Source organism: Diadema setosum, chromosome 11 (genome assembly GCF_964275005.1).
Source record: "Diadema setosum chromosome 11, eeDiaSeto1, whole genome shotgun sequence".
NCBI classification, from domain to species: Eukaryota; Metazoa; Echinodermata; class Echinoidea; order Diadematoida; family Diadematidae; genus Diadema; species Diadema setosum.
In genome coordinates this window covers 38,655,548-38,798,665 of record NC_092695.1, presented here as the reverse complement: position 1 = coordinate 38,798,665, position 143,118 = coordinate 38,655,548, and the positions used below count along the sequence as shown (strand labels likewise).

Sequence of the window (143,118 nt, the reverse complement as noted above, 5' to 3'; positions counted from 1 at the left end):
TGAGGTGCGATATGATTGTGTGATGATATTGTATATATTAAAAAAAATTCTTTTGATTTGCTAATTCCTTTTAGACAAGAATTCAAACAGAATTAAAAAGTCAAATCCTCCGCTTTGCTTTCAGGCATGCAACATGGAGGTGCAATTTCAAAGAAGAAATTTAACAGATTTGGGGAATCAAGTGGATGGTTGACTGCAAAACTATGATTTCTGGGCAATTTCAGTGTCAAACCAATTTTGGTTTGTTTGGTTTGGTTTAATTTCTGCCTTTTTCCCAAATCACATGTAACAAAAGAATGCATACATTTAGAAAATAACATTACACGACACATAAGCTAGCATACTGTCTTACAAATTAATTCAAAGTATAACATGACAGTATTCGATGCATGAGAAGTATAACATAATATCACCCCCCAAAAAAAAAGTTCAGAAGGAAATCGTGAAAATAACAGTTGTAAATTATCTAGATGATGATTGATTATTCATTAAGAATAATATGTCATGTCGTTATTATACAATAAACGAATTTTAGGGGAAAAATAAAAGAGGGGAATTTGAATGAATTGATTTTAAAATTGTGCATTTTTAGACATTATAATAACAGAAAAGCAGGAGATCGCGATCATAAAAGCAGTGATAAGCAGGAGCATAACATGGATCGAGGCCTCGGGGTAAAATTCGAAACTTAACATTTAAAAACAATAAGACAGTTCAAAGGTGCTATGACATTATCGCCTCTGTTTACTTGTATATAACTTGTACATGAATTGTAGTTTCGAATTATTGCACTGCTTTGAGAAAAGAAAAAGATCTAACATGACACAATATGTGGCAGCTTTCTTTTAACCTTCTATACCTTTATGTTGCGCTTCATAGGCCTATTCTTTTCAAATCTGATTAAACATTGTTAAAGTCAGTTTGAACCGTCACAAATATTATATTCGCTATTCCGTATAGGTTCGTAATTTCGGGAATGAAATGAAGTTTTAGTTATTCCGAAGTACTAATCCGAACATAAAATTAGGTTCGTTATTTCGAAGGTTCGTTAATCCAAAGGTTAATTCGTGTATCTGGAAGTATACCCCCCCCCCCCCCCCAAAAAAAAAAAAAAAAAGAAAAGAAAAGAAGGTTTGTTATTGTTAATGTTATTGTATGCACCTTTATTCTATTTTCGGTTTAACGAACCTTATTTCATTTTCGGATTAATGAATCAAAATTACGAAAATTACCAATAATAGGGTCAATAAATGTACTCTTGCCATGTAGCCCAAAATGGACACACCATGCAGATGGCGTCATAGTGACAAAATTATTTACCAAATTAAATTAAGCAACGTTTTTTTATACGAAACGTGTGTAATTCAGTATAAGTTGTGATGAGAATTATTGATTTTGAATACAGCAGTGCACCACGCCTACAGTACTAGCAAAAACTATAAGAGTGCTCTGTCATCTTTGGTACAAAATTTGCATTCCATTTGTGCGTAATATTTACCCCCCATTCCACAGAGATTCTCATCGGTCACTCGTCGGAAGCAATTAAGGTATGTTGCTTCCGGCCACTCACCGAAGTGTATCAGATCGCAGTCTGATATGAATTCCTCATATTTGTTATGTGCTTGTAAATGTCTGTAAATAAACTGTATCATAATGTAAATAACACGGTCTGCAAGAATCTTCAATTTATTGAAGGAGGCAGACCTAACCAGAAGAAGAAGAATCCCACTTGATTGGTTGACTATCAGGTGAGTGTCAAACGGTGGTGCATGATCCTCATCGGACGATCTTGCCTCATCGGATCAGCGCCCGACTCATACATGTCGGACATGTCTGACACTGACCTGATATAGTCGATCAACAAAAGTCGGATTCACCAGACTTTGATCCGATACACTTGATGGGTGACCGGAAGCGATAAACTTTGATCCGATACACTTCGGCGGGTGGCCGGAAGCGATAAACTTTGCTTCCGATGAGTGATCGCTGATCTCTGTGGAATGGGGGTAAAAGAAATCTCGTAGAGCTAAGAGGTATACCGACGGTTGAGGGCAGCATGCAGGCACTGACTGCATGCTCGCTAGGATAAGGGATCCGCGCTGCGATCAACACGCATTTCTTTGGAAAGTGTCGATGTGACCATGAACGCAGCATCGCTATGTCCCGTTACTTTCAGGAGACTAGTGAGTATTCAGTTCACTTTGCTTTAATTTATAGATTGCTTAAGCATGTACTTGTAAAGTCAGTGGAATGGTCAGTTTCCAGGCGGTGATGTTCGAGCGACCGTGTACATCAGTCATCACACGGGGCTCAATTATGTGTATCAGTCCCACACGTTGAAAATTGCGGTGGCATACAATACTGCCCTACTTTGGCAAAAGGAAGCAAGTGACATACCATCCGAATTTGAGTTATTCGTGTTTTCATAATTCACATAATGAGCTTTTCTTCCAGGCCAAATTTCATGCAGAAACACTCATACTAGTCTACTCAGTAACGTTACGAGAAATGTCACTTTTGCCACTTGCTTTCTTTTGCCAAAGGCAAAGCCAAGGCCCGTGCACAATGGTGCAAGGGCAGTATACATGCAGAAGGCATCCGGCCGCCGGCGCGCAGCATGGTATGTCTATTACAGTTACTAACTGTTAGTTAGTCTATAGAAATCTAAGCTAGCAAGTAGCAAAAAGGCTTTTTTTTTCCCCCATAGCCATTGCAGGGCAGGGCGTGCTGGTAGGAGTACTAGAAATTCAACTCACTATCTCTGGCTTTGACCGAATTGACAAATGAGTTGGTACTTGGATAATACATATGACATGTTCGACCCTCATTCTCGAGGATGACCAATGACAGCAGTTGGCTTGATGGGTCCGGAGATGGCTGATGAGGCCAATCTGGGCAAGAAAGCCTCTCCCACAGGTAGGGCAGAGGTGGGTAGGGGCTAAACTGTTGGTATTGGCTCCTCTAGCTTTTCGCATCTGGCGTTTGTGCTCTGCCTGCTTGACACGCTGCTCCTCTGCTCTGCAGGCCCCTACAGCAATAGCCTGGTGCCAGTTAGGGCGATCTGCAGCAAGTGTCTCCCAGGACTCGGTGTTGATGGAGAAGTCTTTTAGATAGAGCTTCAGGTTGTCTTTGAAGTGCTTCTTCTGTCCTCCCACCTTGCGCTTCCCATCAGCGAGTTCTCCATAGAAGAGCTTTTTCGGGATGCGGTCGTCAGACATGCGGGAGACGTGGCCTGCCCATCTCACCTGGGCCTTGCGGATCTTGGTGATGATGCTAGGGATGCCTGCCCGCTTCAGTACCTCTGTGTCTGGAACTTTGTCCTCCCAGCGGATGCGAAGGAGATTTCGGAGGCATCGCATATGGAAGTGATTGGATACTAGTCTATACAGTAGACTATAAATAGGCATGAAAGCCAAATCACAAAAAGCCAGCCTTTTTAGTTGATAGTAGGCGTAAACTTATTTGCCTCTCTGGCCTCTGCGGTGTCATAGTAACATGAAATTGAGAACTCTTTGGGAGGCGTTGTGAAGAAAGTGTATCGCACTGACAAAAAAACAAAACAAAAACCTTAAAAAAAGAAAATCTTCTGGGTTATATTTGTTCTGATTTTGACACCAAAACCTCTCTGAATTAGACTCAAAATTATGCCAGAGCTGCAGCATGGAGAGGGTCTATATTGTCATTGTATTACCCAACACCACCCACTCAAAATGGTAAAAAAAAAGAAAAAAAAAAAAGACTACAATGATGACCTGCTCTATTTAACATTTGGAATGTTGGCCAGATGGAGGGATATAGACCCCGTTTACAGTGCGGTGCTCGGCCGCGGCTTAGACCCCGTTTACAGTGCGGTGCTCGGCCGCGGCTCGGCCACAGCCGAGCCCGGCCTCAATTGCGCGGCCGAGCCTCGCAATTTTGTCCGTTTACACTGCTGGGCTCGGCCGCGCTTTTAATTCAAACCTTTCGATATTTTGTCGTAGTTGCGCTCTGCTTGTAAACAAACGTAATTTGGTATAGTCTGGTTTTCAGACCCTTTGCCAACTGGATTCTGTGGTGACGAAGTCGCCGTTCGGGCAAAGGCCTTTGCCGAAGGAAAAATCCTTTGCAGGACAAAACCACCTTAAACTATACTAGCTTTCGACGTTGAGGGGTTAGTATCCTGAATAGCGAAATAGTACGGGCAGAGGGTCTGGAAGCCAGACTAAAATTGGCCGCGCATTTGGCCCAGTTTGCGTTTACACCAAGAAGAGGCCGGGCTCGGCCGCGGCTCGGCCATGGCCGAGACCACCTCCAGAGCGTGGCCAAATGCGCAGCCAGTTTTGGCCTCGCATTTGGCCTTTTGCGCGTTTACACTGAAATGAAGGAGGGCTCGGCCGTGACCGAGCCTCGCACTGTAAACGGGGTCTTTGTTGAAGAGCTGCTTTCAAAATACAGTTCAAGTGAATGGTGCTTAGCCTAGGTCTTCTGACAGCTGATCCAGAGGAACATATGGCTGTTTGTTTTGTGTTTTTTTCTTTTGTTCAAATTTGAACTTGTTTCACAGTATATTGAAAAGAATACTAACATCTGAGGCTATGACATATACACTTTCATTGAATGAGTAAATATTCATTGTACATGCTTTATGTACACGTGCGTGTTTATCAGTCCTCTTTTTTGTCAGTAAATGAGCATATTGCTAAGAATCAAGATACATTGTGTGAGCGCATCTCATGCATATTTTTCTCCCTCAACACACATCAATCAGCTACAGGTCAGCTGTGCCTGTGTGAGGCAGTACGTGCCCGTGACCAGGTCTTTGAGCAGTCACCCTCACTCAACTGACCCCAAAGAGGATGAAGGGCAGGAGATGACAGACCCGCACCTCCTGCATGCTGTGTGGCGGATACGGTCACTGAAGGGCCGGCCCTACTGGGAGAAGCGCATCATGAAGCAGCTCCGTCTAGAGGATGTAAGTCCTGTCAAGAGTCGTACCAGTAGTCACCATCAAAGACTGTACCCAACCACATCCATCAAGTATTCATTGAAGTATGAATTCATGTTTGTGTAGTTATTTAGGACCTACCCTAACCCTCCCACCCCCCGAAATAATGCATTTTCATATCTGTCGAGACACATTAAGTCTAGACTAGAAAAATCTACAGTCAACTTTGCTTAACCCTCATAAGTCAAATAATCGCCTAAGTCGAAGGTCTTTTCTAGTCCTCTTCTCCAGATATGCTATTGATTTTAATCCCTCATGGGTCGATTTTTCTCTAGGTCAAAGCTATTTCTTCAGTCAAAATAGCTTTGACTTTGCCAAGGTTGACTGTATTTCACTGTGTTTTAAGGTTGGACTTTGCATACTCCTTCCATATTCCAATCCATTCATTAACTTGCACATATTTATAATGTGATCTGCTTTCAGACACGCAAACCTGTGATACACAAGAACACACCCCTCGTGAATGAGCTCCTGACCAAAGTGCGACACCTGGTGAGAATCAAACCTGTCAATCCTGTGTATGGTCTTCCTGATGGTGACTATGAGGAGACGCTTCTCAAATGGAACGGAGATTTCATCGTGAAGAGAAAAATTGAGCCCCTTGAAGCCAGGAAAGCAGAGTTGTCAGATGGCAAAGACCTTTGACAGGGTGGAGATGAACAAAGTCTTCCAAGAAAAGAATGCTGATGAATTGTGATCAGACTTTACTAGACTGATGCTTTTATTTGTGTTGGTGATGATCTTTAGAAGCATCTGATCAACTGTTGTGGATTCTGGAAACATAGCTGACAGCTTGTTGGTCTATTATGGTGTACCATATATCCATTTCAGCTACACTTCATTGGGGCTTAGTAAATCCCCTGATGCTACCTGTGTGAAAATGGTTGATACAGTATGTAGAGGAAAAACTCTTTGAACATATCTACAACAATTTAAGAACCAGTGTGCACTGATGTCATGGTTTTTAGGCCCTCATTTTGGCACGGTTTCCCTATATTGCCACTGAAGAAGTTCAACATAGTCATAAAATGTCAAGGGGAATTCTGGACCTGTTAAGAATTAGTCTGATAAGAATGTGTAGAATTTTATAAGTGAAAGTAAAAATTTGCTCAACATTATATGAAAAATTAAGCTATGAAATTATGAGGTTTGCTAGTTTTCACAAAACACTCAAAGAGTTGATATGAATATGTAAATGAGTGAGTTGATGATTTCATCCTGTCACAACTTGTCACCATCTGTACACTTAATCTTTACATTTCCTGGTTTTTGTTAAACACGCACTTATGCCCCAGTTTCAAATCCGAGTATATCTGACTGATCGTTATCCTCAAGTTTTTTAGCCAGGAACAATATTATCCTTACACTTTTATAGCAGACAAATTTAATTTTCGTCAATGTTTTGTACACAATGAATGGAATACTTAGGTGATGACATCATCAGCTCATATGAATAAAGTGTATTTGTAAAACTATTCGAGAACTGTTTTGTGAAAAAAAAAAATAGCAAAACTTCACAATTTCATAGCTTCCTAATTTCTTTCTGATTTTGATCAAATTTACACTGTTGTGCTTACAAGATTGCAATCCTGCTTTTGAGACCAACTTTCAACTATTCTGGGATTCCCCTTAAACAAGAGTGTGAAGAGTTTGACACCATGAGAAATGTGTGATTAGGGCAAATTGTGCAGTAATCCTTGCATTAAAGGACAAGTTCACCTTCATAAACAAGGATTGAGAGAATGCAGCAATGTTAGTAGAACACATCAGTGAAAGTTTGAGGAAAATCGGACAATCTGTTCAAAAGTTATGAATTTTTTAAGTATATGTGTAGTCACTGCTGGATAAAAAGACTACTACAGTGTATGATGTCACATGCATACAACGATATAAGGAAAATAAAAAGAGAATTTCACAAAAATTTACTTTCTGAATAAAGTGCACATTTCTTCGACTTGTTACTGACGTATGTTAGGGCAATATTATTCCCCCTGCCTTCTGAAAGAGAGAAGTCGAATGCTCTTTCGTTATGCGAGAAAAATGGAAATACGTTGAATTTTCTTTAATCTTTCTTTGTATCGTTGTACACATGTGATATCACAAGGTTTCGTAGTCTTCTCATCCAGTCGTGACTGAGCAGAAACTGTAAAAATTCATAACTTTTGAACGGATCGTCTGATTTTCCTCAAACTCTCGCTGATATGCTTTACTAATATTGCTGCATTCACTGACCCCACATGTCTATGGAGGTGAACTTGTCCTTAAATGTGGGAGCTGAGGACTGAAAAAGAGAGTTATTATGGCACTAGTTTACATTCAACATTGGTGAGGTCTCGTTCATCCTGTACAGTGGAACCCTGTTAAATAAAGAACTTGTATATTACAAAACCCTCTTGTGACAAGGTGGTTTTGCAGGTCCCAAGTCTGTATGTTTCTTTTAGTACCCTGATATATGTAGTGAGAAATCTGATAAAACAAGGTACAGTGTACAAAATGTTTATGCAATTATAGTACATGTACCTGGTACATTGTATCGTAGTCTTTAGGCCCTCGTTTTTAACATGGTTCCCATGTACAGGCAACTCGCGTTGTAAGGGAAGTCCTCGGGACTGGTATCTTTTCCCCCATTATATCAAAGTTTTGTGATAACAGAATTGAATTTTGCAGCATAGACTTTAATGAAAATGATTTTAGGACCCGAATATTCACTTTAATGTTAATGTTTTGTACATGATGTACTGTATTTCGTCACGAGAGAGTATTGAAATACAAAATTTTGTGTATGTGTCACACATTTGATTTGATGTTTCAAAACGCATTGTTCTTAAGATATGTGTTCTATTTTGTCCATCAGTTTGGCTGTGTGGGTTTGTCGAGTTTGGCTCGTTTCCTGCAGTGAAAATTTCACTGTTCCGTTTGCTTTGAGTTTACATTTATCAGAGTCACCATGAACGTGAAGTGGAGTTTCTCTTTAAGGCAGAAATGCATTTGTTAATGCCATAGAAAAAAGTAAAAAAGAAATGCATTTCTTTATAGGTACAGTGGACTCCCGTTATAACGAAGTCCTCGGGGAACGGCAGTGTTCTTTCGTTATATCGAAATTTTGTTATAACTGAACAAATTAACTATAAAAATACAGAGAGCCGATAATTTTGCAGCATGAATTTTTTTTCGGTATAACCATGCTCGTTAAAACGGGAGTGCACTGTATAGTAATGGTGATCGCTTTGAAATGTTTTAAGTCTATTTTGGTGTACATACTCGCAGTGGGCAGTGATTACATGTAGTTATTTTTTTCCTGAGGGCAGAGCACACTACACATACAATAAAGTGTACTTCCTAACCTTTTCTGTTGACTTTTATCTTTTTCTAATGGCTTGATTGTGAGTTTACAAAAAAAAAAAAAAAAAAGACTAGTGCAGCTGGCCGAATACATCAAGTGGAATTGAAGTACTGTACACTCTCACTGTACATGTATTTTTAGTTACAGAATACAATACTGAACTGAAAACAACACTGACTCATTTGCTAATGTCAAATAAGGGGGCTTTATTGATTACACATAACAATGGCAGTGTCACAAGAAATGAGCAAAATCAAAACAGAGGAAGACTAATTGAATTGAATTGAACTGAAATGATTTGAATTGACTTCCTACAATGGTTTGCAACTTAAAACTGTGATCAAATTCAGATGATAAAATAACAAACCTGGCCTACCAAAGCCAATCATACTGATGAAAATGAGCTCTGATATTTATGAAACATTCACATAAATTGGATGCATTTTAAGAACTGCAGTAGCCACACCAATACTTTTCTCTCACAGTGTAAAATACCAACATGGTCAATTGCCAGGAAATGACAAAAGTCCACGGTTACCACACCTCCATTCAAATTACTATGTTGTATTTGACTGAAGCCCCCTTGCAAGTTTTGCACACACGGTACAGCGTAATTGCACACACATCTTCAATAATAACCAAAGACACAAAGCCATTGGCAGAATCTCGTTTCCTTGTCTTTGTTACAAGCCTTGCTGAGGAAAATTTTTAAATTGCACAAATTGTTTCCAATCATTGAGAAACCAGGGTTTAAGTTGATCTACATGTAACAGCGAAAACAGATGAGATAATATTTCGAAGGGAGATACATGCACATGTGAAATTGGATGAATTGACATATAGGTCAAATCCTACAAGGTGAAAGCACTTCCCCAAGTCATTATAATTTCATGATAAAAAGTTTAAAGGGTTGGTAGAGTTTCAGGCTTCAGGTTTGCAACATTTATTGATGATCATTTTTTTTTTTTTTCGATAATAAATAAGAAACCTCTCATGAAATATGAAAGAACATATAATTCTAAGAGGAATTCAAAGTTCATTTGATGAAAATTGGTTTTGAAATGGCTGACATATCCAAAACAAAGCGATCCTGATAAAAGGTGGGAACCACTTTTTATTAGGATTGCTTTGTTTTACATTGTTCTTGGATATCTTAGCCATTCAAAACCGATTTTCATGACAAACTTTGAATTCCACTTAGAATTGTGCACTCTTTAACATTTCATGATGAGGTTTCTAAGCATCTCACAAAAAGTTAAAAGCTAAATCCTTATCTTAACCAATAATATACTGTACCTTTAATCACCAGTGCTAACAATATGCAAGACATGATGCTAAAAAGACTGTCCACATTGTTCTCTCTTGTCCACTGGAGAGATACCTGTATGTAGTGGCCATTTAATTTCACATGGCAGTGGGCAGTTCTTTTGCCTGGTCACTAGAGTTTGAATGCCACAAAAGTTGCTATTAGATACCATAACCTCAACCCCTGCTCATCGCAAGGACAAGCAACTGCTCCTGTTAAAACTATATGGTAGATGGTTATACTCACTGATCTGATTACAAGAATTAGAACTTCACTGACCTATACATGATACAGTGTATAATACTCAACCCATGACTGCTCTCCCCTTTCAGTCTGCAGCTTTACATAACTTCACCTTGAAAGGAAAATATAGTAACTTTCTTTAAATTTTGATGAATTACAGAGTGATTATTCTTTGGCATCACAGATTCTATAGACCACCTCAAGATGAATTGTTGGAGTAAGTGTTTCTGAGGATTACGAATGGAAAACAGCAATAAAGAAAATATAAGTCCAGTTTCATGTTCACAGACTAATGCATCTATAAATATACTGCAATATATTGCAAATTTATAAAGCTTTGTTAATGACTACCTTAGGTGCAGCTCAAATCAAGGTAAAGTTGATGATCTAGGGTTGTACATAAATATTTGGTACAGGGGAGTCCCGTTAATAGCGAGGTTGCATAATACAATTCGTATCAGCTCTTAAAGAGGGAAATCATCACATTCCAAATAATCTTTCCGCGCTGACCTGTGGGAATTCGAAGTTTCTGTGATTGTGAGATAAATTATGTGCTAAAAAAAATAAGAAGAATTTGTGCAAATACAAAATTGTTGTCCCAAACCAAACAGCAGGCAAAATCACATGTTGTCAAAACCAGCAAATTACTGTTGAATAATCACCCTCTATTCTTATCCATATGATTGTTGCGTGCTTGCAGTAAATGACTCCCCAAAGGATGCGTGTCACATAAATGTGTGTTCTGTGCTATGTGAGCTCTGATTGGCTTAGTGGATAAGAGTAATGTAGGTCTGCCAATTGCTTTAAAGGGAGATGTCACTGTCTGTAGAAGTATGACTGACTTGGAAACATCCATATTTGGCACTGTTGTTTGAGGGATAAGAATGTGTGTGCTTTCCATCCATACTCAGAATACTTTGCATTCATTGACTGAAACTACAGTGGTGTACTTGTCAGATCAGAAGCTAAGAAAAGTGATGCATTATTCATGAGCACAAGTTATCAGCCATCACTGGCACTGCTGTGTACTTCTGAGAATCATTGCGCTCACAGGTCCATATTCAAAGAGCAGATCATGTTTTTTTTTTGTTTTTGTTTTTTATTTGCATACCCTCATTACCAATAGTTTGCACCTACAGCACTGTTGTATAATGTGATTGAGATAATACAAAGACAGTCTGTAGATGATGTCTTGATTCAGTTACATACGTTACAAAAGGCAGGTCTTGTCCGAGACATGATCATTGTCAAATATAAAACATTCAATTTTTTCTTTTTGCACATTCCTATCCCATTTCCTGTTTTCCTATTCATCAATACATTGTATTGTACTACATGTATGTATCCAAGCCTAAAATACTAGATATGTCCATGCAGTGTATGTCTGTGGGTTTGTTCCAAGTGTACGGATACGAGGGTACAAATACAACAAGGTAAATTAGCAAGACCCAATGACCTCTTTATAACGGGACTCCCCTGTATATTTTTAATTTAAATTACATTTCTTCACATGAAAATATACTTGCTGTAAAAAGATTAAAATACACTTTTTCATAAATCTCTGAAATATTCCTCTAGCCTCGAAAATCAGCCTAGTAATACAAGGTGTATGAAGCTGTAAATGCGACCAATATCTAAAAATATTTTACACTGTATGTCATTCACAGCATTGTCATCCCTCCTTTTCTCAACCAATATATTTTGTCACAAAAGTTCTCTTCATCTTTGATTCACAAACGACTCCAGGCTGCCTTTGATGCCAACCCGAAATGGCGTATCTAATACTTTGACCCCTAGACTGGTCACGCTTGATACATCCATGGCGGCATTGGCAGGGCGGGGCGTTCCCGCGGCAGGGGCGCTGGTATTTGCAGTGATGTGGTCACTAGGGAGCTGGAAGACATCTGTGATGATGGTGGCCATCTGGTATCTGGTCAGCTGCTCTGAAGTGTTCCAGTGGAAGATACCCTTTACCTCATGACCCTGCAAAGACAGAATCAACAGCAATGAGAGATCACAGATAAACACAGAGAGTATAAGTAACAATCAATACCCTGCCATAGGAAGGCATGTGACTTGCAAATTCTTTCATTCATTTTTCATCCGATTATCATGAAACCTGATTTCTAGATTATACAAACGTACACCAACATGATCATTTGGGAGGTCTCTTACATTCTGTTGATAGAATGAAATCAAACACCAATGTCCCAGTTCTCAAGCACTAGGACATTGTTCAAACCAACTTCAGTCAAATACTTTGCATGATAATGCAACATGGATAACTTAAGATCTATAAATGCATTTCTCTTCAACCACTTCCTTATACACACTTTGTTGGGTAATATTCAGAATGATAATCCATAAATTAATGATGCAGTTACAGTTGGTTCTCAGGATAGCGTTATATACTTGTGTTTACATTTCAAAGCTCAGACTCTCCTAGTTAAAAAATTAAATTCACACAGCTCATTAAGGTATCAGTTTGAGATCTGTGGCATCAAACAATGAGGACATCTTTCTACAGGCTTTATACATAATATATATATATATATATATATATATATATATATATATATATATATACATATATATATATATATATATATATATATATATATATATATATATATATATATATATATATATATTATATCATATTACTTCTCACCATGAAAGTCCATCATCAAAGCTGTTATACAGTTAATTCCAGGGTCTGGTGTTTTGCAGTTACAGAGTATTAAAATTATTCTAAGCTCTCTGATTAGATCAATTTGTCTCACTTTATTTCAAAAAGCTTCCACTATCTATGAGGAAATATGCTTTAGAATTTAGCTGGAGTTCAGCTTGCCAGAACTAAGAAATTTAAACACAAGTTAAATACTTAACACATCAATTCACACTTTCCATTTAAAATCATCTCATTTGACATTTGATATTTCTGGCTACATCATTTGCAATCTGTAAAGTAACACAGTGATGAGTCACAAATCACTGGATTAATGTCATCAATCAAGGTGTCTGAAAATGTTTGTGAAACATATTGATGGAAAGTATTTGTGTATGAACATTTGTTACATGCTCACTTGTGAATATTTTTCAGCCATCTGAAGGAGAACTTGGGCAACATCATTCACGTGGGTCGGCCTGCGCTGCTGGTGGTCACACATTTCAACCGTTTTGCTGGTGTCCCTTATCTGAGACAGGATGAAGGTGGCAGAACTCTCATTCAATCGCTCCACTGGACCATAAAGGAGTGGTAATCGCAAGATGGCACCACCTTCAGAAGGGAAATTATCGAGATCTTTATCATCACCTTTTTCACAATGACAGTCATTTATGTACTAATATCAACATCATCAACAACCTCAACAACACCATCAATTCATATTTTAGCAGTGGTTTAGTACTGCATGCTAGGGCCACAAGAAATAAATATCAGGCCACATTTTTTTTAATTTTTTTTTTATTTTTAGAAATGATATCTTTTGGTGATCTGATGGGGTCACATTACCTTTATCAATGCTATTTACACAAGCATCACATACAATCATAACCACTAACTACCACAAGTGCTTGTTCTGGGGTAACACCATTATTTAGACAGAAAAATATATCCATGGTAACCACTGCTTAATACCACCATTTTACTAATAGAAGTGTCTTTGATAACACACCATCCTGCAAATGTGAATTGTGATAGAATATATTTTGAATGACCTCATGACTAGTTTTTTTTTTTTTCACATTCAAAATATTAATACAAAAACTTTGAGAAATGTTTGTATAATTCTTTCACACAAAGACATTTATCAATGAACAACAAATTTTCTCAAGAAACCATAGAGTGTACATTAGTCTGTATCACAGTAATTAGCTGAGTAATGAGCCAATACCTGGATAGTTTGTTAAAGTGGCAATTTCTCCATCTCGCTTGCTCTGCCCGTATTTGTTGAGAGGATTTGGTTCATCGGAGGTCCTGTATGGAGCCTTCTTGCCATCAAACACATAGTTTGTGCTGATGTACACCAGCATGATGCCTCTTGAAGCTGTACATGTAGAATCAAGGAAATTCTTGATGGCAATGACCAATACCATACACACTTTCAAGCAGCACTCAATAATATATGTTACTCTGTTATGGAACCAATTTGGCAGGGAAATATTTTTTTTTTTTCTGTAATGCAAATACAATCAGTAGCAACTGAACAAGTTTTATCTTAATGGCAATCCATAGATGCTACTCTTTAAATTAACCCATTGAAGACGAGCTGGTTTTACTACAACATATATTTCCCATAAACCCCAGCCCGAGTATTCTCAAAGAATTCAGTTTGTAGTGAAGAGTTTGAGCAATTCTGTGCTGAGCAACAGCTGGTAAACCAAAGACATAATTCTCAGCCCGTTTCCTCCAACAACACATGATATTAACCTGTTGAGGACGAGTGCTGAATATACTTGGGCAGGTGTCTATGGGAAATGCAAGTTGCAGCAAAATCAAACCACCCTCAATGGGTCAAAAAGCCAAGAAATCAGGACTTTTCATGAACTGAAATAAGTTTCAGCTGAAAAACAATCAACCAAAAACTGAAGTGTCAAGGCTTCCCTCACAACAGGCAGATTATGCCTTTCAGTTGCCTTACAATGATTCCTGACATCTGAACGGCATGATATTGCACTTTTCCACAATCTTTGAAAAATCAATGATTATAAACCCAGATGAGAATCATGGCTTGCTAGGCGATTACCACACTCTTGCGCAATCACTGCAGTTGCAGCCACATTCAGTTGCTTGACGTCCTCTGGATTTCTCTCCACAACATCGGTCCTCCTCTCAGCAGCAGCATGAATGACAACATTAGGCTGAAGGATGGACGATGGAAAGTGACAACAAACTGATTAACACCACTCCGCTTTAACCCATCAAGTCCCACAACACATTTCTGTGTCATTGCTAAATTGATAAATGATTCCTAAATTGGCAACCCATTTTAGAAGATTGAAGTTCTTGTTTCTCTTTCAACCTGGCAAATATTTGTAAGTGTCTTCCTGATTCTATGCACCTGCACTGACTTTTATCAACACCACCTAATTGTTTTCAAGAAAACATAATAATTCAGCGTTGCCAATTTGATGAAATAATGATAATTTCTGAGGCAAGATTTCCCAAGGATTGGATGAGTTAAAACAGTACAATGGATGGAGAATACAAAAAGAAGACATGCCAGGCTTTGTTTGCTGAAATGCTTATACTATGGATGCATAAATCTGTATGGATATTTGTCAATGACATAAAGTGAGAAAGATGAGAAGTCAAGCCCACTTGCCCATGATATGCAAAACTCATTGTTAGGTAGGGTAAGTAAGATGAATGGGACTAGCCAGTTTAAAAACAAAACAAAAACAAATGAGTGAAGTGCTTGCAAGAATACTCATAGATCTATGTAAGTGGGAAAAATTTCTGTAAAACTACCCAGATAATATGGTTACCATTAGCATATACAGAATTTGACATTAATTTTTTTATGAATTGAAAACAATGCTGTGAAGAAAAAGTTGGTTAATTCATATGCCCACATAAAGAAATTAAACTTTCATTTCAAAGACCAAATGGCACAAACCGCTGTCACTGAAGTAAGTCACACCCAACCTCATCACTCAAGTGTTCCGTACCTGAAATTCTCTAATCACACTCCTGACAGCCTCAGAATCACGTAGATCAACCTTCTTCAGCTTCTCACCGGCCCTTGAGAAGCCCAGGCCCAGGACATCCCACGAGGCTGACAGGAAGGTGGCCATCACGGCCCGGCCCAGGAGCCCTGAGGCCCCTGTGACTAAGACCTTCCTGGTCATACTCCTCTCCACTCCCTCAGTCCTTCTGGAACAACCTTCGATAAAAAAAGTAAATTATTAATTACGGTAATTTGTAAAAGTTTACTGTCATACTGAAGAGTTTGGCACACATGGACAGGTAGAACAACTCAGACAACATCATGGCAAGAGTTCCATATGTAATTACCCCCACTATAATCATTGATACGTAATATGATTAAATTTAGGTGGCTTGAGGATTAGTACGGTTACTAGAGTTTAGGATTAGGGTTGGGGTTCGGTTCAGGTAATAGGGTAACATTGATCTTGGTGCCCTAGCCTCTTACGGTAGGCCTAATGCGGACTTCAGAGCTATTTACCCACAGCCCTTTCGCTGTAACGACTAACAAGTGTCGTGCTTCGCACTGCCTCTGGCTCGGGCCACTTCAGAGCAGGAAGTTTTTTCGTCTTACCTCCCTGTTCAGAGTAAGACCCCGTTTACAGTGAGTGAAAAGGCCCGGCTCGGCCGCGGCCTTTCATGCCAAGATTCATGTCACTGTATGTAAATGCACAAAAGGCCAAATGCGGTACCAAAATCGGCCACGCATTTGGCCAAGCTCTTGAGGTAGCCTGACCTTTTCTCAGTACTGTAAACGCAAACTGGGCCAAATGCAAATAATTTAATGCAGAACCAAATTGCGACCGGCGCGCTCCCAATAACGGTCGTTTGTTTACAAGCAGAGCGCCACTATGACAAAATATTGAAAGGTTTGAATCAAAAGCCCAGGCTGAGCCCGGCACTGTAAACAGACAAAATTGCGGGGCCGAGTACCGCAATTGAGGCTGGGCTTGGCCTCGGCTCGGCCCGGCCCCGCACTGTATTAGTGTAAACGGGGTCTAGACTGAAAGATCGGTCTGTATCTGGTTGTCGGGGATGTGTTCCGCGGAGACTGGGTCTGGCTTTATGGATCCCCTCCTACATCTACGGAGGAGAGCGATAACGTCAAAAAAAAAAAAAAAAAAAAGACTCCTCCGGACAGACGGATCTTTCTGTCTAAAAGTATGCCTTGCCTTGGGCCCTTGCTTTGTCAATTAGGCAATTGTGCACTGAGATTGCGTATAACAAGCCAAGTTAGTTGCTGTTGACGTGGCCCGCAAGATTCAGCCTAGCCTGCCTGCATGTTTAAATATTCTACGAGGGATGATCGATGTTCCGCGCGCCGTGGACAAGTCTGGCTGGCTCAGCTCGCTCCACCATCGCGCCATAAATGGCCCATGGGCCATCCGGCCGGGCCCATACTGCACGGTACGTGAACATGGTGAAGCCACTGATACAAAAAGTCACTGAACACCCCAGCAGAAGTTGCAGGTTTTGTTCGTTTACATATAGGGCCTACTAACATTCTTGCCTGCACTCATGTCCTTGACCGAAAGATCGGTCTGTATCTGTCCGTCGGGGAATCGGAGCAGACTGCGTCTGGCTTCAGGGATCCCCTACGGAGGACAGCGTCAATGGCAAAATATAAAGGAGTCCTCCGGACAGACGGATCTTTCTGTCTACTCATGTCCCAGTTGCTACAACATAACATCTTACATACATGTAATATGATCGTCTTCAAGTATAGCAAGTAGTTACCAAAGTGCTGATTTCACCACCACCTCATCTTACCGACCGCGAAGGACTCTGCTCTGTTGGCGTCTGCTACTGCTATTCACACACAGCGTAAACTACGAGTGGGATCAACAGCACTACCACCACATACCGGGTCAGCAGTGATCGCGATCGTAGTAGAGTGGGCCGTGCCATACAGTATGCAGTCGCGCCAGTCCCACTGTGTGTACGGAAATGGCAGTTTCCTGCTCGAGTCCGTCACACCTCCCCAGTCAGACCGCAACGCTGCTGTTAATGAGCTCAAATCAAAAATTTATCGTACGCGCAGGTTTTTGCGCATGTCCTTCTCAGCACCCGAGATTTTGCGAGATAATTCAGAGACAAAGTGCATGGTCTACGAGATTCACTTATTGGCGACATGAAGATCTACTATCCGTGACCGATTGACATGGTTTGTGAATATTTGAAATAAATCACACCTTTTAATGCCTACATTATACAAAATGAGCTTATGATATCATTATTCATATCTCTGCATTATATCGATATTTTCCAAACGACCCTGAGACAAATTAGAACAAGGCTTTCTATTTATTGCCAACCCGACCCGTTCATAGGTTGAATCACCACATGAATGATAGTCAACGTTTTAGATATACCTGTTATAACAGCACACTAAGAACTGAATTGGTCCCTCGCTTAGAAAACAATAAAAATTGAAAGTCTCGTCGAGTAAAAATCATAGTGTGGTAATTTGAGATACATACGCTCCCAGGGTATCATTAGATAAATTATACAGTGGATTAATAAGGAATGATTATTCTAATACCAAAAAGAGAGCCCCAAAGAACTCATGTGTGCAAACACAGTGCTAGATCTTGTATTATTGATTTGTATGCTACTTATTAATGCACTCTACTCTTATCTAGTTGTGCCGGCAAAAAAAAGTTCAAGCCAAAGTTGAGCCGTCGATCAGACTGGAGTGTTGTTCTTGTTGTTTACGTGGAGATCTTACACCAGCTGCAGTTGCCTGAACCTGAGCGCGTATACACACATTGTGCGCGCGCACACATACACACACACCATAGGGTCCTACACAGTCATCTACACACTGTGTATTACTGTTATGTAGAGTACACGTTTACTGTCACTCCGCGAGGTGCGTTCAACTCGCCACTCAGAGGGAATTAACCAATCAGAAACGTGTATTCGCGGCAAACTGAAATCTCGTCAAAAATTAACTGTACAACGCAATGATTTATTCGCCAACCTGACCCGTTCATAGGATCAGTCCACATAAAGTCATTATGTTTTCATAGAATGATATTTCCTCTTTCATTTTATACCTCTTCCATTTTGGTCCACCTTAATTTCGTCGGTCTAGTGTACCCCTTAAGAAGAATGGAAAATATGCAAATTTTGTGTTTTATAATTTCCTTGTTCAGTATATTTTATATGTCATAACCTTTCAAGTGGTCAAATTTCATCAAAGTACAACTCTTCAGCCTTTTATCGATATATAAATCATGAAGATTGATAATGTCGTTTAGATTTACAGACACTCTAAAAATGTGGTCTCCCAGCTCATTACGTATTCATGTCCGCGAGGTCCATGCATACGCGTACGATAAATGCGAAGGCTTTTCAGGACGTTGCGGTCTGACTGTCCCTGGCTGGATGATTGGTCGTTAGTTCGGGTTTGTGGGTTGTTAAAGTGGGCATGGGAAACAAATGTTTGACAGGGACGCGATACATCTCGTCTATCAAGTGAGCGAGCAAGCAAGAAAGACAAATGTGATATCATTCAAATTCATGAAATTCTTCCATTGAGATGTTTTTCATTGCAACTGATTGACAAATTGCTCTACATCGACGTAAATGACGTCGATGTAGGGCAATTTGTCGATCAGACGTCGATGTAGAGCAATTTGTCAATCAGTTGCAATGAAATGTGGTATTGTACAAAATATACTTTACTCTTAGTTTCCATCATTGTTTGCATAGTTTTGGTCCGAGTCTGATTTTTCCCCCTCCTAAATATAGGCAATGCAACTTGACTATACAGTTTAAATGGTGATGCTGTTGTTGTTGTTGTTGTTGATGATGATGATGATGATGATGTTGTTGTTGATGATGATGATGATGATGATGTTGATGATGTTGATGTTGATAATGACATTTGTCAGAGATGCTGCGAGATTTTGCAGCGCATGGGCGCCACTTGGGGGAGCGAAGTAACCAAGAGGGGAATGGGTAAAAGAGCTTTAACATTTAATTTTTTATAGTGCAATCTGGTGCATGTTAAAAATGATGATTTTAACTTATTATATCTATCAAAAAGTATCCCAAAATATGACTTTTGGAATTTATAATTTTACAAATTTGATTATTTCAAAAGATCTCCCAAAAAGCTCTGCAAGATATTTCTAGATCAAGCAGCATAATCGAACATCCATCACACTCCCATACTGTGAAATCTGAATCTGAATTCTAAATCTGAAATCTGAATTTCCGTTACCTATGTTTTTATTAATAACAATTCAAGCTCTGGTTTGTACTGTTTCCATTCAAAACATAACTTAATTTTCTGTTGAAAGTTCCACTGATCAAGGACACAAAGAGATAAAAACCATGGCTCCCAAACTTACAATTCACAAGTAGCCTCCATTTATTGAGATTGGACACACAAAGGTAGAATACTGTAGCATTATTCCATGACAACACTTAAAATTACAGATTACAAAAGAGGTTGTGATAATCGCAAATTTTATAGGCACGCACTGGAAGATGCATTGCAATGGTTTCATACTTCTCTACTGGACCACAAGTAATCATAGGGCACTATTCTATATTATATTTCACTCCTATTAAAAAAAAAACAAACATATTGATACTTTCATGTTCCATCTCCTACTACAATTTTTGTAAGCCAAAAATGTTTCAAGGAAATCAGCGGAATTATCTAGGGCAATTTGAATGCAGCTCGAAGTCAACTAGGATGCTTATTTCTCATGTGATCAGTGTATTCTCTCAAAAGTTTAAGCCCTTCCTGAATAGAAAGATGAATGCACAACCTTGACCTTGACAAATGACCTTTAACCCCTTTGCAAAAATTGATATTTCTCAATACCTCAAATGAAGGTTAATTTTGTCCTACGATATATGTTTTTATGTATTTTTATCATGGGCAGGGCTCTCTGGAAGAGCAGGACCTGCTGGTCTTGATGAGACTACCCTGTGGAAATAAAACTGAAATAAATAAAATAAATAAATACCTTTATTCCCTTGTTCTTTTTCTAAAAGCAAATTGCATTTCTCTTAAAGTTTCCTGTAATGGCTATATGAAGGAAATAATCATCTTTACCCAAAGTCGATAAACTTTGACCATTTTATTCTACAATATTATTTATCTACATGTATTTTTATCCTTATACATTACAAAAGCATATTGAACATTCCTAGCAGAAGCTTTGTGACCTTTAACCTTTATTAACATAGAAACTGGGATGATATCCAAAACTTGCCGATGTAACCAATGACATACAATTTCTTGTAAATTAATGTCACTTCCATTTTCTGCTCCTTGTTTAAAGTGGTGTCGGCATCTGCCTTTAGATACACATTTTGCCCCTCCCTGCCCCCCCCCCCCCCAGCACAGAGATTGGCCTAATCAATCTTAGCTATAGTCCTTCAGACTTATTTTCTTGCAGCTGATGCTGTTGCTCAAAACTATACAACTATACAGGGGCTTTAAATACATTCAGTTTTTACACCAGTTGGTCAGGTATGAAATAATTCAAATGTGAAGTAACAGATAAGACAAAGTTTTATTGTTTTGTTTTGTTTTTTTTCGCCTACAACTCTAGCAGACACAATTGATACTGATACGCTGGGTATGTGCTGTAATGTTTTTTCAAATTCTTTTTTTTTTTTTTTTTTTTTTTTTTTTTTACAATTTCTTCCCTTGCTTAGTTCTGCTTGTTCACCACTGTCAGAATTGTTTATGAATACATGTAGCAACTCTTAGATTTGCTTTAGATATGATTCAAATTGATGAAATGCCAGATATTTCTATTTGCCCTCAAATTGTAGAACCACAAGTTATTGTGTACCATTTAGTAATTGTCATGTAAATATATGTGCCCTGAGTACAAGAAGGAACATCATGGTAACAAAATAATCCTAGTACTGAAATGAACTGATTTCCTATCATTATTGTTAAAAGAAATCTTTTAACTGTCTGGAAAAAAAAAAAAAAAAAAAAAAAAAAAAAAAAAAAAAAAAAAAAAAAAAAAAAAAAAAACCTCAACACAACATCAGCATCAGAGGATCCACAAAGATTCCACATCATGTTAGCTAGTTTTCTACAATTAGCCACGTTGTATCTTACTCCCCCCCAACAAAAAGAGAGAGAATAAATCTTAGGTACCATTCCCGTAATATGTTTGGCCGAATTTTATCAAATTCCATTAGAGGCTTGTTTGCAAAACACTGCAAAATATTTCATTCAAATTTTGACCTGTCATTAATCAATGAAATTATAATGGCTCATGCTGGTACACTGCTTGTATGGTACCAAGTTTGATTGGATTTTACAGAAGTTCTTCTCATATCATTGCTATGATTGCAAACTATTCAATTTTGTTCTTGACCCTATGACCTTTGATCTCATGACCCCTATCTGCAAGGTTTACCATCCATGGTCACACACAAAATAACCATGTTTTCTCTAGATACTTCCCATGCTTTTTTTCTTTTTCATGCTTGTGTGATAACGAGACACTGTTTTTGTACAGACAACCTGAAAATATTACATCTCTAGCATTGGATCATGGTAGAAGCTTAATCAAAATATTCATACAAAACTTTTCAACTGCCATTGTCCGCCATGCAATTTTTCTGTTACACGAACACATGCACTTTCATTGTGGCATTACGAAAACTCGTTCCATCGTGTGACTTTGCAATGAACTTCCATTATTGCTGAGACTACAAATATGCTTATATGAATTACTAATGAAAACAATTTGTACTAAGCTAACAAAAAAAAAAATATTTATATGAACGAAGTCAAGTAGCGAAAAAACAACAATTTCCCCATTAGTGGCATGATCAATTTGAAATCCTTTCTATCTTTGGTATCTAAGATATCAAATGGACATTCAACAAATGTTAATGAAAAAGAAATTACGACAAAAATTATGCATGACTACCCTGTCCAAATTCCTGAATTCGAGTATCAGAGAAAACATATCAAAGAAGAGTTTGTGTCATTACATGCACATTTTGAAACATGACTACTGTTATGATAAATCACTCAAATCTGGTTCCTCTAATTGTGACATGGTTCAAAATTATTACTGTAGCTTCTGTAAAGAGACAGTTTTATCACTTGTATGGGTGACCCTCACACCCTAGTTACTTACTTCAAGCCAAATTTGCTCTGCCCGCAGACTGCTAAAGAACACATGCCGTATGAACATTCCTAGTGGCCTGTAACTAGGTCAGACTTGTACACTGGTCAGACTCGACCACCAACAGTTTTGTATCATGAAGTAACACATTATTAAACCAAGTTCCTTCACATTCAACCTTGATTTTCTTTTCAGTACCATTGTGATTTCTGTAATTCAATATCTACAATATCACAATTGTATTCATAAGTAGCAAAACTTCACATGCTGCAAATCACTCTAGGCAGTCTGGGACCTCATGCATACAAAATTTTGATTGACCACTAAAATGACAGCATGTGAAACTGAGCAATATAAGCGAGTTACAATCACACATTTGGAGGCTTGAAATTCTTCTGTCATTTGCAGCAGCAACAACAGCATGGCTACGTTTCACGTAGCACATACCAGTGGATGTATACATGTGTTGAAATGTCATGCGCTGCTTCATGCAGGTACATTACAATTGTGATTATTTATGAACTGTAATCATGGTAGTATGCATTCCATATATTGTATGGTAATATTGCACATGAAAGTGATAAGAGAACAAAGAAAATAAACAAAAACAAACCTCTCGGTTTTTACATAATGCTCATATTCTACAGATTGGATGCTTACTGTTTGCACTCCTCTCTTCTTTCTTCTCCAACAATACAACTCCTGCTAGAAATCCACCCACTCTTTACTAATTAGTCCATGGATAATTGCAGTCTTTTCAAGTAATGACAATCAATTTCATTTTGAAAAATAAAAGGAAGCAAGCAACATCAGAACATTGCAATCTTTGCTTTATAAATCAAAATATACAAACGTGTTAAAGTACAAATTAATACAGAGCTCGGTGTGTAAAGTAGCTCATAAGCGTTAAGCTTAATAATGAAGCACAACCTAGGTGTATAGTAATACAGGACGGGACACAATTGAGATTAACTGAGAATTCAGGCTCTGCAACATAGATAGCATACTATCATATTCGCACCTCATCAGTGTACTTTTCAGTTATGAAAAAACAATTTTAATGGCGACTTTGGGCCTGACTGCAATAACTATGACCAAAAAAAAAAAACAACAAAAAAAAAACAAAAAACAAAAAACGAATAGCGCAACACATACTCTATTAGCCATATATTTTGCAAGGTTTTTATTTTCGCGAGTCGGGTGATATTCTCAAGTTTAACAACATGCAAGACTATTAACTACGATCTTGACATGAATGTGATGTGTGTGTATACATTTCTCCATTCATTACTGTACTCCACGATCGCAAATTTAACCACTCGAGAAATTGTTGGGAAGTCCCGATTTGTGAAAAATTAGACTCACTAAATATATGGCTTATACAGTAGGTAATCTTTGGACCAATGCCTACATGAACTTTGGTTTTCTTTGCATGGCTGGTTCAAACATGAATCATTTCAGCTTCCCTGTGGTAATGATCTGCCCACTTAACATCAAAACGGCTGTGGAGGAATGCACAAATGCAATACAGTACTTCTTGGCATATCCTCTTACAAAGGGTGCACTGCCCAGGGTTCATATGCTTACAATGGACTTACCAATCCCTCTGATGCAGCATGACATAGACAGAACATATGATATCAATTTTTAGATCTCAAACTTAAAATCTCCTCTAAAAGCCATCATTGAGCAGTCATTGCAACTCTAGGATGATTTGACACCAATTATATCTTCAAAAACTATCATCCCCTCTCAAAAAAATAAAAAATAAAGAATTTTGGCAAGTACTGTAAAACCAACAATTTAGTGTGCATGAAACTTGTGTGAATTTCGTGAGGATCTAAGATTTACAAAAGTAAAATGCACATTAAAGTTTTTGTCTATGAGACTCATAATTTTTTCATTGTCATCAATTCACAATATTTCATGCCACAAAAAAGGCAGTCAGCACTATTTTGTGAAGCTTCATGTCACAAATGTTGCGGGTTTTACAGTACATATAATAGGTGGAAGTGAATGGGAGAGTTGACAAGCTGTAGTGCATTACTTCATCTACGTAGCTGGCATAAAGTGTATGTATTATGACCATTGCCACTGCTTTGACAAACATCTAAAGATTCTAAAATCCCACAACTTTGCTGGGTAGTTCTTTTGTGCAGATTTTATGAAACTATACCCTTTCTGTTTGCTTGATTTCACTCTTTGAAGTAAAGCTATTTTAAACTAGGATGAAAATTCCATTATGATCACCATTATTTGAACTCTCCTTTACTTTCCCACTCCAAGCTCCAGATTTTCACAAAGGTCCCATCTGAAAATGGTAATGGCTACAAAATTCTATGTGTCACAAACGGCACATAATTACCCTAATGTTTGGCTTTCTGATTAAAAAAAAAGAAAAAGACAAAACACTTCCTTTCATTTCCACTGATTTTCTTTGGTACTTGAGGAGACAATTTGTTAAATCAAACAAAAATCTGAAATGCTGTATACCTACTGGACAAGTACTTATCACACGATACAGGTAAAGCTAATTGGTACCATATATTCCTCATACAGCCTTGTAAACATTGGTTTTATCCATATTCATGTACAAGTCAGCTGGCAATATAACTCCATACAAATATTATATGTGTACATGGAACACAGTCTTCTATCATTAAAATAGCCATTGCAAAACTCCAGGAAATATCAAAATGTCCCCCATAAAATGTGATGTAGTGTGATTTGCCTTGTTGACTTATAATTTTTTTGTTTTTGTTTTTGAAAGTGCAATTTGAATGTGATAGTTCATTCATATCTCACAGTATTTCATGCATGAAATTTTCATGATGAGGGAACACAGTTGTCTGTCTTAGTAAAGGTGTCTGGTGCTCCAAAATGGCACAACACTTTGATCCTGTCTATCCTCTGTGGGTAGTTCACTGTACTTTTATCCCTCTAGTCATCTTCATATTATCATCATTTGAATAATGAAAGTGTAGAGATGCAATCACAATTCATGTATAATAATCCATTTCATGTATTCTTTCATCTCATGATGTTGCTGAATGAAATCTATACCTGCATGATCCTGGGCTAATCAATAGAAAGCCATACTGCATTTTTGAAAAAAAAAAAAAAAAATCATTAGCACTTGGAATACTGCCTACTTCAAGCATCCATGAAGTTGATGCTTCACGACAGTCCCAATTGCTCTCTAAGAAAAGAACTCTGACACATGCAGATGCTGAACACTGGTACTGTTGTACTTCCTGCTGTCTAAGAGGACTGAACTTGTGTCAGCTTGCTGAAAGTTTATCTCTCCGAAGCAGCATTCCAATGCATTGCAAAAAAGGACACCTCCTCTGCAAAAGCACTTGGTGGGGATCGTCAATCATTGCAATCTTCATATCACTTTCCTTTCAACCTTGCTTCATGGTGCTGGTCTTGCTCAAAACTCCCATACATTCCCTGGTAGACTGCTGAATATCACATCTCTGATCCAGATTGATAATCACATCGGCTTGCACGCTTTGATGTCATCTACAGTTCAACTGTAACAAGAATTATCATGAAGTCATTATTGATAAGGGGTTGGGAGGGGAGAAGTCGCTGCTCTGTATAACTTACATGATGATAAACACAAGTCACACTTTCAACAAAAAAAAAAAGACTTTGTGTTATCATGGCATCAAAATATACACACAGACAAGATGATCGTTACAACGGAGCTCGCCATCAATCTGGTGTGTCTATTGATATAATCGGCATGACGAGTTTGTCATCCAGTATAGCTTGCTTGGAATGTATGAAGACATCTCTTTCCATCTCCTCCTCCTCTGGAGCTTCATCTGGCCGTTGGACTGTGATGGAGATGTTGCCGTACTCCTGGAGGAAGGGACACGTCCCCAGTAGGAAGGAGCAGAAATCTTTCCGGATACCAAACCACCCTGAAGTGAGGAAAATGAGACTGGTAACAGCATTCGTTCTTCATAAACTGATATCTGGTCATTCCAGTGAGTATCTACATTATGTTTTTAGTCATGAATTGACAAGACATAACTTCTTTTTATGATGATTGCTCACAAAGGATATCATTAAAATGGCTGCAACGATAGACTAACTGACTCATTCTAATCCAATTGTTATTTCTGTTGTTTCTGCTGTCTCTAGTTCAATCTTCCCCAAGAGAAAATGTTACCATCACCTGAAATTTTTTCGGTACTGTCACATTAATTCAATATCCTACAAACAGGTGAAACAAGAAAGTGGAGGAAGATAGCTGTGCAGGCCTTGGCTAGAGCAAAAAGTAGTCATGTGTGTGTATTTGTGGGAAGGGGGATGGGGTGGGGTGTTTCTCTTTCCAACAGTCATCATAACTCATTCAACAATATCAACCAAACAGATTAATGAATAGTGCCTAATGACATAGAAACAAGCAAATGAACATGTTTGTCCTATCTACCAGAAGAAATACCAAATCCCTGCAGTACACTTACACTGATTTCCGCCTCTCTGTCCAAAGGCAGTTGGTAAAAGAACCATGAGGGATATATACAGAGGACAGAACACAACGGAGAATGGGTAGTGATTCACTTCATCTAGCTTCTTTACCAGGAGAATCTATTACATGAAAGGGGTGAGAAAGCAGCATGACATTAAGATTACACAAGTACAGTGCACTCCCGTTATAACAATCACGGTTATAATGGAATTCTGGTTACAACGAAGTAAAAATTCAGACCACAAAATTATGTGCTCAGTGTTTTTTTTTTAATCATTTATTTGTTCGGTTATAATGAAATTTAGATATACCGAAAGCAAACTGTCAGTCCCAAGGACTCCATTATAACAGGAGTCCACTGTATAAGCACAGAAAATAACATCATGGAATGTATGTCAAGTGGACAGTTTATGCCTGATAATTGGGAAATCAGACCCAATGTAAGAGTACTGGTCGTATAAACTTACACCAGCCACTTTTCAAGTGGGAAAAGGTCTTTGCATTTGCTGCTCATAAACCCTTGACTATTATCCCATAACAGTACATACTAGACATTCCTCATCCACTGGCACATTTGAATCAAACAAAAGAAATGTAACAATGTCAGAAAGTTTTATTTATGATAGTTAACTACTCATTTATAACTAAGTATGCATAGAAATGCTATTTTTTGCAGTGCAATGTGCAGCACAGTATATCTACAAAGTAACTGCACAAAAATAAATGACTATGATGATCATAACATCTTAAACTTACTTCAAATGTAAGGAGTGGCGTTACTAGGAACACAGCTGTCAGAGCGGTCATGAGATTGGCTCGTCGCTGCTCTGCCATAAGTTCCGTGGCTCGTAGGACAAGGAGGGACCATATTACATAATACAGGACTATGAGACACATAAGGCAAGTCAGGATCCAGAGGGGTATAAATACTACCTGCGATGAAATGAAAATTTAAGGAGCATATAATTACAAAAATGACATCGTTTCATATCCAGTGTGTTCACATAGCAGAGAGAGAGAAAAAAAAACCCACAACAACATACATTGCAAAAGATCTACTACGAAAATCTTTTGGTACGATGTTCCCCCCCCCCCCCCCCAAAAAAAAAAAAAAAAAAAAATACTTATTATGTATTTCTTATCTGCAATGATTTTTTTTCAAAGTTTTGGAATGGAAATCACGGCAACAGCACTTGACATACACATGTAACTATATGGGTGCTACCATTAATGGCTGTCAAAAAGTTAAGCAAAGGGGGGGGGGGAGGACAAATGGAAAATACAAAATGGTTTAGAGCTGTATCTGGTGAACATATCATAAAGTTTCATTTATTGCAGTAGTGCAACACAGGAGCCACAGGATATGTTTGCTGAAAACCTATTTTGTGAGTACCATGCACTAAGAAAAATAATAATACATAGGATTTGAACGGACATTTATAAAAAAAAAAAATAAGATGCTAGAAAATAGTCATCTTTTGTGAAACACATGTAAGTTATTGCAATTTCAAATTTCAAAGATAAATTTTGGTCTAAAAGTCAACATAAATGTAAACATCAAAATTTTGTAGAGAAGCAAGTTTTATCAACCTGCAGAAATGGTAGATACCATATTCCATGTGGTCAGATCATCAAAGAAATTGGAAATTATATTTCTGCTAATTGTTTTAGCATATAAAGGACAGCTTTAAATCATTATTCTGGACTGATATTTTGATTGGCTGATGGTGCATTGATGTATAGCAAAACAGGACAAAAGGTACTTACCCCCCATCTCCAGCTTATGATTTCATCTAGTTTCAGAGCTATGAATATAAACTGCAAAATGTTTATTGAACACATGGCTTCCAGCTGTAAAGTAGAAAAAGAGACAGATAGAAGAAAATAAAGAGTTTAAGCAACCATGACTTTATTTGCAGATTCATGGTGCCAGCACAAGCTGTAAGTTACGAATATTCACAATGTTGATACAGTGCACTCCCGTTATAACGAACACGGTTATAACGAAATTCTGGTTATAACGAAGTAAAAATTTGGGCTGCAATGTCATCCACTCTATGTATTTATATTGTTTATTTGTTCGGTTATAACGAAATTCCGATATAGCGAAAGAAAACTGCCGGTCCTGAGGACTTCGTTATAACGGGAGTCTACTGTAACTGATGGTTCCTTTTAGGCCTATCCAATTTAGATGAAATCACACAAAAAGGAAGCCAAATAAAACAGATAAAAGGGAAATTACAGTTTTTTTCTCAGAACTGATATACTGACTTCACAATGCATCAAGCCTATAGTCACACTGTTTCTTGATAATAAATATTGTTATCTATTACTGTGATGTCCATATTTACACGTGCTTACAACTTGCAAAATGAGCGACAAATATTTACGCTATTACCAATAGATTTTATGTACAACTTCTGCTAAGACATCCCATAAACACAAACAAGAATGTGTTAACAGATGAATGAATCCTTAAATATCAAATCCATGGTCTGCATAAAAGTAGCCTGAACGAACTAAAACCTTTTTTTTTTTTTTGCACAAACCTTATCAAATAACTTGCTACAGTGTACAATTATTCTTTTCATAATTTACTTTCATTTTTGATAAACTATGCAATAGAACAAAAAGAAAAATAAAAGAAAGATGAAGAACTATATCTTATAAAAAAAACTAGATATATCGCTACGGCGACTGATATGCCTCCGCCTTAATGCATGGTTCTCCTAATAGTAGAGGTGGGCTATAGAGGGTGACATTTTCAGAACATGCTCATCACACCTTAGTTTGATGACTTTGTGCCTACTGACACCATTTTTGAAAAAAAGAACGAAAAAAATGCGAAATCCAGGGTGCCCCGGCCGAAATCGTTAAAAATCCAAGATGGCCGCCGTTTCGGCTTAAAAAAGACATTTTTGGCTATAACTCAGCTATTTTTTGGTCTATTGTGATGGTTTTGGTGTCTAACCCCATGTTTTGGGGGTCAAGGAAGTGGATTATAATGATAATTTTGGTGTAAAACCTAATCTTCCACATGATACTAACCTTTTTCCCATATTTAGGGTTAAATTTTCCTTGTCCTTTACCCTTACCCCACCCGCCATTTTTTGCACTTTTTTCTGTATTTTTTAAAAGTCATGTTATCTACCATACTCTTAATAACAAGTTCTAGCTATCAATCTGGTGTTTTCTACCAATGATACAACAAGAAATATAACTTATGTTATATGATGTGTCATGCAGATACCGGTATGTGGCTGGTGCATTCCGGATGCATGGTAACTGTGCAACCAAGTACTAATACTGTATCTGCTTTATAGTGCACATTGACATTTGGTCAATAGACCTTTAACAATAGTCAAAGTGTACAATTCTACTGTACAAATGTAAGTGTACAATTTTGTAAAATGACTTGAATAAGCCTTCTATATGCCAATTGTCCAGCACAAAGCCAAATGTACTTTACTGGATGATGTACATTGTATCTGCCGTCTTGCCTATAAACGCATTTTTACTATAACTCAGTCAGCTTTTTCATCTTTTAGCCTAGTTTTGGTGTTTCACCATCACCACTTGGTCCCTTATTTCTCATGCCTGCTTTTCCCTACCATGTACGGTATATTGCTGTACTTTTATAAAGTAAGAATCCTCACGTTTGATGGGTAATTTGATACCATTTGAGTGATTTTCCAACCAGTTCTATGACAAACAAATGTTAGTACGATGTATGTTCCTCACATAGCATCATAATGGTAAAGTCATCATCTCACTCTCTGTGACTGAAAGTACCTATAAAGCTGAGGTAATTAATATCTGTTGACTTTATCAGTTATTTCCAGTTCTCTTTTCCAATTCCAAAATGTGGCCCAAGCACAACAAGCAGTTATAGTGTAGAGTATGTGCATCTAGGCTGTCTGTTACAGGAACATAAAACATGGAGAGGCCCATTAACAATGTTGATGAACTCAAGGAATGTCTGGATACCCGAGATCTCATCAAACTCAACTTATAGCTTTTTTAGGTGGAGAGCTGTCATACCGCAGACTCATATCCCATCGAGATTATTGTACACCCACACGTGTACACTTTGTATAAGGTCTCGATACCAAGTCTCTGCTCAAGGTGAAAATGAAGGTGAACTTGACTCTTCTTGTGACTGGAGGAGAATCTGATAATCAATCTCCCTGCCCCTGATCTGCCTACTGAAGATGACATGGTGAATGCATTGAATCGAAAGTCAACCAATGGCATCATACAACCAACTGCCCATACCAACCTTGAAGATATTGTTGATAGTGAACTGGGCATCAATGATTCTACATCTTAATTGTGATATTGGATTACATACAAAGGTGCACAACGAAACTGGTACCTTGGTATGTGTTGAGACCAAGAGCATGAGGCATATGGAATCGAGCACATGGAAAAAATGAAAGGGACAGATCAGCATCATCACTTGTGATGCCCAAAGCAAGTTGATGTACAGACAGTACTGCTGATGCAGATTCTTCCATGTATAATACATTGACTCATGGGATGCATCATCCAGCCGAAACATTACCTTTGTGCTGGACAATATTGGCATATCACAGAAGGCTTATTCAAGTCATTTTAAAATTCAATTTGTGCACCTACATAAGTACAGTAGAACTGTAGTGTATGATTACATGTCTAATGACCAAATGCTAATTAGCACTACAAAGCAGATACAGTATAAGCACTGGCTTCACAGTTAATACCATGCATCCTGAATGCACCAGCCACATATACCGGTATCTGCATGACACATACATATAGCGTAAGTTATTTGTATTTCTTCTTGTATCGTCAGTAGAAAACACCAGATTGATAGCTAGTACTTGCTATTAAGAGTATGGTAGATAACATGACTTTAAAAAAATACAGAAAAAAGTGCAAAAAATGGCGGGTGGGGTAGGGGTAAAGGACAAGGAAAATTTAACCCTAAATATGGGAAAAAGGTCAGTATCACGTGGAAGAGTAAGTTTTACACCAAAATTATCATTATAATCCACTTCCTTGACCCCCAAAACATGGGGTTAGACACCAAAACCATCACAATAGACCAAAAAATAGCCAAGTTATAGCCAAAAATGTCTTTTTTAAGCCGTAACGGCGGCCATCTTGGATTTTTAACGATTTCGGCCGGGGCACCCTGGATTTCGCATTTTTTTCGTTCTTTTTTTCAAAAATGGTGTCAGTAGGCATAAAGTCATCAAACTAAGGTGTGATGAGCATGTTCTGAAAATGTGACCTAAAATTGACCCTCTATAGCCCACCTCTACTAATAGGTCTATAGTACAATGTCTTGACAATGTGTGATGACAGTTTCACACAATTGGCAAAATATTAAAATGACAGGTTTGCCACAAATGTGCTGAATGTTCACTTTCCTAGAACTAGGTTCAATTGGATGAATTATTCAAATGTCAGAGTGCAGGTATTTGGGGAACTGATGATTTTTACTTGACTTTTGACCCTTTTATAAGTTTATGCATTGAGTAATTTTCAAGGTATTGAGAAAAAGTATAATTTCAGTATCAAATGGGAAAATAGCATTATCTAAACCTGGTCTTTGACCTTTGACCTCACAGTTCCACAGAGAATCACTGTCAGGTAGAACATGCATAACTATGTAAGTTTCATGATGATACCTTGAGTCACTTTCGAGATATGGAGGAAAAAGTGCAATTTAGCACTTTCACTTGACCTTTTACCTTTTGACCTTTGACCTTTTGGCAAGAAACTTCCCCAAAAATATATATTGGGTAATACATGCCATACATCAAGTTAAAAAAAACAAACCTTCAGGCATATTGCATTTTAAGGAAAGTAGTGATATTCTGAGGAGTTGACCTTGACCTTTGACCCCCTGACCTTTGACCCATGACCCCCAACTTCCCTAGATAATCACTGCCCATCGGTACAAGCATATATACTAAGTTCCATGAAGATACCTTGAACCATTTGCGAGATATGGAGAAAAACATGAAATTTCAATTTTTTTCATGAAATAACCTGTGACCTTTGACCTTTGACCCTGTGACCCTACAATCCACACAAAGTATTATCCCCCAAGGATATACCCTCATACCAAGTTTGATGTAAAACCACCACACGGTTCTAGAGATATCGACAAAAACAAAACGGGACGGACGGACATACGGACGGACGGACGGACGGATGGACGACCCGAAAACATAATGCCTCCAGCCACTTCGTCGTGGAGGCATAAAAATAAACTATTCCATAAGAAAACTAGAAATGCAAATGAGTTACAAGACTCTTGTGGTTATTGGGAGTTGTACAGTACAGTGATTAAAACTATCAACTCACATTCAGATCATACGTTCAAACATTGTCCAATGCAAACACCCTTCAACAGGATGATTTTACTTACAACTTACCCCTGACCCAATTATGAAAATGTGTACCTAGCAATACTGGGGTAATATACTACAGTACCATAGGGTCCTCTGGAAGAACAGTTCTAACACTAATATATAAAGAGGTCACCCTGGGTAAATAAGACCTTACCATATCACTAACATCTCAAGTGACACATTGATACCCACCTCCAATCCCCTGTCATGCTTGAAGCCCCACACACAGGCTGCTATCGATACTGGCGAGGTCAGGAAGAGCGGCATGAAGACGATGAGCCACGGGTGTCGCCAGGGCTTTGAGGCATTGGAGCTCTCCAGCTGGTCGCAGACCAAGATCTCGAAGATGAGGAGGAGGGAGTTGAGGGCCAGGCAGATGATGATGGCTTTCATGTCGATGTACCCTTCTCCTTCCACCCTGATATATCACAGGACAAAGAAATCAGGTAGCTACATTTATCATCTGGTATTCTGACTGATCGGTCACTGACCAGTTTATAAAAAAAAAGAAGAAATAAATAAAGAAAAAAAAAATTCAAATTTGCAGATGATTTTCCCTATCAACCCGGCAAGAGCTGTTCAATTCACTGGTGGTAACTTCTCACATTTCAGCCCTTGGAATTTGGTTTGCAGACATCGGGTGGTTTCATCAGTATGTGAGGGGAGCTCAATAACGTTTCTGACAACACTTTGCATTGTCATTTATATTAAAAAAGGGCACATAGGAAAGGTTGACTACTCTGGTAAACTGGCCCACACCATGATATCTGTTTATCTTTTGCTTACAAGTCCTTTCTCTCTCCAGCATTGTGGCGAATGATAAAAACAGCTACAAACATGTATTGTAAGTCTTGTTTAACACTGCCATAAAAATGACTTACACACACACACACACACACACACACACAAAGTTTGCTTTGACAAAAACAGCTACAAACATGTATTGTAAGTCCTGTTTAATACTACCATAAAAATGACTTACACACACACACACACACACACACACACACACACACACACACACACACACACACAAAGTTTGCTGAAGGCCATGGTGAATGGGAGATGAACTTTAATACCTTGGTAGTGGGTAACCACTTTGTCATAAAAGAAAATGATTATCTTGTTCTTGTTTTGGTTTGTGAAATGTTTCCAGCAAAAAAACAAAACAAAACAAAACAAAACCCAACTCCATAGATATTAGTTCACTGTATTAAAAGAAGTACTAATAGGTACGCTTTATAATAATGGAAAATAATAAATTGAATACACATGAATATAGGAGGCACATACATTAAGTCTTCACTTATATTGTATTTGTAAACAAAGACCTATTCTGTGTTCAATTCCATCCTAAAATAAATATGAAGTGATGAGATCTAAGAGGCTTCATCTGAAGGTATGGTTTAGCAGAAATGACATGGATTGCTTCAAGTGCCTCACCCTTCTCAACCTCTCCACCAACCTGTATTCTGGGTGTCTCCACCAGACTACACCCGCCACAACGGCCCCAAAGATCACCATGCACTTCCAGAACCACAGCGGCAGGAACACCAACCAGAAGCTGCATCTTATCGTCTCATCCAGCCGCAGGGCGAAGACCAGCGAGAATATGAAGAGGCAGACATACACCAAAAATTTGCTGCAGGCATGAATAGCAAAGGCAAAGTTAAAAATAAGCATAAAATTGTGACTGGCAAAGCAAAAACCACATGGAAAGATATTCCTCTAATACAATTTGTTTTGGTTGTTTCAATGTGGAAAGTCCTCACTCTAAATATTGTGCTGTTCAGTACATGCATCAAACTATACCAAACAAAATAAAATGCAAAATATATCAAAAGTATGACAAATAAAACCAAAACATATGCAGGGTGCTGTGAAAAGTGGAAGTGGAAATTTTCGCAGTGATGAATGCACACAGCACAGCAGGTCCAGCTTGATCAGCTGCATCCATCCAATACATAAATAGAATCTAGGGCCTACACTAGAATTTGTAGAAAATAACTGCTATAAAGCCTACTGTAATTAATATCATGAAGCCTTATGTGTGAAGTGGCTACGTGAGGGTGGTGAGAACGATGTGTGGCCCGTACCCGGTCCGTAGGCCGTATCGTACAGCCCAGTTGAGAAACAACACTTTCGGATCAGCAATTAGTTTACGGTTTACATGCTTAGATCATATTCCAGCAGAAGCATACATCACCAATCGTTAGGCGATATGGCAAAGACTAATCGTTGAAATGTGGAGGTTCATACCTTGGATTGAAGTCCTGGAAAAGCCCCTTTAGATTCATTGTCGTCTCATTCTTATAAGCAATGCAGCAATTCACTTCTTCTTGGAATATGAATACGATGGGTACAAGTACCTTTCACCTTATTGTTGTGTGTATGTACCGGTACGTATGGGATTGTATACAATACTAGTATGTACGTCCTATCCTTGCGCATCTCAGCATTCTCATCAAAGAGGGAGCTATTGCTCTTTCAGCAGCACTGTCCAGCAGCCGACGTGATCTGCGTGCGACTTGCGACGCTTATCAACGACGATGACCGTCGCGTATGCGGATCTCCGTCGCAAGCCTGCAAGAAAAATAGTTACGATCGCGACATAGGTAACCTACTAGTATTACTAAAGTAGGTCCCTATGAATCCCTTGATCACACGATGCTAAGATGCGATGATGGGGATAAAGATGATGCATCTAGAATCAGAAATCTTCACTTTTTTTATATGAGATTTCGATCCCTTTTCAGACTTGTGCTTGCTGTTAGTAAAAAAAAAAATGATCACGATGATGATAGTGGAAGGCCCTATATTATTTGATGACGACGATGAGAATATCATTCAAAATATGAAATGAAAGTGGCAATAAGATTATGTAGACAGCAGCAAGGATAATGATATAAAATAGTGATGATAACAATAATGGTCAAAGTGTGAACAATGATAATGTTGTCATCGACACACACACACACACACACACACACACACACACACACACACACACAAAATGCCTTCTCTAACCCACTTGTACATAAAACCGTACTTTTCATGCATTTGTTCTTACAGCCTGTACATGTCATGTCGCATGATCACGAAAATTACTTTCCTATCTCATTGTGATGATAGCCTCCGAGAGTCGATACAATGTACAACCACTTTTTTTTTCAAGTTCTGTCGATTATCTAAATAAAAGTACCAGTGATAATGCTTCTATCTTTTATTTTGTCAAAGAATGTTATGGGGTAAATTAATCGTTGGCTGTAATTGTAAGTTTCGCGTGTAAGATTTTGCACAAAGTATTTTTGCACAAAGCCCATGCGGCGCGCATCAGTCAAAGTGCACATTGATCCCTTGATCTAATACTGTAGTAATCATTTTACTACATATAGCCTACTATTCAGGTGTGAGTTTCTTCAATTTGTCTCCCTTCACAAATTAGATTTGTTAAGATCGCAACTGCTGTTATGTAAATTAACAATTTGTAATTTACAGATAAGGATCTTAGCAAATTTAATTGTAGAGGGAGACAAATTGAAGAAACTACCTGATCGAACCTTCATCCCTCTGAGGCTCTGAATAATATCTTTCTTACATGTAGGCCTACTATCATTTGATATTAAATGTCAAAAATAAAAGTCCAACTGATGGATGCGAACCATAGAGATGATGTTATAGGCTACACTCAGCACAAAAACACTAAATTTTTTTCATTAATTCAGATTTATCAGATGTCTGTAACAAAAACGAATGAATGATATATCAAATCATAGAAAAATCCGATACTCCTTTAGCCTGTAACTAAATTTCATGCATGAATGACAACATCTGTTTTCTCTGTCAAGGCTGAAAAGAAAGGAACAAAAAACAAAACAAAAAACAATCTGTCATTGAAGTGTTAACGTACTTATTTCACATAACAATGGGAACCAAGTAACGGTATACGGTATAAAACAATTCGCCTCATCTTTGAATGAGTTAGAGACATAGCTGACTACATAACTTCATGATTGAGCCTTCACTCTCCCTCACTCCCTCACCCCTCTCCCCTCTGCTCTCCTTCCCTGCAAAAGAAAAAAGAGAAGATACTACACTGACCGATGTTACAGTGGCCCAACAAGATGTTGACTTTAAAGAGAGAAAGAAGAAAACCTATAGGCCTATATGAAAGAAAGAACGATGCTGGCTATAGGGCCTATACATATAGGCATAATATTCTAACCCTAATCTCTGTCTTCCATCTCCCTGCTCTATTATAACCTTATCTCTAACCAGTTTAGCCGGGGGTAACTTTGTCTTCCGGGGTAATTTGAATTTGAATTTGAATTTGAATTTGAATTTGAATTTGAATTTGAATTTGAATTTGAATTTGAATTTGAATTTGAATTTGAATTTGAATTTGAATTTGTTCATTTCATTTCCATTACATTGCATTGCATTGATGTTTACATATTGACACATAATATTACAGCAATATATCAGCATGAATTAAAGGGATGGTACAGTATTGGTGGAGATGAGAATTGGGCTTTTAATTTTTTTTGCGAGATACCAAGAAAACACTTATGAAATAGTACAGATCATACCATTTTAAGAGGAATTCAAAGTTTATTTGATGAAAATCAGGTCTGGCATGACTGGAACGTCCAAAAACAAAGTAAAACAAAGCGATCGTAAAAAAAGTGTAGGTCCCACACTTATTTTAGAATCGCTCTGTTTTAGATATCTCGGCCATTTCAAAACCAATTTTCATCAAATAAACGTTGAATTCCTCATGGAATTACATGGTCTTTCATATTTCATAAGAGATTTCTCATTATCTCACCAAAAAATGTTAGAAACCTGAAATTAGGTCTCAACCAAAACTATCGATCCCTTTAATAGAATAGGGTACTTATACAAACGTAAATGGTGTGACCCAACCAATACGGCGATTTATATTTTATTAGTATCAGTACCAGTGCATGTCCGAACATCCAGTGAACGAAAAGTTGATTGATTGACAGCAGATAAAGTAGGTGTCAGAGCGGTTACGTTACCGGTAGAGGAGGCTCTGTCTGTGTGTGCAATAAGCGCAATGAATTCTGCTATGCTCGAGCTCGCGATCAGTCCGCGCGCACTGACAAGCTTCACTGCCTGGGTCAGCAGGTGTGGAGCGTTTTCGTCATCCGCCGCCGGTCGACGGTTTGTGCGTGCGCTCTTACACTGAAGATCCTACCTACTGCATGCACATGCTATGAACAACTCCGGCCTCCTCTAGCTAGCTCTGGCGTTTGTCCTGTGTACGTGTATGTATACAAGTGACAGTGAAATCGACGTAAACAAAAGGCTCTTCTTTGGCAAGGATTCTACAGACTACAGCCAGCTAGAAGAAACTTGTACTTCCAGAACTCCGTAGGTAGGTGCTAGATATTTATCATGCTGTTTCTGCCAGCTGAGGTGGTAATGACATGTTTCCCCTTGGCTAATCGGTGAGACTGAAATCCTTGGCTGTCTTGCATTAGCTGCAGGGCCTACAGTCACAGTAGTCCTGCATGCATTTACAGCCCGACCAGCAGACCGCCGCGCCGTCCCCGTGAGAAGCACAACAGGGCCTTGCCCTTAGGCTTGACCGAAAGATGTATCTGGACGTCGGGGAATGTTCCGCGGAGACTGCGTCTGGCTTCACCGATCCCCTCCGTATACAAGGAGAGCGATAACGTGAAAAATAATTATAAAAGACTAATCCGGACAGACGGATCTTTCTGTCTAAACAGGGCCGTATCACGGTGTACTAAGCGTAGTACAGTAGTAGTAGCTAACTCAGTTCGGGAAACCCACTCACAAGGGGGGCCCCTCCTTATAAGTAACCCGTCCCCCTTATAAGTAACCCCGTCCCCCTTATAAGTAACCCCCGGGGCACCCCTTATATGGAGTCTCCACGCTTTTTTGCAATGCAACGCGAAAATGAAAGGACTGCGGCAATTCGCTTGATTATGTCCATAAAGCTTCACAAGTTTCCTAGTTACTCACGAAATTTGAGCAAAATCGGTTTGAGGCATCATATCTAAAATCATGGATTTAAATGCGATGTCAAACGACCCATGCGAATGCTGAAATGCGAGCGATTACTGGCGTGAGTGTCGCCAGGCGCGGCGGCGCGGCAATGTTTGAGTGCAGACGTGGCGACTGACCTCCGTACTCAGTCGCCACGTCTGCACTTAACCCCGGGACGCTCCGTGTACACAGTTACACACTAACACTGCGTGTTGGGGCTGGTTGCAGTTCAGTTCGGGAAACCCACTCACAAGGGGGGCCTCTCCTTGTAAGTAACCCGTCCCCCTTATAAGTAACCCCGTCCCCCTTATAAGTAACCCCCGGGGCACCCCTTATAAGGAGTCTCCACGCTTTTTTGCAATGCAACGCGAAAATGAAAGGACTGCGGCAATTCGCTTGATTATGTCCAGAAAGCTTCACAAGTTTCCTAGTTACTCACGAAATTTGAGCAAAATCGGTTTGAGACATCATATCTAAAATCATGGATTTAAATGCGATGTCAAACGACCCATGCGAATGCTGAAATGCGAGCGATTACTGGCGTGAGTGTCGCCAGGCGCGGCGGCGCGGCAATGCTTGAGTGCAGACGTGGCGACTGAGTACGGAGGTCAGTCGCCACGTCTGCACTCAAGCATTGCCGCGCCGCCGCGCCTGGCGACACTCACGCCAGTAATCGCTCGCATTTCAGCATTCGCATGGGTCGTTTGACATCGCATTTAAATCCATGATTTTAGATATGATGCCTCAAACCGATTTTGCTCAAATTTCGTGAGTAACTAGGAAACTTGTGAAGCTTTATGGACATAATCAAGCGAATTGCCGCAGTCCTTTCATTTTCGCGTTGCATTGCAAAAAAGCGTGGAGACTCCTTATAAGGGGTGCCCCGGGGGTTACTTATAAGGGGGACGGGGTTACTTATAAGGGGGACGGGTTACTTACAAGGAGGGGCCCCCCTTGTGAGTGGGTTTCCCGAACTGAACTGCGACCAGCCCCAACACGCAGTGTTAGTGTGTAACTGTGTACACGGAGCGTCCCGGGGTTAAGTAGTAGCCTACATAGGCCTAGGCCTAGTAGTAGTAGAGCATAGAGCCTAGTAGTAGGCCTAGGACTGTAATATTTAGTAACGTTAGTCGTTAGTCTAACGTTAGTATTAACTTTTTAGTGTTGAGTACTTACATAGGCCTACAGCTATTCCTACACCCAGTAACTTTTCCTTTTCCGGAACGATGGTGTAGGACAGAGCCTGTTCATCGATCAGGAGTCAGGTAGAGTTATCTCTTGATGCTCTCTTTCCAATCAAGCAATTGTCCAGCGCTGTTACCCATTCTAATACAATTAACAGCTCAACTTCTATTGCGTATTTGCGTTATTACCAAAAATGGTCTATGGCATGGCAACAGTAGAATACCCGGTGTTAGAACGATTGCTAACCTGGAAACATTAAACTGCACATTACTTGAATATGAGACCATTCTGAAGCAAATAATTTTCACACAACAATAGATATATAGTGTACCACAGCACAAGGATTGGAACAATGAACGTGATGAATCACCCCCACTGTGGCACTAGCATTCCCACTGATTCCCACTGATCACTTATAATTACTAGCCATCCCCTTTGTAAAGACAATCAAGGGCTAAGGGTAGGGTTAACTGCACCAGCGACCCCAATGCATAAATATGCAAGTTTTAACTGTACATGGTAGGTTGACCTAGCTAGGCCCTATATGTACATTGTGTCACCGGTTACAGCGCTCCGGGGTTTAAAGGTAGGATAGTCTCATGTGGTAAACCACTAGGACCTACTTTGTGACAAAATGGTGGGTGGGGGACATAATTTGGGGGATGTCGTGGGCTCGTGCTATCGTAATCAAAGGATTTATAAAATAATCTTATCATTTTGCCTACTAGTTTCAATATTCTATGAATGCAGAAATAATAGTAACCACGGGCCATTTACCAAAATATGTCGTCCCGTTGTGTGGAGAATATACAGTGTACACGTAGGTTTAACTTCTTCTGAGATAATGAAGGCTGTGATATGAATAACTATACACAGCCCAGTCGCCGCTGTATGGCTTTGCTTCGCGAACAAAGATTTAAGGAAGTCCACGTCTGCTGCAGGCTCGAAAGTGACTAATGAGTCCGATGCGGGACAGGCAGGCACGGTTGCAGCGGTTGCACGGGAAAGTCGGTTGGTTGATGTTGGGTGTTGGGTTTTTCCTCTGTTGTCTTTTTCTGTTGAGTCGGGCCCTGCGATCATCCTCGAAGGTGGCTGTTGCTCGTCGAACAGTAAGGCGCCAAGATGTGCGATCAGAGGCGATAGCAGCCCACCGTCGGTGATCGATGTTGCAGGTGCTCAAGGTTTTTTTCAAGCAGTCCTTGTATCTCTTCCTGGGTCCACCTCTGTCTCGGTGTCCAGAAGAGAGCTCACCGTACAGCATGACCTTCGGGAGGCGATGGTCGTCCATTCTCGAGACATGACCAGCCCAGCGCAGTTGAGTTTTCATCAGTGTGGCTTCGATGCTAGTAGCCTCTGCCAGCTCAAGAACTTTGATGTTGGTGATAAAGTCATTCCAGTGGATGTTTAGGATGAAGCGGAGACATCGCTGGTGGAAGCGCTCAAGAAGGCGTAGGTGATGCCGGTAGAGGGCCCATGACTCGAATCCGTACAGGAGAGTTGGTAAGACAACGGCTCTGTACACGCTGATCTTTGTCTGCTTTTTCAGGTGGTTGTTTTTCCAGACTCTGTCGTGCATTCTACCAAAGACGCTGCTTGCCTTAGCAAGTCTGTTGTCAATTTCTTTGTCGACTCTTGCGTTTGATGTGATGGTGCTGCCGAGATAAGTAAATTGATCAACTGTTTTGAGTTCTGTTTGCCCTATGGTGATGTGGGGGGACTGGTAATCCTGTCGAGGAGCCGGCTGATGAAGAACCTCGGTTTTCTTCAGGCTTACGTCAAGGCCAAATGCTTTAGCAGTAACTGCGAAGCAGGACGTTAAGCGCTGGAGAGCAGACTCTGAATGAGCAACAAGAGCGGCATCATCTGCGAAGAGTAGCTCACGGACGAGTAGCTCATGCGTCTTGGTGTGAGCTTGCAGACGTCTAGAATTAAATAGACTGCCATCTGTGCGGTACCGGGTGTAAACAGCATCTTCGTTATTGAACTCTTCCATGGCTTGTTTGAGCATCATACAGTGAAACCCCGTTATAACGAGGTCCGTGGGACCGGCGATATTACCTCGTTATAACCGGTACCTCGTTATAACCGTACGCATCAAAAACAAAGAAAAACAGAAGCACGACATCGGAATATACCCGTCCTTTGCGTTGTTATTACACAATTATGGACTATTGTTATTGAGATAATAAAGGGAAATTATTTGTGAATTAGACGAAAAAGTAGATGTTGAAATGAGATATTTCTTTATTGTAATTCTTGTTTGTTAATTTTTCCTAACACCAGCGCAAATAGAGTAAAATACAGGCGTTGTTTACCATGACTTGCGAGGTATTTTTACGCTGTTGGTGCCCAGCGGGAATGCGATGATTTCATGAATCATTTCGGCTGTAATCTTGTACAATATAATCTTATGATCGTTGCGCTCGAAGGGATTAAAAATGCGTTATTTTCTTCCGAAAATTTCTTCGCGTTTTGTACATCCGTTCTTGAAAAATATGCGACAGGATTGAATGTGGAAGGTTACGTTGTGATCCCTTTTTACGCAAATCTGTACCTCATAGACCATTCTGAAAGAAAGAAAAATCTTCATTGTGAAATGCAGTGTTAAAATTGTGATAATGAACAAACCCAGATCTATTCAAACTAATAAATACGTTTGTTTCTTTTTCTGATTTAGGTTAACATGCTTATTCAACTATTTTTTACGCTACTGTCACCTGGCGAGATCGCGATAATTTCAGAGTAACATACATGCGTTGTTTACCGTTAACTTGAGAGGTATTTTACGCTGTTGGAGCCCAGCGGGAATTCGATAATTTCATGAATCATTTCGGCTGTAATTTTATACAATGTATGATCGTTGCGTCCGACGGGATTAAAAATGCGTTCTTTAATTTCTTTCGAAAATCTCTTCGCGTTTTGTACATCCTTGAACTGTTAGATGCGTTTGTTTCTTTTTCCGAACACCGATTGAGTAGGTTAATATGCGTTATTCAACTATTTTTACGCTACTGTCACCCGGCGAGATCGCGATGATTTCATTAATTATTTCGGCTTTAATCATACACACTCATATTTAAATTATCATTTGTTAAATGATAATGAACAAATCCAGATCTATTCAAATTAATAAATGCGTTTGTTTCTTTTTCTGAACATCGATTAAGTAGGTTAACATGCGTTATTCAACTATTTTTACGCTACTGTCACCCGACGAGATCGCGATGATTTCATTAATTATTTCGGCTTTAATCATACACACTCATATTTAAATTATCATTTGTTAATGATAATGAACAAATCCAGATCTATTCAAATTAATAAATGCGTTCGTTTCTTTTTCTGAACACCGATTAAGGAGGTTAACATGCGTTATTCAACTTATTTTTACGCTACTGTCACCCGACGGGATCGCGATGATTTCATTGATTATTTCGGCTTTAATCATCCACACTCATATTTGCTAAGCAGCAAAAGAACTGGAAGTCGGAACTAAAAATGGAAAGGATATAATAATGAGTTGCACACGCATTCAAATTGTCTATTTTTGACAACAAGTGTCGCTACATGAAAAGTTTTTGAATGCGTTATACATTTTTTTTATTTCTCGTTGCGGTGTACACCGCAACGAGAATGGTCTGCCCTAATATCACGCACGCGTATCTCGCGGAAAAGAAAATCGAATGATTATGTTTAATGATTTAGTAGGAACATCGGAAGACATTCCTGTGTCTTATCGCGTGATTTAGAAGAAAACATGGAAGGAACGGTTCTCTGCAAAACGGAAAAAGACGTGGATAGCGTGATTTCGGTTTTCTGGGTTTCGTTTGTCGCGTTTTTGAAAGCGGCAATTTAGTCAAGAAATGGAACCTCGTTATATCCGATCAAATTGCTTATGTTTTTCTTTATCATGATGCACCGAAATTGTCCTCGTTATAACCGGAATCTCGTTATAACCGAACTCGTTATAACCGATTCGTACTGCCATAGGTTTACACGCAAAGGAAAACGGGACCGACGCGATCACCTCGTTATAAGCGGTTCCTCGTTATAACCGAACTCGTTATAACGGGGTTTCACTGTACTGAAGAAGATGGTAAACAGGGTCGGTGCAAGAACACAACCTTGCTTTACACCGTTGTCAATTGGGAAGGGTTCGGAGAAATCACTGTTATACCTAACCCGGCCTTGCTGGTTTTCATGCAGTTGGATGATCATATTGAGGAACTTCGGGGGACAACCAAGGCGCTCCAGAATTTGCCAGAGTCCTTTCCTACTCACTGTGTCAAACGCTTTGGTTAGGTCAACAAAGGTAATGTAAAGTCCCTTGTTTTGTTCCTTGCACTTTTCCTGAAGCTGTCTGAGGGCAAAGACCATGTCAACAGTTCCTCTGTTTGCGCGAAAACCACACTGAGATTCTGGGAGAACATTTTCTGCGACACTAGGCATTAGTCTATTGAGAAGAATTCGAGCAAGGATTTTTCCCGCAATGGAAAGCAGCGTGATTCCTCTGTAGTTGGTGCACTCTGATTTCTCTCCTCTGTTTTTGTACAGGGTGATGATAATTGCATCCCGAAGATCTTGAGGTAGTTGGCCTTGGTTCCAGCAAAGCGTGAAGAACTCGTGAAGCTTGATGTGTAGGGCTTTTCCACCAGCCTTCCATACCTCTGGGGGAATTCCATCCACACCTGCTGCTTTGCCGATTTTCATTTGTTCAATCGCATTAAGTGTCTCCTCGAGGGTAGGGAGTTCATCCAGCTCAGGTTTAAAGAGCTGTTGGGGAATCTGGAGCAGGGCAGATTCTTGTACTATGCGGTTGGAACTGAAGAGCGACTGAAAGTGCTCTGACCATCGGGTGAGGATGGAGGTCTTGTCGTTGAGGAGAACTTCGCCGTCTGCGCTACAGAGAGGACTTTGAACTTGGTGTGAGGGACCATATAGACACTCTTCAGTGCCTCATAAAAACCCTTCAGGTCGCCAGTGTCGGCACAAAGTTGAGTTTGTTTGGCAAGGTTTGTCCACCACTCATTCTTGATCTCTCGAAGTTTGCGCTGAAGGTGACTGCATGCAAGACGGAAGGCACTTTTTTTTCACTGGACAGGATGGATTCGTGAGATGAGCCTGGTGGGCAGATCGCCGCTGTACATGGGCATTTCCACAGTAAATGGGTAGTTTTAGGTTGGAAAAACATGAAAAATTAAAATTGTCTTCAGAGTATCCATATTTCAGAGTTTGGTTGCCTAATACCTATATTAAATATTTTTAAGTAGGAAAAGATAACTTTGTATTCAAATAGAGCTTGAGTGGGTATGTAAGTAAGACATGTGTAATAGGTATGGGGCGAACGCGTGTAACACATACAGTAGGACAGAAATATTGGAATGATGGATTCCTCATACAAAGAATACAAATATTGATTTGAAATCATCTGACACTATTTATTGTACTGATACATTATGATAAGAACAATTTAGGTTGTCCATATTTGTGAAAACATTCATTATTTGTGTCATTTTGAAGTGTGCATTCATGATTAATGCCAGAAAATTTGTGCATCATATCCGAAAGGCGAGATCGTGTTTGTACCAAGTTCCTCCATAATCGGGCGAACTGTTGTCATATTCATATCTGTGTAGGTGCATGTGTGTGTGTGAGGAAAAGCCAAAGCTTCATTGCAATAGAGTTTCTTGAAATTCCAAAGTACATGATATGACATGTATCACTGCATTAGTGGTGAACGCATGTAACACAAGAGTAGGACAGAAACTTGAACTTTACAGAGTTTTTTAATTTCCAAGGTTAACAATACACTCCCGTTCTCCAGTATATTGTGTAGTTCATTTTAAACCACAATGTGCAGTATATACAAAGGCTGAAATATCAAAATACTGTATGCAAAGGAGCATTTTGCTGTTGTCATTGGGTCAGCAGTTATCATTTTGTGTCCATTACACCTTGATATTCCTAGATACACGTATGCAAATCAAGTGGATTGTATTTGCCTGTCCAAATTTAAAACTTTTTTTTACTGATACAAAAATACATGTGTATTGATACAGTTTATAGGGACTAAACTAGAATTTCAGTCATCACATCCCAAACTCAATCAACACACAGGCTCCGGAAACAAGAATTAAAACTTGCATTGTTCATTTTTCTATTGCATTTAATGTCCATCAGCCACAGTTAGAAACATAAAGCAGTTAATGTACCAATAACTGATTTCAATGTGAAAAGAAACTGTTATTTGATAGTGTAACAGGTAAATCTGTTCATTTCAATTTACATTCATTCGAAAATGAATAGTTGTAACATTCATTAGGGAAATAATCCTTATAGGGAATCAATACACAAAGAATGACACTTTCAGAATTGTTCAGGTACTGTACGACAACTCTTAACTTTACAACCCATGAGGTGATTTGTAAATTAGAGAACAAAGCATCCTTTGCAAGTGATTGACAATTTGCCCTACATCAATGTAAATAAGCACTGAATTGATCAGTGTTTCTATAGTAGCCATGATATAAAAAATCATGGGCGTACATACTCGAGCAGGATTTGAACCTACGACCCCCCTGATCTCCGGACAGGCGTCATCTCCACTAGACCATCGAGCTTCTGCCTGACAGCAGAAAAAAAATGTTAATAAATCATGGACGTACATGCTCGAGCAGGATTTGAACCTACAACCCCCTGATCTCCAGACAGGCGTCATCTCCACTAGACCACCGAGCTTCTGCCTGACAGCAGTGAAAACATCTTGACGGAAAAATTCCATGAATTTGAAAGCACCCTTTTCTTTGCCTGCCAATTCAATACAATGTACATTTTTATATGGTGTATAGGGCCTAAACTTGAATTTCAGTTATCACATCTGAAACTACATCAACATACAGGCTCCATAAACAAGAATTAAAACTTGCATTGTTCACTCTTCTATCGCCTTAATGTCCGTCAGCCATAGTTAGAAACATATGCTTTATCAAGAATAATACTGATATCTCCTTATACTTTCGGCTTTATTGGGAACATTTTAAATGGTAGGATATTGTGATACAACAGACTGACACATATGCGTCGAATGTGATATCTTGAACATATTTTAAATCACTGCTCCCAAAGGTAAACTGGACCTTTAATGTAAATCAGCCACAGTAAGAAACATAAAGAAGTTAATGTGCCATCAACTGTTTTCAAAGAATAACACTTTCCAAAATGTTCAGGTACTATCAGAGAACTCTTAACTTTACAACCTATGAGTTGATTTGTAAATTAGACACACACACACACACACACACACACACAAACACCCTTTTATGTGCCTGCCCATTCGATACATACGTACAATGTATTCAAATGGTGTATAGGGCCCATTCTGGAATTTCAGTCATCATATTCCAAAACTCGATCAACATACAGGCTCTGAACACAATAAAAATTGACATTGTTCGTTCTTTTATCGCCTTAATGTTCATCAGCCACAGTAAGAAACAAAGCAGCTAATGTAACAACTTTTTTATTCAACTGTATCCCTGTTTATATCTTGCTTTAAAACAAAAGGGATGGTAAGTATTGGTTTAGGTGATGACTCAGCTTTTAACTTTTTGAAATAGCATACAGGTTCTCTTAAAGGCATTGAAAGTTTACTTAAGTGAAAATCGGTTTTGGAAAGGCTGAGATATCAAAAAAGAAAGTTAAACAAAGTGATCCTAATAAAAGTTGAAACCCAGATCTTCTATTTCAATAACATTGATTTACTTTGTGGCTTCATACCTCAGCCATTTGAAGACCATGTTTCATAAGCTAAACTTTGAATTCCTTGTAGAATTGTATGCTCATAAAAATTTCATAAGTGGTTTCTTAGTACATTGTATTAGATCTTGCAAAAAGTTAAAAGCTAAAGTCATACCATCTGATATACTTTACAACTTGAAGGAAAAAAAAAACAACAACTGCTGTCTTGTGGTGCTTTGCTCCTCCAAGAGAATGGGATCAGGCATTCTGCACAGGATGTTGTTTGTAGATTCTCCGGAGATGTCATCTTTGATCGACCACATGAAAACTCCATGCCTCTTTTTTCCCCATTAAGTCATCATCCGGGATGTCTTTTACCTGTCAAAAAAAAAAAAAAAAAAAAAAAAAAATTATATACATAATCAACAAATACACATATTGAGTTCATTTTATCAAAATTTTTGAAAGTTTGGAATATTCCTATATACTGAGCGCAGATAAAAAGATTGTTCAAAAGGCATGTACATGTCACCTGCAATTGAAATATAGTTGAACATTTTGCTGCATAGTTATTCCGTAAACCAAGCAATAAAATACACAAACTACAAATACAGTAGACTCTTAAAAAAAAAAAAAAAAAAAAATCTATCAACCCACCTAGCAACCTTTCCTGGCCAAAGTTTCAAAAAAAGGATAGGTGTAATTCTTGGTATCGCCAATACCTAGGTGCCGTGCGGAGAGCAGTGTTTTAGATGCATTATGAGATAGCTTACGGGACAAACTTGACCTGGTTTTGGCTGCACATGCACTCAGATCATGCTTTATCTTTATCCAGAGATATTTTTTGTTGAAGATTTCTTCGCTTTCCATCATGTGACCAGCACATTGAAGCCTTGCAGTAGTGAACCACGACTCTAGTGACCGCAAATCAGTAAAACTTAGAAACTTTCAACTCTTTTCAGCTGAATTTTAACTAAGAAAAAAAGGGATGGCAATGGAAAAGCAGACGATTAACTCCCTTGAATCATGTGGGAACTGCGACCTCTACTTAGCGTGAGACAACCAGAAGTGAACAAGGGCACAAAAGAATCCCACAGTGTATCTGTGACAGAGCTCTTCAGCATGCACAGAAGTTTTTTTTGCACACTGGCGATACAGAGAATTGATTGCAACGTCATGAAAATATTAACAAAATTCAAAAAGATATCTATGATAAAATCTTCATAATAAAAAAGAATATGCCATAGTGTAAAAAAATAAAATAAAAATGGAGGCCATGGCTTTGAGGGGTAACAATTAATGTTTTACACTGTAGAAAGCAATTCAATATCTCCAACAAACATCCTACACAAATTGCTCTGCAATCATTTATTCATGTATGCACTATAAATTTATGTGCTTTAAAAATGAACAAGAAATAGTCCTGTAAATAAAAGGAATCTTTTTTTTTTTTTGTCATGGTCTAATATATATATATATATATATATATATATATATGCAACCTTAACATATTTAAGAGTGCCAATGTAGCAGCCTTCTTGGCCAAAAGAAAAAAAAAAGATTACATAATAAAACGAAAATATGCATTCACACTTTATCACTACAAAGCAGACAGGCTAGGCATGATGAAGGGATGCTCTGGGCACTCAGAAAATCTCCACCACAAGCTGTAGAACAGGGCCATGCAGCTTCTGTAAATAAAATGATAATCGTATCAGAAGAAAACCCCAAATAAGCACAGATGTGGCTACATGACAATGGACCAAAATATCATGGAAGACAACAAAATGAAGACTAGTTATGTACCAGTTCTATGACATCTACAAATAAAATATTTACAATACATAATAGCATGGCATTAAAAATATGGAGGCCATGGCTTCTTTGAAAGGTATTACTGTTACTTGTAATGTCTGTTTTCCACTGTAGAAAGAGATTTCATTTCTCCTACACAATTTGCTTAGTGGTCATTAAATCATGAATGCAATACAAATTTACAATCTTCATTAAATAAATACAAAATAGCTCTGTACATAAACATAACATCGGCATCGCAGAATTTCTGCGAAGTGAAGTTGCGGAACTTCGGTCATGTCATATTTATAAGAGCAGAAAGATTTGGGGCTGATTTCATCACAGGGATCGTTTTTAGGACACAACACAGGCCAGCAAAGAGCAAACATGGTGGATGGTGCAACAGCTGGAATGAGGCTCTGCACAGACAACTGTCCAGGCCACACAAGACAGGGTGTTATGAACAGATTGTACATTGAGTCAGGGTCGCTTAGCTCCAATGAGCCCTCCCGCAAAATCATAAAAATATGTATACACACCTCACTGTAACACTGGAAAGCAGACAGGCTGGGCACCGGCATGATGATCGAAGGGACGCTCTGGTCACTCACGACACAGATTGAATCACCACTATTGCACTAAAAGGTGCAGAACAGGCCAGCACAGCTTCTCAGATAAGTTGCTAGTTGTCTAGTCTACATCAAAACATAGAAATAGAATCTAAATAAATAAATCACATCATGGAAATCATGAGAGAACTGCAATGAGTAGACTGAGCTCATGTGGCTGAAGGACAACATCAACAACGTTGGAAGTCGAGTTTGCACTTTGGTTGCTTACATTGTTGGGCAGAAATAAATCAAGTCAAATCCCGATGTAAACCTAGTAAGTTTCTTTTCTAACTTGTTTGATCATGGGTGTCTACATACACTAACGTTATCGTGTGGTTACACTTGGGACTCGTGTCACTAGCGTAGCGCTAGCCTGGCTTTCTAAATTCTATATTAAAAGTAAAACGTTAGATCTAGTTAGATTCTACAGTACACTCGTACAGTGCGTCAGCTCACGATGGACAGTGGGAGTTAAACTTGTATTCAGCCATTTAAAGTACCACTCTTGGCTTAGCTTTCGTTCATTGCTATTCTTTCACTGTCAGTTTGGTTTTATTTTGAGGAAAAAATATTACGAAAAGATGAAAAGAAAGATTATTTGAAGCTGGAAGCAACGAAGAATTTACTGACAAAAAATAACACATGTGGGACTAGGCTCAGTTATCGTCCGTGTAAACTCGAAAACGAGCAGTGAAAGCTAGCATACAGAGAATCTCAAAAGAATTTCTAATAATGCCAGCAGGGCCATTAATCCTAAAACTACGGAAGATTCTACTCTAGAATGCAAAATTTACCTTTTGTCAGCGAGAGTCGTAATCACCTCCGTCATATTCAGATCTGAGCAGTCGATGGGTTGCACATACGCAATGCAGACACAACACGGGAAATTTCATGCGAACGATACGCAACCTCGGACAGAACGGCGCGAAACAACGAGGTAAACAAGACATGGGAACAATCTGTCTGAGTTACGCGCGTTCAGAACACACGTAACGAAGACCGATTGGCGATTCTGTCCACCGTTCGTGCGTCCCACCAAGCGGAGCGTACCCACTGAACGCACGTAACATACTGGACAGAATTAGAAAAGGAAGCTGAAGCTAGATAACTAAATGTTCTGAAAAGACAGCTATGCTTGTGGCGCGAAACCGAAGGCAGATGTCTAACTTCAGGGTAGTGTCCGCGTTTCTGTGTTAAATCGAACGACACTGGAGTGTCTCAACTAGCAGTTACGTACGTTCGCGGCGTGGACAGAAAATTGAATTTGGTAACTTTGAATACGGATATTAAATATTTGGTTTAATTTTCTGTTGAATTAGTGAAACCTAACTTGAAACTGTCGTCAGCAAAGTGTATTTAACACAAAATAACTGCACTCTGACGCCTGGAAACCAAACGAAATTGAGGCCGAACGTACGTAACTTAAGTAGGACAGAACGCCGATCTTTTCGGTCCAGCTTGCTTTCCACTCTCTCAAAACTCTTGTAATCGTTCAGGGCGAACAAGAAAATGATTTCTCGGTGCGTTGGTGATAAATTTTGAATTATAATCCACCCAGGATGCGTGTCTTCTAAGAAAATTTATTTTATACAAGTTGCAATTTATGTCAATTTTTATTTCAAATTTGCACATTATCAATAATATTAAATAAAAACAAACAAACCAGCACATCACAAAAAAAATAACAACAGGACTCAACGAGGTTGAATATTTTATTTCACCTTACCACATGTATTCAAGAAATAAAGAAAAAAAGATGATTCAAACAAATATTTTCAAATGAAATTGCTCCATGTCTTGAGTGCATAAAACTACCCATTTACCGTGGAATTGCCCACATGTATTCGCGTAGCGTAACAGCGTCTGGTCGGGCTATGATATGAAATGCTGTATGAAATGCTGCAATATTGCACAGTGAACAGAAATGATGTGTGGCAATCCAGGCCAACCAGGAGTTTAGGGGCCTCGCACTGCTACAGTGTAGTTCTGACATCAAAATGACTCTAAATTGATATTTAGGTGACAGAATTTAAGTATACTCGCTTGCCATTCAGTTTATTTGATACGTCATTAAAGGTCAAAAGAGTTGTCTAAAATGTGAGTGAATGATATTGGAACAGAAGTGGGTATAGATTGTATTGCTGCTAATCTATTCTCTGTTGAATTATGCCCCTTTAAGCTTGTATTCACAGCTGCTGCACAAGCACTGCAATGCAGTCAATTAGCAATCTTGTAACCCACTGAGGACGAGTCCTGAGTATACTCAGGCAGGTGTCTATGGGAAATGCGTGTTGTAGCAATATCACTCCGTCCTCAATGGTTTAAGCATGTTAAGATTGTCAAAAGAAGCATTAAACTATCTGATCAATATAAAATACTGAACAGTTGAAATACATGTTTTGCTTCATTGATAGGTCTACACACTGCTCTTTTGCAGTTAATTCTGACAAGTCTTCTGGTCAGAAGCAGCGTACTCGTGACGTACTGCATCGTAAATGGATGTAGCCACACCACCATGATCTACATCGGGAGGTTCCTGAATGTGTATACCATCGGAGGGTTTGGGGTCCTTCTGGCACTTCTGGTCCAGCTCCAGCTTGTCAGCACCTCATCACCATGGTTATACTTGGGCGTGGCATTCGTGGGTTTCTTCCTCGGGTGCTCTCTGATCCTCTTCTCTGGGAAGATCACCAAACCAGCCACCGTGCAGCAGCCTCCACCGGCGTTCAATACCCTGGTAACCAAAATCATGGTGAGTCACATGTCTGTAGTGATCTCCATACATCTCAGGTCATCAGTGTATTTGTTGGTTGACAGGAGATGGCATATTGACTCCTGTAAAAGTGGAAATTTTTGTGTGACCTAATTTTTCACGCTTGGTAGGGTACGATGAGTTTTGAGTGGTTTTGATTCCGCGGAATCAAGACATCAACTACTGGAACATATGACAAACAAAAATATGTGCATGCTTTTATTTTCATGCTAGTTTTGGGTTGCGCGAAATGTGCGAAAATTTCAATACCGCGAAAATTTCCACTTTTACAGTATTATCACACAAAACATAACATACAACATTTAGATTACTGGAGAGCTTGTTCTGCAAATGCTGGCCAAGCGCATTTTGTTTTGTTTTCTGCTTACTTACCCTCTTCAGTCATGTAGATTATCAGTTTGACATTATTAAGGTAGAAGCTCTGCTGTGAAAATGTTGGACATACTTGAAGTCAGATACCATGTTGTATAAATTTGAAACAATGAATGCTTTATCATGTTAATATCTACGCTGTATATATTTGAAACAATGAATGCTTTACCCCTGAAAGATTACTTTCTAGCCCCTTTCCCTTTGCTATCTCGCTTTTCACCCTGTGATTATCAACCGAGGGCACATGTATAAATCAAAATGGCAGGAAGTAAAACAAATTTATGTAAGATTAAAAATGATGTGCATTGTGATTTCAGCTACAAACCAGATAAATGGTAATGAAGCATATTGTGTGTGAGTTTGTGAGCATGCTAGTACAAAGTATGTACGTGTATACATGTTTGTTGTGAAGAATGAGTTCTATTAAGTAATACATGTATGTACCTTTGATAACATCCTTGTTTGAAGTGTTTGATGCTATGAAATTGATGTAGGTCTAGCTATGACTCATCTATAGGCATTTAGAAAAAGATAGGCACAGAGATTAACATCTCTTGCTTATACCTCATGGATCTTTGAAAGACATTTTATGTGTACATTGTAGTCAGTAATGAAATTCTTAACCCATGTTCTTGACAGGAAGTGAAAGCGCGTCGAAGAAGACGAGGAAGGAGAGTTGTCATCTCACGTAACCTTGACAACGCACTTAAAGAAGGTGAGAACACTTCAGCCTGGCTAAATTCAATGTAAGGCCACTGTAAGGTCATGCATGGGCTTTTATACCCATCTGAGGCTGCCTTTATCAACTTTGCCATGTTTGAAAAGCGTTTAAATACCCACTCTTTAAACATGTTTGCAAAACTCCTTTCAGATCACGTTTCTTGAGTTGTTACATTTATCAACTCTGTCATGAATTGATTTGGAGACCTTGTCACTGCACAGCTCCATTATGCAGTTTGACCTAATGATCAGAGATGTGTAGTTGGCAGTACTTGGCATGGATAGGTCCGAGCTATCAATGTGTTCCAAGACAACTTTGCGTGTTTCTAACCCCTTAATCAGAACAGCTTTGCGTTTTTCAACTGCCCAAAATTCCTTGAAAGTTAAATGCACCCTGATTGACCTCAAGCCACTCAGGAATCACTGCTTAGCCTTGGAACATGATACGCTAATGGGCTTATTAGGTCTTCTCATGGATTGCCTTTAAAATCCTTGATGGCCCTGTTTCTCTTTCAAAAGAGCTGCACTGCTTGGCAAAAATGAGCTTTTCAAAACATCTGAGCTAATTTTTTTTTTTTGTTCAATACTGTGGTCTGTTGCAAATTCATTGTTGTGTTTCTCTTACACTGATGAATGTAAGTTGTTTGCCCTAATGTGCATGATGCACTGACATATGCTGTACCAGGTACTTGTATATCCTTTTCGATGTTGGAATGTGATGTACAAGTTGGTTATTAGCAATTTGCTTTTTAGCATTTGTGGTGTGTGTTTTTTTTGTTTGTTTTTTGTTGTTGTTTTTTTGTTGTTTTGTAAATACATGTTTGTCAGAGTTGTATGTAAATAGTTGAAATTAGGACCTAGTGCCTTGACATTAAATTCTTACCCATTCTTTGTGAGATATTAGATTTCACTCTAATGTAGTAATACATGCCTATACACTGTATTTTACAATGGTATGATCTGTGATTAGATTTGATTAGAATAGCAACTCTAATTTTAATGCCAAAGCCAATGTGTGGTACAAGAAACTTTTGAGACAAATTCAAACTCGTGTTTGGCATGATAATGTAGCAGACAACTGTCATACTAAACATGCAAATTTAATGTATAAAAATTACAGAGATATGCAATTTGGTTTTTCTTATAACTTGTCATTAACAGTAGCTTTAAGCATTGTGGCATGAATAACAGAAACTGGTGTTATCATAATTTTGTCCTATGTACCTCACTTGTTCTTTCACTGAAGAGTGTGTGTGTTCTGATGTTTATAAAACTCCACAAGTTTCCAGATTGCAGTATTCATTACCACAATAATATTAAATTACATGAGGGTTTCTCATACGATATGTAACTTCATACTCATGTGAATAAATCTTTGAAAGAGTGACATATCAAGCCCAATAACTTCACAAAGGTTGGAGTCTCCACATAAAAAGACAACAAAAAACAAACAAAGCTTGCTTGACCTAGGAATGACCTATGTAGCCGATTTGATGCAGCTACAAATGTACATGTATGAGCACACGGAGCTAGTGTAGGAAGAAGCTCCACATTAGGTATTACGGCAACAAAATTCATAAACTTGAAAACCTGATTTAAACCAATCTAGAGTGTAAGTTTATATTGAATAGTTGTGACAGGGAAAATGCAAACAAACACATGATTGTACTGTAAACTCTATTTGTTGAGTTTTCTAAGACTGCAAGTAACTGGCCGTTCAAGGACAGACCACGTTTGAGAAATCTAGTCTGTATGGCAGACTGACGATACAGTTAAAATCAACCAGCAGTGAGACTCAATGGAACCAAGCAAAATGTATTGTTTGGTGGGCACAGCATCCATTGTCATTCACTGAGCTTTTGTCAGGAAAGGGTTCGGCAGTCCCTTTGTTCGTCCCAAACTTTGAGCACACAATGGCCCTGTTAGGATCTTGGCCTCAGCACACATGGTAAAATGTAAACAGCTCGCTCTCTGGCAAATTATGCAGAGGGCATCACTGGTGTGCAAAAGTAGTTCAAGGTTCTCTGATGCTTAGTATGTACATCAAGACTTTGTGAAACAAGTTTGTAGCTTTCACAGTACAATATACCGGTATACATACATTGTAGTTCATATGCATTGTACTATTGTGGGTGTCCATACGTTAGATCCTGAAGAGCACTGTTTGAATTGAACTGAGCAAATTTGTGAGCTCTATGATGAAAATCTTTATGTTAGTTTTTTAGTAATGCATTATGTACCATTCCTTTAGCTTTGAAATGGAATTTATCACATTTGAAGAAATGTTTGTTTGTAAGAGGGGGACCCAGCTAAATAATCCTGATATTTTTTTTTTTTTTCAATGAGCAAAATAAGGTATGTTGTTGTAATCGTAAGCTAGCAAGTCATCCACAAATGTTTGTCTGTTTGTTCGTGTGTGTGTGTGTGTGTGTGTGTGAATATAGAGCTTTGTCTCTTACACAACTCTCATGACTTGCCATCAATTAGCAAGTGCATTTGATGCAAAGTTAGATTGCTTTTATCATTTTCAGGACTACACTGTACATGTTCTCCATATAGGGAAAAGATGTATACATGTACATGAAAATTATGTTCTGTGGGGCATTACATGAAGCATTTTGGTCGGATATTTTTCTGACAAACTGTTATAAGCTAGTGAAATCCTTGCATCTGATCAGGGGGGTGTTTCATCAACGCTTGTCAGCGCCGACAACTGTCGGCACTGACCAATTTCAGCAAAATCCTTGGTTTTGATTGGCTGAGATGCTCTGGTCACTGACTGTTACTATGGTGATTCAAGTTGTCGGCGCCGACAAACGTTGATGAAACACCCCCCTGCTGAGGGCAAATTTGTCCGACAAACTTATGCGACAATTTTGTCCGACAAATTTGTCCGACTAATTTGTCCGACAATTTTGTTGGACAAAATGCTTCATGAAATGCCCCCCATCTTCAGCAGAGTCCATATGAAGCTGAAGCAATTGATGAGAGTGTTTGATAAAAAAAAAAAAGAAATAGTGAAATCAGCACTGATTGCTAATGAAGGATGATTATATTTAATCATATCATACTTATTAGATCGAATAATTCATTTTGAGATTTCTGTGATGGGATGCCATTTTGAATAACTGCAACAACAAAAAAAAAATAAGATGCTGACCTTCTTAATAATATTTATAATGGCTCAGTATGCTGATTATTTCATTACTCCTATTGTTTCATTAAGTATCAATTAGAATAGTATTTAAGGTTCTTATATTGACAGTTTGGCATTTTTAAACCCTGTCATTCTGCTGTTTGCTTTTATTCTGTTTGTGCTTCTGTTACCTTAGCTTTATCACCAGCCGTTTGTACCACGATAGAAATTCAGCACTACCAGTTAAGGAATGACAAGATGATAAAGTTTTTGGCAAAATCCCTCAGGATATTTTCATGATGATTTCATGCTCCTTATCCCCCCTACATTGGTCTAACATCACCCCTTTCTATTTCTCTCCTAAGTGTTCGATCTGGTGGTGAGAGACTATGTCATGTACTGGTACAACACTCTAGGACAAGATGGAAAAATATTTGCAGAAGCCTTGGAGTAAGTCTACATTTCTGCCATTCACTCCTGAGTGATACCCACCATTAAAACCAAAACGACAACTTTCAACCTCTACTGTAAGGTCAGAAAAGAATTCCAAATTTGATCACATACACAACGATTGCCACAATGACAACAGGATTCATTTTGTATTGTATGCCGGTGGTAAACAGTATGATCCAGGAAATGTGCTCTGTCAGTTTGCTCTTGAAAAAATCAAGGTTACTTCAAATCTCTTTGAAAAAGTTTGTCAATATGAACAGTTCCTTCCAGTGCAGTTTAAGGAGGAGAAATCAATATTGAGATCCGCATTCCCCCTTCTTTAGTATACATTACAAACTCAAATAAGTTGTTTCAGAATGATACCACTATAACTCAGCAAGTCATGATCATTATTACACAAGTCTCAATTAAACAAGTCAGTTTGCTGTCACCATTTTCTCTGTTGAATCATTGTTGATACACATTTGATGAGCTCCGTTTTCTAACTGCTTTTATAAAAGTAAAAAAAAAAAAAGAACAAAACAAATGCAGATGTGAAATTCTCCATGATATGTGTATTTTGGGGGTAAATCGACTAAAGTAGTTACTTACACTTACTGTCACTGCAGTGGCAAGAATGTAAAGGATTTTATGATCTTCCTTTTCTTTATCCAGAACCGATTTTTGGGAGGTTATTCATAACCTATCACTGAGGTTGAAGCGGATAGACATGGTAAGAAACCCTTTTTATGCCTTTTTTAGGCATTATGTTTTCGGGTTGTCCGTCCGTCCGTCCGTCCGTACGTCCGTACGTCTGTACGTACGTCCGTCCGCTTTCGTTTACGCGATAACTTGAGTAATGTTTACTGGAATTTTACCAAACTTGGTCCGAGTATGAAGTATGATGGGGCAATGGTTTGATTAGATTTTGGGTGAAATCGGCTAAAGGTCAAAGGTCAAAGGTCAAGGTCAAATCATGAAATTGTATCCGTTTACGCGATAACTCAAGACTGGATGGAGAAAATTTCACCAAACTTTGTTGGAGGATGATGTATGATGGGAAAATTACTTAATTAGTTTTTCAGTGAAATCGGACAGAGGTCAAAGGTCAAAGATCAAGGTCAAATCCTAAAATTTATCTGTTTACGTGATAACTCAAAACTGGATGAAGCAGCTTTCACCAAACTCGGTCCAAGGATGATGTATGATGGGACAATTAGTAGAGTAGATTTTAGTGACATTGGCAAGAGGTCAAAGGTCAAAAGGTCAAGGTCAAATGCTAAAAATGTTGCTATTTCCCCCATATCTCAGAGAGAGTTTCATGTCTAAGGTCAAAAGTCAAAAGGTCACAGGTTAGGTGAAAATGTTGCAATATCACTTTTCTCGCAAATGGTTCAATGTATCTTCATGGAACTTGGTACATATGCATGTACTGACTGGCAGGGATTATCTAGGGAATTTAGGGGTCATGGGTCAATAGTCAGGGGTCAAAGGTCAAGATCAACTCCTAAAAATGTTACTATTTCCCTCATATATTAGTATATGCAATGATTGCATTATTAGTTTTAAAATTTAGTATATGTACATGTATTACTTAATGAAGATTCTCTTGGAAATTTCTAGCCAGAAGGTCAAAGGTTAAGGGTCAAAGGTCAGGTTTGAATGAAAAAAATATACATATATGTACTGTAATTACACTCTTTCTTCATACCTTGAAAATTATACTCAATGCATAAACTTGCAACTGATTGACAAATTGCCCTACATCGACGTAAATAAGCACTGAATTGATCAGTGTTTTAGTAGTAGCCATGATAAAAAAATCATGGGCGTACATACTCGAGCAGGATTCGAACCTACGACCTCCTGATCACCGAACAGGCGTCATCTCCACTAGACCACCGAGCTTTCGCCCGACAGCAAGTGTTGGTTCTAATCCTTATAGCATGCAGCGGGTACTGCTTTGTTATTCAAATTTATGAAATTCTTCCGTCGAGATGTTTTCATTGCAACTGATTGACAAATTGCCCTACATCGATGTAAATAAGCACTGAATTGATCAGTGTTTTAGTAGTAGCCATGATAAAAAAATCATGGGCGTACATACTCGAGCAGGATTCGAACCTACAACCTCCTGATCAGGAGGTCGTAGGTTCGAATCCTGCTCGAGTATGTACGCCCATGATTTTTTTATCATGGCTACTACTAAAACACTGATCAATTCAGTGCTTATTTACATCGATGTAGGGCAATTTGTCAATCAGTTGCAATGAAAACATCTCGACGGAAGAATTTCATAAATTTGAATAACAAAGCAGTACCCGCTGCATGCTATAAGGATTAGAACCAACACTTGCTGTCGGGCGAAAGCTCGGTGGTCTAGTGGAGATGACGCCTGTCTGGTGATCAGGAGGTCGTAGGTTCGAATCCTGCTCGAGTATGTACGCCCATGATTTTTTTATCATGGCTACTACTAAAACACTGATCAATTCAGTGCTTATTTACATCGATGTAGGGCAATTTGTCAATCAGTTGCAATGAAAACATCTCGACGGAAGAATTTCATAAATTTGAATGCATAAACTTATAATAAGGTCGGTCAGAAGTCAAGTAAAAATTTTCAATTCCCCAAATATGTGTACCTGCACTCCTTAATAGACAATTATAGCAAACCCAGTTCATGGAAAGTGAGCATTCAAGATATTTCTGACAAACCTGTCCGATATTTTGCCAGTTATGTGAAACTGTCATCACACATTGTGAAGACATTGTACTATACACCTCCATTGGGAGAATCATGCATTATGGCGGAGGCATCAGTCGCCATAGCGACATTTCTAGTTGAAACATGTGTTTCCTTCATGTCCTCTACTGCAACGGATTATTAAAATGGAGAGGATAAGCATTTTCATTACTAGATAAGATTATCAAGATTCAAGATTAAAATTTATTGTCATTTCCATCAAATAAACAGAGAAATTATATATTAATGTATATGCAGAAGACATTTGTAATAATTGCAAAAATGTGATTTAACAAAGTACATGTGAAAATGAGTAACAGATGAAGAAAACACAGTGGCATTTTTTTTTCTGTAAATATATACATATCCATATAATACAAGTTAATTAAAGACAGAGATGTCCATTACAATAATATTAGAACAATAGAACAGTGAAATGTAGAATTACATACTTTAACACAAGTATTATAAAATAATGAATATGCTTTTATTTGCTTGGAACTCTGCATTAAAGTGATCTTGATTTTTATGCAGTACGTTGGTTCAAGATTATGTTTGAAGCAAAGTTTATATGCTAGATAGATAAAAAAATATATATATCTTGATCATCACAAATAATACATCATAGTTTTCAAGTCAAGATCAATTTGTGAATCGCACATGATAGGTAGATTGCATTCTTCTCCCTCTAATGCTAGAACATAATAATGCTGAAAGATATCCGTAGAAAAGTCAAGAGAAATTTCATTTATTTGTATCATAATTTACAAGTAAATTAATATGAAATACTGGATCAGTAATATCTGTAGATGACATGGGATTTTGGAAGATAATAGCTATTACCAGCTATCGTACATAGAACTGTGTATTTTATGTCCAAAGTGTATTGACAGACAGGGTAGATTCAGTTTGGGCATTTTGCCTATAGCAGTAGTACTGTATGTGCAAAATGGTGATATGTGTATATTTGTGTGTGACCCCTGGATTTTGTATCTCTGAAAGTTTTACTGCAAGATTTATGTCTTTTGTCAAATCACTTTGATTACTGTTGCAACTTGCATTCGCAGGTTCGCTTCCTTTCAAGTGATGTCGTCTATAAAGTGTGTGATCATTTCCAGAAGTTGAGAGAAACCAGCGTAAGGTATCAGTATGCACTATTAATGTGAAATCATGCTTTCATAAAACTCACTGCATTAAATGCAAAAGCTGTTTGCATGTAGTGGGCATTATATCACCAAATCACATGCTTTTTGATTATTGAATATACAATCTGAATTGTTCCGAGTCCAATAAAAGTATTTGTAAGGTGTCATTGTGAAATCTTGAAAGCCTTAATTCCAGTTTATTGTACACATTGCTGCATCACATAAAGTCTGAACTGTACTGTACTCCCTTTGCTGTACATGTTGATCCACAATGACTACCCAAAATGGCAGTATGAAAACAAATACATCCAGAATCAACGTAGGGTCCAAATTCAATGATGTGTTACATGTTATCCTATACCTAGCACCACAAAGCGTTTATATAAATACATAGTTTACATACATTGTACTGTATAAGTTGTTATTTTCGCAAGGGTTTAATTTTCGTAAATTTCGCGAAATACTGTTGGACTACGAATTTAACAACACAGGAAAATGTTGCCCATGCCCTGGTGTAATAGTGCACATACGACAGCTTGTGTCAATTCACGGAAACAACATCTCGCGAAAATGTCTATGACCTCCTCATTTGCGAAAATAGATTTACGTGAAATAACAGTTTATACAGTATATGACTGCTTCTGAATCACCTGTAGCTTAGTGTAGAGCAGTGAGTCCATACAGTTTCTCTGTCTTTAGCTTTAGCTGATTTTTCTTTTCCTTTGCATGCTTTACTAGAAACAGATTTCAATTCATTTGTTATACCCCCGCCAAACGAAGTTTGAAGGGGGTATATAGGAATCGTCGGGCGGTCGGGCGGTCGGTCGGGCGGGCGGTCGGGCGGTCGGGCGGTCGGGCGGTCGGTCCATTGCAAATCTTGCGTCGCGAACAACTTCCTCAGTTTTCAACCGATTCCCATAAAACTTGGCACAGATGTGTGCCTTGGGTTGTAGATGTGCAAGACGTATTTTTTGACAGTACCCAAAAGTACGTTGCCATGGTAACGGCATATTATGGGCAAAAATGGGTACAAATCTTGCGTCACGAACTCCTCCCACAGTTTTTGATCAATTTTTATGAAATTAGGTACAGATGTTCATCTGAATATGTTAATGTGCAAGACACATATTTCCGCAGTGGCAAAAGTGTGTTGCCATGGTAACGGCATGTTATTGGTAAAATGTAGGGCAAAATGCTTCATGGCAAAACTGCTTCATCAGTGTTCTTCCAATTCTCATGGAATTCATATTGAATGTTTGTCTTAGGATATAGGTCAGCATGACACATTTCTTGACAGTGACAAAAAGTATGTTGCCATGGTAACAGCTCACATATTATGAGCCAAAATGATGGAAAATTTTGTATTGCAAACTACTTCCTCAGTTTTTGCCCAATTTCCATGAAACTTGGTACAGATGTGTGCCTTTGGTTGTAGATGTGCAAGACGCATTTTTTGACAGTACCCGAAAGTACGTTGCCATGGTAACGGCATATTAATGGCAGAAGATCAAGGAAAGATCTTGCGGATTTAACTACTTCCTCAGTTTTTTGACCAAAGCTTATGAAATGTGGCACACACCTTGATCTTGGTGGGAAGATGTGGAAGACATATTTTTCGGACGTGTCGGAAGCTGTGTTGCCATGGCAACGGCATATAAATGGCAGAAGATCAAGGAAAGATCTTGCGGATTGAACTACTTCCTCAGTTTTTGACAAAAGCTTATGAAATGTGGCACACACAATAGTCTTGGTGGGAAGATGTGCAAGACATATTTTTCGGACGTGTCGGAAGCTGCGTTGCCATGGTAACGGCATTTAAATGGCAGAAGATCAAGGAAAGATCATTCCTTGGGTAAGACTGTCGTCACGGGGTGGGGGTATTTATCACCTTCAGTGATATTTCTAGTTTATCGTGCACAATATGTATTATATACTTTTTAAGTCTTAGGATTTCTGCTACATGAAGTGAGCTGTATTGATTTTTCTCACTTGGACTCTTAAATAGTATCACTGTGTATAATCCTAAATGTAAGTCTTGTCTCTGTGGTGATTGTAATAAAACCTCAACTACTACAATTGATACTGAACTTTCTAATGATTAAAGTGGTCTGAAATCCCTCTCAATCCTCACTGGATTCTGCCTCTTCAATCTCGTAGAGAGGGGGAGGAACCAAAGATCTTCTACCTCCATCCCTCGCTGGCCAGTGAGGAGGCTGAGATGGGGTTCCTACGGGAGGCGATGGAGGTTCTCCTGGTATTACTCCTCCCAGAGAGGATTGCTGGATGTGAGACGGCCAGACAGCTACTCAGAGAGATTGCCACATGTCAAGGTAATCATCAAGTCATGATTTAAGTGTGTTTTATTTATTTTTACTTTTTTTTCTCTCTCTCTAAGTAAGCAAGATAACTCTATGCTGTCTTCTCCATCATTTATTTATCAGTGCATATATTATATGTAATTTGAATCATATTTTATATATGAGTTAAAATCTACTTGAAATGGGACAATCGCCATCAGTGGCAGTTTGTTTTCTTTTGCTTGTTTTGATCAAGAAGATTGGCGGATGTCAGGGAAATAACCCTAGTTTTAGTGGGAAATTTTGCAGGAAGTTTCGCAAGAAGTTAGAGATCTTTAAGATCGTGATCTTAAACTTCACGATGATTGCGGCTATTGATGATCCTCTACCCTTTGTCTCTCTCTGTGCAGTCATCAAACCAGCAGTAGACATGCTATGCAGCCCTCACTTCATCAACGCCACATTCCTCATGCACCTTGAGAAGACTGAGAAGTTAGTGGAGAGGAGCAAGCGTCGCTACGCCTTCGCCGCCACCTACGAGGAGTTCATCAAGCTCATCAACGCCACCAACGACGTGGACGAACTCCTGCAGATCAGGTGGGCTTTCAAAATGATGATGATGTTCCATCTAATCTTGGAAGATCAGTTTCAGAGGAAGCTATTGAATCTTGGCTTTTGTTGAGATGAGTTTATAAGAGAGATTGATTGGAGAGAAAGTTTCACTTTACTTTCCTGCTACTGTAATAGTGAATATTTTCATACGACTAATTTTTTTTTGCACTCATCCGCGTAAGAAGAGTTTCGCGTGTTTTTAATTCCACAGAATCAAGACATCAACTACTGGGACATAGCAAGCAAAAATATTCGCATGTTTTTATTTTTGTGTTAGTTTCTGGTGGCACAAAATGTGCGAAAATTTCAACACTGCGAAAATTTCCACTTTTACAGTAATCCATAACTTGTAAACATTGTATTCATACAAGTAATTCCTTCAAAAATTCAGTTAAAGTAATCATTCAAGAAGTCCAGAAAAATGTAGTCCTTCCAAATGTCCAGAAAAAAGTAATCTTTCCAAAAAGTCCAGAATAAGTACCATTAGTAATCTATCCAATGGTTTAAAAAAAAAAAAAAAAAAAAAAAAAAAAAATTGATAAAATATTATTAAAAACCAAAAGCTTGAGATAATATCTGTATAGTGCTCATACATCCCATGAACCCAAAATGTCAATAAAACCAATTGTACACCCATGAAGTAGCAAAGAAATCAAACTGGGAGCTGAATGTTTACAATGAAATCTACATGTATGTACCATTCTTGCATGTCTAGACAGCATTACATCTGATCTCTTTCATAAATCATTTCCATATTTCTAGTTGTCACCATGAGATTTAGTTTGTTGATCAAAGTCTTCAAAGTAATCAAATTCACTGGCACAGACAGAAATGATCAGGAAGTCATATACAGTCATAGGAATGAGAGGAGAATGAAAATCCAAGATGTTATGGGTGATTAGCCCTGCAGAAAGCCATACAGGCTACATTCAAAACTTCTGATAATCCCTGCTAGGCTTGGTGTTTACATGTGTGTGTGTGTGTGAGAGTGGGTGTAGGAGGGGGTGTCCTTGGGAGGGACTTATCTCATTCATAATGGGGGGGCCTGAATACATTAGTCCCATATAGAGAGGGGAAAACCCCTTTCACAAGCAATGATAGGGATGAGAAATGATGAAGAAATAATGACTTTATAAATAGATTATGGCTCAACACAGGCAGAGATGAATACAAGACCTAAATAAATTTCCCTGCTACACAAGCCACCAAAATGTTCATTTTATGTGATTACCCCTTATTGATTTGTCATTGCCATTTCATGGCATTTCTGTGAGATAACCTTCTCCTTGGTATCAATTCTCCTTACAGTATTTTGATTCTCTGTCTGTCTCTCTCGTGTAAAAAGAAAACTTACTAAAATGTATGAAGAAGCAGTGAATGTCCTTCTGCCAGTTCTCTCGAGTATAGTATGTTTACAGGCTTGCTTTTAGTTGGAAATGTTTGGGGGAAATGGAGTTAAAGAAGCACAAGTATGTCAGCAGTACGTCGTCTTCTTTTCACAATACAATCCAGCTGTTTGTAAAATTGATTAGGAAGAGGACTGCTACATACTGATTTAGGGATGGAAAAAGCATTAATGTGGAATTTGACCTTGAAGAGCAGTTGTTTAGAAGTAAGTTCAGTCTGCTGAGCAGAGATTTATGAAAAACAGACTTGTTTTTAAGAGATGAAATGACAGAAATCTCATGCATCAAACAGATGATGTATGCTATGTACTATTCATGTGTGTTTGAGTGTCTGTATTTCTCCATACCATCCTTAGCAACATACTTCCTTCTATCTAATTTCAAAAGTTTTAGTAGTTTGTCAAGAAGTGGAGGGGGAGATTAGTCTAAAAAATAACATGAAGATGTTGCAATCATCCCATTCACAAACATTTGTCTTTGTTGTAAAGCAGATTTGTTTAAAATCAATTTTCCGCCTAAAATGCTATGTCGTGCAAACATTGTATGGTTGTTGTTATTCGAGTTTGTGGCCTTTTCATGTTTCATTCATGGCTCATGCTCACTAGCCAGTCTGGAAAGTATTTCAATGGTTTTCCTTTCTTTGGTCCTCAATTCCTATCTACATGAAAGTTATGTCCACTATGAAAATTAAGTTAAGATATTGACCATTTTGTTATCATTTTTTTTCCAGATATCACATTCTAACAGAGATCATGCATGCAACTGTGATAGAGGACTTCAAGCAGTCTAGAGGAACACTGGAGGGTGAGAAGGGGAAGGCAAAAGGAAGCAAGAAAGGAGACTTGCTCAAGGGGCGCAACCTCAAGAGATACATCAATCAGGTACCTCAGCTGAAACTTGGACCACTGTGTGCACCATTAGATATACTCTTTTTCAATGCACCTGTCAGGATATCACTTGTGTATTTTGACTTCAAATAGAGTGTGAATGTCCACCTAGTTGAGGCTTTGTTTTGAAATGGAGAACCAGTCCATGACATGTGGTAACTTTAGCCCCCCAGGTTTAAAGTTTGACTACACTGTATACATTCCTTAGATTCTCTGGGGAAAAAAAAAAAAAAGAAATGAAAATTTTATTTGACTTTGCATTTGGTCCACTAAACACTAAACAAATATGACAAAAGAAAAAAACAATATAGCAGTGCGCAAGGGAATTGGAAATCAATATAAAAGGCACTTCGATATAGTTTCTTTCTTATTTACAGTATGGACATGGTTCTGTGACAAAAAAAAAAAAATGCACTGTCTGAGGGCCAAAAACAAAGTAAGCACATAGCCTTTAGCTAGCTCTAGCACGCGGTATGCATACAACATAGCTCCCTACCTGGCTGGCCTGATATAATCATGTGCAATGATGAGTTGTTGGATGTAATGTTTACGTGTTGGCTGTGCATACACAGTTTTTGCCCCTTGGTAAGTTGAACCATGGCTTGTTGATATCACTGGAACCTTGTCCATATGTAGCATTGTTTCAACAATTACACGGAAAGTTCTTGTCGTGGGTTGTATTGAATGTCTTATAGAGTGTAAATGTCTAGTGTTGTATGTTTAAAAATTTTGTTCAACACAAAGGTGGAAGTGAAGTGAGTTTTTGTGCATGATGATATGATACCAAGCTTTTATGTAGCTATGTAAAAACTCAGCTGATATTGTTTACATACCTTTCAACAGTTTCTCTCCCCCTGTTTGCAATTAAGTATTCTCAGCCATAGAAATATATGTGGAGTTTGCATGGAAGTATTACTTTTTGAATGACACGAGTGTAGAAGAAACATATGTTTTTTTTTGGTTTTTTTTAAACAATGATAGGTGCATAATGGCTTGATGACTGTTCTTCATGGAGCTGCATCAAATAAAATTGATGATTCTAATCATCATCATAGACTTTAAAATACTTCACATTCTTATCATACTTTCTACAGTGCAATGTGGCCAAGGCACAGTGTGAGAAGCGACTGAAGCTGTTGGGCGGGCCTGACTACCAGTCCTACTACCGGGTGGGGTCCGGGCAGGAGGAGTCCGGCCCTACCCAGCGCCTCATGTCCCTGGATGAGATCCTGGCAGAGAGTAAAAAGAAAGGATATTTTCTTCGTTTCCTCAAAGAGGAGGGCAAAGAAGACCTCTTGAAGTGAGTACATGAGGATGAGGCTCGGCCGCGGCTGAGCCGCGGCCGAGCCCACCTTCATTTCAGTGTAAACGCGCAAAAGGCCAAATGCGAGGCCAAAATTGGCCGCGCATTTGGCCACGCTCTGGAGGTGGTCTCGGCCGTGGCTGGGCCGTGGCTGGGCCGCGACTAGGCCGCAGCCGAGCCTGGCCTTTTCTCAGTGTAAACGCAAACTGGGCCAAATGCGCGGCCAATTTTAGTCTGGCTTCCAAACCCTCTGCCTGTACTATTTCGCTATTCAGGATATTAACCCCCTCAACGTCGAAAACTAGTATAATTTAAGGTGGTTTTGTCCTGCAAAGGATTTTTCCTTCGGCAAAGGCCTTTGCCCGAACGGCGACTCCGTCGCCACGGAATCCAGTTGGCAAAGGGTCTGAAAACCAGACAATACCAAATTGCGCTTGTTTACAAGCAGAGCGCCACTACGACAAAATATTGAAAGGTTTGAATCAAAAGCGCGGCCGAGCCCGGCAGTGTAAACGGACAAAATTGTGGGGCTCGGCCTCGCAATTGAGGTTGGGCACTGTAAACGGGGTCCTAGTCCAAGGAAGTTAAACACTCAACACATTTGTGACAAACATGTCATTTCAATTTTTTTTTTCTTTACCAAGTATGTGAAGCTATTGCCTCACATTGTCATGACACGTTCTAGACCTACATGTATTGGGAGAACCATGTGATATGGCAGAGGCATACCATTCATCACAGTGACATTTCTAGTGTTTCTTCATTTTTTCTTTCTCTATCTTCTAGCTTCTGGCAAGCAGTTGAAAGTTTGAAGACAAGTAAGAAGGTAAATTGTTTTTGTCCCTTGATGTTCATTATTACTGTTTTGTTGTCATTGTTTTCTTTAAATGTTTCTACAGCTACACATGTACCTCATATGAGCTTTCATCATTTACAGATAGATTCTGGCAATAAGTTATAAACAAATGACACTAAATTCTGTCTGTGGCTACATACCATACATATTGTGTCTAGAGCTGCACTGTGACTGCTCAAGTATTTCATATATCAAACATTTGGTACTACTTTAACTGTGGTTTTAAGAAAGTGGAATTCATGACTTAAATGATACATACAATTAAATGCCAGAGAAAGCTGCCAGCTATGTTCTTCACTTCACCTTTTTTTTTTTTGTTCTCTTTTTTTTTCTTATTGCTTGGTTGGATGAATACATTTTGAGTCTTCTAATGTTTCTGTATTTATGGAAAGTATTTGAAATGAAAGCAGCATGGTGTATTCAGTCTTTGATGTCTCCTTCTCTGCCTGTAGCCAAGGGACCAGCACATGAATGCCACCACCGTCTACCGTACCTTCGTAGCCACTAGCAGTGTGGTCAAAGTGGACAGACCACTCATACAGGGCATGGAGGCCTTCCTCATTGGCAATGCTGTGAGTTAACACCACATTTACACAAGGAGCTCTTGTAGCTCAGTGGATGAGCACTCTGACTATCAATCTCAAGGTCCCTGGTTCAAGTCCCCCAATAGCACTGCTCTGTGCCTCTAGACAAGGCACTTTATCCTCCTTGTATTCCCATTGATGATTATTGTTATCCACTGTCATGTAAGAGTTACTTAAGAGTTAATACCACATATGGGTAACTAACTGAAACCTAAGCCCACATTATATTGTGGGTACATCAAAGCCATTAGAAAGTAGATATGGCAAGTAATATGGCTCAAATTTTCCTGCTTTCAAATCCCTGATAATCATTTAGATATAATGGTATCACTACTATGTGCATGAAGTTAAAAAGAGAAATGTGCTTTCCTGTGCAAGTAATGAAAAATTCTACATGTTAGTATTCTTCCTCCAGAGTATTATCATCAAGGCTCTGCTAATCCTGTCTCTACCACTGGCTGTTATATTACACAAGATGTCTGTGGGTAGAGAATAATAGGCTTGAGATGGTTATATAGGAATTCCCCCACCCAAAGTACATGTGGATAGATTAATGAAACACTCTGTGATAGTTTGATTGAAATTGGACAATTTGTTCATAAAGTTTATGTTGAAAGTTTTGGTTATTTTCAGATTTTTACTCTATAGATATAACAATTTGTGGTATCAGAGTAGTGGCGGATATAAGGAAATATAGAAGGAATTTCACAAATCATCACTTTTCATGAAAAGTACGCTTTTCCTTGAACTATTGCTGAAATAATTATGTGAAGGCAAATAATTAGTCTCCCTACATGCTAGATGAGCTAGGTTGTGTTTATTTGATGTCCTTAAAAAAATAGTTTTTGGTGAAACTCTTTTCATATTGCCTTTATTTAAGGTCTAATACTATCATCAGGAATAGTTGTACAGTTCCCATCTTGAGGGCAGGCACATGGAATTTAACAAAACTGTCAGAATTTAGAATTTATTAATAATGAATTGTTTGATTTTCCACGAACTCTTCCTGAGCATTCCCTGATCTTTCTGCACTAAATCCACATGTTCGAATATCTGGGAAAACTCCCTCTTTAACCTGTGCCTTGTGCTGCTCATTACCCGTTGCTCTCCAGGGTCCCGATGCCTTCTACCAGGCCCAGCATAAGGTTTACCAGCTCCTAGACCAGGAGCACTACCCGTCATTCCTGGTCAGCAACTTCTATGCCAAGCTGTGCCAAGAGATGGCACCCCAGGCCAGCGGGGAGGGCCTACCGTCAGCCATCAAGGATGAGCTGCAGAACAGCTACAGTGAGGTACGGTCTATCCTGTAAAGATGCATCAAATGTCATACACTCAAAGCTTACCATCATTTGATTTATGGATTGCATTTATTGTCTGAAGTTTCACCATAATTGTATCATGGAATGAATATACCAAACTTTCTAGAAGTTGTGGTGTGTTCTCATTTTGTTTGAGATAAAATGTTTCCAATTATGTAAGTGGATTGTTGTTGTTTTTTTGTGAACACACATTAACATATGTTTGTCAGTATTTATGACTCTTCATAGCAGAATTTTAAAAAGTGTTTAGGTGAAATAGCATCTTTAAAAGCTGTTTGTATATTCAGCTGTGAAACGTAGTTGGTGATATATTACTCTTCATGCCATACATATAGTTTTATGGAAGCTTTTTTAAATGACATAGGAGAGTCTGCTCCTGTGTGTGAAACTGACCCTTTACCAAAATATCTGGTATAACACAAATACAATATATATTGTCTCAAAGGATTAAAAGCACTAACTTTGCTTCTTGAATGTTATATGACTTATTCAGTATTTGACTTTTGCCAAACTTGTTATATCTTTTATATTCTTGTAATAATATGTTTGATTTAAGCTTGAAGGTGAGTTGCAAATATGTGTTAACATACTGAGTTTCTCTGTTGTTTCATTCAAAAACAATGAACCAAACAATCCCAGGAGACATCCCAGCCCAGCCCAGATCTGGAGACAACAGAGAGTTTGATTGAACAGACAAACACAATTGAGAGCACACTGAAGAGGATTGATGAGAAACTTAGCAATAAGTCTCAGGCTCTCAGCAACTTGAAGAGTTCTCATGGATCAGATTCAAAGGTAGGTTGGTCATGAGGAATGGTGATGTTGACTCAAAGGACATCCGCTTCTTTGACAACTACCATTCATTCCTGTCAACTGTCAATATTTCTATTGACAATATAGACCGTTTCAATTTCGATGGCCTATTCACCTACCGCCGCTAGCGGCGCTATAACGGCCGCCATAACTGGGGGCCAACGGGGGCTGGCTCCCAGCGAGCTAGCTACCCAGCGAGTTGCACTTGCAGCTAGCAGCCCAGCGTACCCATCGCGCATAGTTAGCCGGGCGCGGCCGCATGCGCCGCCGGCGGCCGCTGGGTCGGCGACCGCCGCGCTAAAATTGTGATTGTTTTACTCACTGTGGAAAAGTCATTCAGCGGCATTTAATGCCTTTCTTTTGGACAAATTGAGTAATTCAGACATATCGATCTAAAATTAATGAAAGCTTCAAAGGATCAGAAAAAACAACACATATTGTGCAGTTGTTTGGGTGCACAAAATAAAATAACAGGCGAAAAAACGGAAATGGAAGCTGCACGTCAGTGTGTGAAATTCAGACACTAATATACTGACGCATGATGAATATAATATACACTTAAGTGAAACACAGCGGTATAAAAAATGCACAAATTTTTGAAACAAACTTTGGCCTATGCCTAATAGATTCTCTATTTGATTAGGCTAAATCACTGCATATTCATATTCGTGAAATAAAGTTGTTCATTTTAGAAGACAGGTTCAGATCAAAGATTTTGAGAATCATTGTTAAATGCTTGGTGCAATACTTACAAAAGTTAGAATACACTTCCTGGCTACTACATTCTATATGACAAACATTTTAAAGCCTATCACTACAGCCAAATGTATGTTTCAAGATGTGTAAAAAAAAAAATCTTATATTGTAAATTTTTACTTCTTCACTAAGCGTTCAGCATTAAATTGACCATATTCAATTTGGGCCTGGAACTCTGAATTTGAATTAATTTTTGATAAAGTGATACTTATAGATATTAAACTGCCATGAATGGTGGCAAACATCCGTTTCATAAGCATAATTCATATTAAGAAAGTTTGATTTGAAAATCACTTTTGTAGATTATAATTTTAGGCGTTTAATAGCGCGATGTTAAATGCAAGGTTACTTAGACCTTAAACAGTAGAATGTTTGGTTGTTGACATCAGGCGACGTAAATTAACTTCTTAAGTTTGTACGGCTTAGAAACGCCTAGATTTGCCTTCAGTTTGGTTTACTTAGTTAGACTTGCCGGAAGTTAGTGACAACCGAAAATGATATAGGATGTAGCTAACGTTAGAGGGTTCTAGGTAGAAGTCAAGTCTAGTCTGGACTGTTGCCTAGAATTCTAGACAAGATCTAAAAAAACGTTAGACAGACTTTACCCCACTGGTCCGAGAAAAGGCAAAAGCCTAAAAAGGTTTAAGTTAACTGATCTTATTAGTTGCTTTGATAGCGCCATATCTACTATCTAGCTCAAAACTGATTCATTATTTGTATTTAATTATATCAGTTAACTGCTCAACAGTCTAGGCTTGCTATCTAGACGTCTGTCTGCGCCTAGCCATAGTTCTCCCCAGGTGTTTTTTATCCTCTTACACAAATGTGAATAGATCTAATGATTAATGTTAAGGGGCTTACACGCGAGTACCCAGGTCATCGCAAAAGAAATAGAGTCTAACGTGTTACAATAACGATTCCACTCACGGATCGTACCGATATTTACCTTGAAGTTCAAGTTTTGGCTACAGCCGTATATGCCATCTACCCATTCGCTCATAGCCGGTATAAGTTGTTTAATTTTATTAATTAGCTAACGAAAAAAAAAAGTAGACGTTAGAGTTGTTACAAATCCAGATGCGTCGATCGCTGCCAGCGCCAGAGATAGCTGGCTGGCCGGCTGGCGCCGGCCGGGTGGTAAAAGCACTGGCTGCCGCTGGCACCCTTGCCACGCACGCACGGCGCTTGCCGACCCGGCCTGGTTGGCCCCCAGTAATGGCGTCGCCTTAAGAGGGCGCACTTCCATGAACAGTCACTTGAATCGGTCTATACTGTGAGACTATATTCCCAAAGACAATATTTCCCAAGTCAATATTCCCCAAGTCAATATCCCTGAAGATCTTGTACCCTGATACAATGTTTCCTAAAACACGAAACTCCAAGGCAATATTCCCTGAGACAATATTGCCCTACAGTGATAAGCACTGCTGAAGGATATTTTCCCCTCTAGGACAATAGCATGCACAAGATAGTTATCTGCAGGACAAGGTGGATGTTTTCACATCAGTTATTTTTCATGCTTGGCAGGATAAGAAAAATATTTGGTTTGGTTAATTCCACAGAGCAAGACATTAATTAGGGAAATATATGACAAGCAAAAATAATTACTTGCTTATATTTTGTATGCTTTTTTTTGTTGCTACTTTAATTATTGTGCTGGTTTCTGGTTACATGGAAATTCCTACTTTCACAGTAAGTATAATCTCTCACAGATGCCAGTGTAATATGCAAGAGGAAATTAATGAGAATTAGCTGCTATGTCAGTTGATAAACCAAAATATGTTTCTCCTCCCTGGCAGATGGAGCAGCTCCTAGAGAAAGAGATTGAGAACCTGAAACTTCAAAAGAAGCGGCTGGAGTTGTACATCCGGCAGACGGAACTCTGGACAGAGCACATAGACAAGTGGAGAGTGGACGTTGTTCTACCTGTGGTAAGCAGGGGTTTTTCTTTTGTGTGTGTGTGTGTGTGTGTGTGTGTGTGTGTGCGTGTGTGTGTGTGTGTGTTTCTTTTTCACATATATGCCATTTTTAGGGCATTATGTTATTTCAGGAGTAGCTGTGATCACTAGACTCTTGTCAGCTTCATCTAGTGTGTGTGTGAGCACTGTCTTTTGGACAAGTAATCTGTCATTGAAAAATATCTAATAATGCCGAGCTATATGTCTTGTGAGCTTGAACAGGAGGTACCTTTCTTCTACAAAGAATTCTTGTAGTTCACAGACTTCACTGGTCTTTTTTGTTCTCTTTTCTATTGCCTTTCCATTGTGAAAGCACTGCGTTTAGATGCTGTTCAGGAGGTTCCAATTATTGCTGCATCATGCTGTAGATGATGAAAGAACCTTGTTTTTGCAACAATGTTGTGATTTATGGTTGTTTCAGACTGCACCTACTTAACTATTGAACATTTCACCCCATTCTGTGAGGAAATGTATAAGTCATGAAATGATTTTATGATACCCTGAGATACCTTGTTATACAAGCCATGATTGTTTAAGTGATTGTGTACTTCCTCAGTGTCTTTGTTGAGACATTGTGTGTGACAAAGATTTCATATTATTACTGATATCACAGTTGACGTCATTTATACTAAGTAAATGGTCTGGTTACTGAGGGCTCTTTAATGACTATCCCCTGTCATTGTTCATTCTCCATTTACTGACATCAGGCTCAGGACACAACAGACATGAAGTCCGAACTGTACTTCCACATTGTCGTCCACCCTACTGATCCAAGCATCCCGCTGTCTGGCTGGGTGGTTTCAAGACGACTGGAGGAATTCCATACCTTACAAAACAGACTGAAAGAGGTATGCACCCCAGCACTAGATGTAGATACTCTTTACGGTGCACAGCCCTTTCAACATTGTCCATAATCTTTCTTATTGTGAATGGTACAATAACAAGCTGATTACATGCCAGTGACAATGACCAATAGATGTACTTCAGTCAGGTTGTCTATCCCTAAAACTGCTGGTGTTGTGCCGTAACACCAACATACTGAGTGCAAGAAAGGTCTACAAGTACTACACAGTGCATGTTTTGCCTCATAAGAATATGAATTGAGAAATTAAAAATTTGATTGTCATAATTTCATATAAATTGCTTGGTTGATGGATTTAAAGCCATATTGATATGGCATCACTGCTTATTTTTGTTTGTAGATAAGAGTACCAAACGCAGTCAGTTTTGCTACCTGCTTTTAATATGTGGAATGTTGTTATCTGCTAAACCATTGAGGCCCAATTGATTTTATTACAACACGCATTTCCCATAGACACCTGCCCGAGTATACTCATGACTCGTCCTCAACGGGGTAATGTAGAACTTTGTTATGATTTATCTTTACCAGTTTTTGAATCCCCCACTGTGCCCAATTAGGGAGCATGATTAGCATGGTTGCAAATCATGACTTTGCCTTGCCATGAATGATGCCTCTTCCTCGACTGACTCAGTCAATGTTACTCTTTATTTGACACACACAGTGCAGTCACTGGCTGAACAAGGTCAAGCTCCCTCAGATGAACAAGAAGCTCTTCAACAGAGAATCCATGAATGAATTCTTGAAGCGATCCCAGGAGGAACTCCAAAAGTATCTCACAGTAAGTTACACAGATGCTCCATTGAAGGAGAGCTACAATACAATGCAATAATTACATTCATATAGTGCTCTGACAAACCATAAGCTGTTTCACAGCGCTTTACAAATTATCTAGGGCACAGCTGCTACATACATTGTATTATACTCTACTACGCTGCACTATGAAACTCCTGCTGAAATTCTCTTTGAATTATATGTAATGCGCACACTCTATTTTATGCATGTCAAGCAATATTTCACTTTTCAAATACCAGATAGTCATTTTAAGAGAATCTTTCAGACACTCTTTCACTCTGAATCTGCCAGATGAAATGATGACATTTAGTCCCTTAGAAATGTTAATTAAAGGGACTGTACAGTACTGGTTGAGGTGGGGATTCATGTTTTGAACATTCCTAAGTGAGATAATGAAAAGCCTCTTATGAAATATGAAAGAGCATGTAATTTTAAGACGGATTTAACGTTTATTTGATGAAAATTGGTTTTCGAATGGCCGAGATATCCAAAAAACTGCTAATAATAAAAGGCGACATGCCACAACTTTATTAGGATCTCTTTGTTTCACCTTGTTTTTGGATATCTCAGCCATTTCAAAACCGATTTTCATCGAATAAACTTTTGATACCCCTTAGAACTGCATGCTCTTTGACATCTCATAGAGTGATTTCTGAATATCTCGCAAAACGTTAAAAGCTAAATCCTCACCTCGACCAGAACTGTACACACCCTTTAACAACAGAAGTACAAAGATGCTAAACATTCTTGTATAGAAGATATAAGTCTGGCTGGAAGATGGTAATAGATTCATCTATGTTTTTACTGCTGTGAGAATTTGGTTATCACATTTTTTTGTTGTTTGAATTTTCCCCCATTTGCAGGCTGTTCTAGGAGACGACCTGCTGAGGCCCAGTGAGGCGCTGTACTCGTTTCTCGTACCCAAACCTCACTTGTTGCTGGAGGAGCCACCGTAATGTATCGTTCCTAGACCTGTAAAACATCTTATGACCCACTCTACCCTCGTTGTGTGGATAAATTTCACAATTCAAAATAGATGTGGGAACTTAAAAGGGGATGGCTAGTAACTGATCAGTGAAAATCAGTGGGAATGCTTGGGTGATTGTTCCAATCCTTGTGGGATTCATTTAAGAGTACATTATATATCTATTGTTGTGTGAAAATTATTTGCTTCAGAATGGTCTCATATTCAACTGATGTGCAGTTTAATGTTTCCAGGTCAGCGTGCCTGGTTAGTGACGGGGCATTAATCTGCACATTACTTGAATATGAGACCGTTCTGAAGCAAATAATTTTCACACAACAGTAGATATATAATGTACTCTTAAATGAATCCCACAAGGATTGGAACAATCATCCCTCAGCATTCCCACTGATTCCCACTGATCGGTTACTAGCCATCCCCTTTAACTCCTCTGGAATTACTGCAAAAGTGGACATTTGTGCTGCATGGAATTTTTCACACATTTCACAGACATGAAACTAGGACAAAAATAAAAGCACACAAAATTGTTTCCTTTTTCTTTGTATTGCTACTGTGTGTTTTAATTCCACAGAATTCATCTTACCCAATCAAGTGCAAAGAATTACTCGTTCAAAAATTTCCATTTTTACAGTAAAGGCTTATATTCTCATTGGTCATAGATTTTGACATTAAGAGGCTATTGAATGAATGTCAAAGGGTTCAAATGAAACAAAATTTCTAACTATATCTAATGAAATATTAACAATAGGTAGTAAAAATGCAATGGAAATACACAGCATCAGTCCATATAATTGTAATGTCTGGGATTTGATGTATTAAAATGTGCACTGCCATCTCTACTCATGTTGAGTGCTGTATATGTAGTGAGTGCCTCGACATGTATGGAAACTTTGCAATAGGATTCCTCCCAGACGTATGAATAACCGACATTTTACCATCTTGTGTGTTAGGCCTGTGACAAAGAAGGGCGGCTTCTCGCTGGCCAGCATATTCAAGAACCCGCTCTCTGTGGAGGAACGGTCAAGTCTGGCTGCAGAAACGGATGCAGAGGAGGAGAGGTCAGTAAATCATTTTATGTATTTACCCTTGATCAGGTGTGGTGGTCAAGTTGAGGCCTGTCATATGACCATATCTCCAGCTCCCCCTCCCCCCCCCCCAAAAAAAAAGGGCACTATTTTTATTGTCCAGGAATGGTTCCATGTCATCTGCTCCTGCGACAATCGCTCCCAAGAAATGTGTGCTCGCTAATCCAAACATCAAATTCAACCCACAAACATAACCGTAACCCTAATCCTAATCCTCACATCAAACTAAACCCAAAACCCTATCACAATCCTAAGTCCTTGGAGGAAATATCACCGGAGCAACTGTTGCAGGAGCAAATGTCATGTCACCGAGGAATAGATATCTTGAATCACTAATTCTGTGTATCTCTACATGTGGCATGCAAAAAGCTGTAGTGACCAGCCAAGACTTGTTGCATATTTACTTAAGAGGTATGAGTGCATTGTATGTTATCATTATTGTTGTAGTCTTCATGGCAACAAGTGAAATGCTCACATCTCATAAGCTCTAGTTGAACTGCTACCAATTGTAATTGTAACTGCCTTTCTAGCAATTTTCTGAGCCACTGAAATCATAATCTGAAGCCACAGTGATAGAATGAGAAATGGGTATTTTCCCTTTGAGGAGATAAGTTGGTGATTTTCCTCCTTTGAGAAGATATAGTAACACCAGAAATATTTGCTGCATGAAATTTTCAAAAATTGGAGCCAACAGCCTCTTTCGCGGCATGAATTTTTAGCAAATTGCCACTGGCATTCAATGCATAATGTAGACAGGAACTTACGCGTCCATTTTAATTGCATGAATCTTGGCTCCTTGCGAACATTTCATGCTCGCGAAAATTTTTGGTTTTACAGTAAATGGTATATTTGTTTTAGAGGAGGCAATATTTTTGCAAGTTGTCAATTTCATGAATACTATTTGACTTGTGAAACTCACAAAAATAAAACACTGGAAAATATACCACATAAACAGTTCATAGGTGACAGATGTATATTTCAGAACTTGATGTGATAAATTCATGTATGATTGTTTCTCTCTCTGGTAATATATATCTCCAGTGTCCACGATAGAAAAGATTCCATTGCAGAGCCCATCTACAGTCTGATCAGTGAAGTCTTTGAACTCCATGGGATGTTCCGCTGGCTGAGGCGGACGCTCATCGTCTTCGTTCAAGCGACGTTTGGAAGAACCATCAACAAGTGAGTTGAGATACCATGCAAATCACAAACATGTTCTTTTAATTTTGTATGGCGCATTGTCTTGTCGTAGCCAGAATTGAAAGTAGTGTCAGTTTATAAGCAGATGACCACTAATTCAGTAATCTGTAAATGGTGATACATTGTCACCAAGTGAGTTTGTTCTTTTTTTAATCAGTTGTGTTTGTAGTATATGTTTGTATCTTGTCATTAGAAGAATATAATATTTTTACAATTTGCAGCAAGAATACTTTTAACTCAGTAATTATACCCCCGCCAAACGAAGTTTGAAGGGGGTATATAGGAATCAGCGGACGGTCGGGCGGTCGGGCGGTCGGTCGGGCGGTCGGTCCGTTGCAAATCTTGCGTCGCGAACTACTTCCTCAGTTTTCAACCGATTCCCATAAAACTTGGCACAGATGTGTGCCTTGGGTTGTAGATGTGCAAGACGTATTTTTTGACAGTACCCAAAAGTATGTTGCCATGGTAACGGCATATTATGGGCAAAAATGGGTACAAATCTTGCGTCGCGAACTCCTCCCACAGTTTTTGATCAATTTTTATGAAATTAGGTACAGATGTTCATCTGAATATGTTAATGTGCAAGACACATATTTCCGCAGTGGCAAAAAGTGCGTTGCCATGGTAACGGCATGTTATTGGTAAAATATAGGGCAAACTGCTTCATGGCAAAACTGCTTCATCAGTGTTCTTCCAATTCTCATGGAATTCATATTGAATGTTTGTCTTTGGATATAGGTCAGCATGACACATTTCTTGACAGTTACAAAAAGTATGTTGCCATGGTAACACGCTCACATATTATGAGCCAAAATGATGGAAAATTTTGTGTTGCAAACTACTTCCACAGTTTTTGCCCAATTTCCATGAAACTTGGTACAGATGTGTGCCTTTGGTTGTAGATGTGCAAGACACATTTTTCGACAGTACCCGAAAGTACGTTGCCATGGTAACGGCATATTAATGGCAGAAGATCAAGGAAAGATCTTGCGGATTTAACTGCTTCCTCAGTTTTTTGACCAAAGCTTATGAAATGTTGTTTGGCGGGGGTATAACCAGTCGCTGTAGCGACATTTCTAGTTTTTTCTAAACTTTAGAGGACTTTATAGGACATTCCACAGCGTGGTCACATGTAAAGCATTCAAGAATCCACAAACATTATCTTGCCCTAGATTCCCTTTATGGGGCCACTTGTAGTGTTCAGCCTCAACATAAACCAAGCAATAGTTGCTTTTTAGCCCAAATTATTGCAGAGCAGATATGTTGTAATGAAAATCAAATGCATGTTAAAAGTTAAACAAAATGGCACAAACTTCATTGAATTAGGCAAAAACAAAGAAAGCCATAATTACGATTGGATTTTTTTTCTAGTCTTTCAAAAAGGATTATTTGGTTGCAACCCCATTTGCAAAATTTGATGAGGTAATGATGACATGGCCATGCATGTTTCTCATGGACACATTTCCCTGTCACATACTTTTCATATTGAGCTGTTGTAAAATTGTCATGATTTAGTAACGACTTTGCAAAGGGGAGGGTGGTTTAATCGCAAAATTGTTGATAAAACATTTTTAGCATGAATAATTCATGGTATCATTGGAGATGAATGTAGCCTAGTCGACAATTGCTTAACTGCACCACTTCACATTCTGTCTATTAAACTATTGTTATTTTTAACTGAGCTTTGCATACTGGTTTCATCTTTGTGTAATGTTTTACACACATCATGTCTTGCATCATTGCAGCTGCAGAAAACATGATAGAATAAGCTTCAATCACACTAAATCAATTCAATTTTTGCCAATTTTGTGTTTTGTAGACAGCTGCGTGAGACGGTGGACTGGCTGACGTCGGAGTCCATGGTTCTGTTCTACATCCATTACTTCCAAGATTCCATGTGGCCTGAAGGGGAGCTGGCCCAGGCCCAGCCATCTCCCAGCCTGGAGGAACAGCGGGCCACTCAGAGGGAGGCCAGGGATAAGTTCCTGGAAAATCTACCTGGTGAGTTGGATTCCCACAAAGCTTTAAAGCAAAACCATTGATGATGTTTAAAGAACCAGTATCGTGGGGATTCATCGGTGGCCCGATCCATTTCTTGCCAACTGGGATACATTTTAAAACCATGAATAGCACTGCTCAGCAAATGCCCGCATCAAATTATACACTCATTAACGATTGACTCATGTCTATATTCTATGGCTGAGTGTGTACTTACATAAAGATCAGTGATATAATTGTACACATTTCATTATGAGGATTCTTGAATAAATTCAAACCGGGCCAGCCTTTCCACTCCATGGTATTCCTACGCTACAGGGTCTATAATGAAAAGATGAACATAGTAGGAGAAATTTTGTCAAGATAGGACTTAAAACAAGAATGTCCAAATTTCACATATTCTAACTGAGTAGTGATACTTTTTGCAGCAACCTGTGGAAGTGACAGACGTGGAAAGTCGGTGTCAAAGTTCAACAAAATGAATTTAAGGTGTCATTTTCTGATCATAAATTTTACTAGGTATAAATTTTATAGTATTAAATAGCATTTTGTGTAATGGATAGAAATTTCTTGAAAAATACTTTCTCTTTTCATAAAGGATTAAGTCTTTCCTTGGTCAGTGGTCAAGATCAATCAATCACTATCTAATTTTGAATGAAGGGGCATTTACGTGAAGAAAACATAAATCCACATAATAATATGGATTGTGTGAAAGCAACGGTATTAGTAGAACACATCAACAAAGTTTGAGGAAAATCTTACCATCGCTTCACTTCAAGAGTTATGAATTTTTAAAGTTTAGGTGCTGTCATCACTAGATAAGAAGACTACTACAGTTAGTGATGTCATGTATTGACAACATTATAAAGAAAATAAACAGAAAATTCAACATATTTTCACTGTCCTAGCAAAATGAAAGAACACATAACTTATCTTTCCAGAAAGTAGAGGGATTGATAATTCCCTGTACTTGAGATGAAAGATGAAATTTTATGAAATTCTCCATATATTTTCTTTATATTGTCATGAACTGTAGTGCTGATGACAGCACCAAATTTCTAAAAATTCATAACATGTGAATCAATCGTCCAATTTTCTTTAAACTTTGCTGATTGCTGCTTTCACTCGATCCACATTTATATTTGGTTGTAGGTTTCGACAGATGGCAGTAGTTAAATTTTCATCAGAAACAGATCTAGTTTGTTGGTTTGTTTTTGAATTAACACTCCTTTCATAGTGGCCTGTCATGGCACATTGCCATTTCATCTGTATCAATCACTTATGCAATGCTCTTTTTCTTGCAGATTTCCTGCAGAATCTGCTTGGGAAGGGTAACAGCCGTCTTGGAGCCATAAAGATTTTTGAAGCCCTGCAAGACGTCCGCACCAACAAACATATTTTCTATGTAAGTACTGTGCTGTGAGCGAGGACTTAATGAAACCCTATGCTTCTATATCTGACAACTCTGTTTTGCATCTTATTATTAGGGTCTATTTAAGGGCAGCAGACTCAAGGAAAATTGATATTTGATAGGCATACTGGAAGGAGAAGAGCAGAATGGTGAAAATGTCAGTACAGAGATTAGAGATGGTACAGGGAAAAACATCACCAAATTTTGCTTACAATAATATTTTGAGGTGAAAATTGCTCATGAGAACTGTATGTCACATACTGTATCCCATATTTATAGTGGATGCAGTCTTAGCTGTAGTCTTGCTAACAAGCCACACTGTAGCCAGCCTGCATCAGTGTGTCTAATCATTGTTGAGAATCCAGAAGCGCAGCTGTAAAGCTTGCTTTTCCCAAAATGAAGTGTCTTTGTGTAAGGCTAAATTTAGTCTCTCAGACATTACCATGCCAAAGGCTCATTTGCTCTTTTAATTTTGTTGAAAGGCTTCTCTGAATGCTTCCCTAATGGAATGACATGGGAGGGAAATGTATAGCCTTAAAAGCATTTAGTGCATTGTCTTTTTAGACAAAAAAACAACATCAAAGGATGTCTAAATTGGAACCTCCAGACTTGTTGTGCAATTAGTGTGACTATTTATTCTCACTTTGTGCCTGCAGGAAAGGGGATTTTAAATTCATTATTTATTCATTTTTATGTTTTGTCTTTTTAAGGAGAGTGTGCCGCAAAATGTGATTGTTGAGATATGTTTACTTCAGCAATTCTCATGTCTTCTTTGTGTGTGTGTCTGAAGAGTGATTATAAGATGCCTTCTTATCTTCGGCTTCTAAAAGTGACCAAATAAAGTCTTGATATGTTTTTTTTTTTTTTTTTTTTTTCTTTCTGGCAGGGTTCTTGTTGTTCTTGTTATGTTTTAAAACTGTTCACTGGCTTCAAAGGGATGTCTCCATATTGATATAGAACAGTTGAACATTAGTTCAGCAGTGATTCATTTAAGATGTTATTTACTGTGTTCCATGCCACTCACATGAGAAGAACATAATTTCTGCCTGCATTTGGCAATATACATTGCAGTTGAATGCAAAAGAGAGCAATTTTTCACACTAATTTAACATGGAGGTGAATTATTTTTGTTCTGTGTCTCTTGTAAGAGGATGGAATTTATTATACTGGAAATCTTAGCACCGATTGGTTGAAATGGAATATGATAAAATGATGAATAGAAAAAAAGAAGAAACATCAAGCTATCTACATGAAAAATAAATTAGTGATCTATTACCCCATTTATACTGCAGACAGGTTTTCGAGTCTCCTCGAGGAGGTTCAAGAGCCCGCGTGAAAAAAGCGGTCTCTTGTCTATACTGCACGAGCTGAAAGCAGGCCCTACAGGTGCAGGTCCTATAGCAGGCCCAACAGGCTCCTCCCCTCTGATACACAGTGTGGGCTTTTTCACGAAAGTGTGCATGTTGCGTGGCTTTCTTCAGCGGGGATATGTTTGGATGGCTGGGTTGTTTACATTGGAGGGTGATGACCTTCAGCGATAACTTCCGTGCCAGCTAAAAAGCAGCTTCTCGAACCCCCTAGCATTTATACTGCAGCAGAGGCTGCTATAGCAGGCTCTGAAACCACCCCCTGTAGGTGGTTTCAGAACCTGACCTGATCTGATCTGATCGGATTACCTTTTGTCTGTTTATGCTGAGCTTTAAGTTTGCTTCAATTCTCCTTAAAATTGTATGCTCTGTAACATTTCATAAAGTGGTTTCTAAGCGTCTCGCAAAATGTTAAAGCTGAATCCTCACCTCACCCAACACTATACTATCCCTTTAAATTCCTTTTTTCTTTTCTTTTTTTGCAGAATCCTAATATGGTGAAAATTTTTAGACTTAATGACTGACACTGATATTTTCTGCAAGTATACAAAAGTGAGAGTATTTAGGGGAATTTCATGGAAGAAGGGAATCAGTTCTGCATCAGGGACAGAGGAGCATGGGAAGTCAAGGTCATTATCCAGTATGGTGTTTGGGAGGCATAGCAGTCATTGTCATATAGCGTGCCATGATGCCCATCTTTTCGCTTTTGATAAATCCAGAACCTCTTGGAGCTGGCCCTCCTAGAGCTGTGTCCCGAGCTAAAGGATCCACGACTCCTGGAGGAACTGGAGCAGGATGCACAGAGGCGGCAGAAAGGGTCTGGTGAAGTGGCGCCCTCGCCCCCTGTCCCAGCTCCTGAGGAACTGGGCGAGTCTTCGAGACCCATGGAGGATTCTGAGCCAGCGTTGGAAGCAGACGGCGGGGAAAGTCAGGACGTCTTGAAGGGGACTGCTGGGGATGATGAGGGAGAGTGGAATGTAAGGCAGAGAAGAAGATCGGTGGAAGGAAGGGAGAAGAGCGATGGTGAGGATTGAAGGACAACCTGGAGAATGTTTTCCAGGCTGAGATCTTATACTCTCCAAGAGACAATGTTAACCTTCAGAGACCATGTTAATTTGTTTTTGTATTCGTGTTGTGGTAACTGTAGAATACCCTCCAAGGGTAAATATTCCATAAAGTCTGGAATCTGGTGTAACACTGATTGAAATATAGTGTCTTTCTTTACTTCATTCTGTCCTTAGTTATCAGTCCATTTAAAGGTTTCTTCTACTCTGTAGATAGAATGCTCTCCTCTAGAGCATTGTAGACAATCTGATATTTTTCATGGTGCTGTATACTTACTGTCTTCTGCTGTTGTAGGAAAAAAAAAATGTGGACTGCTGGTTCTCCCCAAGGAAAAAAAAAAAAATGTGAGGCAAAAGAGCGATAAGTCTTTCAACTGAGTGCTAAGTCAAAAATGACTTGCTTGAGTAAAATTGTGTGGTGGTCTTGGTAGACTTAGAATCAGCAAGTCAAGTAAACATTTGTTTTTTCCATTGTTTTTAAAGGCCGGGGTCATGTTTTACTCTACTGGTAATGTTTTAAGACTAAAATGCAATTTAGAAATGTTGTAGCTGTCCCTCTGGGTATGTGTGTGTGTGTATGGGTGTATGTGTGTATGAGTATATTTTGATGGATCTAGAATACCAAACTTTCCATGAGTTAGAGTCTACTTTTTAAGTATGCTTGTATCACCAGAAGACGTCTCGAAAGTCACAAAAGTCAAAACCTTGGTAACATGCTACAATAATTTGCTTTTTGTGTCACTTAAACAAAAAAGCCCACAAGATCTTAGAGAAAACAGGCCTATACAGAAAATAACTACCAGTAGTGTGGTTAACTCACGCTTTAAAAAGAGCGGGTTCAAAGTGGTTCTTCAGAGGATTTTGAAAGCACGTAATAAATGGACATTGCAGCAGCATGCTTGCACACAATCCACCAGATAGTCTTATCATCATGTACAATGGGCAGAAAGTTTGACAGAGGGACATTTACAGCCAATGAGCTATCAGCTTAGATTGACAGTACACACTTGCTGTAAGTGGTGTCATGACTTGTGATTATAGAGGAAATTTCTAGGGGACATGTAAATACATGAAAACATCAATGGACTGGCATTGGACAAAGCATATCTGGGCCCCGTTGCTAGAAACTTTGCGTTTAAACACAACTTGCAACTGATTGTCACTGGCCAATCAAAATCATTGTTGCATGCATGTCTTCTTAATAGGGCAGACCCTGAGCCAATCAGAATGGTTGTTTCAAAATTAGCAATTATTTGCAATTGATTGCAACTTTCTTGCAACGGGGCCCTGGTCAGATTGTTGATAGAGATCATGAAAAATTTTAAAAGGCTGCAGAAACACGATTAAAAAATATAGAGATATAAATGTATACTCATTTTATCATCCAGAATTGATGAAAATGTCTATTTATGGTTGAGTTTGTTTTTAATGCTTGCTTTTATGGACAACCATGCATTCCATTCCAGTGGTGCTGGTGATGATGATTTGGGTCAGTGCAAGCCTTTGGTAGAGGCATCAATTCCTCTCAGGCTCAGAATATTGGCAATTGCTAAATTTTATCCACTTCAGAGCTACCAAGTCTCAAGACTCAAGCATTTAGGGTCTGTCTCACGATCTCACGCATGGCACCCATTTTTCTCACGCATTGGGTGAAGTTTGCAACTTGGGCCAAAAATATGAGCATAGATCAAAGGATTAAAGTGACAGTTGCAACTGAAGATATATTTCCCTTTTGTCTCTCTAGTTACTTAAGTATGCACCAGATCACATCATTAAGAGCTAGTAATAAAAAAAAAACCAAAGCTCCCTACCATGGGAGGGGGGACACCCCCTAGTCATGAAAATCTCACTCATAAAGATTTTTTGAACTTGGCATCACTGTCCACTTTTGTGAAAGACCATTCATTCTTCATAAACCACAAAAGCTTTTGAAGTAGCTGGCAAATTGAGTCATGCTTGGGGGGGGGGGGGGGGGGAGTAGGAAAAAGTCTTTTGCACCAGAGCTCTCCATCATTAATATGGTAGGCCTTCAAATTAAACCCAGTATCCATACACCACATAAGAATGATTGAATTGAATGGGACTGAAATAGCTGACTAATATCTTGATATCCATAAAAGCAGCAAACAAAAGTACGATGTAATCCAGTTTAATATTTGTTTGAACTTGGGCAAACTTCTCTTAAATAAAGTGCTTGCTGCAACCTCAACAGCTTACCAAAGGTTTTTATGAGCCATGCCCTTGTAAGCAGCAAATACTTTGTATACACAAAATATTGCCTAATAAAAACAGAAAAGTAAGCAGCCAATGATGCAAGCAGCTTATTTATAACATGTTATGCCATGACTCATCCAAATACTCATAGACATAATTCATAATATCACATTCTGACTTCCCATTAAACAGGGACATTTGCCAAACATATTTGATCATGTGCAAAACTTTTTATTAAATGCTACAGAAAATATGATGGTTTTGATGACAAAGATTATAACAAGAATTTATGATGACTTTTATTTACAAATTAACAGTAGACAAAATGAGTGCTGAAGAATGAAACAATGGAATGTGGAAATTGTTATTCATATTCATCTGCATGTCAGCTCAAACATTACTGCCTCAAAATCATTTGCCAAACTATGCTGGGATAAGTTTTTTAGAACTCATCACCTTTCTTTTCTTTTTTTTTTTTCTTTTTAGCTGTTTATATTGCTGTCAAATTAAGAGCTGCTTTGCTTTAGAATCCAATAATTCCAATGGGGCACACATTGTAAGATCTTGATGTGAAATGCTAGTGTGCCTTGAGATTAGTTTTGAAGAACTTGTTTTAATTCTCCCTTTTGTATGTCATTGATGCAACATTTTATCTTTTAATTTGCTGACAGCATTGATGATGTTCCTTACTTGGGTATTAAATCATTGTCTGTCTTGATGTACTGTTCCAAATTGCTCCTGTGTAAGAAGAAATTAGTGTAATGTCATCAATGGTGTGGAAATTCACAGACTGTCATTGTGTGTACACCTTTTGCTTATTGCTGACAGATCTGTAACTTGAATCTATGGTAGTAGTTAAGTTATTAGATATGATTATTTTACTCATCCACAGTTGAGCAAGCCACTACCAGGTTTGAGTTCTGTAATGTAGTCCTGTTCCCCTTTCTTTTTTACTTTCTAGCTGGAGTTTGATGAATAATTATATTTAAACTCTGTAGAAATAGATACATGGTAAATGATGCTCTTTGAGACATTTTAGAGGTTAGTGTTCACAAGAAGAAATTTTATCATACAAATTCTTTTATTGAACAAACTGTTGTGTACAATATACATGAATGTACCAGACTTTGTGGCAATTTTTTTTCTTAAATGTAGAGCAATGATGTATGAGTTTTAGTTAGATATTGTAATTTTATAAATTTTATTTTGTCAATAAGAATGTTGAATGTACACTGAACTTGTGAAGCTTCTTCATTTATTGCCAATGATGAAGTTGAGGTTGATTTAGAAGAGAAACATGGGGGTGTTTCATAAAGCTGTTCTGATGTGCTATACTTATCAGAATTTCAATAATTCAGCACAAGAACTGATCACCAGTCGTTCTTAAGTTGTTCTTTATAAACCACCCCCATGGTTTGATAACACAGTGCATAAAAAAGACAATCACAATGACCATGTTTACTCAGCAATTTAATAAGCAAAATGAGGCTCTGAAATTGAAAGAGAGAAAACCCATAAGAATGTAAATTTATTTTGCCAGTTGTATATAATGAGATTTCCTATTCAATCAGGCTTTTAACGTAGTCTGCTGTTCCAGACTCCACTTTGACACAGCTTGCCTGCAGTATTAGTCTATACAGAACTGACCATAGTGACAAAGGTAGCTAAGAAAGGATCTATGAGGTGCTCTCCTTGATTATGTAAACTTTTCACCTTCTATTTGAAGTCATTAAAAAAGCAGATTGCTACCATGTGAAAATGTGCTGGTTCTGAAAAAAATACAGTTACTAAAAAACAACAACTACAGCTGTATTTATGTGTCTTGCAAAACTAAATCAGGACTTTTGAATCATTTATCTGAAATCTAGTTGTTCCAGCCAAGAACGAGACCAAACAAAAGGAAATAATGAGTCCACCAGGTACTAGAAATATATGTTTGCTTGAGATATTTTTATGTGTGTGTTAATGTGAGGTTGTTTACAGGATTGTTGCCTTTGTGGTATTTCAGCAGTTCCTTTCTAAGGCTCTTGAGCTGTGTGGACTTTTACCAAGTTTTACCTCTGGACATTCACATTTAATTTCTCAACAGTAGTCATCATAGGCGAGTATTTTTGTCCCTCCTCAGGCTTGGTCTCTTCTTAGTGCTGATCATGACATCTGTAAGACTTCAGAAGAAATCATCACAGAGAGAAGATTTGAGGAAGAAAGTTATGATCATGTCCCATTTTTTGTTTTGTATTCATATGCATGCAACACTCTGGTGTTTTACAGAATTGTGCTTGAACGTTTATCACTCTATGTACTACACCCAAACTGTCACTGGAATCTGATGAAGTGCAGATTAACATTATTTTTTATCACATTTCACATGTTGCCTTTCTGTCTGTGATTCTGTCTTTTTTGTTATTCGTGTGTTGTAGTGATGAGTGATTCCATGAGTTTTTCCTGTGTTTGAAAGAATGAAATATGTGTAATGCACGTGTAGATGACACCCCTTCTCTCCACAATCCCCATCTTCAAGAAAAAAGACCTAAAGGGAAAATTTTCTTGATATAATTATCATTTGGATTCAGTAAATTGAGAAATGGTGAAAGAGTTAACACATCTATGAAGTTTGAGGAAGGTACAACAGTCCATTCAGATGTTATGAATTTTTAAAGTTTTCATTAAATCTCTGTTTTAACAAAGATTTTAAACACTCCCATATATATATATATATATATATATATATACATACACACACACACACGCACACACACACATACACACACACACATGCTGCGAAGCCTATTTTTCATACAGTGCTCGATGTCGAGATGGCAGAGCGTATAATAAACACTCACACAGGTATTTGGAGGTTCGTCAGTGCTTCATTACTACATGTTTTTCGAGATTCTCGCGCCTTGTGTGGGCGACATGAAGCTCAGAGTGATGTAGACATAAAGCACCAAAAACGTGTAGTCACCGACTTAGTGAATGTTATGTACATACATTATCCATACAGTATGCCCCCCCCCCCCCCCCGCAAATAAATACAATCGGATTTCCGCATTGATTACTTTCCAAATGATTAAACAATCTGCATGCTATTTCAGGGAATGAAACTATTCTGAGAGAAACCCCATTCAAGTTGGCTAAGTGGTCACAGAGAAATGTGGATGTTGCAAAGTATGTCATCGGCCCGTTTCTTCCAAGTTTAGCAACTGGATGCTCTTGCAGCTGTGAATGCAATAGACAAAATTTGAAGGGAAGGAATTTCTGACGTGCTCTACAAAGATCCTTAATTTCTCTTTGACCACCAAAGCAAATCAGATGGGGTTTTCTGTAAGATGTGGGTAATAAGTTACACATAGTTCCACACCTAAAACTGATTGGGGTTGATTCACCATCTTTAAAGTTATTGTTACGGAAAGTCCGATAGTATTTTTTTGACATATGGTATGTGTATATGAAGAGTTTGTTTGCAAAAACCGATAAGTCCATATTTGCCAAATGGAGATATTTGCGATTAAAGGTCAAGAAAAATAAAGAGAATAATAAGAAAATGTTTGCTTCTTTTGACCATAACTTCAAAACTATACCTTTATATGTAGTGACCAATATATCATTTAAAAGGTATTATTTTGTACTTTATGACAGAGATTGTACTTCAAAATCTTCAAAAATGGACTTATCGGTTTTTGCAAACAAACCCTTCATATATACATAAATTTGTACATAAAAAAAATTGTTTGCTTGTCGTTGTTTTTCCAGTGTGCCAACCTGATAAGAAGGAGAGTATAGTAACCGAAATTTCAAATGCAGCTTATTGCAACTATTCAATTGATCATCATTTATAAAAAAAAAAAGGGGGGGGGGGCAACAGTCTGAGTGCATTATGTTTTTAAAAATTCGGCAAAAGGACTCCTTTAGAATGAAAGGAATAAAGACGAATTGATTGGACTTACAGTGACGATTTGCATACGACGTACAGACGACATGGCGAGTCGATTAAACTCGGCAAGTCTTTTTTCAATTTTTCTTTTTTTTCTGACAATGTCGACCAAGTTTGTGACGAGTTGACGAGAACATGGGCTGTGTTGTTAATTTCATTAACTTGACGGGTTAATAAAATTATGATGAGAAAACGAGAAAAACAGATGTTCAAGAAAATTGCAAATCATCGAGTTACAGAATGGGAAGAAGAGATGTAAAATGATGGTACGTTAAACTCTTTTACAACGAAAAGATCTGAAGACTGGAGTCGTAGAACTCGGCGAGTCGACTTGATGACGAGAAGCCGACAGGATCGACGAGTTGTTGGTACTCAGCAAGTCGAGTTGATGAAGACCAGAAAGGGATAGGGACGAGTTGCCGACCTTTACAGCCCACCTTACCTCTAAACAAGTTAACATTCATTTCCATGAAAATATTTATAAACGAGACGTTCGGACGTGATTTCAATAAGTGGATCTTTTATTGCTATTTGCACTCTGCGTATATCACAGACCAATATCTTACATGAAAGATATCCACGAACAAATACTATGACAACAATTTCTGAAAAGAAACGCTAGAATGAAAAAAATAAATAAAAGAAATCTAAAAACATCTACTATGTTTGAGAATCTTATGTCACACAACACGTGCGGTGGTAAAGGTCACGAAATAAATGTGTTTGTGTATTACATGGTATATATAGCACTTATATCCACCATGAATATTACATCACGGTGAAGTAAGCCTACATTTTTTTCTCTATCCGTATCTTGTTCTCACCAGCATCAACATTATAGCAATTTTATCATGTATAATCACTGAATAAGATGTCATTACTGAAGGGTATTACAAAGTGGTTAGTTATCATAATCATGTTTTTTTTTATCATGATTATATATCATATGTCATTTCTCCTTTTGGAATGTACACTTAATTCACATGTTCATGTTATCCATTCGCGGAAAAAAATTGTATAATGTAATTGCGTCAAGCCATCCTCGTATGAATCATACCAGATCGTCAAAGCGATTAAATCTTAATCATACTGAGAATAAGTACGAGACTTGCGGGAAACCAGTAAAAATTATCAGTGTTTCCTGCATTCTCCATAGCAGCATCAATGAGGAGATCAGATAACACGTGCTGGTAGGCTGTAGACCAGAAATCGCATTCGCGACTGACCCATTACAGTCAACCTACCAGAGTTATAAGAACAATAAAAGAAGGCGTGGCATATATTCTTTGACCCCTCGGACACGCTATTTTGGTTTAAGTTTTCTTCTATTCATTTCGTCCTTATTGTGTTGTACAAAACTACATCTTGATATCGACAACGGACATTCACATCCACATAATCATCTTTAAAAGACTAATCGGGAATTCTATACACTCCGATATGTGAAATGTAAGAAGGCATTAAAAAGTTTTAAGACAGTTTTAAGCGTATTTAGGAGAAAGGTGCATGACGTATTGTACATGTATTCTGGAACTAATCAGTATTCTGAATGACGAAAGCATAGACATCAACAATTTGGAGGAGCGAAAACCTTTGAAATTGATCACATTCTGACCAACCGTTCTCATTCGTCACTCTGTAAGCACGATCTCAGTGTATGGCCATTAGAAGCGCAATGCCCGCAGAGGTAGATACAGTATACAGGTACTATTATATAGGCCTACAAGTCATCTCTATAGTAATGTCTTCCTGCTGTTTAGGGGTTTATACTGCTGTGTATTCTATGCGTGATGAATAAGAATGTAAATTCTATTTCGATATGGACGAGTGTGTTTATTGGGCTATCAACCTTTTATCGATTCTTCTAATGTGTGAACAAAGTGCACAGAAACGAAATAATATATATATTTTTTCAATCATGTCCAAATGATGCGAGTATCTTATGTTGTACAATGTACAGAAATATCGGTTTAGTTTACCGTCCTTATATCTTTGAATGGAAATTAATAAATACCATTGAAAAAAAAGTGTGTGTATATAAACGTGCGTATGAGTGTGCGTGTGCCAATTTGTCATGCTACGTCTATCTCACAGAGATATATCATTGTTATTTATCTCTCTACATATGGTCCAGCTAGGTCATATAAATTTCATATTGCATAAGAATTGCAGGTGTCGCGCACGTCATCCGTATAAAATTAGATGTAGTGGCGGCGTTACGTATCATCGAGTTTCATTGCGTGTTTCTATGTGTCTGTCTGCGAGTGCCGCGCGATGTGAAAGTTATGCAGTATATGGCTATCTAGAAGGTCGGTCAGTTACGCAAAACACGATGTGCAGCGCTGTGAAACAACTAAGTAGTCCATATGAGCGTTATACAAATATGATTATTGTAATGTATTGTATCACCAGTGGTTTTAGTTAATTCTTTTTTTTTTCAAAAACGTAATCCGCACACAAACACACACACACACAATGCAAAAACGACACAAGAGTGTATACCACGTTGAGATATAGCACAGATAAGCAGGAAAACGGGGGATACAAATGTACCAGTTATTAAAGAGGAGCTAAAATTAATGGGAAGCAGGGTGAAAGAAACAGACGGGTGAGAGGACTGTGTGTGTGTGTGTGTGTGTGAAAAAAAACACAGATACAGACAAAACATTACGACAGGGAGGCTGTATCTTACCATCCAGTCCACTGGAGAAAGAGAACACAGTACATGTACTAGTATACAAAGGTTCTTTTTATCTGTGCAAAAACTAGAATGGTAGTTTGATGGTTTAATAGTCACATAGGCAATTAAATATGTATTGTTTCTCTCAAAAAGTGTGGCAAACTGGACTATGAATGACAATCTCCATACTCCAAACAAACAAACAAACCATGCCATCCAATCCTCACACAACACACCAAAACAAACAACAGGAACCAGCTTTATTCTTCCTAATAATTCACTTTCACTTTATATTACTAAAAATTATCATTTACATCAAAGAATTACACAATGTTTTCCATGAATCCGGGGAATCCATACAATCATATTTGGAACACAAGAATAAAAAGTATACTCACGTAGAGTGATAGCACACACATTTTTCATAATTCTTTTTTAACACATTATTCTACACCCTGACCATGTTGTTTGTGTTATCCCACATCAATCATGTTGTTAGTGCACTATTCTCTCCTTGCACCATGTATTACATTGTATATCATGAAACCTTACACACCAGTGATTTTTGTTGAAATAAAGAAACATAGATGCAGTGTTCATTTCTTCTGCCCCTCTTCCCCCAGAAAACAAAACATCTCCAAGAAATAAAACATACACACAAACAAAACACGTCAAACCAAGACAAAGGTAAGATGTTTGCCTTGATCAAGTCTAGAGCTTGCACTGCATACTTAAAAGTGTTATTAAAAAACATGCAAAATCAGCAACATTTTCAGATAGCATTGAGACAGCAAAACACAATCAAAGGGGTTCTACATTCAAGTATGCATGGTCTACATTATGTTAGAGTGTACAAGGGTTCAGAAGTGCAGTATACTTGCTTCCATCCACATCAACCATGTTAATCTCCATGCATTTGCACAACTGCTAATACAGTTATACATGTACAATGCATTAAACTCGCCTACACACAAGAGCAGTACATGTTACATGTATGCTACTTCATATCACAACAGTCTAATACACACATAAAGGCATTGTGTATGGGCAATGTGCTGCCTATAATATTTTCAACTATCAGAACTGCATTCTTATTTGGCAGATTGAACCTATTGACCCAAACTTCTTCATGAAAAATGATAAAGATGTTAATTGTAATCTCTAATGACCTACTGAGGGGTGCACATTCATCTCAACACTCCCTATGACTGACAGCAAACTGCAGAGGCATACAATGTACTTTGAATGAGCAATTGGGCCCAAACACCTGTTAACCCTTAGTAAGCTTTGGGTGACAACTGGTATAGAAATCTCCATACACTGTCCATACTGTCCAAAGTCCCTGGCAGAGAAAGGGTTAACAAAAGAGAGTGGGATGAGCTGCTCTGAGTGACTGCAACTATAACAAATATTCAATCTCACTCTATCAGCATTACAGTGCCGCTCACCAAAAAGTCTGACACGTTTACACGATTCGGACGAGTGCCCACACAGACGCCAGTATCGTGTATTTGGCACGACTACACGTTTCAAAAGGTGTTCCGAGTCAGTGCGCTCGCGGGGAAACGCGTAGTCGCGCGAATTACACGTTATATCGGAAGCCGACCTCCGCTGACCCGAACCGTGTAATCGTCGAAACGTGAAGTATTTACACGATTCGTCCGCGCGCGCTCGACTCTCCGACTCGGAGATGCATTGCCGTATACAGTACACACAGTGTGTGTGCAGTGACATCGCTCGCCGCGCTCCGACCCGCTGTTTGGGTGGTTTTAGTACACACACACATGTGTACGTACATGTATACAATGTACGTACGGCCGGCCGGCCGGCTGTAATACAGCTAGCTAGCAGCTGTACAGTACCGTACACAAGACTGTGTGTAAGGTTGGACCTACTACTCATCGACCGCCTAATGTTTATTTGCTTGATGATTAAGAATATTTAACACTGAAATTCACGTAAAAAACTTGACCTACGTGATTGAGAAAATCCAGCTCCATCAAATGCCGTTGTTCCCTTTTCGATTCGAAGTTTCAGTGCAAAAATATCGCCGACGAACTTGCGTCGCCTCGTTTCAGCTCCCCGCGGTAAATCTCGTTATTAGGATCGACCGCTGTTTTTGCATTGACAATGCACGCAAACGAGAAGTGCGTACTAAGTGTTCAGTGCGCCAATTATATACACGAGGTGAGAGGAAATTTTGTCTCACCTCCCTGGTTTAAAAGACTGTGGTCGATAGCAGTAGGGCTACCATACATGTCGCATGTTGTAGGTCCATGGTGTAGTCCTAGTAGGCTAGTGTGGCGTAAATTTTCGAGGTTTTCCGTCCACTTTCTCTCACTTTTCTCTCTTCATTCGTATCATTATATCCCTTTATTTTCAGAGTGCAATCGTACTTCTGAAAGTGTTTTGTTCATATTTTTTTTTTGTTAAGTGATTATTTCGTTCGCATATGAGTGAGTTTTTGTTCGAGTGTTTATTTTTTTTTTCTATTCTGATTGAACGATCGGACATGGCATGTCACGTCGTGCGAGAGGACAAAGTTTGAATAATTGCATACACCCACTCGTTTGTTTCCGTGTTCTGTTAGTACACTTCGGGTATTTTTATTGTTAAGTGTCTTCGTCGTTCGTCTTCAAGCTTCATGTTTTCACCCTGGGTTTCCTCATCGTGGTTTACCACTGCCATTTTTTTTTTTCTGGCACAAGATGTTCTGTGTGCATATATTTCTTTCTTTCTTTTCTTTTCTTTTTTTTTGCGGTAAAATGCCATCGTCGATCGTCTTCTTGTACAGACTACAGTATTCAATTCATCACTCTACATAACTTTACTAGCTTAACACTACAGTACACTGCATTGTAGTAGTTTTACACCTCCCATTTCATTTTTGTGTGCAAGTAGATCGAACGATAGGTCTAGCTAGGTCTGCGATGTTTGAATCGTTTGCTGATGCGATGTGTTTGGTGACAGTGACTATGATGGAAGTGATTTTAATTAAGTTGCTGTGGATTAGATTGGCTGTAGGCCTATACAATACCATGATAGCAATGATAATGAGTCTTGAATCTTTGTGGTATTGATGTAAGAGCTCTGATGATGCAATTTTCGAGTGACCATGACCTTGACGGCGATTACGATTAGATCTAGCCTAGATCAAGACATCGAGGCCCATGACGCGAGTGACACAGACAGTGCACGGGGGGCTGACGCTCGCAAAATCGCTCGTGCACAGAAGTGGTCTAGGGACCAGCATTTTTTTTTTCATTTATTTTTTGTTTCTTAACTTTACTTGTTCACTCGTGTGTAGTGCTACCAAAATTTATGTCCCTGAAGTCATGTCTCTGAAGAAATTCAACCAAATTAATTTGTAGACAATCAGTTTGCTCAAATCCAGTCTGTAATGCTAACTTAATTTCCATTTCAGAACTCGATGGAATCCCATTTTCTTTGCTTATTTTTCCACTATCAAATTATTTTGATATCTCTACGGTATTTCTGATGTATTGCATTCACCATTGTACTACTGTATATCAATAAAAAGCGCCTGCTGAACAGGTGTTTCGGGTTTTTTTTTTTTCTTCATTTCCTTCCTTTCACTTTCTTCTTTGACCCTGGATGAAAAAAAAAAAAATCCAATCTTGCCATGTAAAGACAGAACAAATACCATCGTAAAAATATGACAGTAAGCTAATAAAAAGAAAAAAATAGGCGAGCAATGAAAATACTTGTTTGCGGGAAAATCATAAATCAAAAGTGATTTCTTATGAAGCACATCTTTCAAACATATATGCCCTACAACAGCTTAAATGATGAAGTAACTGAAATCTGAAAATTATCGTGGCAACAAGTCATATTGGTAGCGAGTTCTGACTAAAAAAAAAAAAAAAATAATAATAATGCCTCCACTCCAACACCATTTCGTGGCGGAGGCATAAAAAAAAGAACTGTCAGACCATTTTATAATGTCTGAATATGTATTTTTTTTTTTTACATGTAATGGAGAATGTTATGAAACCAAACGCCACCGATAAAATCACAGTCGCTAACAACTACAGAACCATAACAGCTGATTACTTATACGTCGTATCTTTTTAACTTTGAACTTTTATCTTTCGACCCCTTCCGGAGTATGAGAAATGTTCACATTATGTTTACAATATTGTACAGCATTAAAGAATCACAAAATGGCAGTTTTGAAAAAGAAAACACGCAAGAGATGAGATACTATACCTATCAATAAACTTTTCACAAGAACTATGAGCAGAACTTCTGTAATATTACTTTAACAAACTTGGCAAGTTTAAACATCACCTTCATATTTTTAGTATTAAATATCGCATTAATTTTCAAAATATTTTGCCTAATTACGTATTTCTTTGGAATATGAATTTTCCGTTCCTCGGAAAAGTAATCGCACTGGAACATTAATGAAAGTCATCACCAATCAAACCGACGTATATGACGCCAACTAACTGCAAGAAGGCGCATGAAATTTAGACTTAAGTCAAGAACTCTGCATATTATCATTACATTTTTAAATTCAAAATACATGGTAAGAAGATTCCTTGGACTGAATTGGTATTTATGAACGGAAAGTCATTACTTTTGTTGCATCTGTTTGCCGGTTTGCATCGACGTAAATATGCACGGCGATGGAGGTATTCAAAATTTGACAATAATTGTAAGAAAAAGCAAACCAAAATAAAATGACCGGACGCAAAATGAACTATTTTATGCTAATTACTAAGCGATGATAATATCTAGCGTTAAAGAACATGAGTATAAACCAGTTTGCATGCATGTTTGTATGCAGGTACATGTATTACGCTATTACAATCATAAACGGCATGAACAAAAGGCCTATAATATTACAACCACCACATGCGAGTATTAAATCAAATGGAACGATAATGGTATCTTATTGGAACAAAATGATGAAATGCAAAGATATATTGGAACAAAATGATGAAATGCAAAGATAAACGATGTGCTACTAGTCTTGTGCATAGGGAAATTAATGGCAGAATATATCAGAAAAACAAATCATATACGAAGGATGCATTAATGTGTACAAAACAACATCATATAATGTTCATACTTCATTCTGCACAATTAAGAATTGAACAGATATTTTCATGTTTGTGTTCAGAAACATAATCGACATTTTCAGGATAAAACGGGCCAACAATTTTGAAGAATGTCTTCAAGCGAAAGGATGGACTCGACCAATCGAAACGAGAGACGCGGTTTTCGTCATTATACGTAACACAAATTCAAATGGTTTCTTAGAGATCCATGCACCCTGCTTATATCCCGTTGTGTACACTTAAGGCTGCTTTCACATAGAAGTATTCGGTATTCGGTATTCGCTATTCGCTTTTCGCTATTCGAGCACCGAATACACCATCACCCGCACCGTCAACTCACCATCCCATGTAGTGAGGATTTCTTCCTCCTACATCGCAGCAAATCTTATAAACAATTTCTAAACTGCATCAGAATGTCGGTCTACATGCTTATATTTGCTAACGGGCAAATCCAGACCAAAAGTGTCATTATTTCATAAACGAGAGACGGTATACGCTGCAAGAAAATCGAACAAGCTCGATTCCCAGTTTGCTATACTTTTCGCAGGTATTCGGTACTTTCGAATAGTGCCCTCTTATGTGAACCGGTGTGAGGAAATCCTATCGTTCGATTCAAGCTATTCGCGTGCCCTCGAAAAACGAGCCCGAATACCCGAATAGTATACTTCTATGTGAAAGCAGCCTTACACATCACATAACATTTCCCGCCTTTTCACTCCTCACCGATTGATCTGTATGATAGTACTACATGTAGAAACAAGCTCAACTCACCCAAGCTTTAGCGTCCATTGATGCTACGAATATGATTTCCTTATTTGCATATTTTGCTACAAGTTGGTATATGACTAAATTTATGTTAGAATTTGAATTTGCATTTAAGACCATACCAAATAACGTGATTGCCAAACCGGCTATAAAAGTGAGTTGGACAGGAGACTTCATCAAAGCAACATTGTGTGCTCCCAACTTACTCAGTTCTGGAGCGCTGATAGAACCTGAGCCGTATGGAGTTTCAAACATCATTGTCAAGGCGAAACAGGGCCGATGATTTTGCACATTATCTTCCAACAAAGGGATGTATTTGAGGAATCATGGACCAGGTGCGCGTCGGTCCGTCCATGAATGAAGACAAAATCACGGATTGGGCGCGCGTCGGTCCATGATTAAAGATGCGGGTTTCGCCATTACGTAACACAAATTCAAATGGTTTCATTGTCATTGTCAAGGCGGAACAGGGCCGACGATTTTGCAGATTATCTTTCAACGAAAGGATGGATTCGACGAATCATGGACAGAGCACGCATCGGTCCATGATTAAAGATAGGGTATCCGCAAAATCAGCTGTTTCCAATCGTCAATATCTAGGCGGAACATGACCAAACTTAAAAAAAAAGAAAAAAAAAAAGAGGGAGAGAGAGAGAGAGAGAGAAGAAACCTACGTCAATGTCGCATGACCCAATGTTACTTTGTGCACTTGTAGGCCTTATACGTTTGTATGTGTCTAGGCACACAACTCCCTTCTTAAAACTGTGATGTTGAAATATTATGCAATGAAATCGGCAATTCTGTCTTTTATACCTGTCTATTATAATTATTATGATCGACCGTAAAGCCAGTTTTTTGTTCTGGGCAGATTGTGAGATGAATGTGACGCTGTCGTGGTTGCCATTTTTGTCCTAAATAAAGAAATTAACCCTTACTACTTTGCTATGGTATAAGCCATATCAAATTGTCCAATATAGTATCGTTTGTATTTATGAACGGCATTATGAACGGGAAGTCATTACATGTTTGTTTTTGTTTGTTTGTTTGTTTGTTTTTTGGGCATTTGATTGACAGTTTGCATCGACGTAAATAATACGCATGGCGATGGAGGTAATTTGACAGTACTAAGAAAAAGCAAAACAAAATAAAGATGACTGGACGCAAAAAGAATCGATATTGTCTTTGAATCATTTTTTTTTTCTTCATGCTTAAGACGAAACGAGGATAATGCTACGTGTTGTAGCTTTAAACAACATGTGTATAATACATTGGCATGCATGTTTGTTTGCAGATAGTGTCTGTGATGTATGCAGGCACGTGTGTGTGTACTGAGTACTTGACTTACAAACGCGGATAATACCTGCATACAAACGTACTTTTATACAGTCATGCATACTCGTTTACCAATGTATCAACGCTATATGATAAATAGCGTCAATTAGTTGGACCAAAAAAAAAAAAAAACACAAACCAAAATAAAAAAGACTAGACGCAAGATAATTTTTGAACTATTTCATGCTAAAATCTAAAGACGAATCGTGGATAATAATCGTTAAACAACATTATTTATGTTTGTATGCAGGTATTATCCGTGTTTATATCGAGATAGGTGTATGTGATGTAGGCTATATATATATATATAAAAAAGAATATGCAGGCACGAGTAATGTGTACTTGATGGTTAATATTAACTGCCCATTCAAAGATAGATACATGCATAATAATGAATAATATTTCAAGAAATTGCACAAGGAGTTTCAAGCCTGCCCCATTACAGTTCCTGACTTGGTCCCCAGAAACATTAATCGACTAAACAATGTTATTGCTGGTTATACATGTATTTCAAAGCAAACGAATGAAATACAGAATCGTGACGTTCGAAGTCAAGTTTGGAATCATCATAATGATATGAAGTCATGTTTATGTTAACGAAATGAAGAAAGTACTCAGACAATTTTAGATCCATAGGCGAGACTGTGAATTAACAAATTTAATGTTTAATGAATGTATGCATAAAAGCGTGAATATTATGCAAGACAGTTTGTGCAATGTGTATACGCACACAATCATGTCTGTATCAATGTTTAGATTCAGCTAGTATGATACATGCTCAGTACACAATGGTACGTATAACAGGTATGTATTTGGGTTTGCGATGTTCTTCACGCCTGTTTTCTCCGTAAGTGGGTTGATCATGATGTACACTATCTTTTTTTAGCGCAAATACCCTGTATATATAGAACACCGCAACAAGCCACGCTCATACAAATACTATAACACCACGATGTCTTTTGTCTTTGGTCATGAAAATGGCATGCCAAATGATAACTCTATAGCCATCTGTTTTACCTGTAGAGGTAATTATTTCATGTAAAGATTAAGGAAAATTTAGAAAATTAGCGAATTTGTGGCAAGACACATTTTCTTCTCGGCGGGAAAACCATCAGTGTACCAACCCTCCGTGAGCTTTGTTTAATTAATCCAGGGAGGTGAGACTCACCTCCCTGATTAATCCCAGTGCCTTCGGTTCGCACTGATCTCCAAGATCAGCAGAGGGTCCACTCTGTTCCGCTTGGATGCTATTGTGCAGGACAGATGCCAGCCGCTCACTGAATTAGCTGTCCCTCTGAAAGGATCGTCTTTCCGCGGTCACCTTTATTGTAAGCTGTCTTTTATCACCAACTCCGATTGTCGACCTTGATGCCTGCAAAAAGATGAGACGTTTTGTCCCTCCTCATGCCGATTTCGTATAGTTGATGCCGAGAAGCGAAACACGAGCTAGCAGACAATAAATGAGACATTTTGTTGGTCTTTATCGTCCACCAAAGTACTACGTGTAGTTCTCTCTCCCTTCTTCTTTATCTTCTTTGAAACTGTAGTGAAGTATAAAAAAGTACATGTAGTATGTTGCAAAATCATTTATCCGCCCGCGGGACTGAAAGTGATTTTGCAGCACACATGAAAACTAGCTTGTGTTCCGTGTTTTCATTTGTATTCTCTTAATTCTGATTACATCGTGAACGTGTTTTGTGTATGTGTGTGTGTGGGGGGGGGGGGGGGATTGGATAAATTTTGACTAAGCTTGCTTGGCTCGTTCATGTTTTCTTCTTATAAAGCGCTGAAGTCCATCTGAAATGATGCTCGTGACGCTGTTAAATAACCAGCATGAAAAGTACGTAAGACAACCACCGCATGCGATTATTAAATAAAATAGTTCGATATCTTATTGGAACAGATTAAATGTAAAAACAACGATATACACTGTACTACTTGTGCATAGCGAAATACATGTCAGAACATAAGAAACCCCAATCATTATAGCCTATACTAACGATGCATCCCTGTGTAAAAAACAACATCAAATTATAATGTTCCTGTAAATGAAAATTAAGAATAAAAAAAAAAAAATGATTTGAGAAGTTGTGTAAAGGAACTGGCAGAAGACTTCTGACGGAGAAAAGGGGAAAGACTGTTCCAGAGAGAAGGACCGATGTGGAAAGGGCTGTGATTTCCTAGGAGCAAGATGATCTAGAACCAGGAGAGGTAAGCACAGAGCAGGGAGGTGGAAGAGTTCTCTCTTCCACCTCCCTGCACAGAGTCTTCGAGGGGGTTTATATGAACATTATAGAGTTGTGGGGGTATACGAGGGAGGATCCATGGACTTTGGGATGCGTATAACACCACTAATATAGGCAAGCATCACAACTGGGCTACGGTGGGCTGCCAATGTTGTTGCTGTTATTTGGTTTTAATGGCGTGTATGTATTACGCAAGATTCTTGGGGCGACGTTAGCCTTTATTGAAGCCCGTCTATAGTATTTATATTTGTATAATAATTTTAATTATTCATAAAATCGCAAACAAAAAACTTCATATATTATATATTTTGGAAGCGTAATAAAAATATTTTGGGGGGTTTTCAGTCCAAGGAAACTTCTTGTTTTGAATAAAAAAATTTAATGATAATATGCAAAGTCTTTGGCTCAAGTCTAAATTCCACGCGCCTTCTTAAAGTTACACGTGGATACGATGCATACAAAGTAAAAAAAAAAAAAAACCATAATAGGTATGCGACGAAAATCCTTGTTTGTAACATTATAAATCAAATGTGATATCCAATAATCTTATGAAGCAGTACTTTCAAATACACAAAAGCTTCGGTAATGAAGCACGTGAAACCTGAAAACTAATGTGGCAATAAACGAGCGATACTGACAGGGAACTCTGCCCCCCCCCCCCCAAAAAAAAAAAAAAAAAAAAAAAAAAAAAAAAAAAAAAAAACTGTCACACCATTTCAGGTTTTAATTTGTCTTTTTTTTTAATGGGTGAGATTATGAAACCATAAACGCCGATAAAATCACAATCGCTTATACAATTGCAATCTAATGCAGAGCTGTAGGGTAGTACGACTGAACTACTCCGTAACAGTTGATTACGGGTACTAATTACTTACTGTGATTCTATTGGTGGCGTTTATGGTTTTGAAATCTCACCCATTAAGAAAAAGGGAAGAAGACAAATTCAAACATGAAATGGTGTGACAGTTCTTGCCAGAGTTCCCTATCAATATCCCTTGTTGCCACGCAAGTTTTCAGATTTCACGTGCTTCATTACCGAAGCTGTTGTACATTTAAAGAAAAATAACTGCTTCATAAAATATCACCTTTGATTTATGATGTTACAAACAAGGATTTTCATCGCTTACCAATTTTTTTTTTTAATCAGTTTAATGTCACGATACTTCATGGTGGTATGCGTTCTGTCTTTACATGGCATGATGGGATTTCTTTTTTTCCATCTGGGGTCAAAGAAGAAAGTAACAGGAAGGAAATTTAAAAGGATAAAATGAAATAGAGTCTACATAATGTACCTGCCCAGCAGGCTCTTTTATAACCGATATAACACAATCAATAGTGAACACAACACATCTGAAATTCAGAACCGGGTACACTTCTGGATAATTGTTCAGCGGAAAAACGAGCGAAGAAAATGGGATTTCATCGATTTTTATTAAAATAGAAACTAATTACAGACTGGACTTGATGCAAACTACATTGTCTCGGCCTAGCTTTTGGTTAAGTTTCTTCAGAGACATGAATTTTGGCAGCAATGAAAACGAGTGAACAAGCCAAAGGAAAAAATAAATCAAAAAGAAAAAAGAAAGGAAAAAGAAATTCCATGTCTCGACTAGACCACTCCCGTGCACGACGAGCATCAGCCCCGTGTCAGTGTCCCTCTCGTCAAAGTCATACTGGCCATCGTCGGCGTCATGATCACACGAAACACATTGCATCAGCATAAGAGTTCATATATCCACACCACCAGACTCATTATCATCATCACTATTCCAGCCAATCTCACTCACTGCAAAACCCTCATAATTACATCATAGTCCCTCTCACAACACTTAAACAGCAAACAATTCAGACATCACAGACCTAGCTAGACATTTTGACCTTCATAAAACATAAAAAAAAAAAAAAATGAAAGGGAGGTGGGGGGAGAGTTATGAGCACACGAAGACGATCCACGATGGCGTTTTACCGTAGAAAAAAGATACACAGAAAATCTTGCATCGGACAAAAGGAGATGAAAAACTACGATGAGGAAAACGAGGGTGAAAATCCGATGCTTGAAGACGAACGATGAAGACACGTTACGGTAAAAATAAATACATGTACACTGTACTAACATTCTTTTTGAAGACACGTTACGGTACAATACATATACACTGTACTAACATTCTTTTTGAATACACGGAAACAAACGAGTGGGTGCAATACAAACAAAGTACGAATACTACGAAGTACGATGTCCTCTCGCATACTTAGATAACCTAGGTTTTGGTACTTCTACATCATGACATAGAATCTACATCGATCAATAAAAACAAACCTCACCAACACTCGGAACAAAAACTCCAAATTGTTGCAAACATGGTAAAAAATAAACAAAACACTCTAAGAAGTACGATTGTATTCTAGTAGGCCGTCCACACGTGTAAACGCGTCAGTGTGAATTTACGATTATACATTTGTACTACGTACCGCGCCGTACAATAATACGCCGGTACGGCAGCATGCACCAGCTCTATAGTGTGACATGTACACTTTTATTACGTTTGCGATGTACTAATTACAATGTATTGTGTGTATAGATGTGCCACGTATTGCGACTGTGGTGTCACGTCGACGATTTTAGTGCTGTGCATATGCTGTACCAATGTTGATTATTCCGCACGCAGAATTTTCCCGCAGGCTGGTGGCAGCAGCAGCTACGCTCGTTGGTATGATACGACTTAGTTTTATCCAAAGATTGTACACTATGCGACGAATACGATCTTTGGTCGTCTTTGCATGCATTACTTATCCGTTATCCATGCTTGAACGTCGTCTGCTTTGGAAACTGAGCTGATTCGATTCGATCAGCGCGCACATTGTGCACACGCATGCAGCGCGCCCGAAACGTGTAAACAGGAAAAAACACGTTTCCCTCGTTCCCAACCACGTCGGACATCGGCACTGAATCGTGACGTTCTGAACGCTACACGTTTCCCTCTGCGGGCGAGCCTGTGCGAGCGAATCGTGTATAATTCACTTCTACACGATTCGCTCACGCGAAACGCGTGAGCGGACACGAAACGTGTAAACGTGTCAGACGAAATGCTGACCTGTACTGTACATGTGCATGTGTATGCACTACACTATACATGCTCTCCATAGCATGCTGCAATTTACTCATTTGTCTATGCTTGTAAAATCAAAATAGAATGAAATAAATGCAGGGAAACAAATCTGTCAGACAGATACAGCGTAATTGCAAAATCCTAAGCTATCTATTACTTTAATACTCATTAAATTCCTCTTCTGCAAAAAAAAAAACAAAAAAACAAAAACAAAATACAACTTCAGAGTCTCAAAGCTAAAGTACCAACATACAAACATATCCAGCTCTTCTGCTTTTCCCCACAACAAAGCTTGTTCTTGACAACCTACAATTGTAATGTCTTGCCCAAATCCAGCCTTGCCACTCAGAGCAACAACATGGACATTTTCGCAGTGTGAAAATTTTCACGCATATCATGCAACCAAAAACTAGCGCAAAAATAAAAGCACATTAATATTTTTTATTGATACATAATGTAATACTTTTAAATGTCTTGATTCTGTAAAATCAAAGACACATGTATTTGATCTCACGTAGCCCAGCGTAAAAAATTACTCGTGCGAAATTATCCACTTTTACAGTATTGTATGCAAACTCTACTCAGGGCTTTGAAATAGATCTATCGGGAATCATGATAATTGCATAACATGTTTCTTAGTTCTCAGAGCCCATCAACGGAGTTTACCGAGGTTTGGTACAAACAGACACAATCAGAATATCAAATAAAAATGTTTTGCAGACAGATGTCACAATCTGGGCACAACTCAGGATAAAGTAGAAGAGTGCTGCATTCACTGCTGACACATTTCTACATACCTCCTTCAACATTTTCAATGATAAGAGTGCAACAAATGATATGGAAAACTGGCTTAACAACATTATGATGTTGAGGTAGACTAACAGAGATGATACACATATCATGAAGTGCTATGAGAGACTTTTTTAAATCCCACTATTGTCCTTGAGTTATTCTAAATTTGTTCTCAGATGTGCACATTTGCATAAACTGAACTGGAAGCAATTTCTTTCTTTCTTTTTTTCAAGACTACCTTGGAAAGATTAGTGATAGATGCATCATATATTTAAGAAAAATTCAGGATGACATAATTATGTCGAATAAAAAATCAATGAATACATCGATCCATTTGACATGACTTAAAAATGAGAAAAAGATTCTTGTTATTTATCACAAACTGAAACAACCATGATACACAAGGTGTGATTATCCTACTTCATACAAAGTCATCAGGAACAGGAAATGACAAACAAGTAAAAATGAGTGCAAGAGGTACAGAAACTGATATTCAAAAGATATTCATTTGTGCCAGGCATAATGGATTTGTTGACTGCAGTTTTTACACCACCATATGTTGTACAGCGGACTCCCATTATAATGAAGTCGTTGGGACGGGGAGTTTTCTTTCGTTATATCGAAATTTCATTATAAACAAACAAATAAAGGATAAAAAACCCCATAGAACTGATACAGTCTAATGTTGCGGCCTGAATTTTTACTTCGTTGTTCTCAGAATTTGTTGTAACCATGTTCGTTATAATGGGAGTGCACTGTACCTACAGGAAAATTTTACATGCACGCACACACATACACACACACACACACACACACATGTAATGACATATACCGTAAAGCAAGATATTTTCACAAATTGAAGCCTACGGCCTTTTTTTGCGCCATGAAATTTTTTATATTTGCCACTGGCATTCAATGAATTCAGTGAAGATAAAAACATTTTGCATGCATTTTAATTTTGCTAATCTTGGCTGTCGCAAATATCCACAAAATCTAAATGCACACAAACATTTCTAGTTTTACAGTATTCTTGTAAATGCCTTCAAGAGTGGACCTGCATGCCAGACCTAATTAATGCCAAAATATGTGTACAGATAACAAAAAATGTAATACCCTGGTACCCTAATAATGTACAACCATTTCTCATTGATCTGAGCACTGGTCAATTTCACATCTTCAGCACCAAGATTGTCCAAAACTACAAGTATTGTCAGTCAATAGTTAATTGTTGGCCAGTGTGCCTATCTTGGAATGGTGCACATTTGAAAGCATTTACAAAACTTCCAAACATCAACAAACATAAACACACACACACACACACACACACACACACACACACATAAGCATAATGTAGTACTGAGTATTTATTCCACAGATTATAGACCTGCTTGACATCAGATGACATGTGCCCATTGCAAATATCGAAGCTTGGGCACTCCACGTTCTAGGAGTAACTTACAAAGAAACTGGCCTAGCCTTTGATAACTTAATACTGTTGGTGATTCTGAGCTTTGCGATATGTGCTAGTACAACTGTGAGGAATTTTGGAATGAAATCCTGGTCACAAAAAGTCAAGGCACTATCTTTGTCTTTTCGTTTCTCCAAACTGTCCAGGTGTATCTTTAACACTATGACTACTGCTCTAGGCCTGCATGATGTGTGAGTACAGCTGTTTTCGATAGTCGAGCATTGACTCGATGTCTTTGTATTGTAAGACATCTGCCATTGACAGGTTTTCTACAGCCATGCTGGGAAGAGGTGATTGGCTGTCGACCTGGGCCTTGGTCAAAAAGGTCATAGCGGCCTGGAAGGACTTTTCCATGGTGGGCAAAGCAGGGAATAGCTTAGCATTCCAGAGGCAGCACCCAACACCAGGTGGGAAGATCGCCTCTATCGCTTTGGTGATGTCGTTCCTGAAGATGTCCTGAAAACTCTTGTTTAAGAAGGGGAGCTGTGCGGCTTGGGCTTGCGAGACAGATCCCTTGAGGTTGTCGCGGATGTTGAAGAAGATGGTGACGTACTGAGTGGTGTTCTCATGCAACGTGACTGAGGCAGTGTGAAAGAACGTGTAAGGCGGGATGACCACATGGTCGCTGGGGTTGCTGGCCTGGATGACACAATTACTAACAATACACCCTTCAGACAGTGTGCAAGGTGACTTAATGGTACAGTATTCCACCACACAGTCGCTGCTTGTGTCTGTGTGGCTGAGGATATAACTGTTCATGATACAAGCCTTCCTGGGCTTTCCCTGGGATCCACTGGAGCTGCTTTCGGGTTGGACTGACCTGTTGAAGGTGTCCTTGCTGAGATCAAGCTCATTTGCCAGGCTCCAGTTATTGCAGTAGTGATGCAGGAGTTCCTGCGTTGTACCAATGTGGTAGAATCTTGAGTGTGGAAGCACCAGGACATGCAGTGGGGTACCTTGAAGAAGTCTGAAGACCTCCCGTCGCATGGACAACAGCTCATCAGTTTTAATGTGTACATTGGAAGTGTCATTGATGTAAGAACTGCTGCCACAATTTCCTAGTCCATGCAGGAAGTCTCCGTGGGAGTCTATTTCGCATGTGAGAGGGGATTTCTCCTCATAGAAATCAATGAGCTTCTTGGCCGTCTCCCAGTCCATGAAATAGCTGCTGTCGACCAGCACATAATCATCCACAATGCCAAGCGTTTCTCGACAAGATTGCCGAAGCAGTGCTCCCTTCTCTCGCAGGTTGTCAGCAGACCTTTTATGCAGGAACTCCTCACACTCCACTATGTGGATGTGAGACAGCTCCTTGTCCTCTGGCAGGAGGAACACACCATGGGTCGTTCCAACTTCAATGGGTGCAGGATGCCCGAAGGCAGTGATTCCTGGCTTATCAAAGGACCACTCCACTCCAACTGTGCTGTCATAGAGGATGATGGTGTCTGCACAGGCTAGGAAGATGCCTCCGGACTCCATGTGTACAGGAAGATCAATGTACATGGCCAAAATCAGCTCCAGCATCTGGAAGATTGGCTTCCCACACGGCACTGCTGTGAAGATCTTACCCAACAGGCTGGCACTCGGTAGACGCTGGCTGAACCCACCGGCTGGAATGAAGAGGACTCTCTTCTTGAAGAGGGTCTGGTTGTAAATTGTCTGGAGCCATGACAGCGCAGCCATCATTGAGCCTCCTGGACCTGCAGAGACAGAAAAATTGCAAAATCTAATGTGTTGCATGCTCTTCTCGACTTGGACCAACACAAGTCAATACTGGTGATAAATAGGTTATTATTTCACTGTTGTATATTCTAGATGGTCATTATCCTCAAGAGCTCAGAGGAAGTTTACAGTCGACTCTAATCAAAATATATTCCTTCATACTTTTGAAATCATGCTGTTGTAGCGTCAGGGTGTGATAAACAAACAGAGTTCTGAGGCAAGAAAAATCTCCTTGTTATGACGAGAATTTGTTATTTCATGATTCTGTAATAAAGAGTCCCTGCTTGTACAGTAAATCAAGGACTTTAAGAGAGTGACACAGCCAATAAGACTAATAAATTACTGAGATCAGGCAATAAAAGTGTTGCTTAATCACATTATCAAAGTGAATAAAGAAAGTCACAGTATTAAAAATTAAATAACTAGTTCTTAAAAAATAGCTACGGGGCATGAGCATGGGTCAAGGGCCAATGTTAGTTTGCAGATCAGATGCTCAAACTGGGCAGTATGGATATGTTGAATACTTACCATACTATAACATGCACTTTTTCTCAGGGTCAACGTACATCGGGTCTTCACTCTATCAACAACAATGACAACAAAAATTATTGGAGACTAAATGAGTTTGATTGAAAAGAAAGGAAGGAAAATAATGTTCGCATGTGACAAGTTTTACCAATTTTGCAGTCGCCTGGATCTTTCAGGACATGGTACTTGATACCCAGGGGTAGCTGCTGTCGTGCCAACTTTTGCTTGAGTTGCAGGTTGTAAGCGGTCAGCTGGTCAGCATCAGCTGCTGTGATGACCACGATGTCCCAGTAGGGAAAATTGATTGCCTGCTTTCCTACATAGTAGACAGGGGAATAAGAAACAAAACAAAACAAAAACAAAATAAGGTTAGAGTAAGGTTAGTCCTGTATATCTACCACACCTCAAGAAAACTTACAAATTCCCCAAATATTGTTTTAAATAATTCATGTAAACGAAAGGGTTAACAATTGTTATTTTCTCTTTGGTTGTATCGCTGGTTACTTGGACACAAGAATGTATCAAAAAACTTTCCTAAGACCCTGTATGAATGTAGCATACAGACACAATTTTCAATGTGGACATAGGTCGCTGGTGTACACTCCATTTTCGACAGTAAAATTTGTAGCATTGGCACAATTTTTGGCAGTAAGTTATACCTCATGTCAAATAATGTCTTCATTACGTGAACATGAAAGAAAAGGGAACCTCAAGTCCCCCCCCCCCCCTCATCCCATGGCAGTTTCATGTGAGCAGACCTCTTGTGCTCCTCTCCATGAGCAAACACTGTCACATCATTTTTGCTTGTTGACATCTCATACGGTCAGCTACATCATGATTCATTTGACTCAAAGCTGTACCATCCAGCAGACCTGTAATGTCCAAACTGTATTTTGTGGTTTTTATTTATTGTGGAATTCATGAATCAACCACCTACAAATGTACATCTGCAATATTAACAGCATGGCAAAACATTGCCTCCAAATTCATATGAATGCAAATTTTGATGTTGTTTTGAAGGGGCAAAATAACAAATGTTGCTTTTTGAAATTCTAATTCTGCATCTATGGTTCTGGATTGCAGTTGTACATTGTATATAGGCTCTAACTAATCATAAAATTGTCTGCGTACAAGTCCTGATTTTAAGCTTGTATCTCTTTCATGTATGCACTGAGTTATCTGACTCTACAGGAGACACTCTAAAAACAAAAGATCTTAAGCACTACTTTCACACAACACTGTAGAACTCACGTATGGTTACAACTACATGTAGTTTGCCACACTGTAAAAGTGGAAATTTTTATGGTGTTGAAATTTGCGCGCATTGCGCACAACCAGAAACTAGTGCGAAAATAAAAGCACATATATTTGCTTGCTTTATGTTCCAAGTAACCGTTAGTTGATGTCTTGATCCTGCGGAATTAAAAACAAGCGAAACTCTTCTTACCCGGCCAGGTGAAATTAGTCACTTGCAGGGGCAGATCCAGGAATTGTGTTAATGTGTACGTGTACATATTATCAAAAGGGGAGCTGGAGGCGCCTTTACAAAATGAAGGGGGGTGCACGTGCCCCCCCCCCCATTATTTTTCTTTTGATTTCTTTTGTAAAGAGGGGGTGCACTCCCCTCCCCCCCCCCCCCCCCCCCAAGAACGAGCACAACCAAGCGACATGAGAACGAGGTAATATGTGTCGTGTACAGTATTCGACGGTCCTCCTACCTATTTATGCGTACCGTACATTGCATTGTGAATGTGCGGGTGGCGCCTACACCCAGCCGAGCGAAGGCGGATCGCCGTTCTCATGTGTGTTGTGAATGTGTACCTGTACGTGAATGTACGCTGTACAGCGATAATGCGATTGCGAGTGACGAAATGACCGGCATAGACCCATCATGTAACAGGGTATAGCCACAAAATCACGTCTTTGTAACACTTACCTCTGATCGCTTCAAATTTCTTAATTTTCGCCTCCGTCGCCTTTTTGATGAGCTGCTCGATAGCCGCCCGTTTTTGTGCCATTTTGACATTTAAGTGGGTAACAGCACGTGCCACAGGCTTACTTTTGCTTCCAGATACTGGTAGTAGCCGTTTCATTCACAAAGATCCTATATTATGTGATATGTGCGTGGTCGACGCGTCCTCGGCCTCGGGTACGTAGTGCGTGTGCATGCAATGCAGTGTTATCGTTATCCGGCATCGCTGCGGAATGATGCTTGGGAACACGCACCCCACGGACAAAAAGGAGCCCAAAATACTTCGCAAAACTACCCGGTGATCTCTGCGTTACTTTCCCCTGTTTACACAGCTCTAACTCTGTAAGACAAGCACAAATAGAGTCATAACAAAGCAGAATAACAATTACCCTGTATACGTCAGTTAGGAATAGGATGTAGTAGATATAGACGGTAGGACATTAGGAACAGGTTAGGTTAGGATAGGATTAGGAGTAGGGCATATAGTACTATGTGCCTAACATAATCTCATAACTAATCAATATGCCCAATTCAATCCTTAATCTTTATTTTACCCGTAATATTTATTTAATTCAGCTTCTTTTAAGACCATGGTTTCGAATTGTATTCTCCCAAAGTGAGTCCACCCTCTGCCGCCACCTCCAGTTTAAACTCCGCTTGGGGTCTTTTGGAGGATCACTACCAAGTAACCAAGTACCAATATCGGGTGGTAATAACATGGCAATGTGGGTATAGGTTACATCAGGGTGATACGGGTGATAATATGGAAATGCTGGAAATATCGGTTACATCATACCAGGTAATATTGGGTAAATGGAGTAATATCGGTGGTAATAACGTGGAAATGCTGGAAATATCAGTTTCATCATAACGGGTAATATTGGGTAAATGCAGTAATATCAGGGTAATATTGGGTAAATGCAGTAATATCGGGTGATAATAACATGGAAATGCTGGAAATATCGGTTACATCATACCGGGTAATATTTGGTAAATGGAGTAATATCGGGTTCGGGTAATAACGGGGAAAGATTGGTCTACTATTTCCCCGTTACTGCCCATTGGTGTTACCGTGGTATATAATAACAACGATATTACCTGTTATTACCCGGGTAATATCGGGTAAAATGCCCAGTGGGATTAAGTACTGTAAGATTTCCCAGAATAAAGCATTTTTTTTTTGTAAGTACATTGTGCAGTAAATTGTACCTGGGGTGGGGCAAGTGGTTATAAGACCCTATGTATATTGCTACCGATGTATAGCACAAAAAATGATTTTTAAAAATGGAGGGGGGGGGGTGGGAGGGGGAGGGCCTCCTCCGGTTGCACCAGCCCTGTTGTCGCAAGAATTTATATCTTTCAGAGACCTAATAGGAACAGTGTATGGTTTCTTACTTATGTTATAGTACAATAGCAGGGAGGTCACCTCCCTGGTACAATCATTTCGACTGTAAAGTGACAATGCATCGGCCTGCAACTTGAGTCTAGATGGGACTATGGGCAAATGACATATAGGAGATCAAACGAAGAAGCCCAGAAAGGAGAACAAGGTGAACATGATGGAAAAGATCCTTACGGGATTGAGGGTGTCACTAAGATAATATTTTCCCGAAGCTTTCACAATAATAACAATAATGATGATGATGATGATGATGATGACAACAACAACAACAACAACAACAACAACAACAACAACAACAACAACAACAACAACAATAATAATAATGATAATAATAATTATAATAATAATAATAATAATAATAATAATAATAAAAATAATAATAATAATAATAATAATAATAATAATAATAATAATAATAATAATAATAATAATAATAATAATAACAATAATAATAGTGGCTACTTGTAATAACGCACATACGTACAGGTCCACCTTTTGGTGTTCATAGTGCTTCAAAATATGAAAAGATAGATATCATAAAATAACATGTTCAAACATGACAACAGAGAAGCACCGGGCAAAAAACAAACAAAAATTACTGGTCGGCTTTTATGTAGTAAATTATGTTTTCAACCATGGTTCAAATTACACTAAGATTTATTAAAGTCAGTGTGTGTGTGAGTGCTTCCACAAAATATGGGTGATTTTATTGGGGGGGGGGGGGGTAAGGATAATATGTGAGATAACGAACACGTAAGTCGAGGAAGACGAGAGGGGGAAATAGCCCAATATGGCTGGTAAATCGCCACCATTTGACACAGCACGTTCACGTTAGTACATAACTGGCTTGGCCCGTGCGCGACAAACTCCGTTTATGATCTGTGTTTACATAATGGTCATTAGTACGCATGCACGAGGAAACACGCCCTCGACACGCCTCTTTTTAATCAAATACGAGTATACATGTACTTGCTTACATGTACTAGAAATGTCTCGGTACAATCGACTGCAGCCTATTACACAATTTAGTATGCCCGATCACATTGTCGTAACAAAGCTACCGAAGTAAATAGCAGAAAATCATGAAAAATAGGGAATACAATATAACATAATAAGCAAGGGCCGCGAAAACCGGAGGATGTTGCAGCCCCCACACTTTTGGCTCTAATAAAAGAAAAGAAATTTTGAAAAAGATCATAAAGATTATAAAATGTATATATATATATATATATATATATATATATATATATATATATAACACATTAAGATGCGTGGCCTCTACTCTGGCAAGAACCGATTACTTGTAAGGCTGTGGCTGAAGAGGGTGACTGGTTCTGCCAAAATACATATCATTGATATTATTTTGAGGCTAAATACGCCTTTATTTAAAACAAACATGCAAACAAACTAACAAGCCTATAGGGAATATGAAACTATTTCTTGTGGCGTAGATTTTGGTTGGAGACAGTTTGATTCTGCCTTTAACCGTTTATAGGCCTACAAGTCAAAGTGGAGTTTTATAACAATAAAAAAAAAAAACCCTCTCAGATTTTGGACTGAAGTGAAACCAGTTGGTACAAAAAGAAAGACCGCATGGATCCTTTGAATTCTGTAAACACATTTTTTTCTTTGATTTTTAGACCTATGCCAAGCTGGCATGTTTACAGTTGAAATCTAAATCTAATCTAAAACCCAGAGTGGAGGTTCTCTTAAGATGACAAAGAAAAAAACACTTGACAAAAGAAAATTCATATTCCAAATAGAAGCAGTGAAAAAGGAAAACGGATATTGTCAGCGAAAACGGGCAATTTACAATAAGAAAGTAATAGGATTTGCGAGCAATAAATCTCTCGACATGGGATTTGATATTGTGCAATTCTGTTTTTTTCTTCGTTTTTCTTTAAACCAGAGTCAACAATATCCCATGGCTCCCAACGTGAGGTTACATTCTATGTTCGAAGTGAAACTTGGCATGCGACAAAAGTTAACGCGACATCAGGATACGGACATTGCACTCTTAGTTCTCTCCCAATTGCGCTCAAGTCTTGTAAAACATTATCTTTACGTCATGAAATTTGTGGGGTGTTTTTTTTTTCGTTTGTTTGTTTGTTTGTTGTCTGATATACTTGTAGGGAAAATGCTAGGGTTGGAAAAAGATCCTCTTTCTTTTTTTTTCAATCATTTTTGAAAGTTCCCCTTCCCCCCGCCCCCCCAAAAAAGTGTGAAGTCGAGCGAGAAAATATTGTAAAGTTAGAGCTGTAAGAGTAGAATGATGGCGCTCTTGCTGATGCGCCGAAATGACAAGATTTAGCTGACCGTTATCTCGGAACGCAAGAAAACACCTATCGGCAGCGTTTTCTCATTTTTATGCACCTTTTGTCATGGCCGTGAATGACGGTAACAAAAAGGGAATTAAAACTGACAAATCGAGCAGCTGGTTGATATTCAAAACTTAAAATGAAAGGGTAAAAATCCAAACGAAAAATCATTGATACTATATTTTGTAAAAAAATATTGATATTATCAATTTGGACAGTATGTGAGAACTCATGATCAGGGGGGTAACAGAAAATTTCTTCTGTGAACTGCTGATAGTCTTTTTTATTCTTTATGTTAATTTCTATTTTTTATATTCTTTTTGTTTCTTTGATACTTTACTATCTCCGATCGAATTGATGATATAATAATAATGATGATGATGATGATGATGATAAGTATAACAATAATGGTAATAATGATAATAACGAAGAATGAATGAGGAAGCTACAGCAGCTTTATTGTTTAGGTGGAAAATCAATGAACAAATGCGGAATGGCGAGGACTAATGATATATTCGTGAATATTGAATAATTTGTATACCAATTTGAATGTTCATGTTGAAGAAACAAATAACCATAAATTTAAGATTTCTTCTGCTTTACCTTTTGTCATGACCCTTTACTCTTAATCCGAAGGAAGAGATTAGATCTGAATTGCGAAGAGACATGAAATGCAAGAAATGTAATAAACAAAACATTTCATGCAATGTTGTTATCGTCTTTTCAAAATCTTAACTATCTTCCTGTTGTTTTGACAAAATGTAAAAAGTTGTAACTTTCTTATTCTTGCGCCATTCTTTACCCTGTATCATTATTTTTTAAATGATATGCTATAAGACTTATTAAATAATGTGAAGCGTAAAATGTAGCTTGATAATGAGGAATTTGGTTTCCTTTGAAGATTCACTTCGAAAAGGAATAACAAAAACTAAAAAAAAAATGATCTCCAGCTCAGCAAATCTTTGAGATGTATCAGACTATAATGTCCAAGTATCGTGACAATTTACGTGTACTCGCTTATTAAAAATATTGCATAATCGTTTCATGGGTATGCCGTATGTCTAAAACACCCTCGCAGTCAGGTATAGTTATAAATCACACAATTTCCATCACTTGTTTCGTATATCATTTTAATCCGACCCTCTCTCCTCATAGCGAAAAGAAACGGAATAAACATTCCATCAATCAATAATTCAAACAAACAAACAAACAAACAAACAAACAAGCAAACAGAAGCTATTTATCTTAATGCAATCTAGAGCATGAAAAGCGAATCAATAAAGTGAAGGCTTGAAAAAAAGTGGTGCTGAGCAGGAGCTAATATAATCACGTGACCAAGATCTTGAGAAGAATACAATCACATAATCATTCTGAAAGTCTTTGTTGTTGTTGTTGTTGTTTTGTTGCAGTTGTTGTTGTTGCAGTTGTTTTTGTTGTTGCTCATGATTTTGGTTGGATCTTTATCCCCTTGACATTATCCAGAATACATGTATTAGTATACATGATGACGTATATCAGTTGACTGCCAACGCGAACAATGTGTGAATGCGGCTCTTACGACCAGCAGTGGTCATGCTGGTATAGTGTAGGAGTTATGAAGACAGCATAATTATTATTATCAGTCGCATTCAACACACGTGAATTAAAGGTTTTTGCATGGCGGTGCAAAGTCAAGTTTATTTGCCACCATATTCACACACGCTGCACAGGACAATGAAGTGTGTGTGCCCCGGGGCATCCGAGTGTTCGGGCCTTGATGTGGTGCGTTGCACTGTGGAACCAACTCTTCTCTTCTCGCACCGCTCACACACATCTCTTTTGGGGCACATCGTCGCGATGTTTAAAAACAAACAGACAAAATCAAGCGGGATCGATTTTTGCAATCGCGATGTGGATCGCGATATATATTGTGTGTGTTCTGTGTGTGTGTGTGTGTCATGGTTTTTATTTTTTTTATTTTTTTTATTTTTTTTTATTTTTTTGCATCGTGATGCAAAACTCGAGTTCTAAAAAAAGCGTCAATTCGGGTGTGTGTGAACGACGGCACTATAATGATGCAGTCATTGTCATTGTCGGCGCCATCGCTGTGGTATAGTGGTGGTAATACCAGTAGTAGAGGGATGATTTTCGTTTTTCCGAAGGTTCGTTAATCCGAAAACAAAGTAAGGTTCGTTATTCCGATACACACAAATTTCCTATATACCTAGAGGTTCGTTACTCTGATAATGAAAATGGGTTCATTATTCTGAACGTTAATGTGGCGTTATAAGCCAGTTCAGAGTGCCACTAACTTGCGCACGAGCAGAAAAAAAAGGTTATTCGGACCAACAGGCATGCTGGTTTTTAAATTCAAAGCAACTGTGATGAAATGATCATTCATGGAATCCTTGTAAATGGTGCTTGCCAGCACATGTCATCCACCTGACAGCAAACGTGGTATTTTGCAATGTCAATAGAAAGAAATTGCTAATACATTCAATACAAAATAATGAAATAAATGCTTCCCCTAGTGTTAATTGACTGATCATTCCGGTCATCTGGCCTACGCAAGTTTATTCGTTTGAACAGGGTTGACGAATCCCATAAATTGTTACGTAAAACTTATGCATTGTGTCGCTCTGAAAATAAGCGAAGTGCCCCTAACCAACTGAGGAAAAAAGAAAGGCAATTCGTACCAATGTGCCCATGAACTAACTCCGAACTGGCTTATTCCGAAGGTTCGTAATTCAAAAAAAAAGAAAAAAAGAAAAAAAGAAAAGAAACAAGGTTCGTTATCACGGTTATTCCGAAAATGAAATAAATGTCTTTGTTCTGAAGGTTCGTTAATCCGAAAATATAAAGACTGTGCGTACTTTTTCATTAACGAACGTTTAGAATATAACGAACCTCTTTCCATGTTCGGATTAACGTATACCTTTGGAATTACAACCTTATTTTACTTTCGGATTAACGAACCTTTGGAATAACGAACTGTAACCCTACTAGCGTTAGTCTAAGAAGTAATATAAACTGGAGATATGGTATCATAATTGGCATCATATATAGATTGTGGTATGATAAAGTTGCTATGCAATATAGTGTTGTTTGGTTGTTGTTGTTTTTTTCATATCACCCTTCCTTCTCTTTTGTAATACATTTATGGTGGACCACATTGGACCAAAGTTACACACATACGCATGCGTCCAGTTTAATCATAATGTTTTTTTTTTTTCATTCTTTTTTTCCTGCTAACGGCAAGTTTATCAAATAATTGTCATATCTTGTCAACACAGTCATTCACGGGTTACCAGGTAAGGACAATCAATAACATATTTGGACAAAAAGATAGAAAGAATAGAAAAGACAAGTATATAGAAACGTGGGCAAAGGCAGTATGTACTGCGATTATATTCAAATTTTGTATTGTCGGACATGACACCTTTGAACATCTAAGAGGACCGAGAATTGTTGAAGGTGAGAGCTGTTGATTCAGAAATCATCTGCACGATCGATCACGTCCAAAGAACTGGGCTTGAAGGTTGGTGAGAAAGTTCTTTTTACTCTTTTTGCTTTGTTTTGTTTTGTTTTCAGGAGATTGTTTAAAAAGTTCATACTTCCACCTGGAAACAAAACAAACTGTAACCATGGTAACGGCGCTACTTCCGCCATGACCCCATTTAAGTCAAATAGGTCTTTAAAAACATCAAGATTCGCATTTGTCATCGGAGAGGAAATATTCCTGCCAACAGTTATTTTACCATCCTTCCATTGTTTCTGTCTTTCCTGCCGTTAATGGTTTTCTCTCTTGTTTTTCCCCGCAACGCGTCAGTTAGTGTGGGAAAGTCTGCATGAAAATACCTTATCTGTGGTTTTATTGCACTAGTTCCTTATCATTTCTGGGAGGAAAATTGCTTGAGTGGCAAATTTTACGGAATCGTAGAGAAAGAAAAGAAAAAGCACGAAGAATTACTTCCTATGTGATTATGAATACTGCCCTCATGCCCTTTGAGCACTCAAACTTATTGGAAAGGGCATTATAATTACCCCTGTTATTACTTATTAACTTTTCGCAGTGTTTTCAAACGACCACTCGTGTTCATATTATTTCCTCTGTATGTCGCGTGTAATGAAAACATTTATTCTAGCCACTTCAAGGAAAATGTTATTGAACATTCTTGCAAACACGTTAACGCTTGGAAACAATGCGCAGAGCATTTGTTATCTGGATATCTTATCTTGTCATCATTTCGATTCCAAAGACTAAAAACAAGAAAAGCACCAATTAATGATTATGACAGTCATTTTCAAATAGCTGCGCAACTGATGCCTGGAAATGACTGTGTTAATTACAATTTGTTTTCCGCCTGTTCGAAGATCGATTGCACACGATTTCTAAGAAGCGGATATCATATACGACGGTCATTAGAGATCTTGCTGGTATTCTCGAGGGTGATAACGTGATATCATAATCATAGTAATGCATTCCATGCATTCCGTCTTAATGAGGCTTTAGCTGGTTGCTTGCTTCACCAATTTTCTCATTCCAGGAAGGAGCAAATAAATAAAATGTAACTGAACGATTTCAAGACAGAGATAAACTGACGAGAAGATCAAATCGAGATAGAGAAAAGAAAGAGAGGGAGAGAGATGAACTACCTGTCTTTGTCATGGTTTGTCATCTATTCGGTTTTATGGAATTTTCGTGAGGATAATACTAATAGTTATCGTTAGATCATAAGAAGGGGTTGAAAAAAAATCATTCGGCAATGTTTACATCTTTGTGTATGATTAAAATCACTCTATAGTGATCACCTGTCTGTAGAGTTCACCTGTCTAATACGACCACAGATTCGGTTCCCCGTGAACGACCGAAAAAAAAAATGTGCATAATGACAGCCAAGCGACGAGTGGCGGCAGATCGACTAGATAGCTTTTTTTTTTTGGGGGGGGGGGGGGGGCGTGGCATCAAATGCAGCTTACACTTGTTAACAGCATCCAAGGAGTTATCAGACATGTCTGATAACTCCTTGGCATTATGTAGCATCACGTTGTAGGCCTATACAAGTTACAATATCATCATAAATCATTTTAGGTCACTGAAATATATCTATCACAATGGCTGCCGCATCGAACCTGTCTACAACGACCACATGCATCCTTTTGGCTGGCATTGTAGACAGCTTTGACAGTACAGACCACTATTATAACCAATATAATGAATCATTGGTCATTTGATTTGTACTCCACTTGACCTTTAGGTATTTTACACTTCTTAGGTGCAGCAACACATCATTCAGCCAGACCGCTGCTTTGGTTTTGCCGGACGCCCAGGGCTGTGTCACGATGAACTTGACCTTGAGACAGGTGAAGCCGTGACAGACAAAACTCAGGAAGGTTTTGAAGGAGGAAGAGAGCAAGAAAGAGACAAAAGATAAAAGATAGATGCTTGGTTTATACTGCTAATGTAACTAACATGAACGTTGGGGTTCCTTCCTGCATGGATGCATCTGTTTACGTACGGATGTCTCAACCACTTTAACCAACTTGCAATGCCATTAGGACGGACCAGAAACTGTGGGAATTTGGTCTCTGTTCTGTCAACAAGGCTGAAGTGGCAAGAAAGTACAAGGACACCTCGATTTCTCAATCTCGTTTAACAACCCCAATAACAACAACTACAAGTAACTACAATTGCAAAAATCAAAAAGAAAAAAAAAAGATTGATTATCGACTGAGTAGGAAGGGTTCAAGGTGATATCTTTCTCACAGAAAACTTTTCATGGATCGATGATTTTAGTTTACGAGATGCCGCATAATATGGGTCACCATCGAATTGAAGGTAGGTGATATACGTGCAAGTCATGTATATAAATTTTGAATACAGAAAAGCGTATATCATGATATATTCATCATGAAATAGATATATACATGGGTACTTGGCACTACAGGAATAACGAAAATATATGCGCAGCGAGCAGCATTAGCTCTGTAGAAGCTACCCTGGTCAAATAGAACAACATAATTGTAATACCAGTACCTGCATACTATAGGCATATAAAAAAAACAAAAACGAATGAATCAATGAATACATGAATGAGTGAATGAAGCATAGTGAATGAATGAATGAATAGATCATCGGTTTCCTAAGACGCATACCACACTTCTTCATTTAGAATATAGATATGCCCTTGCAAAGAAAACTTTACGAAGAAAATTGCTAATATTTGTATGTGTTTTTAGTGTTTTTAGTGGAAAAAAATTGGCAGTGCATCTTTAGTGGGATATAAATCACCAAAAGATTAGTTTGAGTTCAGATAGCCTGTTATCTTGCTTTGTACCTGAAAGACAGTGCGTTCTTGTCTCCATTTTTCTTTTCGCTTCTGGATATCTATATATTCGATAATAGCATTTCAAAAACTTAATAAATTGCTAATATCCCATAGTGGACATTTTTGAAAGCTTGATTTGCTGAAGGAGACATTTCCCCCTGCGCCAAAAATAATCATACACCTAAATTTATTGATGATAAGCTAGTTGAGATAGCTAGTGGAGAACAATGACGGTCGACTTCATACACAGGTAACTATAGATACAATATGTGGGTTAATGATTGTGGAGTGATGAGTGAATATGGACGACAAACTTTATTAGAGATTATACCAAGGAGGTGCAGTTTACTGTACTAGGCTCTGTTACCACCTCCCTGCTATGGCCTAGGCTAGCCTGCTTTGTGGTGCAGACTTTTGGTGCAATAGCGACCTCTTGAGTTCCTTGACGAAGAGCTCTCCGTGAGCGCGGAAAAACCTCGCTTTTCGGTCAAGTTTTTTTTTTTTCTTCTTTTTTTTTCTTCTTTTTTTTTCTTCTTCTTCTGACAAGTTTTGCCAGAAAAAAAAAAAGACCACTTAATTTTTGTTGTAAGTTTCATTTTGTATGAATAATGTTTTGGGCCATTTGTGTGTGTGTGTGTGTGTGTGTGTGTGTGTGTGTGTGTGTGTGTGTGTGTGTGATTTTCATTATCATTTCCAAGATATTGCAGCACCGTGACACGATCAACAGGAAAACCCCTTTGAATCCACTTTCTTTGACTACCACGCCAGGTGATAACGTTTAAAGAACAGGCATGGTTTGCAAATATATTCAGATTTATCTATCAATGTAGTCAACCTGTATATCTTCTGTGCTTGAGGAATTTTTTGCTGCTGCCGTGCTTGGCAAGCACTGAGACAGCTTTTTTGATTGTCAGAAATATATTTGTTTTCTCTTAAAGAAATGATTAAGAATACAATTATTTTGGTAAAATGGTATATTTGGTGTGGGGGTTGTTTATCCGTTAGTCCCTTCTTGGACTATTCGTTTGTTCATTTGTTTGGGCTGACGTTTAGAGGTAAGCGGTTATGGCTTAGTCCGGGTTTGTTTGTTTGTTTGTTTGTTTGTTTGTTTTTTCCCCCATGACTGCAACTGACTTGTCAAAATTTAATCAAACATGGTACCGGTTGGAGTTATGGCTGAGCCATTCATTGACACACTACTGATTTGTGGCAAGTCAGGGGTCAACTATCAAAGGGTCAAAGGTCAAGGTCAAATTCATTACCCTGGTATCAGTAAAGGATTTGGGCAGACTTAGGTAAAGGGTTACGCGTTGAAAGACAAGAATTCCTCGCGTTGATGTCATGGGTAAGCATCAATGAATTGGTATTGATAACTTCTCTTGCCTATGCGCTAAACATAACGCCAAACTGAATTTCTGTCATTTGATTTTAAAAAGCTTGTCACAATAATCATGCAAGACCATTTCAGGTGAAATTCGATCAGCGTCGCGTGCTGAGGCGTTTCAGTTGGTGTTGAATGTTGCGACATATCTAGTTTGTTAATCGGTGTAAATGAGGTCCAGTACATGCAAGTGATGCTTGAGACATGTACTTCTTTGGGTACGGAATGTTGTTCCTACAGGTTAACCTGAAAGGTTAGTTGTGGGAAGGCAGCATCCTATGTCTTTCTTATCTTGTGGCCACGGTAATGACATTCCAGACCCAGTGTTGTTTGTACTGTAAACCTGTGCTGAATGTTTTCACAATTCTTGCGAACTTTCCAAAGGTAGCGGTATGATCCTACCTGGGATGTTGTGAGCGAATATGTTCACGATAAGAGCGCAAATGGCCCTTCACAGAAGCGATGATTAGAATGAAAAGAAAGAAAGAAGGAAAGAAAAAAAAAGAACAACAAGAAGAAAAAGAAGACTACTATTAAGGGAAAGGGATGGGAAAGAATAAGAGAAAAAGGAAAATAATATTGCTGGTAGGTTTCTTACAAGTATGTTAAATATGAGGAAAAGGAGGGAATGTTTATTTAAAATCCATGTACTTGGAAACTATTCAAATCGTTTTCTTTCGTTGTTGGAAAGGGCAACAACTACTCACATTGCCTGTGTCATGGACTGAAATCTTGGGATAGAAATGTGGACTAATGGCCCGATTGCAGCCGATTTGGGTGTTATGTCAGGAGCGAATGCTGTTGTCGAGTTGTCCCTGTAGCTCTTGGTGGAGAACGGAGGCGGGCGTTATGTTGAGATGAGTGTGTATCATTATGAAGAGAGATGAAATGAAAATAGACCGCCGTCCAAATCTGCGAAATATATCGCGACGTCTGAGATTGAGAGATCACGAGTAAAATGAGGGGGAAGAGAGTAAAGAGAGAGTTATAGAGAGTAAGGGATTGAGTGATGATTTACGACAAATGGCCAGGGGATTGGAAGGATTTGTGGGCTCGATTTAATGCGTTTGCACTCTTGGCTAAACAGGCTGCAGGGTTACGCGTAAGGAAACACCTGAAAATACAACGTGTAAAAAAACTATGACCATTTTCCCTCCTCTTCGTTAAGTCGGGTAAGTAGATAATCGTACATGGAGTTGACAGCATGATTTAAAGGTCTTATTTTTGACATAATTGCGACGTTGAAGGAAAGTAGATTAAGAATGAACCAGACCGAAAATATCGCAACAAAGATGGAACGTGCATTATAAATTAGATTTCGTCCCTTTGTCATTAAAAAAGGAATGAATTACAAGAACGTCAACTGTTATAGACTGAACTACTCACCACGTAGTATTTAAGTTTATTCTAAATCCCAATTTTGCTTCATGAAGCGAGCATTGTCTGTAAGACGTCATAATCAGAACTCGATCCACGCCTCTTGACTCGAGATGTATTTGGTGAATGATAGGTGTTTTTAACATTCCTCGTAGACACAACACACTTTCAATCGTTCTCTTATATTTTTTTTCCTCTCTCTCCATCATTCTCCGGGGCCATTTATCTTATTATCTTTCCTTTTTGGAAGTCTCTTTGTATCAAAAAATGTTATCGACAGATGTATTCGACGTCAGCTTACAGCCGGCTAAGCCGAGGATTACATCAATGCAAATAGAAGCACGCAAAACGAGACTGCTCTGGCTGGTATCCATTTCGCATCGCTCAGTAGAGGAATGTCATGAAGAAAACCCCAGCGAAAAGTACATGCAGCCTCTTTACATTGAACCAAGGCACCAAGGTACCACGGTTGAAAGTAGTGACAAAATGAGCTGTGAGGAGTCTCATTCTGCTGTTACGACCATCAAATGTTGCTGCTGGATTTTTGTCAAAAGTCGTCAAAAAGCAGTAACTCCTGGTTCTAGACAGACCAACAGATGAATAATTTACATAATACAAGTGTATTGGTTTGTTTGGGATATGAAGAGAGAGAGAGAGGGGGGGGTGTTTGAGTTTAGATTTCGAAGTCAGTTTGATAGTAGAATGCTTTAGCAAAAATAGTACGACCTCTTTTTTACGTTGGCTCCTTCTATTCTCACACCGATTCAACAGATGAAACAAGTTCCTGACACAAAACCTGAAACCAGGAAAAGTGCAAAGCGTTGGAAAATTTCTGCAAGAAAAACGATAAAGAAACGAAAAAAAAAAAGCATCTTCGACCTTTGCCCCACTTCCACAATGATGTCGAAAAATAAGTTGACGTGTGTAGAGGTCAGTTTATTAATTACTCATCCGATACTTTTCCCATAATCATCTCCTCCCGGTTTCCCGATGAAAGGGAAAAAAGTCTAACTAACCCACATCCAGACAAATATTCTGTTCGAGTACTTTCTGTAAAAGCTATAGCAAGGCCTATATATGTCACAATTGATATATGATTACTATCAAACTTGCCCTGGTAAAAAGGACCTAGAATATGTTACGGAAAAACTGGTAACCTATCATACAACATGGCGGAATTCTTGCACTTTCTCCTGGAACGCTGATCATAATATCATAAGGCTTTTGTGCAATGACTTCATTACGTGGATTGTGTTCTATCTCCATTTGAAAGGAGATTCCGCAAAGAATCATGCTTACTTGAGCTCATCACCTCCATGACTTACCTTTCCTCATTCTCTTTTCTACATCAAATGCCTTCATAGGTTAATATGATATAATAATATCAATTTCGTATCGCATCCATATGAACTATATACTCTGTAATTCATTATACTTTGTGAGTACTTTACAGACCTTTTGTTTATTTGTTTATTTCAGTTCATATATTTTCATTCTTTTATCCAACTAAACATAACACAGAATAAATCAGGAATTACATCACAAACATATACATTCGACTTTGCAAAGGATACAGATAAAGATGTACATGCATACCGGCAAATATACAAAGTTATGCTTCAGTTGCTTTAGTGGTTTTGGAAAATGAAGAACAGACAGATCAGTAAAGATAGATAAAACGCACAATTATATATATGTATATATATATATATATATATATATATATATATATATATATATATATATATATATTATGATATATGTCTATACATTTGTAAATATACTTGTCTATCTATATGTGCGTACATACTGAGAAATGCCAAGAAAGGTCCTGTGTCATCTAAAATTGTTCACATGTCTCAAATCATGAGAGAATATGAAATAACACAGTCATAACAATACACAAGTATATGCAAATCAATTCGAGTGTCAAAACAGATATAAATCTCGTAGAATTGCGGAGATAGTGGACAGATAATACACACAGACAGAACGCCATACTGACGTGTGTAAATAAACGCTACAAATTCCGAGCAGGCGATCCGCTGCTTCTCCTCGTTTCCCTCCAGCATTTCGTTCCTTAGTCATCCGTGACAGCGCCTGGTTCCCGGGGAATCACGCATCTCTCCCGAGTCCCGATGACCGCGAGCGATAAGTAGAGCTTAGCAGATTTGGTGGATTGGGGGGGGGGGGTTGGTTTGTAAAACCCGAGAGAGAAGAATGCGCATGTCAATTACTATTTCATTTTCACAATTATCATGAGAACTCTGTTTGGGCCTTGATCAGGTACAAGAGAGAAAGAAAAAGTTTGTATTGTAAGAAATATACTGAGAGAAAGTTTCAGATACTCTCAATGATCGATTGTTACTCATGAAGAGAACGAGAGTTGTGTCATTTTAGATGATTGTGTTCTTAATCTTAATTTCCTCGCTTCGTAATAGATGCTGAAGTGTTTTCTGGTTTTTATTTCTTCACTTCCGGATTGCGCAATATAGGTATGTTGACGATTACTATCACACCAGCTTGAAATATTATTATACACTAGCGGTACACAGACTATAACCAAAAGACATCTATAATCAAATAGATAAAAAGGTACATATGTGAATCAATGCATGGCATACGAAGAGGATTATTATATATATATATATAGATAATTATGACATAATATGTGTAATACATATTTATATAATTATGATAATAGACATATAGATATATAAAATGGAGAGAGAGAAAGAAAGATTGATAGAGATATAGACAGACAGATAAATAGATAAATATATGTTAGCAACGTAAATCAGATAAGTTATGGGAATTCAAAGTGTTTTTAATGTCTGAGAATGTTATGGACAATCATTTAAAAATGCAGGAAACAAACGTTAAGCTCTTGCTGTAAATCATTATTATTCTATTCCTCTCACATACTCTTGTAATTTCCCATCTACCACGCTGTTGCTGTTCGCCGTCAGCAATTTTGCAGATGATATACTCACGGGTGATAAGATCTTTCTTCTGAGATTAATTGCAAAAGACTCGAATGGCTTTAGTGAGCGCGCTCAGACCACGCAGTGCGCGCGTCATTTTGCATGCCTGATATATCACTTCCCCTCCCCCAAGAGATCGTTTTGCGAAAGCCCGTTCTCTGGCAGGGACACGTTTATCAGGGATGCCCGCTCTGATTATCACGTTGCTCATCGTGTAAAAATTTGCACTCGAAACAGATATTTCCTCCATGTAATGCGATAAGTGAGACTTTCACCAACTGAACTGTGACGAAGACGTGTGCCTCGTCTCAACCGACCCCAGCCTCTATACGACCATCTCTGGCTGTGGAGACTCGTGGTAGCTATTTTAAGCCCCCAAACCAGCAATATGCTATTAGCGTCCAGCGGAAAATGATTCGGTGTCCGTTCATTCAAATTATTGATGCTCGCTTTTGTTTTCAGCTTCTTTTTTCTTTTCTTAAATAGACGAACTTGCGTCTGCTCCAGAAATAAGATCATTTCTCGGATAAATTGCCTCCCGAATTATCGAAAGTGCTTACTGACAGATCATTGGAATTTCATCTTTCGATGCCAAAGCGAAGCACGATGTCAGCGAAAATCGCCGTAGAGAGCGTACGCTGCACTGATTCTCTGCGCAGTTCCCTTTGGAATTAAAGTAACTCTCTCATTCCTTTCACCAAGTTTCTTCCCCATGAATCTATTTTTGTTTTATTCTTTAGTTCACAAGCATTTTAGATGACCAGTCATTGAAACAACCATGTCCAGTGATTAGGAAGTATACACGAAATCATCGCTTCTTCTATGACATGAAACAACTTGGGCTGTCAGTGATTGTTCTCCAGCCACCCCTTTCTCGAGCCCTCTTTCAAGAAAAGAAAGGAAACCTGCTGATCATAACAAAGGGACATCTTTTAAAAATTAAACTGTGGGGTTTAGATCTTACCCCTCCGTTATCGCACCCCGAAATCATTTGGGCTGCTATACCTGAGCCACCTCATGCCCAGCCGTTCCCCGAGGATTCGGGACCAGGATGCCGGTGCGCACAAGACGCCCTCAACAGACCTGCCATAGAACAATAAAACAACGGTTGCTACGGGATTTGACCCAATTATTACGAGTCCACAAACGGACGCCAACGGAGTCCCACGTCGAAAATGATCGCGGAAACATTTTTCCGATACTCTTTCTCTAAGGTATTTCCCATATCCAATGTCTACCTTTTGTAGAAAGAGCTCCTCCTGAATAAATCGCAGGTACAAAGCTTAACCGGTCATAACCTTACCCATCTGACAAAGGTCCACTTTCCTCCTTTGTTTTCCCTTTTTCTTTTTCGATTCTAAAACATTTATTACTTTTATTTTTTATTACTTCATATTTCCCTCTCCGAGCTCTCTTCTCTCTCTCTCCCTCATCCCCTTCTCTCTCCTCTGTCTCGTCTGCTCTCTCTCTCTCACTTTGCAAACCTCCTGACGATTGTTTAACTGCCAATCACTCATCGCCTTGGTGCGAGGAATAAAGAAAATATTTTCCCTTTGATTGCCATCGTAGGATGACGATTGAGTAATTAGATTTACGAGACGGATTTACAAATGGATATTTATTGTCATTTTGACACTGAAATTCTAAGCGCTGGAGAACAACTGAAGACAGACAGGCAGAGAAAGGAGGGGGAGGGGGGATAAGCCTCATTCACATGGTGAAATTAATCCATGGATTAAGAATTTTGCAAAAATATTATGCTTGTCACACAATGACTTTCTGTCCGTCATCTTGTCTGTATATTACATTTTATCATAATCATGCTTACCTTGTTGTTGTATGACTGTTAAAATGGTGCTTCTTCGTATGTGTTTGTCTGTTTTTCTGTTTGTTTGTTTGTTTGTTTTTTTTTGGGGGGGGGGATAATTCAAACAACACTTCAAGAAGGAACTTCGAAAAAAAAAAACCGTTGTCATTTCTTATTCAACTCGACGACTTTGCAAAGAAGAGCAAAGAATTCATTCAAATCAAATTGAAGGAGGCAATAACAACTGAGGTAGTAACCATAAAAAAAAAATAGCACAAAGAATAAAACAACAAACGAGCCAAATTCACAGACCGTCATGTATGATAAAGGCTGCCCCACCCTTATGTTTTTATATTCTTGCCGGTATTATTCATGTTTAACTATACATGTACTCTAAAGATCAGGGTATGTCTGAATACAGGGAATCTCATGCCTATGAAGTTGTCCGGTGTAATTTGTTTGTTTTTAACCACACCTTCTTACTCGGTGATCCTTAATGGCGTAGATCATGCGCTCACACTGAGTATCAGTAGTTGTGACCTACAACTTATTCCCTGAAAATAGTTCTTTAACAAATTTGTAGCAATTACAGCAAATCTTAAATGACTGTTACGATCATTTTTAAACCACTTTACCTGGCCCTCAGGGCAAAGACTTGCATTGTTGAAGTAATTTATTTTTGTCAATAAACCTTCTAAAACCTCTAATATTTAGGAGGAGGTACATTTTACATGGTTAGCGAACACTTTTGATAGGGAAACCGGAATCTTAGACTGCAACGCTGCTCTCCAATTCCATTTCTCTGCTTACAAATCAGACCTTAATATGGGATAAGATAATGCTTCGATTTAATCCTTGTTTGATTTATTGCTTCATAGCGACGACGTACTTCAACTTCCACAGTGCACCATAGCAACAAAACAAACAAATGAACAATAACCTTGTCCTCAGGAATAATATTTGAAATGTTGTCTGAAAGTTGGTTGTGTTTTTTGTTGTTTTGTTTTGTTTCTTGTTTTTGCTCGATAATATCGCGTTCTTCCATTTCATGCGCTTAAAAGTACCAACCGGCAAACAAACCCAACAAACAAACAAAATGTAGTCCCTGTTGATTTTGAGGGGAAAACACGTCTAGCCTCCATGTGGGGTGAATGTTAAAAAGGGAATTTACCCTCATCAATCGCAAATAACTAGTTCTTTTCAGTCTAAAATTCTCTCGTTTTCTAAGAGATTCCTCACAATTTTGTATGGTATTGCAATGTGATAGGGTTCGGAAATGTTGCCTCTATTTATAGGCGTCTTTCCTATCACAATTACTAAATTTCGCTTGCATGAACACGTTCAGGCAAAATGTTGCATTAATGACCGGATCAACGCCGATTCTTAAAACTGAAAGTCCCCCTCCCTCCCCTCAATCAAATACACAATATTACAGTAAGTACTGGTAAGCGTAGGTGTATCAGTCCCTAAACAAGGAAATTTCTCTAACATGAAGAGCAACAACAATAGGAAGATTCGTCGTAAGGTGTTTGTCTAATATGGGCATCACAAGTTATCGTTGTCGTGTCGGATTGATTTAAAACATTCGTTGCATCTTACCTCCGTAAACTGTTTTTAATTAGACTTAATCCCTTGTAGAATAAGTGAAAGAGCAAAGTTCTATCGATTTTTCATTTCCGTTATCGACTTGGAGCTTGAATTAACATGATATCTTCAATTGACGATAATATGATAATGCTGTAATACCATTACATCTTTTACTGTAGTCTTCGTAAAAATTCACCCCATCATGAGCTCTGTTTTGTAGGAAACATATCAGTTTAAGAAAAAATAGGAAAGCAAATATACTCTCAGTGCGTAGGTTATATAGGCCCCATACATCTTTTCAATATCGTTTGGATTTGCTCTTAAAGTCTGGTTTATTTCTGTTTCATCGTCAAGTCAATGTTCTTTACGATTATTTTTTTTTTTTTTGTAGAATTATTTTCTAAGGCATTATAAGAATAGTTTGTTCTAACATCATTATCATTTTAACATACATTGTTTAAAATGACAAATGAAAAGGCTTTACTGCTAATGTGTATGTAAAATTTCCTGTTAAGTTGTGATGCTGTCATGACTTCGGATAATCTCGTATTCTCGGTAGAACGGCGCCAACATCACAGAGATGAGCAAGGCCATCTAACCGTATCCTGCTTCATATTCTATTTCATTTGGTTCTATTACATTCAATTACAATTCTTAACTATAATTATGTTTTTAGATGTACACTCCTGAAATCTTCGATGATTATTTTGTAACCCATGTACATGCTTTGATCTGGCATCCGTTTGGCATAAAAGGATGGACCTGGTCGTTGTTTATATATATATGCATACTCAATAATGTTCAGTTATAAATGTCTTGAACTTGAGTAAAGTCCTGATTACACAATTTTATACCAAAATACTATAATCATATATTCCTTCATCCTTCATTCTTGTCTGAATATTCATTTTCAAAATTTTGTTCACTATAACTACGTGTATATGTAGTTCAATAGTAAATCGTAATTCATTTCTTATCATGCTTTCTATTATACTATTACAATGAAAATTGTGCTATTATTGTGCATGATTTTACATCGTATCAAAATGTTCATGCGAACGTCTCCCAAAAGGATCTTTGCTGAGGTCATAGAGGCACGGATCATCTCTAGCTCTCTTCGTACTCCTCTCAAAATCTATTTTCTACCCATTGTGCGCTGAAATAAAAACCAGGTGCGCTTTCTCGCACCCTTGTCTCTTTGGAGCTCTTATCTACTGGCTATCTATTCCTTACATCAAATCAAATTTCCAAACAGTAAATGTCATCAGAATCGTGCTCACAAATCCTAAAGAGTGCTGATACGTGATTTTCAGATTTCATTTCTCGTTGTGTGTGTATTGCGATGTGTGTGTGTATGTGTGTGTGTGCTTTAATATGTGAGTTTGCGTTTGCGTTTTTTCGTTGCTGTCTGTTTTCTGTTTGTTTGTGTGTGTGTGTTTCTACTTGTAACGTCTACCTGTCAATGCATGCAGAGGTACAAATATATCGGTGTTGCGATAATATCGCTGGCTGCCTAAATCGGTCCAGTTTTTGGTAGTCGCTTTGACAGAAACATAGGAGTTCTTCATAGAATTTGAATGTCTGCTCGTGCGCACTATTTCTGATCTATTACAAAACCCAACAAAATAATTATTGCAGGTCTGGTATTTTTAAACCGTTACAACCCAAGGTGGCTACACTCGTACGTGACGTTAGATAATTGGGGTCATTGTACCTCATAACGTTGAATCACTGGAGTAATTGATAGAATTTATATCAATAATTGTTCGATGGCTTGTACCTATCGTTTACTAGATCTCATAAAATTTTCCTGTAACACTTTTTTTTTTTTAAAGGGGGGGGGGGGGTGGGTCAAAGTGCGTTGGGTGTTCAGAAGCGAGAAACGACCGGATTTTATATAGATATTGGTAAATTGTTAATTTTTGATGTTTCAGATGTCTACTATTGTTTCATCATGATACGTTCATAGCACGAGTCAACAATTTCAACCCTCACAAAATAAATGTAAAATCTCTCCGAGATATCCCATGGTGCTTTGCAAATCAAGGGAGACCTATTCACCTTCAATACAGATTGCAAAGATGAGGGTCTTCTATACGTGATCTTTCACAATAATTACAGTGATGGCATATACAGTGTAGATACAGTCTATATTACAGTAAGAGCATGGATGTAATGGATGAGAAATCTAAGAATACATTCTATAATACAAGATCATCCGGTTATGACTAGTCTTTTTTTTTTTATTGTTGTTGTTGTTGAAGAATGTGCATTTTAATGCCCCGTCACTGTACAGGCATGCTAACCTGGAAACATTAAAATGCACATTACTTGAATATGAGACCATTCTGAAGCAAATAATTTTCACACAACAATAGATATAATTTACTCTTAGATGAATCCCACAAGGATTGGAACAATCATCCCCAGCATTCCCACTGATTCCCAGTGATCAGTTACTAGCCACCCCCTTTAAGAAAGATGATAACCGACATTTTTGAAGAAAACTTACTAAGATTGAGAATAACGCTTTTTTTTTTTCCTGGGCCAAATGTAGGATGTCGTTGTAGTAGTAGTAGTAGTAGTAGTAGTAGTAGTAGTAGTAGTAGTAGTAGTAGTAGTAGCAGTAGTAGTAGTACTATTACTACTACTTATAATAATAATAACAACAATGATAATAATAATGATAATAATAGTAACAAGAAGAAGAAGAAAAAGAAAAGTAATAATAATAATAATAATAATAATAATAATAATAATAATAAACATCATCATCACTATCATTATTATTATTACTGTTGTTGTCGTTGTTATTATTATCATTGTCACTATTACTATTGTTGTTGTTGTTGTTTTAACTTAAAGTACGTGTGCCACAGACAAGGGAAAGTTTGAGAAAATTATCCCCAACGTCCCTCATTGAAATGTACTCACATGAAGAGCAATGTATTCGGGTTGTTTCTCAGACCTTGAATGTGTGATGAATAATTATCCTCCACCTTTCTTGAGGAATCGTGTCGAACAGCATCCCTGAGCATCCTTGCCAGAACAAGGAAGAAAAATGTAATACTATTGTCCTATCTTGTGGAGATTAATGTATAACGATAAACATGAAGTCCTTGAAATACAAGCTATGATAAGATAATGGGGACTCTTGTCGAACAATACCACTCTTGGAATTTCATCAAGTTACGATCGCGAAGTCAATATTAAGGCGGGTACTTTCACTTGCATAATATTTACAGACCTGTAATATAGGCCAAGGATGGACGTCCACCATAAATCACCGTAAGAGGAAAAAACAGAGTCCTGAAATTTGATGTCATACCAATTTTGCTTATTTGTATAGGGATTTTTGACACATTTACGTTATTCATTTATCATTCTTTTCTTCATGTTCTTGGTCAATCCTAATCGTAGTAAATTGTCATGCGATACCACTTTTCAAAACTCAACAGTAAAGATATGTTGTGGGGGGGGGGGTATGATGGACTGAAGTCTTGCAGGCGGCATTATCGTGGTATAGTCAATGCTGTTGACTGTTTTTTTTTTCTGTGATGGCAATTTAAACTTGAGAGTTTCTGGTGACGCACACATTCTTCGTGGTCTATTTCGTCTATTTACTTCCTTCGAAGTTGGCCTTTCAAGTTGCGGATTATGCTCAGATCTTCTCCCACGCAATACTTGTAATAAGAAAAAAATATAGCAAAAGAGAGAGAGAGAGAGAGAGAGAGAGAGGGGGGGGGGGGAGAAAGAAAAGAGTCAGTAAAAAAAGGGGGAACAAAATCGGAGGCTCACCGCCGCTATACCAGCACCACCAAAGTCATTCAATTTTTCATTTTGCACTGCGTTGAGCACACCCACTTGTCGGAGGCGGTATAAATTTACGATTTCTTGAAAAATGCGTCAAAATATTGCCGTCACATGTTCGTGAGCGTCGACACAGAAATAATATGCCCGGATCGAAAGCAAAATTGCAGGATTGATAAATGCCCTGTAAATATGGGACAAGGTTAAAAGGTGTCGATATTGGGCACGAGCAAAATAGATATTGCGAGGTACAGAAATGAATCATCTCAATATCTCTTTAACATCAACATCATCATCGTCGTCGCCGTCATCATCATCATCATCATCATCATCATCTTAATAATATCAAAGCTTTGAGAAAGGGTGATAATAGAGCTGTAAGGTTGTGATATTCAAATATTCTTAATATCCCGCGACAAATGAAATAAAATTGTTCGTGTAAATGAAACGCCAAACCTCCTATTCTCTGTGAAGCAAGTGTACATGCTTGTTCTACGCCTCCTTTGTTTTAAATCTACTAGAGAGGGAATTGGAGCGAATGCACTATTAGAGCGAATAAATACAATCTTGACAAAAATAGATTTTCAGTAGTGAAACGCTTTGAGCACATTGTAGAGGAAGAGGAGTATAAAAAATCGTATAATCGCCTCCTCTCTTCTTCTCCGTATTATAATTATTATGAGTGTCATTATTATCATCATCATCATCATTATTATTATCATTATTATTATTATTATTATTATTATTATTATTATTATTATTATTATTATTATTATTTTTATTATTATTATTATCATCATCATCATTATCATCATCATCATCATCCATCCATCCATCAATCAATCACTGAATTCATTGTTACGTAATGAAGTAGTCATCATAATCCTTGCACAGCTGCGTGTGTATAGCAGCAGCTCTCTGAAGCACATTCTCAATTATACCCTGTTCCATTTCCCTTGTTCAGCGTGTAGGCATTCTCTTTTTTCTGTCTTACCTTCCGTTCTTTCCATCTATTCTGTCAAGTCGTGTCATGTTGTTGTGTTTCTCCTGTTTTGTTCCGTCCTGTCGTGAATTACATTTGTGATGAGTATTTGTAAATTAGTAATTCATAAGTTTTTTTTTTTTTGAGTGGTTCACAATATACAAGCTTGCTTTTTAGTGGACCTCTCAATTCTTTTTTTCTCAACTGAAGCATAACTTTGTATTTTTTGCCAGTATGCATTCTTATGTTTATCTGTATCATTTATCTTTTGCAAAGTCGAATGTTTATGTTTATGATGTAATTCCTGATTTATTCTGTGTTATGTTTTGTTGGAAAAAGAAGAATGAAAATAAATGAATTGAACTGTATTAAATTGAATTGCATTGAATTATTATTACTGTATTATTATCATTATTATTATCATTATTATTATCATCATCATCATCATCCTCATTGTCAATATATTAATAACACACTATAGCTCTATGATGGACCATGGAGCTGTGTAGCTCCATGGTATAGTATATATCATGGATTTACAGTGTATTACTGTCGCAGTTCAGGCAGAACAGACCCATGCACTTGTACACTCAGTTTCATGCAATCCTTAGTCGGCATTTGTCACTGTTTGTGTACCGGCAAGAAACAAACACAACTCATAAAGAGTAAAAGTTTATGCGTTAGCTACCTGTAAAGCATCATTTTTGCAGGTTTTTTTTTTTTTTTTTTTTTTTTTTTTTTTAAATGACCATTTGGTTGAACAATCTGAGCTTTAAAAGAATGAAAGGAGGGATCGTCCGCCAAGAAGTTCAATTCTGTGAAGTACGGCCAGATCGTACTAATTCGCGGAAGATATTCTCAATTACCAGATCGAAAACCACGGGCGCACAATAAACACAATAAATGTTAACATTCTCCTATAACCTTGAGAACTTCATATAGGTAGAGTAGTATATTCGTTGGTTTAAAAAGATGCAGGCACGTAGGCAATTCGAGAATTCGATTGTAATTTTCGCTGCCATATATCATCATCAACCAATCATGGTCATCATATTCATGCTTCTTCTTCCTTTTATTTCTTCTTTTTACCTTTCTCTCCTCCTTCTCCTCCTCCTTCTCCTTCTTATTTCTTCTTTTGTTATCTCTTCTTTAACGTTCCGACCAACGTAACTAGATGTCATTTTACCGATGCTTACGAAAGTCATACGACTACGACTGCGTGAATCTGTAAACAAACAGCACTATCTACAATATTACATTTGATATAACATACAACTTCTGATAGCGCCAACACTCTGTGTACATAACTCTTAATTTGACATTATACAGTTTGTGCAACTGAAACAACTACTCCTATTATCAACTCAAGTAATAATTGTTGGATTTACATCTATTACTATTTCTACCCTTCTACGGTGCATCTACTACTACTGCTGCTGCTACTACTACTACTACTACTACTACTACTACTACTACTACTACTACTACTATACTACTACTACTACTACTACTACTACTACTACTACTACTACTACTACTACTACTACTACTACTACTACTACTATACTACTACTACTACTACTACTACTACTACTGCTACTACTACTACTACTACTACTACTACTACTACTGCTACTACTACTACTACTACTACTACTACTACTACTACTACTACTACTACTACTACTACGACTACCACCACCACCACTACTACTACTACTACTACTACTACTACTACTACTACTACTACTACTACTACTACTACTATTACTACTACTACTACCACTACTACTAAACAGCTCCACGCTATTATTATTTCTACTGATGATTGTACGACTTTTTTACTATTGGAACTTAAAATCTGATTATATTTTGGATCAAAATTGATTCTCTAGCGATTGGATAAAAGAGCTTCACGTGATTATAGATATTTTCAGCTATATCAGGATGTGGCATGTTTGACACGCCATGGAGTAGGTTACTATTCGCAAAATTATGTTACAAAGCAATTCTGAAATTGTGCGCAGCTTTGTACTGTCACTCTGTGAAATGTGACAATATTCAACAAAACAAAGTGACTATTAATTTACTGAGGGGTGCTATAGTTCTATAGTTGGAGTCACCGTGGCCTATATAGTTTTAGCCAGAAACTCTCAAGGCAAAGTTTTATGTACTACAAATCGTACTGCTATTACAGTACATGCTGCACATAGGGAAAAGCAATTATGGTGGGGAAAAATAATTTGAAGAATGCTGGTTGCGAACGCCCTTGTATCCTGCAGTATTATTTACGTCTTCCAGTGTATAGTGACAATATTCTATTCTTTCTTTCTTTCTTTCCTTTTTGTCTTTCTGTCATTATTGTCTTCTTGGAAATCTGTCTGTTGAATTGGCACTGCGTGTTGCATGAGGGTGGTTCATGAGATGAGTGCATGGTTCTAGATTATTTGAGTAATGTTTCTCATAAGATATGAAAACTTGTACCGGAGATGGTGGGATGGTGGTGTAGGTTAGGAGTTCGCAGAATTTTTGCCTCTCCTTTATCAGGTGTCTCAATTAAAGGTTCAAGTTCAAGTTCAGATTTCAAAGGTAGTTAGCTCTCGTGCATGAAACAGAAGGAGAGAGAAAGAGAGAGAGAAAGAGAGAGAGAGAGAGAGAAACAGACAGGTAGAGGTCTATGAACTTTTTGAACGACATTTCGAATGGAAGACTCACATGAGTGCATTGCATCGGTTTGGTTTATTTCTGCATTATATTCTTAAAGTGCAATGACAAATCAATACAAATTGATACAGAGTATGCGCAGAAAAGTAAAAACATACAAAACAATACAGGAATTGTAGATTTCATAACAACATCGTCCCTATCAATAATATCAATATCTGTAGTCGTACATTAAAAAAAGATAAATCAATACAGGGGACCGTCATCATAAGCAGAGCTTGACATGGATGAGGCCCTATAATATACAATTACATTGCAACACAGGCACATTATTGCCTACAGGCATAATTAAATGAACTGTTATACAGTGCACATTTAATATTCCTAAAGAACAGAAGATTGTTGAAAGAAAGACGCAACATCATTGACTACAAAAGTGTATTATATAATGAAAGTGAGAGTGCAAGACAGCATAAAATTATCGTTTGGTTGTGTATAGTAATGGGGGGGGGGGGGAGGGATGAGTTCTCTAAATTATTCACCAGAAGATGGTTTTGACATTCTTTTGTGTTCAAACCAAGGAGGTACTAGGCTTGCCTAGTACCTCCTTGGTTCAAACCAATATCAGCAATGATAATGATTTCAGGAAAAAAGTGCCCTGTGAACACCTCAAAAAAGGGTCTCGGTCCTAGGTTATGTCATCTTTGCCCTTATTCCTAGTCATCTTTTATATAATCTATGTGTTTACATATCAATCAATTTCGATTTAAATGAATTTATTGGGAATTTCTGCGTTGAACAAATATTACAAATGAAATACAGTTATTTCTTTTTATATTCAAGATAATAAAACATGCAGTGTGTACACCCGAACATAATTAAGATATACGTGTATACAGATTGAGGAAAAGAATAAGAAAACACGTCAATTAGGAACCACTCGGGATAGCCTATAATGAATCAAATGATGTGACTGAATATATTCACGTGTGATGAGAGAAAAAGAACAACTTTCCTGGCGATGTGATTGTAAGTATTCTTTGTATAGTAATCTTCTGGAATGTGACGTCATTGCCGCTGTTTTCGAGGCAATAATATATACCCCGTATAATTCACATGATACGTGGTACATGCAATGCAAAACGAAAGAAAAAAAACACACACATACACAAAAACAACAACTCTACGCATCAAATTCTACCCATTTCATATTCCTTTTATTTCTGTTTATTGCTTTAAAATATCATTTCTACATTTTTGAATGTTAAGAAGACATCACCACCACCCCACCGGGCTAATTGTGACATTATCATCCCCATTACTCTGGTTTTATTATCAAAACGCCATCGCAGTTGAATGTCACTTACAGAGGAGATAACTCGTTTTGCAGACGCTCGATACCGTCGAACAAAAATGGTATCTTATTATGAGAATAACATGTGTTCCAAGCTTGAAATGCGACAGTACGAAATGGGAAAGGAAATACCACGACACAAAAAGGTGAGAAAAAATTAAAATCAAAACTTCTTTTGGGTTAAATAGTTTTTTGAAACAGAATTGTCTTTGGCGTTCTCATTGTCGCATGTGTGATTTCAACCTGTCTGTGAATATCCTTACCCCCACACATCCCCACCTACAGACTTCCCAATGTCAAGACAATGTACAAGAGAAACACAGAGAAGGTGGGGGGGGGGGGGAGAGAGAAGAAGAAGACAGGAAAGTCTGTGGGCAGGCGACAATGATAGTTTGAGGTGTGAGAACTTCCTATATATGGAATCACACTCGTACCTGATCTTGGCCTTGAATAGGAACGTGATTGCGAGAGGAAATGTCATGTGCAAATTGATTCAAGTTTTGCCTCCGTGTGTTTCCTCTCACCTTCGAGACTGTAGCAAACCTTGCCTTTTGCGTAAGTTGTGGATAGTTGTTGATTTCAGAATATTTCAAAAGATTCCGCTACCACTAAGTTGTTGGTTTGTAGTGATTGTGCACGAACTTCCTTTTCCTTTCAGTGACCCGTCCACCGCAATCCCACTACACATCATTCTTATTTCTCTCTGCTGTCTGATCAATTTACTTTTGTGGTGGACAGCATTGCCAAGAAGATGAGATTTTTTATATTTTTTGTGCCAAACATGAAACCTCAAGAAAGGAATCATGTACCAGCCTGTTGAAATGAGTGTATATCATTTACTCATACCGGTTGTTTATGAGAATTCTGAAAATTATTGTATGCATACCCCATATCCTTGAGAGTGTTCGGAATGACAACTTCAAGTGATAAGTGATGACGATCGCATACCTCGAAGGTAGGCAATTTGTTAATTGGGGAGTCATAGGCTCACAGATACCTTCCAGGATTAAACCCTCTCTGCAGTGATGACCTATGGTGCGAAATGAAAGTGCGCATCTTTGTCATCGATAGTGTAGATACCGACCTTGAATTGTGGTCGGAGAAAACTGCCTTGAATTTCCTTTAACAGTATTGCTCACGATCTGAACTAAACCGAGCACGGCAATCAGAAAGTGCTCAAACAAAAGACGTAATTGTTGAAATCCGAACTTGATCATGTCTGCGCGCTATAAATTTAGTATTGAATTTACTGGTAGATTCATTCCTTTGGGACGTGAGTTCGATACTTGATATAACTCATACTTGCCTTGATTCTTTTCTCTTTTCTGTTCCTTTTGTCTCGCTCTTTTATAAAAATTCGAAAACATTTCTCTGCTAATATAAAAGCAACTCAGAAATCAAAGGTATATTGTGATCTTTCCAGACTATCTAAAGATGCTGTATCGGCGCCAG

At 38.3% G+C, this 143,118-nt stretch overlaps 5 protein-coding genes and 2 non-coding genes across 9 annotated transcripts; 3 read left to right on the top strand and 4 right to left on the bottom strand.

The window, feature by feature from the left end:
* The first annotated feature begins 2,101 nt into the window (after positions 1-2,101).
* LOC140234632 (large ribosomal subunit protein uL30m-like) lies at positions 2,102-7,783 on the top strand. Its single transcript, XM_072314659.1, has 3 exons — positions 2,102-2,183; positions 4,748-4,951; positions 5,408-7,783. The coding sequence occupies exons 1-3, from the start codon at positions 2,142-2,144 to the stop codon at positions 5,627-5,629; spliced, it is 468 nt and encodes a 155-aa protein (XP_072170760.1). The 5' UTR covers positions 2,102-2,141; the 3' UTR covers positions 5,630-7,783.
* Positions 7,784-10,988: 3,205 nt separating this feature from the next.
* Positions 10,989-17,518, bottom strand: LOC140234910 (methionine adenosyltransferase 2 subunit beta-like). Of its 2 annotated transcripts, none has more exons than XM_072314951.1 (6): positions 17,324-17,518; positions 15,550-15,764; positions 14,625-14,739; positions 13,773-13,925; positions 12,963-13,156; positions 10,989-11,859 (listed from the first exon to the last, which is right to left on the bottom strand). In XM_072314951.1, the coding sequence occupies exons 2-6, from the start codon at positions 15,727-15,729 to the stop codon at positions 11,596-11,598; spliced, it is 906 nt and encodes a 301-aa protein (XP_072171052.1). In that variant the 5' UTR covers positions 15,730-15,764; positions 17,324-17,518; the 3' UTR covers positions 10,989-11,595. The 2 variants fall into 2 exon arrangements, with proteins under 2 accessions (XP_072171052.1, XP_072171053.1); XM_072314952.1 differs by having other exon boundaries at positions 17,357-17,368.
* Positions 17,519-24,743: 7,225 nt separating this feature from the next.
* On the bottom strand, positions 24,744-35,936 carry LOC140234782 (transmembrane protein 185A-like). Its single transcript, XM_072314817.1, has 7 exons — positions 35,863-35,936; positions 35,069-35,245; positions 33,796-34,021; positions 28,967-29,050; positions 27,956-28,132; positions 27,195-27,318; positions 24,744-26,645 (listed from the first exon to the last, which is right to left on the bottom strand). Exons 1-7 carry the CDS (start codon positions 35,898-35,900, stop codon positions 26,434-26,436), a joined length of 1,038 nt encoding a protein of 345 aa, XP_072170918.1. The 5' UTR covers positions 35,901-35,936; the 3' UTR covers positions 24,744-26,433.
* Positions 35,937-38,943: 3,007 nt separating this feature from the next.
* Positions 38,944-86,566, top strand: LOC140234787 (sorting nexin-25-like). The gene is made up of 23 exons (XM_072314824.1): positions 38,944-39,004; positions 53,407-53,721; positions 54,754-54,829; positions 58,336-58,420; positions 59,078-59,135; positions 62,213-62,286; positions 64,448-64,620; positions 64,998-65,184; positions 67,336-67,486; positions 68,587-68,792; positions 69,582-69,621; positions 70,104-70,223; positions 71,348-71,527; positions 72,194-72,349; positions 74,923-75,054; positions 75,789-75,929; positions 76,605-76,721; positions 77,599-77,687; positions 78,671-78,778; positions 79,847-79,987; positions 81,825-82,006; positions 83,308-83,408; positions 85,501-86,566. The coding sequence occupies exons 2-23, from the start codon at positions 53,485-53,487 to the stop codon at positions 85,813-85,815; spliced, it is 3,069 nt and encodes a 1,022-aa protein (XP_072170925.1). The 5' UTR covers positions 38,944-39,004; positions 53,407-53,484; the 3' UTR covers positions 85,816-86,566.
* Trnas-gga (transfer RNA serine (anticodon GGA)) lies at positions 47,493-47,565 on the bottom strand. The gene has a single exon. It is a non-coding gene; the product is annotated as a tRNA-Ser (tRNA).
* On the top strand, positions 60,771-60,843 carry Trnat-ggu (transfer RNA threonine (anticodon GGU)). The gene has a single exon. It is a non-coding gene; the product is annotated as a tRNA-Thr (tRNA).
* A 22,758-nt stretch (positions 86,567-109,324) lies between the features above and the next one.
* Positions 109,325-113,798, bottom strand: LOC140234677 (fucose-1-phosphate guanylyltransferase-like). Of its 2 annotated transcripts, none has more exons than XM_072314711.1 (3): positions 113,657-113,798; positions 111,869-112,036; positions 109,325-111,170 (listed from the first exon to the last, which is right to left on the bottom strand). In XM_072314711.1, exons 1-3 carry the CDS (start codon positions 113,736-113,738, stop codon positions 109,645-109,647), a joined length of 1,776 nt encoding a protein of 591 aa, XP_072170812.1. In that variant the 5' UTR covers positions 113,739-113,798; the 3' UTR covers positions 109,325-109,644. The 2 variants fall into 2 exon arrangements, with proteins under 2 accessions (XP_072170812.1, XP_072170813.1); XM_072314712.1 differs by lacking the exon at positions 113,657-113,798 and adding an exon at positions 111,721-111,772 and having other exon boundaries at positions 111,869-111,910.
* Between the last annotated feature and the right edge of the window lie 29,320 nt (positions 113,799-143,118).

What these genes read in the sequence shown, in the direction of transcription:
- LOC140234632 (XM_072314659.1), top strand. Translation starts at nt 2,142, where the DNA reads ATGAACGCAGCATCGCTATGTCCCGTTACTTTCAGGAGACTA. An exon ending in CCGTTACTTTCAGGAGACTA is followed by an intron (nt 2,184 to 4,747) that starts GTGAGTATTCAG and finishes CACATCAATCAG; the next exon opens with CTACAGGTCAGCTGTGCCTG. An exon ending in AGCAGCTCCGTCTAGAGGAT is followed by an intron (nt 4,952 to 5,407) that starts GTAAGTCCTGTC and finishes ATCTGCTTTCAG; the next exon opens with ACACGCAAACCTGTGATACA.
- LOC140234910 (XM_072314951.1), bottom strand. Translation starts at nt 15,729, where the DNA reads ATGACCAGGAAGGTCTTAGTCACAGGGGCCTCAGGGCTCCTGGGCCGG. An exon ending in AGTGATTGCGCAAGAGTGTG is followed by an intron (nt 13,926 to 14,624) that starts GTAATCGCCTAG and finishes CTACATGTACAG; the next exon opens with CTTCAAGAGGCATCATGCTG. An exon ending in TGGCTGAAAAATATTCACAA is followed by an intron (nt 11,860 to 12,962) that starts GTGAGCATGTAA and finishes CTGTCTTTGCAG; the next exon opens with GGTCATGAGGTAAAGGGTAT.
- LOC140234782 (XM_072314817.1), bottom strand. Translation starts at nt 35,900, where the DNA reads ATGAATCTAAAGGGGCTTTTCCAGGACTTCAATCCAAG. An exon ending in TCATAAGCTGGAGATGGGGG is followed by an intron (nt 28,133 to 28,966) that starts GTAAGTACCTTT and finishes ATTTCATCGCAG; the next exon opens with GTAGTATTTATACCCCTCTG. An exon ending in ACAGAGAGGCGGAAATCAGT is followed by an intron (nt 26,646 to 27,194) that starts GTAAGTGTACTG and finishes TCCTCACTTCAG; the next exon opens with GGTGGTTTGGTATCCGGAAA.
- LOC140234787 (XM_072314824.1), top strand. Translation starts at nt 53,485, where the DNA reads ATGATCTACATCGGGAGGTTCCTGAATGTGTATACCATCGGAGGGTTT. An exon ending in TGCAGAACAGCTACAGTGAG is followed by an intron (nt 71,528 to 72,193) that starts GTACGGTCTATC and finishes AAACAATCCCAG; the next exon opens with GAGACATCCCAGCCCAGCCC. An exon ending in TACAAAACAGACTGAAAGAG is followed by an intron (nt 75,930 to 76,604) that starts GTATGCACCCCA and finishes TGACACACACAG; the next exon opens with TGCAGTCACTGGCTGAACAA.
- LOC140234677 (XM_072314711.1), bottom strand. Translation starts at nt 113,738, where the DNA reads ATGGCACAAAAACGGGCGGCTATCGAGCAGCTCATCAAAAAGGCGACG. An exon ending in GAAATTTGAAGCGATCAGAG is followed by an intron (nt 112,037 to 113,656) that starts GTAAGTGTTACA and finishes TCTACTATGTAG; the next exon opens with GAAAGCAGGCAATCAATTTT. An exon ending in TCCAGGCGACTGCAAAATTG is followed by an intron (nt 111,171 to 111,868) that starts GTAAAACTTGTC and finishes CTGTCTCTGCAG; the next exon opens with GTCCAGGAGGCTCAATGATG.